The sequence below is a fragment of the Schistocerca americana genome, chromosome 7 (assembly GCF_021461395.2).
Source record: "Schistocerca americana isolate TAMUIC-IGC-003095 chromosome 7, iqSchAmer2.1, whole genome shotgun sequence".
NCBI classification, from domain to species: Eukaryota; Metazoa; Arthropoda; class Insecta; order Orthoptera; family Acrididae; genus Schistocerca; species Schistocerca americana.
In genome coordinates this window covers 373955544-374082326 of record NC_060125.1, presented here as the reverse complement: position 1 = coordinate 374082326, position 126783 = coordinate 373955544, and the positions used below count along the sequence as shown (strand labels likewise).

Here is a 126783-nt window from a genome sequence, read left to right as displayed (position 1 = left end):
CTAAGATTAAATGTCTGGAAACAGTAAGAGAGAACAATCCATCCAATGTGCAAAGATGAATTTCAGATTTTTAGTTGAAGGGCTGTCACACAGTTCTCATGTGAAGAAGATATTTGTAAAATGTTCCACAAAATAACAAAAGCAGGAAAAGGAGACTAGATGGATTGGTCTTGGAGGAGAGAGAGGGAAACATGGCAAACTTCGCAAATTGGTACAATTCTACTCCTGTGACCTACTGAGCATGACGGACAGCATGCATAGTTATGGATACACATGCAACCTGCTCAGTTTTTGGATAGCACTGCAGCAAAGAGCGTTAGGTTGTTTGGTGATGGAGACCAGACAGCGAGGTCATCGGTATCATGGGGTTAGGGAAGGAAGTTGAACGTGCCCTTTCAAAGGAATCATCCCGGCATTTGCCTGGAGCAATTTAGGGAAATCACAGAAAACTTAAATCAGAATGGCCAGATGCGGGATTGAACCGTCGTTCTCCCAAATGCGAGTCCAGTGTGCTAGCTACTGCACCTCACTCGGTGCAAAAAAGACACTGGCAATATACAGGGTTGTGATTGTGGTTGAAATTGTCTGCAAAGTACTGGTTTTAAGATAACCTTTCACACTTTCAATATGAGAGGTACTATCCCTTTGTGGTGACTACTGACAGCTACACCATCAATAGCCATCCGTTCTTTGAGCTGGCTTCTTTGTTTCTAACTTAGTTGGTGGCCATATTGCTTACTTGTAGGTGCTTCATGTTATTCTGTTCCGAATTATATGCAATAAAAGTGAACTTCAATCATAAGTGTGGATTTAGTTTAATCTCCAGTGGTTGTAGTGTGTGAATACCCACAGTGGTGACACCATTTTTCTGTCAATTTCGTTATTTCACTGTTCCATGCTGTTTCTCTACATGAGCCATGGATATAAACCATTACACCGCTTCAAAACCAACATTCTGTCAACACTGTTCGCACCAGATATAACACAACTGTGTTTCTCTGTGCAACTGTGAACACAAAATCACTTTTTCTTGCTGCTGAACACTTCAGTGTGTGAACTTAACCCTTGTGACACGATGCCACCATGGTGGGAATGCCACGCCATGCTACTGACTCTGGATGCCACTCTCTTCTGCAATGATGGACCTACATTCACTTCACCATAAGGACTTTCACTGATCAAACACGAACATTACTTGCTCCTGACATTCTGGCCAGCACAAGACCCTAGTTTCGCACAACCATGTCGTTCTGTCAAGTCTTTAGACCATACGCAGTTCTATTTTCAAACGGCTCTGGCTGTTGCATCTGCACCATCCCTCCCCCTTTCTGTACTTGCCATGCTGTGTGTGTTGTGCAGACACTATCCGTCCCACACAGTCAATGAGACCTCAGGTGACACCACGCCTGGGACACTGCCACTGCACTTCACCGCAAAGATAGCTTCCGTGCCTCCACTAGGCACTCCTGTGGTGTGACACGAGCGTGTCAGATGATTTCCGAAGTTGCCCCAATTACTCAAGGACTGCCCAAAGACTTGGTTTTCCCTGGTCAACAGTATTTTGGACATCCACAAAGACGATGTTAAATTCGTGTACCTCATCAGCCATTTGCATGGACACATTGACCTGATTAGTGACCTAATACTCTAGCCACCTGCCTTGCCTAAATATGCCAGCACTCCGGACATTATAACCGAGTGCCTATCTTGCTTGCTAGAGGACACATTTCTCATATCATACATGAAGAACAGCTGGGTGGCAAATCACTGTCACAGCCCTAGCACAAATTGTGTGCTCTCATCAACCCTGAAGTGCTTCCGGCCCTATGGACACTGGATGGTGAAGTCACCTTGGGACTTGCGTCTAGAACTACTATCCCATGTCACTGAGCCTTTGGATGCCTCACTTCACCTCGCCAACCAAGCATACCACATAATCCGTCGTCAGCAGCTCCTGGCCTCAGTGAGTTTCCCTGCATTGGACATTAGTTGGCAACAGTGCTTCAGCTGCCCCCTCCCCCTCTCGGCCATATGGAAGTGGGCACAGGAAATTGGGTGTGACACTAGACAGCACGACACTGCCACCTCGGTACCAGCCATTAGCTCTACTGGCTCCTGACACCCACACTGCTCCCTCCACCGGGAAGTTAGCACCCAGCATAGTGCATCAGATGGTGCAAGTTACTCCCATCGCATCTTCCCGCTATGCTGAGGTTGATGTTTGGCGATGCCGTGAAGGAACTGTTGACCTGTTTGCAGGGACACCCAAACACTCCACACAGGCAGCTACATGCCTCATCCTGCATTGCTACAGCAGGGCGCTGCCTCCAAGATCAATCACCATCCTGTGTCTTTACCACCCAGCAGACTTTATGTTCTCGATCACACTGCTAATACGCTGTTCCCCGTCAACATGTCATCCCTCCCTTCACTGCCCTCCTAGCCTTCTACAATCGTCAACTGTTCTACGAACAGCCAACAGCTCCGATATCTCACTGTCCACAGTGCCACTGATCTTTGGCTCCAGCTTATGTCCGATCTTCAATATGCTTGGGTCTTCCATATTGCTTATGTGGATGGCCCAGTCCTTAGGACTGATTTCCTCATACATTTCGATCTCCCACAGGACCTTCACACAGCTGCCTTCCTCACCACACTCTGGGCACACACACTGCCAATTCCTTACCCTCTGTCTGTACCTCATCTGCAGCTCACTGTGACCTCATCTCTGCTTCCTCTGAGTGCTCTCGTTTGAGGCTTCTCTTGTCAGCTCTCTCGCTGATGTCTTGACTCAATGCCAAGACTTCATTGCATTATATGCCAACAGCAACATCCCCATCAGCTGAGTGCCCAACCATCACCCAATCTGGCAGGTGCTCTCTGCATCTGATGGTACTTGCCTCAGGTTAACCACCACGGAAGTCCTCCCATCCATTATACAGCTAGATGCCTTACTGTTAAGAAACTACATCACACAAAGCTCAATGTGCAAGAACTCTTAGATGCTGGCAAAGTACACCTGTCTGATAGCATGTGGTTGTCCCCAATCCAAGTGGTTCCTAAGAAAGACGGTACCTTTCAATTATGTGTAGAGTAGCATAAACTTAACAAACATACTATTAAGGACACCTATGTAGTACCACACATTGAAGATTGTGTCCAACACCTCCACAGCATCCAGTTCTTCATTGTTATTGACTGTCAAAAGGGTTACCATCAGATTCTGATGCATGGAGACAATATTCCAAACACTGCCATTGTCACACATTGGGCCTATTTGAGTATTGCTTTATGCCCTATGGCCCAAAGAACACGCCCCAAACATGGCAGTGGTTTATCAGATCCATACTGTTTTCATTACAATTTTCCTACCCTCATCTCCTCTAGCTCTTCTGAGAAACAAGAGCGACACTTATTGCAGGCGTTCATTGTTCTTCTGGACATTTGTGTACAGATCAACCACAAGCCACGACTTTCGCATAGCAATACCTTCATTTGCCACACCTGTCACATCCCCTCCCACCCTCTAAAGGAGTCTAACCAACATCAAACCACACGGTTTTCATTAATGAACTGCCTCTAACTGAAACTTATCATGATCTAAGATGGTTTCTTTTCCCAGCATCATATCCCTCGTGTTGCTTGTTTCCAAGCTCCCCTGACAGATGCCCCAGTGGGTAAAGACACCTCTGTCACTGACTTGGTGCAAAGGTCTGACAACATGATGCACGCATTCAATACAGCTCTCACTAATCCAGTCACTCCTGCACATCCAATCGCAGACAATCACATCTCCATCACTACAGACATGAGCAAATCTTCGATCGATGCTGTTCTGCAACAACATGTCGGTGGTACCTCGCACTGACTTTCTTTTCCAAAAAACTTTCTTCCTTGCAATCCAAATGGTCAGCCTTTGGCAGAGAACTGTTAGTGATCCATTAATTCTGCAACGACAGAGATGGGCAAGTGGTCAGTTTTTACCAAACACTGGCCACAATCATGGGTGCTATCCGCAACCTCACAGCTTTCTCCCCAGCCATTGCTGGCACATGGACCTTATATGCCAATATACCACCAATGTCTGCTATATTGGAGGTGGCAACAATGTTGTGGCTGACAAACTGTCGTGAGTGGACTCTATTTCCTCCTAGCTCGACCTAAATGAACAGGCTTGCATGTAAGCGTAGAACCCCGACATCCAGTGCTTATTAAACGATGCCTATTCCTCTTTGATCACTGAACCATGTCATTTCCCCTGTTCTACATTACCGCTTTTGTGTGACATGTTACAGGTACATCCCATCTGGCAGTCTCTCCATCTCTTTGTCTTAAGGGGGTAGGGGGGGGGAAAAAAAATTAAAATTCGATTTTTCAAAAATATGCCTATTTTGTAATGCACATCTTCCTGAACAGTTTGATGTATTAAACATATATATTTGAGAGATTATACAGCACGTTATTTGGTCTTAAGTGCACCAAAATGCAGTGCCACACCCCTAAGCACAGCATTCTTCTGTCATACGTAATTGTATTTCGCTCTGTAGAATTCGAATGTTTATATTTGCAACACAGATTGTCATACATGAAACAAAGGACTATTGATATCAATACTTTCTCTGCTGCTATTGATGTCCATTGTTTTGATTGCTGCTTTTGTTTGTTCTCTTGTTTCGAAAGGCTTGCAGTGTGCTGTTGTGAATTTCAAAATGCTTTTCATTTGTCTGTGTTGTTTTGTGGTGTATTATCACACAAGATGTCTAGACTTCGTTGCTTCAACCGTAAACAATGTCACCAGGGCAACAGATACACAGTACAGGGTGCTACAACAAACGTTACACCAGTGGCAATAGACTGCAACCTATCAGAGCTGATAAGCAAACCACTGCCGAGTGCTTCAGGAAGGAAACTTGTTTTTGGTGCTAATGAAAATGAAGGTTGTGAATCTGAAGGTTCATGTAATATTATTGTTCAGGTTAACATACTGTCACAGTTAATACTGGACATTGTTATGTGCAAGCATTGCTTTGGTGTGCAAGGTGTTTCTGTAGTGGAAGATGAGGTGCCAGGAAAGGCCTAGCTACGAACGTCTCTGTTATACACAGCAAATCCAACATTGGTGAGTCTTGCAGGATATCTGAAATCATAAACAAAGATTACGATGTGAATTTTAGGGTTGCATATGGCATGCACTGAACTGTTAGGGGACAGAAGGCAGCAAGAACACTTTGTGCAGTGATGAATCTTCCACATCCTCCAGCAAAATTTGAGAGATATTATGGCTTACTGCTTGGAGCTGTAAAAGAAGTTGCAGAATCATCAATAAAAACTGCTGCAGAAGAATCTATTATCAAAAATGGTGGTTACAGGCGCATAGTGGCTGCTTTTGATGGTACCTGACAAAAAAGAGGGCACACTTCACTGAATGGTGCTGTTACAATAACATGTGTTGACATTGGTAAAGTGCTAGATGTTGAAGTGTTGAGCAAATTTTGTCAAATAATTGTGTGACAGGGATTCCAGATCATGAATGTAATATGAACTATAAAGGCAAGTGAAGGCATGGAAGTTCACGGAGTTGTCAGCTTGTTTACCAGATCTGTTGCCTCACGTGGCCTGTGATATGTGAAGTACCTTGGTTATGGTGATAGTAAAACTTTCCTTGAGGTTAAAAAATGTGCTCCATACGCAAATGAGACTATTGTGCAGAAGTTAGAATGTGGGACATGTACAGAAAAGACTTGGCATAGACTCAGAAGGCTCAGACAAGATTTGTCAGGAAAAAAATTATCTGATGGGAAGGGAATAAAACACAACGGACTTGAAAAATATGAAGCAAGCATTTTGGGCCTTATACTTCCACAAAAGGTCCACAGACAATAATCCTATCCACAACTTGTGCCTAAAAGGAAGCGAATCATGGTGTGGCTACCAAAGGCCAATTGCTGGTGGTGAAGAATATCAACACAGGAATTCTCTACCAACTGATGTAATGAAAGCCATCTAACCTTTATTCATGGATTTTGCAAATGAAAACTTATTGAAGAAATGTCTTCATGGCAGTATCCAAAATCCAAATCCAAGTTTTAACCAACGATTGCCAGAAACCATTTTTGTGGGAAGAAATGCACCTGCTATTGGCGTTTACGATGTAGTTTCACATTTAAATGACGGTGTGCAAAGCAAGAAATATGTTTTAGAGAAAATGGGAATTAAGCCTGGAGTGAACTGCATCAAAGCTTTGTATGTGGTAGACAGAGAGCTTGTAGTGAAAGCAAATAAATCATTTTTGGAGGTGATAAAAATCAAGAAGAGTGCATCATAGGATTGTGAAAAGCAAGAAAACTGATTTAGAAAATGAAAAAGAACCGGCTTATGGGGATGGACAGTCCTAAAAGAATGCCAAATACAAGCAGAAACTTTAACGGCCATTTTTTGGAAAACACAAATTTCTGTACTTAGGTACATGTAACATCCAAAATAAATATCCTATTAAGCCGGCTGCTGTGGCCGAGCGGTTCTAGGCGCTTCATGGAACTACGCTGCTGCTACGGTTGCAGGTTCGAATCCCGCTTCAGGCATGGGTGTGTGTGATGTCCTTAGGTTAGTTAGGTTTAAGTAGTTCTAAGTCTAGGGGACTGATGCCCTCAGATGTTAAGTCCCATAGTGCTTAGAGCCATTTTGAAATATCCTACTACTTTCAAACTTGATATACTTGTTAAACACAAACTCCTTAATCCAAAACTAGTATTTTCCAAATCTATTAAAAACTATGGTAAAAATTGAGATAATTAGCTATAAAATTTGAGTTTTTTTCTAAACACGAAGTTTAAAATGTAACAGCTCATTCATTTTTTCACGAATTACATAAATTCTAGAGTTTCATACACCTGTAAGTATGGTTTATTGCTGTGCAAAATTCATCGAAGAATCTCTCTTACTTAGGAAGAAAAATGTACCTATAGCAACAAATGCAGCCAATAGTAAGTGAAAAAAATGATGAAATTTCACATGTAAAACAATTATTTTATTGTTTTTGAGCTTCCACTGCTATGAGTGTGAATCCTGGATCCTACCTGACCATGCTGACAAAGTTTCATGAATTTATTTGTAAAAGTATAGACAGTGGAAATTAAAATGTCCTGTGGTGCCTCTCCTGCTCGAAGTCGGCCCATTTGATGTCCTACCCCCTTACGACTTTTTTGGCTTTACATGAGCTTGCACACCATAGTATCATTGCTACTAGCCGCCTGGTAACTGAGTGTTTGGTCTGACCTGGAATTAATATACTATCACTCTAGGGCTCACGGTTGTTTATCCTGTCAACATAGTAAATTTAGCCATCATGTCCAACCTCCTCTAAGGCATTTTGAGATCCCAAAAGGCAGGTTTCACCACATCTGTTTCAACGTTGTCGGTCCTCTGATGGATTTAAGTACATCCTCTCCATGATCAACTGCATTGGTAGATGGTGGAAATTTAGCTACCTCTTACACAGACATTTTGACTGATCCAGTTGTGTGAGCCTTCATCAATACCTGGCTCTCTTGTTTTGGCTGTTCCTCCTCCATCACAACTGATCAAGGGAGAGAGTTTGAGAGCCTACTCTTTTCTGAGCTGTGCAATTTCTGCAGTGTCAACAAATTTCACACCACAGCCTGTCAACCTCAAAGCAAGGGTTTGGTCAAGCATTGACACTGCACACTGAAAGCTCCCCTGATATGTCATGCTGGACCCTGGGCTAAAGTGTTAGCTTGGGTGCTGCTTGGCATCCGCATTGCCTTCAAGCTGACGTCAACTCCTCGTTGGCCGAGATCCTTTATGGCAAGCCCCTGGTACATCCAGCTATATTTGTTCAGGACTCCACTCCTCTTGCTCCATCCAAGCTCCCTATTCTCATTGAGTGCGTTTGCTATCAAGCATTCAGCTGTGTGTTCCCCAACCCTCCACTCTGCGACAACTCCATTCATATGGCCTTGTGGCCCCCGTACTCAGGACCACATAGCATACTTGGCTGGGCTGACAATACCATTGACATTTACCTCTACAGCAGACTGTTTCACTCAACAGGGTTAAACTGGCATGGTCGCTAAATAAGGATCCTCTCTCACCCACCACTCTAGACGAGCTTCCCACAAGTGTTGACTCCCATCTGTGTGCCTATGTCTGCAGCCTTTCATATGCAAATACCCTAGTGCTTCCTCAAAATCGATTGCTGCATGTGAAGTGGGGAGAGGGGGGGGGGGGGGGGAGGGTGTGTGTGTCTGTGTGGTGGCTACTGATGGTCATATCATTGACAGCCATCCATTCTCTGAGCTAGCTCCTTTGACTCTAATTTAATCAGTGGGCATATTGTTTCTTGTTATTCTGTTCTGAGTTACATATAATAAACTTGTACTTCAATCACAAGTGTGGATTCATTCCGTTCTCCACCAGGTGTAGTGCCTGAATACCCAGACCGTCATGAGTTCCCCAGCAATTACATTAAATGATTCTAATGTGCAATGGTTATTATTGACGATACGAAAGTTCAGGGGATGGGGTGAGGAGTTGCAATTAAAGAAAATAGTGATTAAACCAGGAAAAATAAAATTTATATCCGAAAGTTTGTTCCACAATTAGGAGTAAGTAATATTTATATTTTTCAGTGTAAGTTCATGCAGCATCAACCTGTGTCAATCAGGAGTGCATTGTAAATATTTTGGTGACTATAATGGTTGTTGTTTATACAAGTTGTATGATTAATAACATAAATGAAAATGATATTTCCTTGGCTGATATATTCACATTTGTTGTGCATGTGAGATGATAGTGATAATCTGTGCATCTGGAGAATAAGGTGGTGTGCTTTCGAGTTTGTATGGTTTTGTTGTTTTGCAGAGAGAGAGAGAGAGAGAGAGAGAGAGAGAGAGGCACACAGGGGGATTCGAAATTTTGTGTTCTCTCTGCGATTAATTTCTTCTGTTATAAGAGGATGGTAATTCATTGTGATTTGAGACAATCTTAGATGATGACAGAAACACAACCTTATACATTAATTAGGCTACATTATTTTGGAGGTCTTCTATTTTACTGTCAGTGTTATATATTGCTGTACTTTAATTTCCTCTCTGTTTGTCAGCTTTTGTCTGTGTTATTTTGTAATTTAGAAATGTATGCCAAATGTTCATTTTGACAGCTGATGGAAAGAGCATGGTATGGCACTTGGGGAGGCTATCTAATCATGGTGACTACTTTGTTTGAGTTTCAGGTCTGGCTCTTACACCAACCAGTATTCAACAGGTGCTATCATGGAAATTTTGTAAAATCAGGTTAAAAGTGGTTTCGATAGATGTCAATACCAAATATAGGTCTGCTGTTACTGGTAGGGGGAGCTTGGATGAATGAATATCCCATTGGACACACCAAGCATTCTGCATCTTCATTAATGACCGGCTAACAGGCCTCAAAGTTTAACATATCATAGGTGTCGCTTTCACCACAAAAAAATCACACAGTTCATTGTAAACCCTGAAGAAAGGAAAAGAGGCAAGTCAGGCAGCATCAGGATAAGGAATGTTAGTGGCAGTTCAGAGTTTCTCAGATGAACTTTGCAATTTTATTGGACACTCAGACTATTTCATGGGAGATACTCGGCTATAGTAACACTTGACCTCCTGCTGTGACTTTCGAAGTCAAGTGTATGGCAGTTTAACCCAAACTGCTGTAATTCAGTGACAATTGTATATTAAATCAGGAAATAATAGTTAATTGACAGAGGAGCTGATCGAAGAAAAGGACATAGTCAGTTTCGTTACGGTTTGTATAAATGAAATTGTTGCCATGGAAACTGAAGTGTATGAACTTGGTGCATCTTTCTGACATGAGTATCTTTGACCTGTGAGCTAAGAATTTTTCTTTCTTGAGACTGCCAATTGGAGGCTAAAGAAAGCTTGTTAGCACTGTATGTTTCCAATACAGTGGTCGGATTCTGAAATTTCTCTGAAGGTTATTGGCCTCCTACACGGTGGTCAATAGTTGGGGCTTTTTAAATTTTTCTCGGATGTCAAATTTGAAATTGGTGATCCTTTTAAGCAAAAGTGTGTTGTTAAAATCAGTAATGTCAGTTTTCTCAAGACTGTGTTTCTCTTTTATAAAGTAATGGGGTTGCAGCATTTTGCAGGAAATGCTGCAAAGTGTTCAAATTGTACCTTTGTAACAGGGAAGAAAGAATGTACATACAAAAGAGCCTTGTCTTAAGCCATCAGTCACTATCCAAATGAGAACAAAGTATGTTTCGTTTCCCAAAAGGTTTGATATTATGGCTCTTACATTTTCTTGTGTATATTCGTGACATTTAATTCATAACATTAACAGATGCCAATTTTATTTTGTTTGCAAATGATACAAACGTTGGAGTAAATAGTAAATAAAGAGCAGTGTTAAACAATGCTTTCAATGCAATTATCATGGGCATTAATACATGTTTCTAGCTGTTCTTTGTCACTAAACTTTAAAAAACAGACTTCAAAACTTTTAAGAGGTTTCCACTGAGGACGATCTAAACATAAGAAGCAGACAAAAGGAGTCAAAAGTGTTAAATTTTTGGGATTATAATTTTATAATATATTTAGTTGGGAGGTGCATAACACAGAACTCCTGAAGAACTCTTTGTTATCAATATTGTTTGCAATGGGGGTGCTGTCATACATACAATGAGGTGACAAAAGTCACAAGATACCTCCCAATATAGTAGTAACCTAATATATGTAACCGAACACAACCATTTCCAGTCAAGGATCAATTCAGTTGGAACAGACGACCCAGTCCATTCCACAAAAATCTACCCACGTCATTATGGACCCACGAAACCAGCTTGCACAGTACCCTTTTGACAATTGGATCCATGGCTTCATGTGGTCTGTACCTCACTTATAGCCTACCTCAGCTCTTACCAACTGAAGTTGGAACTCATCTCACCAGGCCATGGTTTTCCAGTTGTCTAGAGTAAAAATACAAACACAATCAATATGGTCACAAGCTCACAAGAGGTGCTGCAGGGTACCGCATGCTGTTAGCAAAGGCACTTGTGTTGGTTGCCTGCTGCCAAAGCCCATTAATACCAAATTTCCCCACAATGTCCTAACAGATATGTTTGTTGTCTGTGATAAGAGGTAATGACTGAAATTTGGTATTCTCGGCACACTCTTGGCACTGCGGAACTCGTAATACTGAATTCCCAAACGATTTCTGAAATGGAATTTCCCATGCATCTAGATCCAATTACCATTTCATGGTCAAAGTCTCTTAATTCCTGTTGTGTGGCCATAATTTAATTCCTGTTGTGTGCCCATAATCACATCGGGCATCTTTTCACATGAATCACCTGAGTACAAATGACATCTCCAACAATGCACTGCCCTTTTATACCTCATATAAGCAATATTATCACCAACTGTAAATGTGCACATTGCTATCCCATAACTTTTTTCATCTCAGTGTAAGTGATATAAATCCTCGAGTCAAGCTAAAGTTCTTAAGAGTTCTAAAGCGTGTAACACAAATTACTCATGGTATGAATGCAAGAATATCCTGTAGAAGCCTGTTCAAGGTATTAGTAATAAGAACTGCATACCAGTACATTTATTTCTTAATGAAATTTGTCATAAATAGTATATTTTTTCTTTTAAAATCAACAGCTCAATTTATCGAATCAATACTAAAAGTAGCAAGAATAATTTACTTAAAAATTTAAAGTCACTTACTTTAGTCCAGAAAGGTGTCTAAGAACAGACATTTCACGCAACACCTCAGTGACCATAAAAAGTATAGCTAGTGTTAAAAGGACGATTTAAGAGAAGCCTAAAGGATTTATTAGCCTCCTCCTATTCCACTGGTGAATTTCTTAGTAGAACCAAATGATGACAATATCATAAATAATATTACATAACGAGTTACATAAAATCTGATTCTGCAAATCTCTAGTGCAGCAATGCAATGTGTGTAAGTGTTGTAAGCTGTTATCTGTCTAATGATCCGTGGTTACAATAACTTAAGAATTAACTTCTACACTTCAGTGTATACAGGGTGTTACAAAGCTTTCAGGAAACATTCCTCACACACAAAGAAAGAAAACATGTTATGTGGACATGTGTCTGGAAATGCTTACTTTCCATGTTAGAGCTCATTTTAGTTTCCCATCATGGGATTTTCTTGTGTGTGACAGGCAAAGTCCTCTTTGAAACAGAGTGAGGTGGCACAGTGGTTAGCACACTGGACTTGCATTTGGGAGGACGAAGGTTAAAACCCGCGTCCGGCCATCCTGGTTTAGGTTTTCCGTGATTTCTCTAAATAGCTCCAGGTAAATGCTGGGATGGTTCCTTTGAAAGGGCACGGCCAAATTCCTTCCCTGCTCCGGTGGGACCAATGACCTTGCTCTTTGGTCCCCTCCCCAAAATCTACCAATTAGTCCTCTTCGAATCTGAGGGTGCGGCACATCCATGGAGCACCACAGTCACCTCTCCTTGCTGCAAACATACCAGTATCTCGCAGTTGTTGTTGTAGTTAGACAAAAATGGTACATGATGTTATAATCACAATGGGGCAGAAGACTATGTTCTCTTCTCAGTTAGCTTGTATATTGTGAAGGAGGAGATTTGAAAGTGATCTAATCTTTCAATTTATTTTACACCACAGACAAGGGTTCTTTATCAAAACTTTATCTACTACAGCCCCTCTACAGCCCCCACAACTTGTACAGGAATTGTGGAACATCCTATAAATCTAGTCCATAGGAAACTGCATTACTGTTACGCCTCTCTGCTTTATTTTACCCACATTTTCAGTCTTGTTTCTTTATAACTCTCCAGGCATTTGCCTCATTTTCCCTGTGTCAATGCCTACAAAGATGCATCTCAGTTTCCTCTCATCTTCTTTCCTCTGTACACCTCATATGTCATTCTATATCGTCTGAAGTCAAAGTAATTTCACCAGGTCTGAAGCTACAAGGATCAGATACTTTAAAACTGTGGAAAAAGTAAGCACGCCTGTCCTAAACTTCCTCACAGTCGGAGAAGCCACTATTCATTTTATGAAACTGACCATTTTTAAAAAATTTTAATCACTGCCAGAACTATTTTCCTAAAAAGTGTGTAAAAAGATGTACACATTTACCAAATCATTTGTGTAACCAATGTACTTTTTCATGTTATTACAGGATAATTCATTTATTATGTATAAAACTAATTCAATTTTTGCTTGGCACTTATATGCAATATTACTGAATCACATTGGCAGTAAGATGTCAATTCAATTTAACTCTCTTCTAAAGAGAATGAAATGGGATGCACAACAGTTCACCAAAATAACTATAAATATAAAAGCTTTAATATGCATTGATACATTCAAATACTATATAAGGCAGGTACTCAGTAACAATCTGAGAACACAGTGCATATGACAGAACCTGAATAGTTTGGACGGTTGAAGTCAAACATCTTAAAACTTTATAAAACTGAAATTCACTTATAATCACTCTGCACCAGCAATCAGTAGTAATATTCCTGGAGAAAAATGTCCACTACCTTTATTCACAGTAATTAACAAAGTACAGAAATGGGGAGGGAGGGAGGGAGGGAGGGAGGGAGGGGGAGAGGGAGGGGGGGGGTGAGAGGGAGAGGGGGGGGGGGGGGGGGAGAGAGAGAGAGAGAGAGAGAGAGAGAGAGAGAGAGAGAGAGAGAGAGAGAGAGAGAGAGAGAGGAGACGGGAATAAACAACAGATGGGGGGATGGGACAATAGGACAAACAACAGTTTGGAAGAGGGGTAGACAAACAATAAATAAGGGGAGAGGCAGTACGTAGTGGAACAAAAGTTTTATGCTAATGTTTGAAACATGTTTTTATATTCTTTAATGTGTGTTTACATACTTAAGCTTCCAGTTTTCACAAAAATTTTGGAGACCTAGTGACCAGATTTGTGAAAAAATTTATCAGAATTATTTCTTTTTATTACAGCAGCCAGTTTTCTGCTGACCACAGATATGATGCTTTTTTTTGTATCATGTATTCGATGGTAGTTTCATATTCTTCCTTCTGCACAAATTTTACGTTTATTTTTGTGAGTTATTATTCATGTAACTACAAGGAAAATAGTTACCAAATTTTTGGTATCTGAGCAGTGTTACAATTAATTTAATGTATGGGTGCAGAAGATATATAAAAAAGTGATCTTTGAAAATCTGACTAGAAGTCTTTTTATTTCAGCAGTCTGTATATAAAGATAAGTATAGATTAACATCAACAATATTTGTTAAGTCAGTGTAAACGAAGTATCGTAATAACTGATTCAAAGCACATTTCATTTAAAAATGTTTTCACAATCATTTGACTGTTCCCTTTCCCAATTCTCTCCTATACTGGTAGCTGCCCACTAAAGAGGAAAAACTTTATTATATAATCTCAATTTTTTTTCCATTTTCCCACATGACGAAAGTGCATTCCACTTATGAAAATGCTGAATTCATCCAAATTATTCAGACTGTCATACACTTCTTTATTACAGGTTCTTATAAAGCATCTATATTTAATAGTTTACAATGGAATCAGAAGTCAATAATTAATGGTAAACAACATAAAACTTTCAGCATCTCATATGTTGCATATACACATGGAATCTGAACCACTGAAAGACAGTGTGTACAAAAAAGATGAGCATAAAATGGGCAAATTAAAACTAAAACAATTACAGACTCTCTCTCTCTCTCTCTCTCTCTCTCTCTCTCTCTCTCTGTGCCCTCTCACTCATGAAGTACTATTTGTAGATTTCATTGGTACTGGTATGTAAAAAATAGATGTTTATAGCACACTGCTCAAAATTTCCCATTGTACACATTCGTACATGTCCTTAGGCACAAAGTAATAAATGGGGAAACGCAACCTTGGAAGATCATGGAAATTGGACAGAACTTCCAAGAAACAGCACTATCACATCATACACAAAACAAATCTATTACAATGGACAATTTGTAATGAAACAAATAAAACAACATGCAAAATATGCAATCACTCAAGTCCCAACGTCCAATTGATCCCCTGCACAAGGAACAAAATTAGTGGTTGCCATGCAACCAGCCATCTCAGCCAGTCGAGTAGCTGTCCATAGAGAACATGGGGTCTTTCCCATCTAATTTCTGTTAAGGATTAGTACATGTAATTAGACAGTATTGGAAACTGTAGTATCACATCTCAATAAAAGTAAATTTGTTTTTCTCTTATATTGTTTTGTTAGCGGACTTACAAGATTACTGTTACCACACTCCATATGAAAAGAGAAGATTCCTAAAACTTCACAAGACTTTTTCCAGCTTTCAGTCGTGTAGTGCAAATGGCTGCCACTAATACTGACTAAAAACCACAGTCACCTAGAACTGTGGCAACACTGCGGCACTGCTGTTGAAATGTGAACATCATTTTCTACAGTTAGTCATAGCAGACATACACAGCCATTGCTAAAAGACAATGGTAACTATCTCAAATATTTTAGGATGGACATACTATAATCATAGTATACTGACACTTCACTTTTTTTAACAATTAGCATGTGGCTGACTTAATATTATGACGCTTGCAGGAAAGGGAAAGTGCAGTGGACGTAATACTACGTCGCGCCAGCTACAATTATTTTCCTCAGTACTGAATGTATATTTATGATACCTGCAGAGTCTGTGTGGCCTACAGATGTTGTAGTCTCCACTGTAACTGCTAATTGGCAGTAGTGGCTTCACTGGAAAATTTCTTCCTTACTGAAACCTAAGTTAAAATTGCTTGCTTTGTAGGCTTCACCTGAAATTAAGAGTTTTCTCTGTTTTGTGTGCTGTTGTGTTGATTTTGTGTACAAAATGTGAGAGAAGAAACATTTAGAGCAAATGATTTATGAAGTACTTGATGAGTCTACAGACGACAAAAATGGAGTATTTTACAACAATCTAGATTATACGTCATCTGAAAATAGTGGTAAGTCAAGATTTGTTTGACGCTGATTTGCTGCATACATTTATCATATTATTTTCACAGATTTTGTTCTTATGAATTTTTCTCCCGCAGATATGCCAGGAAATGAATCTGAGCATGATTAATCTTCTACATCTACACCTATTCAGAGTAGAAAGTAGGTATAAAAGTGACTCTGATGACGTCTGGATCAATGACTTCGTTGTGACAAGAAGGTTCTGTGAAAGTGAGCGCAATGGTGCTGATGCTTCTGCGGCATTTCAGTAGACAGTCTATTCTGATGAATGTATAGTCTTATTTGGCTTTTAATTAATATGCCACAATTCATAGTTTATGTTAGATATAAGTTTCTTTAAATTTAAAGCATGCTGCATCAAGACCACTACAAATAATTACACTATTGATCTGGTGCTTAGGGTATTTATGTTATTGTATTATAAATTTATGTCTTATAAATTTGGGCACTACTTCGTAACATATATGGCACGCCAACATTTTATGAAGAGGAGGTGTGTGAGTTAACGAGCATTGTACTCTTATTTAAATATATGGCCGAAAGAGTCAGCCTACAGGAATTGTGAAACGAACCATGTCGTCGAGGACCGTGTGCCACAAAGGGCGCAGATTCACCTCCGTCCCACATCGCGTAGGTTAAGTCACTGTCAGTATCATGCAGATTCCTTCAGCACCAGGACACAAGCAGACTCCTGCAAATTTTTCTTGCTGCTCTTGATGTATATACAAAAGCATCATGTCCCTCTCTGTGTACTTCTTCCCTGTGACACTGCTTATGGTGAAATAAATTAGTTTCAATTTAGTGCATAATTCCTCCACTGGCTGGCATTTTACCAGTTTTGGTCACAAGGAGTAGAATTTTATGAGACCAATTTTTTAATTTGTGTTCTCTTTTCTCATTAGGAGGTGTGTTTTTCTTATTGATCTTGTCATGTATCCTTTTACATTTTTTACTTACACCATTTTCACTAACAGAAATAACATCAGCCTGAATAGGATTTTGCCTGCTGCAGCCTTTGCCATCATCATCATCATCATCATCATCATCATCATCATTAAGTGTATAATCTTGCATCTTGCAGTAGGAATCTGGGAAAACCCAAATACATTTTTCATTCTTTATTTTAAAAGCTTTTTGAAACCAAATAATGTGAGGAAGTCGGTATGTATTTCTATATTTTCTGCTTGGAGTAGCTATCTTGTATCAGTGTCAGTAAACGTACTTTCTCAGTATAGGTGGCTGCCAAGATAGCAATGTTTAGGTTTGGAAACCACACATCACACTGGGTGCACATGTCACTACCTTCAGGTTCTGCACCAGGTGCATCTGCTTTACATGCTTCACAAAGTTTTGAAGATGTTGTTTGTGTAAAATTTATTTCAAGTTCTTCCACTTTTCTTTGTACATACCATCCTTTTTGTGCTTATCATCTTGTCTGGGTGTTTAAGGCAGGATATATTAGGGGCTACAACAGAAATGCTAACATTCAAGGCATAAACAACTTCACACCCAGTAATATAGACATCTGCACTGTCTTCTTCAGTTTCACCCTCTGATTACGGTGATCGTTTAGGTATGTTATCACTACATTTATTGTTGTAGCGAGTATGGCATTTCTTGCACAGTGGATGTGGTGGTAACGCAGTTTCTTGTGGACCAAGATATTTCTGCAATGCCCCTGACAGATTTCCAACAACTGTGAATTGTTTTTCACTCTTCTTAAACACCACCTTCTTGTGCCTTTCTTCATGGCCCACACACCTAACCCTTTTACTTTAGTATTTCCTCACTGACACTGTATCTAACAAAAAGTTTAAACTAAACACAAAACTCTATGCAGAATGATTCATGGGCTAGTTCTTATTTGATTATTAAAAACATAAAAAGGCTGGAAAGAGTGCTGCCAACAAGTTTATTACACACTAGAAATTCAATGACTGAAATACGCAGAATGTTGAAAAGTTTCTAACACTACACACAGACAAATTTTGCCAACTTTGATTGCAATAACTACTAACACATTAACCAAACACTATATAGTGCAACTTTGATAACTTTTGTGATGAGGGCTTTTGAGCAAATAAATTGTAAAAAATTGGTGTGTGCATTCTTTAAATTTTTTGTAATAACTGTTTACACAACACAGATCGCTGAAGCAGAGAAAATTTTGTTTATAACTGAATCAGAGGAATGAGGTAATACAACAAGCAAATTAGCATTCTGTGACTTTCCCCCCCAAAAAAAAAAACGAGTACAAAAAAAAATTAAAATTTTTGTATATCTGTGACTCAGCATCTCCACTACATGGTGAGTAGCAACTATCATTCTCATAATATTGTTACACTCCATCCTGGATTTTCCATTGTTTAATGTATGAAGAGGGAGCTTTAAAGCAAAACATCTGCCAGGTCTCCAGTACTTTTGCTTTATTAGTTGTGTTTTCTTTTAGTTTTCTAGTGTTTCAAGACTTACTTACAAAATTTATGTTTCTCAAATGACTATACCATTCACAAAAACCAAAATAAATTGAAAATATTTATTGCTTAATGCATGTAACATAGAGGTCTAACATGTATTTTTCCAGAGAAATTCATGATCATGAATTGCCATGTCCTGTATGATTTTAAGATGAAAGTGCCCTACATATATAGTTTCAAAAAACAGTATTAAGTAAAGAACCTAGAGAGAAATGACAATAATAGCCAAATTACAGCATGCACAGAAGCATTTAAAAATGCATTCTTCCTCCTCTCCACAACTGACTGGAATGGAAATAAATCCTAACATGAGATACTATGCCACATAGGGCCCATTAACTTCTATGCACTTCATAGTGGTTTGTAGAGTACCTATGTGGATGTAGAACACATAGCGGTTTACAGAGTAGATATCTAGATGTAGAACAGCTTTACCACCAGATTCGTCCACAGAATAATGACGTATGGGGGTGGAGGTTTGGAAGTACCACAGGCACAGGTTATTGCAGAGGTTGATGAGTGACAGGATACCATTTTAGTGGACGACGATGCAATTATGGATAGGTTGCCATCTTACCTCACAGTCCAAAGAAAGATAACCAAAGTTCTGGAATATAATGTGGTAGAGATTTTCAAGACCTGGTGATATTAGGCATGTAGGTCAGTAGCTGCTTCCCAGTGGTAATAAGTTTATTGGAATCTTAAGTGATTTGTTTACTAAACAATTTGACAGGCTACTGTTATGTCTGTAGGTTTTCAGATAAGATTGTAGGTACATTTGGATAACTTCTACGAGGAGCATTCAATAAGTAATGCAACATTTCCCCCCCCCCCCCCCCCCCCCATACAGCATATTATTCCTCACTCATTGGACTATGGAACCATATTTTTTAACATAACCTCCATTCATTGTGAGGCCTTATGCCACCTTACTGGAAGGACCTGTATGCCTGCACATTATCACCACTCTCCTGTTGACATTAGAACCAACGTCTTGTTGCATCAATAACCATTATCCACATACTGCTTCCCATAGAGTGCCAGACAGATGGAAACCAGAATGTGCAAGATCCGGGTTGTACGGTGGATGAGGAAGAACAGTCCAATGAAGATTTATGAGCTCCTCTCATGTGCACAAACTTGTGTGAGGTATTGTGTTGTCACTGAGAAGAAGAGGTCCATTCGCATTTTTATGGGGGACAAACATGCTGAAGCCATTTCTTCAATTTCCTCAGGCTAGCACAGCTGTGTGGGGCCAGCCAAAACGTGGGAGATCAAAACGAGTTTATGTGATCTCATTGCGATGAAGACAGATGCCTTACCCAATGACTCAATGTGGTTTTGTTCACTGCCAGGTCTCCACAGGCATTCTCCCTGCACCTATGAATATCTGCGATGCTCAAGTTGTTTGTGAAAAGCAACTCAATGACAGCTCTTTTCCTGGAATGCACCTCCGTAACAAACGTCTTTTTGATGGCTACGTATAGTGCCGACACCTATAGGAACTTCATAAAACTACAGGGACTGAAGCGAGAATATTCCACAATGTCCCACAACAAATTTAGCATTTTTTCAACTGAAACTGGCTGAGAACAAAAATGTGTTGCATTACATATTGAACGCCCTTGTACTTATCACTGCAGATGTGAAGCCCACAGATACCAAAGAGTGATGGGAATGAATGATAGCTGTCAAAATTGGGGCTACTATTGGTAACCGGTGTGAACCATAAATACATTTAGACAGTATGTGCCCCTCTCTCCTCAGTGGAGAACTTTGAAAGCAGTTGCCAGCTTTTCTCATCTATATCTGGTTTTAAGCTCTGGGCAACTTCCCACGTTAACACTACATAACGAAGCACCACAATTAATGTTATTCATATGATTTCTCAATATTAATGTGATGATTTTAATTTAACATTCTGATAGGTGAAAGTGCAACAAAGTTTGTAACATTGTATTTTCAGTTATTTCTACAGATATTACTTACAAGCAACAAAATCATCTTCAGTGCATTAACTGGTTCACCATTCATATAGAATGGAAGACAGCACTTCAATGGAAAGCACTTTGTTTTCACACAAATCATCAAATAATTGTGAAATGTTTTTATGCTGTTGTTAGCAATGACATAGACGAAACAATGTTATGATGACTTACGAGAATACATGGGAAATTCTCGACTATTAATAAAATAGTTCTATTCAAGGAAGCCCATATGATAGTCTGCAGGGGGGGCTAGAACTGGGGGTATAAGGTATTTTTAATATTTTTGAAGACAATTGGTGACTTGTAAGTAACTGTAAAAAACTTCCAGTTCCCACCCTGTTAAAAACCTGTGTAACACTGATTTTTAAATCATTTTCTTGAAAGGAAAAAAAATCTGACTACACTTTTTTTTTCATTTCCCTGAGAGCTAGGGGGAGGGGGGGGGGAGGGGGGGGAGGGGGAACAACAACAACAACATTGTGAGATATGCACCCTCGAACATAAATGCAAATGCTAGCCAAGCCTGCAGGTTGCACTGTTATACAGGGTGTTCGAAAAAGAGTGTTGAATGCTTTGAGACATGGTAGTACTCATCAAAACAAGATAAATAAGTCCAATGAACACTGGTCTGGAAACACATACTTTCCGAGATAAATTTGTTTACAGTAAGGACTGTGTGATGCTTGGTTATGGATATTAGCACATTCATTGTACTGGCGTTCCATCAAATGTATCGGATATTATGATATCTTAGTCACAGTACTCTACTACTGTTAGGTGGTCTGCAGTCAGTTTTGTGTTATGGGTCATGTTGTATGCAATGTCAGTTTTCATCATGTTTGTGTGCCTTATTATACAGTACTGTCAACCCTGGATATGTATTAAGGTGTTTTACCTTCTTCCAAATGCAAATTCACTTGTATGTTACCGTTTTGCACTGTTTCTACCTAAAAATGGTGTAATACATCTACATTTTCTCTCTTCCACCATTTGTTAGCAATGGAAGCCTGCTACTCGCCAAGAGAAATGGCAGATACGATATTCTGCTATAGTTTAACAAATGGACGTAGCCTACGAGCCCGTGCCCTCTATGCTAAAAAATATCCCCATGCAGGGTACCCTCTGATAAGCTGTTCAGCAGACTTTCCCAGCATCTGAGGGAAACAGGTACCCTTGCACCTTGGAAGAGTAACAGGGGAGCACCCCACACAGTCCGCATGCCTGACACGGAGGAGTGTGCACTAAGTTCAGTGGGAGAAAACCCTCTCACCAGCATGTGATGATTAGCAGCAGCAGAAGGCATGTCTCATTCTCTTATCTGGGGAGGGGGGAGGTGGGAACTTCATGAATAACTGCTGTACCCTTATCATGTACAGCACATTCAGGCCCTAAGGACACAGGATCGTCAAAGCACACATTGGTTCGAGCAATGGCTGTTTCAGAAGTGTACAGCAGATTGACTGGTCACATCCAAGAGTTTATTTACCGATGACGCAGGGTTCACAAAAGACAGTGTTGTGAATGTGAATTTCCATAACTAGCATGTATCAGCAGATGTAAATCCCCAAGCAATTCAGAAAAATGGCATCAACACTGGTTCTCAATGAACGTAAGGGCAAATGTGCTTGGCAATAGATTAATAGAACCATATGTGCTACCACAAAGATTAACTGGGGTGCGTTATCTGGAATTTCTCATTAACGTATTGCCTACTTTGTTGGAGGCTGTGCCGTTGCAGCAACAAATAAAAATGTGGTTCATGCATGATGATGCACCAGTACACTTTTGCCACAATGTGCGCAAACATATGATAGGTGCCAAGGTGGGGGGGGCGGGGGGGTGCACACCTTGTCCTGTTTGTTCCCCAGACCTCCAACCTCTAAAAGGAATTAGCCTATGTTATGCCAATCAACAACCTGAGGACACTATAGGGTCATGAATCAATGCGTGCCAGCAGGTACAACAACAACAACCAGTTATACTTCAAAGGAAGCTTCATTCCTTACAAAAGAGGGCAGAGGGGTGCATCATCATGAATGGACACCACGTTGAACGCTTCCTGTAAAGACGTGTTTATCACAGGCAGTATACATCTCCGGACCCATGTTTACTGGACTTCTCTAAGAAAGTATGTATTCCCGGACCTATATTTATTGCACTTAGTTTTCTTGTTTCAATGAGTGCTATCACCTCCCAAAGCATTCAACTTTTATTTTTGAACACCCTGTATTTGACTGCAAGTTGCACCTGTGTGATGTGCTCCATACATTGCAAGTGTCTCACAGTCAGAGGTAAGTGAATTTGAATGCGGACAAACTGTTTGTGCTCATACAGAGGGTGCTTGCATAACTAAGGTAGTTGAAGTGTTTGGAGATTTCAAGTGGCACCGTATTGAAGATTTGTACCACATATACAGAATAGAAGCTTTCGAAATGTGGTGCTACAGAAGAATGCTGAAGATTAGATGGGTAGATCACATAACTAATGAGGAGGTATTGAATAGGATTGGGGAGAAGAGAAGTTTGTGGCACAACTTGACTAGAAGAAGGGATCGGTCGGTAGGACATGTTCTGAGGCATCAAGGGATCACCAATTTAGTATTGGAGGGCAGCATGGAGGGTAAAAATCGTAGAGGGAGACCAAGAGATGAATACACCAAGCAGATTCAGAAGGATGTAGGTTGCAGTAGGTACTGGGAGATGAAGAAGCTTGCACAGGATAGAGTAGCATGGAGAGCTGCATCAAACCAGTCTCAGGACTGAAGACCACAACAACAACATACAGAAAGTGGAGAAACATCATCCATTAAGTTAGAACATGGTGAGAGTGTGTGCAGAGTGATTGTGACAGGTGATCATTGAAGAGGATTGTGACAAAAGATAAGAGGACACCAGTTACATAAGTCACTGTACAACTAAATGCTGCACTTGCGGAACACTGTCAGCACCAAAAAACCCCAAAGGGAGCTCCATAAGCAGGGAACTGCAGCGTGAGCTCGAATTCCCAAACCACTCATCAGCAATGTGACTGCCCTCAAAAGGAAATTGTGGTGCTGAAGCCATGAAACATAGACTGTGGAGCAATAGAAGACTGTTATTATATTGGATGAGTCTTGTTTCACACGGTTTCCAACTTCTGGGCATGTTTACATCCCATAAATGAAATTTGGTAGGTTATGGTGATGGTTTGGGCAGCCACATCTTGGTACTTCAAGGGCCCTGTGGTTACTTTGCAATTCCAAATTACCACTAAGGATCATGTAATCATTTTGACTCATCAGGTCCAAACCACGGTACAATGTCTGGTCCTCAGTGATTATGCTCTTTTCGAAGACGACAGGTCACCTGTTCACATTACTCATATCATGCACGGCCAGTTATGTGAGCATGACGATGAACTATTGCATCTCCCCTGGTCACCAAAGTCACCACATTTTAGTATTATTCAGCCTTGGCAGAGAAGGGTGCGTGATCGCTGTCCAGCTCCATTATTTTTACCTGAACTTACCCCTATTGGGGGGGGGATGAAAGTCCAGGCCCCAAAGTGACGAGTGTCTATGTGAACAAGGGTGCTCTAATCTTTGTCTGTCAAGGAATGGGAACAGTGGACAGGCTTAAGGAGATAGTGCCCAAGATATATCAATGGGAGAGTGCGGAGCTTCTGGTCAAGACTGTGACTGAGCTCTTCAAGACTGCAAATATATCAATTTGGGCGCTGAAACTTCTTAACGATACTCCTCCAGAGACTGTCTGAGAGAGCACATGTGCAAAAACAAAAGATCTTGGGAGAGGACGGGAGGGTAGTCAACTAAAAGGTGTGGAGGAAGTCAATGACAAATTCCTGAGGGCAATACAAGAACAGGAACTGAAACTGTACTTAAAGAGTGCTCACACGTTACCGTCAGGATAACCAAAGACATCAGAACTGACCATGGCGGCAGGTTGGCGGATTTAAGTGTTGCAGATCACCTGCAAGACAGTAAGGGGTAACTGCGGCCCTGAGTCATCCAATGGGACACTATCTGGCTTTTTATACTGATATGGCTACTGACAAGTTATCAGTTATAATGAATGGGCATAGACAGAGGATGTATACTGGAAAAACACAACATCCTGTTGCAGAGCATGCTACGCAATATGACAATTGGGACCTCGGTGCCGGTTTCACAACATGAGTCATTTGGGTTCTTCCACCAGATACCAGTTTCTCAGAACTCTGCTAATGAGAACTGGTGTTACACCATTTCCTTGGTTCTCACCACACATCTGGCATTAATTTATATTAAGTTCTTCGGGCTCAGCATTTCTTCTCAGTAACTATTCCATTCTTCACCCCTTATAGTTTTCTATGTCTTTTATTTTCTTACCTGTCTCTTTTTCCCTGCCCTCCACCTCAATCACATACAATGCATTTAGCTTTCTGCTCTTATTAGCTCTTTGTCAGTAATCTCTATCTTGCTTACTACTCTATCTTCCAACTGTTAAGCTCTTAGGTTTTCAAATTTCATCCAGTGTAGTTCTCAACGGTCTTTCCTTCTCATTCTGTCTGATAGGTCTCACCTGACCCGGGGTTCGGGCAACTTTTCCGAACTCTCATGATTTCCTAAACCTCACAAGTCCTTTTCCTTCCTCTTCAACCCTTTTGCCAGAAGTAGTAGTAACTGGCTCTGAAAGCATGCACATTTACTTAACCTTTTATATATGTTTTCCCTTGCTTCTGCTGCTTCTTGGTGAGTAGATTGTTTTATCTATCCAGTAACATATTCCATGTATATCAGTTCAGAGAATATGCTAAATAGACCGTGACCAATAGGAATCATAGCAAAACAGACAGACTCACATAGGAGAAACCTAAACCCATGCCTCTCCAAAGTCAAAACTTCAATAAGGAATCCAATATGTCTTGAGTAAATGGTAGATGAAGTGAAATTGCCATATGATCTTTTACTTAAACTGTCATATCAGCAGGAAATGCACAAACAGGAATGAACCTTGGTGTAACAATAACCTGCAATTGTAAAGGAAGCAGGTAAGAAGACTGTTTAACACTGGAAGCAGGAAAGGACAATGGACAAACTATTGGGAGGCTCTTGCTAAATACAACTTTGCAATTAAGCAAGCGAAACTATCATCCTGGAAGGTATTCTGTGAGGAAGTGGAAGATACAGCTACATGTGCCAGAGTTCATAAAATCCTCACTAGAATACTAACTAAACCAGGACCCACTCCAAGGAAGGAAGATGGTGAGTATAAAAGGTCATCACATCAGATGCTGGATGTGCTCCTCAAGACTCAACCTCCCTCATTGCACTCTGGCAAATAACACAGGCCAAGATTCAATCCATGGGAGGTACTGGTTTACAGGAAACAAAAGGGAGATTCTGCCAGAGAGTGTGTTGATTCCAAAAAAATCCAATGTTTCAACCATTCAAGTCACAAGGCCCTGATGGGATGTTTCCAGCTCCACTGCAACAAGCAAGAGAGGGGCTACTTAGATTGCTATGCAGACTATTTCGAGTCAGCCTAGAAGCAGGAGCCATTTCTAATGCTTGGAGGATGGTGAATTGACCACACCAAGGCTGAGAATACGAGACCAGCCTATCCTTTCTCCTAAAGACATTAGAAAACTGTTTAAGGAGCACGTTAGGAAGGGGAGGTTCACTGAGGATCCTCTACATATAAACCAACATGCATATCACCCAGGCAAATCATGTAAAACAGCACTTCACCAACTTGTGGGGAAGGTGGAAAATTCTGGGAATTGCTCTCTGCACCTTCCTGGATACTGAAGGGGCTGCATGTAGGTGGATTAAAATCATGCTGAGTACACTAAAGGTGGAAGCCAACAGGCTCAAAGAGAAAACGGTGATCAACATCATCAAAGGGTATCCACAAGGAAAGGTTCTGTCCTCACTACTGTGGAACACAGAGGTGAACGAACTCATTGAAGAGTTAAATACAAGATGTTACTTTTGCCATAGATACACATATGATTTGGTCATAGTAGTTCTTGGCAAACTTGCTAATGCTGTTAGAACAATGGCACAATGAGCACTGAGAATTGGGTCAAAACTGGTGCAGCAAACAGGATCTATGGGCCGGTTCCAAGAAAACTGTTGTACTGTTTATGAGGGATCATATCCAGGACACCACTACTGGAATCTCAAACACTTTGACAAAATTATACCAGCAGGAGGCCAGTGAAGTATCTAGGGGTAATCCTGGATGTGAAATTATCTTGGACACCACATATAAAGAACATGTGTTTCAAGGCAAAATGTACTCATATATGCCCTAGAAGGGCCAGTGGTAAAAACTGGGGTCGAAGCCCCAAGAGCATGTACTGTATATACATCATTGTAATAAGTCCTATGATAATTTGTGGAGCTACACAATATGGTGGAATAAAGTGCAACAGAAGGTTGCTGCTAAGGAGCTTGGCAAGATTAAGAGATTGGCCTGCTTAGCCACAGCAGGTAGAAGTACAGCAGCAGCACACCCACTGCTGGCATAGAGGCCAAGCTGAAAATGCCCCCATTACACCTTTGGTTTACAATGGAGACCCCAGCAGGGGGATACAGATTAAAAACTGTAAATAACTGGGGACCTTTAGGAAATCCAGAAACACTAACCTATATAATGCGTAAATATCAGAATGGCTGTGAAACTGCCAACTGACTATACAAAAACTTTCAGCTGCTTCAATAAACCTTTCAAGGTAGTAAGTGGAAGTAGAGAGCAATGACAGACATAATCTGGTTTACTGAAGGATAAAAAACAGATGAAGGTGGAGGATATGGGGTACAGCCTACACTAGATTAAGATAGATACAGAGAGAGAGAGAGAGAGAGAGAGAGAGAGAGAGAGAGCGCGCAAGGTGCAGCCTCTTGGGAAGCTGGCCATGGAATTCCAGCCAGAAATATCTACAACCAAAGTGCATTTGGAGGAGACTCTGTGAATGGTGCTACAAGGATCATGGCATCTATATTCATTCAGAGAGCCAAGCAGTTCTGAAACCTCCATGAACCCTGCAATGAGATCAAAGATGACACATGTCATTGCTGAATGCCATGAAGCCCTTGTGAGTTGTGAGGCTAGTGGGAAGCAACGGGATAAACCAGCTGTGGATACTTGGTCATACAGGAATCAGTGATGATGAACAGCTGACAGGCTGGCCAGGACAGGTCTAATGACTCCATTTGGCGGTAAACTCAGAAGAAAAACTTCAAACAGCCAAGATCACTAGTAAAGCTTTTATCCTGATAACCAGTTTCAGTAAGACTACATTATCATCTATCTTCATATCTGCGACAGATAGAACTAAGTCGATAGGGTAATAAGTTTACAAGTCAAGCATAACAATGTACAAAATTAATTATCCATATACTTGGAAAAGTAAGATACCTTCTGCTCTACAAATTTACGTAATCCCCCCATATGGGCCATGTATCATGTCATAACAAATACGCATGTGAAGATCATGAAGATCACTAGACATAGGCATGTCAAATTTAAAATAAACAACATGTATAAACATGGTCTTTACATGCATATTCATGATGTGACACGATATAGCATAGATGGAGGAAATTAAATTAATTTGTAGAGCATAATGTATGTTATTTTTCCAAGTGTATGGACAATTAATTTTGCGCGTTGTTATACTTGACTTGTAAACCTATAGTCCTGTCAACTTAGTTCCGTCCATTGCAGATCTGAAGATGGTAACTTAGTCTTACTGAAACTGGTTTTCGAAAGAAATGTTTTACTAGTGATCTTGGCTTTTTGAAGTTCTTCTTCTGAGTTTATTACACTGCAGATCGCCCCCATTCTGGCACAATGTAAGGAATATATAATTCATTTGGTACATCGAAACCTATCCTAACCATCACTAAATCCTGTGCTGGGACAAGAGACATGTTAAAGTCATGATAGGACTGATGACTGACCATGGGAACTTCAAGCAACACCTGCACGTGATGGGTATAGAGAAAAAAGTCCCCAAGTGCAGACTAAGTGGTGAGGGGGATGAGACCACACTACATACAGGGCTATTACAAATGATTGAAGCGATTTCATAAATTCACTGTAGCTCCATTCATTGACATATGGTCACGACACACTACAGATACGTAGAAAAACTCATAAAGTTTTGTTCGGCTGAAGCCGCACTTCAGGTTTCTGCCACCAGAGCGCTTGAGAACGCAGTGAGACAAAATGGCGACAGGAGCCGAGAAAGCGTATGTCGTGCTTGAAATGCACTCACATCAGTCAGTCATAACAGTGCAACGACACTTCAGGACGAAGTTCAACAAAGATCCACCAACTGCTAACACCATTCGGCGATGGTATGCGCAGTTTAAAGCTTCTGGATGCCTCTGTAAGGGGAAATCAACGGGTCGGCCTGCAGTGAGTGAAGAAACGGTTGAACGCGTGCGGGCAAGTTTCACGCGTAGCCCGCGGAAGTCGATGGATAAAGCAAGCAGGGAGCTAAACATACCACAGCCGACAGTTTGGAAAATCTTACAGAAAAAGCTAAAGCAGAAGCCTTACCGTTTACAATTGCTACAAGCCCTGACACCCGATGACAAAGTCAAACACATTGAATTTTTGGCGCGGTTGCAACAGCTCATGGAAGAGGATGCGTTCAGTGCGAAACTTGTTTTCAGTGATGAAGCAACATTTTTTCCTAATGGTGAAGTGAACAGACACAATGTGCGAATCTGGGCGGTAGAGAATCCTCACACATTCGTGCAGCAAATTTGCAATTCACTAAAAGTTAACCTGTTTTGTGCAATCTCACAGTTTAAAGTTTACGGCCCCTTTTTCTTCTGCGAAAAAAACGTTACAGGACACGTGTGTCCGGACATGCTGGAAAATTGGCTCATGCCACAACTGGAGACCGACAGCGCCGACTTCATCTTTCAACAGGATGGTGCTCCACCGCACTTCCATCATGATGTTCGGCATTTCTTAAACAGGAGATTGGAAAACCGATGGATCGGTCGTGGTGGAGATCATGATCAGCAATTCATGTCATGGCCTCCACGCTCTCCTGACTTAACCCCATGCAATTTCTTTCTGTGGGGTTATGTGAAAGATTCAGTGTTTAAACCTCCTCTACCAAGAAACGTGCCAGAACTGCGAGCTCGCATCAACGATGCTTTCGAACTCATTGATGGGGACATGCTGCGCCGAGTGTGGGAGGAAATTGATTATCGGCTTGATGTCTGCCAAATCACTAAAGGGGCACATATCGAACATTTGTGAATGCCTAAAAAAACTTTTTGAGTTTTTGTATGTGCGTGCAAAGCATTGTGAAAATATCTCAAATAATAAAGTTATTGTAGAGCTGTGAAATCGCTTCAATCATTTGTAATAACCCTGTACAATCTTTCAATGTGAAGTACTGGGGGCCACAATACAAAGGTCATTAATTTCTGAAGAAACTGTGTCTAATAACGAACAAGTAAAAAGCCTCCTACTACTTTTAAAAGCTGCTGGCCGGCTGTGCTACAATTACTGGAAGAGAAACCAAACAATAAAATGAGTTAGGATTCCAGCATCAGTGTTCTTTTGTCTCTCTGCATTAGTCAGTCAATGGCCCTAACACACTACACTAGCGCACACCCGAAATTGCTTCAGTGTCTATCAATTCTCTCCACTCAGGATACTGTACCACATTCTGCTGTCAAGAAGTCTTCTGTTTTGTTGCGAACGTGGTACACACTTAATATGAAAATAAAGGCGCATTGGTAAAGTTATTTATAAGTGTAGAAATCCATTTGGTTACTTACAAACATGGTTCTTTGGATATCAAACGTGAAAAGAGTTAGTTGAGTTCATTATGATGAGTTTACAGGATAAATAACAATTGCTCTATGTAAAACCTTAAGTTTGAACTCGGGCACATGTTCTGGAGGAATGGGTGGATGTGTGGAAAGCAAGGTGTGGAGATAGGAAAGGAAAAACACGCAGAGAGCTAAGAGGGGCGGGTGGCCGAGAGACGGGCTGGGCGCGTGGCTGGGAGACGAAACATGTGCGGGGGAGCGGCATTTGGGGGCAGGAGAGGAGCGTGATAACAGGAGAAGGATATGGGGATGGGAGAGAGGGGGAATGAGAGGGAAGTGGAAAAAGAAGGAGGGAGTGAATGTGAAGGAGGAAAAAAAAAAACAGAAATGGAATGTATGTTACTTTGGATCTGTTGTCTGGCACTTACCAATATAGACAGTAAATCCATGCATTGTTTCAAATGTTTATCAACTTGGTGCCCAGAAGTTGTCCCGCAATTACGAGGCTCCAAAACTAATGCTGTAAGTAGTCTCTTCATTCCAATGTATCAGTTAACCATGCCACCAGCCCCAAAGTCAATACAGCTCAGTTTGTTTGCTTTTTCTATCACTCAGCTTTGGGCTCCCAAATAAGGAAAGTTTCAGGGGTACACAAACATTTTTCAATTTATGTGGCATCCAACACCAACTATATCAAAAAGAAACTTCACTAAAGAAATATTTAGTACTGCTGATACACCTACAAAAAAGTACATAAAGCCTGTTCTACATGACTGACCTTCTGGTCAAAATCGACTACTCGAAGCGTGTCCGCCTTTCGTGCCTGTGTGTGAATCAGCAAGGATCTACAGACTGTCAAGTGTGAAGTTCTAAATTTCCTAGTATGCTGTATACTACGCATGCGCAGAAACACAGGATTCTGGTAACGCCTGCAAATATCAAAAGTTATAACCTATCCTGATCGAGCTCACTCCTGTTATAGAAAATGATTTTCTGCTTATGTGCCTTCTTAATCTTTATTGCATTGATTGCTTTGTTTTTGTGGAAAATCAAAAATTTACTTAAGATCCTAGCATTTTTCTTACTAGTGTTCTCCTCCAAGAGAGACAAAATATTTGAAAGCTATAAGTATTTATGTTTTACACAGAAAATACCTATACTATGCAAAAATAAGAATGTAAACAACATACGAACAAAGTTTTAATGAAAACTATTTTAACAGTGAAAGAATCAGATTTACTGGATGAGAAAAATAATTTTCGTTGTTATTTGCCACTTAGCAAGAAAACAAGTTACAAAGAATAAAGCAAAAAGGCACTATTTACTGTTTTCTACACATTGTCTGATGTATTTGTAAGTACATATTTTCTTGAGAAAATACATGCAAATGTTCTGAAATGTTTGGATGACACTTTTCCTATTCTTTCAGTTCTCAGGAGTGTAGAAAATTTACCACACAAGTGTTGACAAGAACTTTCACTATGAATTATGCTTTGGACATTAATAAACTCTACCATCATTGCTCTTTTCACATTCTGTTACGTATTTCGATTTTTCCAGAAAAGAATAGTGCCTCGTAACCTCATTTTCACCATTCACATACCAAACTGCACAGCAGACAGCACTCACATCACCGCCAATTTTTTTGCTGATGTGTGAACAAAAATGACCACTCAAAACAAACAAGAGGTAGTACAGGAACAGAAAGCTAGGGGTGCTGCACTCTTTATCTTGAGTAGTCAATTTAGGAAACAAAAGTCGACTGTGTAAAAGGGGCTTAAAGATTATCCTAACTTTCAAAACTATTAGTTCTTTCATTGGGGAAGAGAATGCTAGGTAACACGTGCAGGACAGAATTGTGCATCAAAACAGGGAACAAAGAAGCTTCTTCATTGGCAGAATGAGACAGGTGCAAAATAACAAACATATGCATGCATTTGCCCGAGAAAATATGTACTTTCAAACACATCACACAATGTGTAGAACACAGTAAATAGAGCCTTTTTACTTGATTCTTTGTAATTTGTTTTCTTGCTAAGTGCCAAACACACACACACACACACACACACACACACACACACATTTACTTGCCATTAGTGTACATATAAGTAAAAACATTTAATTTTTAAATTATTATAAATTAAAGGATACGGGTTACAGAACATCCTCTTTAAGTCTACCTTCTCCTTACAATATGGGCAAGTCTGTTTCTTACCCACAATGCACCATCCACGGATGCAAAATTCATGGAATCTGTATTCATAGTTAAGGCTTAAATAATGAGTTACATTGCAAATACATCAATGATATTCTAATTACATGTAGAATATAGAAAATTAAAACATTCATAGAATAAAAAATGACTGCTTTTTATCTAAGTAACTGATGTTCCCTTATAATAGATGAAGATCTATTTAAAATATTTATATGTTCAATGGTGCTGTTCTGGAGTACTCTTATTTATGTATCCAGTGTTATCTGAAAACATACAAGTGCGCTCACCAACCAATTCATTTAATGTACCACAGGAAGTTAACAAATGATGTTAACATGAGTGGGACAGAATTGTCTGTCAAAACAGGGAACAAAGAAGTTACTTCACTGAGAGAATGAGGCAGGTGCAAAATAACAAACAAATTGTACAGGGAAACAAATGTGCCACTGGAGGGCAGGAAACACACAAAGTGAAGCAAAGGAGATGGAAGTAACAATTGACTGTAAAAACATGTGAAATCATTTAGGGAGCTTGTTTCCTTTATTAACAAGGACTGCAAAAATTCAGTTTCACATTTGAGAACATTTATAACAAATTGTAACTATAAACAATGGAAAATCTAAGTAGAAATACCAACAGTGTAGGAAAAGATAGATTGCTAATTACCATAAAGATGACATGTTAAGTTGCAGAGAGGCACAATTAAAAGACACACAAAGCTTTTGGCCACAGCCTTCATCAGCAAGAGGGAAACAGAGAAACACACACCATTCATACACACAAGCAGGCATTCTCGCCTGCGCTGCCGGAAATGGGAGTCGTGTGTGTGAGCTGTGCTTGTTTGTGTGTATGAATGGTGTGTGTTTCTCTCTTTCTCTTTTGCTGATGAAGGCTGTGGCCGAAATATTTGCATAAGTGTCTTAATTGTGCCTGTCTGCAACTTAATGTGTCGTGTTTACGATAAGTAGCAATCAGTCTTTTCCTACATTGTTAAATTGAACTTAGGGTAGAAGTTAAATTTGGCAGGGAACAAAGGGAGAAATAAACAGGGCTTACAGACAGGTAGGTAGAAGTGTGCCATGCGGGCACATTTTGATATCGATAGTTCTCATTCATTATTAGCCTTTTTGGTCATAATAGCTTCTTGAGCGGTTTGTCGCCTGCAGAGTGCAGGTTTGTGGACCAGCATTTAATGCAGGAGACACTCTCAAAGTGACGGGCAGTTGAGTGGTGTGCCAGACAACGGATGCAGAAAATCCCGTGATTTTGTGGCCAACAGTATCCTTGGCCTTCTGCTAAAAGTTGCGTTCTGGTCACTGTGGACTTGAGTGTCAGCTGGCCATGAAGATTGTTCGTTGAAAAAGCCAGCCCTGCGTGCTGCATGGAACCTGACTTGTTCTCAGGATTTGAATTTGCAAGAAGCCTATGTCCATTGAGATGCCAGATTGGGTTCCTGTCTGCCAGTTTCAAGAAACAGATGCAGGGGCATCTGGTGAATAACGTCTCTTAGTTCCTGATTCTTAGCAAACTCATAAAACTGATGCCAGCCCTTTGTCAAATGGCTCTCAACTTAAGCTTCAATCCGCAAAAATTATGGTGATGGTCCAATAACCATGTCCACAATTATGTTTTATCGTACAGTGGGTATTCCAACTTGCACAATGGCTATTCTAAACTTGCCATCCTGGTTATCCATTGTGACATGTAAACATCTTTATTCATGAATATTTTAAATATCACCCAAGTTACGTGTCTGTGAATGTGTGTGACTAAGCTAGTGGTGCTCAAGCTGTCTGACTAAGTTTATCCATACCTACAATTAAAATTTATTGTTTATTCTGGAATCAGGTGCTTCACGCACAACATTCAACTTTTTCAAGTGTATTTACAGTGTCTATTTCTGTTGTAAATGCAAATTGTTAATTAACAACGGAAAATCCAGGATGTCTGTGGATGGCAGTCACCACTACATAGACAGACACTCTAGGTAAAGGCATTTATCGTATCAAGGCTTCTTTAGCTGGTCCCACAATATAAACAACAGTTACATCAAGCTATCTTGCAACATACAAAACCACTAATTAACAATTTGATAAAGAATAGTTGCTACTTACCATACAGCACAGATAGGCACAACAAAAAGACTGTCAGAAAACGAGCTTTCGGTCAACAAGGCCTTTGTCGGAGATAGAAAAAACACACACACACACACACACACACACACACACACACACACACACACGCGCGCGCGTGCGTACGACTGCAGTCTCTGGCTGCTGAGGCCACACTGTGAGCAGTTGTGTGTGACGGAAAATGGAACCAGGTGGTAGACGTTAAGGAAGAGGCCAGGGCACAGAGGGAGAGTGATAGCAGGGTGGGAGGGGGGGGGGGGGGTAAGGGTGGGCGGCTGTACAGTGCTGCTTGTGGGAGCATACACGGAAAGGTGGAGAGTAGGGTAGTTAGGTGTAGTTGGAAGGTTAGATGGAAGGTGGTGGGTTAGCACAAAAGGAGAGAGGTAAAAAGAATGTACATGCGTTGGTGGAATGAGGACTGCATAGGGCTGGAATGGGAACAGTGAAGGGGATAGAGGGTAAGGACAAAGACTAACAAAGGTTGAGGCCAGCAGAGCTGTGGGAAAATAGGATAGATAGCAAGGAGACTCCCCACAAACCCAATTCAGAGAAGCTGGTGTTGGTGGGAAGGATCCAGATGGCACAGGCTGTGAAGCAGTCATGGAAATAATGAACGTTATGTTGAGTGGCATGCTAAGCACTGCAGTGGTTAGCTGTTTCTTAGTGACAGTTTGTCAGTAGCCATCAAAGGGATAGAAAAATTGTTAGTTGTATGCCCACATAGAATGCAGCACAGTGGTTGCAGCTTAGCTAGTAGATCACAAGACTGGTTTCACAGGTAGCCCTGCCTTTGATTGGATAGGTGATGCTTGTGACGGGACTGGAGTAGGTGGTGGTAGGAGGATGTATGGGACAAGTCTTGCATCTACGTCTCTTAATGCGATAGCCATGAGGCATGGGGTTAGGAGGAGGAGTTGTGTAGGGATGGATGAGGATATTGTGTAGGTTCAGTAGGCAGTGGAATACGACTGTGGGAAGGGTGGGAAGGATAGTGGGTAGCACATTCAAATGGCTCTGAGCACTATGGGACTTAACATCTGAGGTCATCAGTGGTAGGACATTCCTCATGACGACAGGTAGTCGAAACCCTGGTGGAGCATGTTATTCAGTTGCTCCAGTCCTGGGTGTACTGAGTCACGATGGGAATGCTCCTCTGCGACTGAACAGTGTGACTCTGAGAGGTGGTGGGTGACTGGAAAGATAAGGTGTGGGAGATCTGTTTTTGTAAAAGGTTGCAAGGGTAATTACGATCTGCAAAAGCCTCAGTGAGACCTTTGATGTATTTTGAGAGGGACTGCTCATTACCACAGATGCAATGGCCACAGGTGGCTAGACTGTATGGAAGGGACTTTTTGGTGTGGAATGGGTGGTAGCTGTCAAAGTGAAAGTATAGCTCGTGGTTGGTAGGTTTGATAAGCACAGAAGTACTGATGTGACCATCCTTGAGGTGCAGGTCAACATCAAAGTAGGTGGCTTGTTGGGCTGAGTAGGACCAGGTGAAGCAAATGGGGGCGGGGGGGGGGGGGGGGGGGGGGATGTCGAGATCCTGGAGGAATGTGGGCAGGGTGTCCACACCCTCAACCCAGATCACAAAAATGTCATCAATGAATTGGAACCAGGTGAGGGGTTTGGGATTCTGGGTGTTTAGGAAGGATTCCTCTAGACTGCCCATGAATAGGTTGGCATAGAATGGTGCCATGTGAGTGGCCATACCCATACCCCAGATTTGTTTGTAGGTAATGCCTTCGAAGGAGAAGTAGCTGTGGGGAGTTCATAGTTGGTCTTGCCGATTAGAAAGGAGGTTGTACGTTTGGAATGCGTTGGGTGTTGGAAAAAGGTACTATTCAATAGCAGTGAGGCCATTGGCATTAGGCACCTTAGTGTAAAAGGAGGGGCATCAACAGTGATGAGCAGGGCACAGGTGGAAACGGAACAGGAACTATGGAGAGTCAGTGGAGGAAATGGTTGGTACCTTTTATATACGACAATAGGTTGCATGTAATAGACAAAACGGGTTGATTTACGAATGCAGAGATTCCCTCAATAGGGCCACAATGACGCATCCTGGGTGGTTTGATTAATGTACTTCAGGAAGGGTGTAGAAGGTAGGAGTTTGGGGAGTGGTAGGGTTAAGGGGAGGAGGGGGGAGGGGAGAGAGAGGGAGAGAGAGAGAGAGAGAGAGAGAGGTTCTGGGATGGGTTTAAGGATTTCAGGAGAGACTGGAGATGCTGCTGGAGTCCTCAAAGGGGTCACTGTGGCATAGTTTGTAGGTGGATGAATCTGACAGCTGGCGGAGTCCTTCTGCCAGGTAATCCTTGTGGTTCAAAACAACAGTGGTGGAGCCTTTGTCAGCAGGTGAGATTATAGGTTTGGGATCAGTTTTTAGGTGGTGGATTGCATCTCTTTCCTTGGCTGTAACATTAGTTTGCATGTTGAGGAATTTGGGAAATGATTCTGAGGCCAGGTTCAAGGTTAAGAAATTCTAAAAAGCTAACATGGGGCGATTGAGAAGCAATCAGGGTGGATAATGGATAGTGAACTGAGTCAAGGTTCAGCATTGCTCTTTGGGTGAGTCCGATTGGCAGGGTTGGAGGAGCATGTTTCCACTGTAGGGACCAGGAAAAGGAGAGGAGGTCTTTAACAAGTCCTGCGTGACTGAATGTGGGAGTGGGGCAAAAGGTGAGGCCTTTGAAAGGAACTAATTCTTCTGCGGGGCTACAGCATTTGGAGGAACGGTTTGTAATTTTACTTTGGGTCTGTTCAGATTCTGGATTCTGTATGGTGGTGGGAGTGAGTTTTTGAGGGTGAGGTAAATGTCAATCTGCAAAGTAGGGTTTCTCAGTTATAAGAGCATGTGGGAGAGGTCTAGAGGTTGCTGTAGAAGTGGTGGATAGTGGCAAGGCAGGAATAGGAAGTGAACAGGGTGGACAGTTTTTAGAGCTGGCATCGTGCATGTTGCTCTAGTTAGCGGAGGGCAAAGGTTTCAATGTGTGCTATGGGATCCAGGAATTTGGAATGCCATAGCAGGAGAATTTTACAGATGGAGAGGAGATTTGGGCTGGATCGATATGGTTTTGCAGTACTATGTTGGCGAGGGTTAAGGACTGACGGAATCTGAAAGGACAGAGGTCATTGTGAGAGGAAGGGTGGCAGCCATAGATGGGTTATTTGAAATTAAGGCTGTTTGACAAGATTTCATGAGCCAAGCAACAACCCAGGAAAAGTAGGGGGGGCTGGGCTCTGGCTAAGGATAAGGAAACTTTCCTGTATTGATGCAGATTGAAGGAGTAAGCATCGTTGGTGGAGGATAAAATTGTGTGAAATATGTAAATAACGTAGAAATATGCCCAAAAAGTCCGCAAAAATACACCCAAACACAAGGGGAAAAAATCACGAAAAGGATGAAATGGATGGAGTAGGGGAAAACAAGGTGAAATCTGTGGGAGTAGCCCAATAATGAAAGGCAAAAACCAACTGAAATTGGTGTGAGGATAAAATGGGATTAAAGCAAAATTAAATTGAAAGATTGTAATGGTTATTGCTGGTGGATAAGTGTGAAGGAGGAGGATGGCAGATGTGACTAGTTGGGGGATTTGGTACATGCGAACTGGAATAGAGAGGTGAATGAGCAGGGGTGGGGAAGGGTTGGTAAGATGAGATACAAGTTCGTACAGCACACGCAGGTAAGGGTAATAACATGCAAAAATAAGCAAGTGTGACACAGGAAGAATAATCAATTTGAAGGTATTGGATTTATGATATTGGTGGGAGAAATGTGGGACACGAAATGATGTGCCAACAATCAGGGCGGTCTTTTAGCCGTCTACTGTGCATGGCCAAGACAGTTGATACAGTGTGGCTTGTACACAGAGTATACAGTGCTGTGCAGTTTGTAGGATGACAAGAGAAACAAAGGACACATGAGAAAGAGTGATGGACATTGAGTATAGCAATGCATTAGAAAATAGTAGCAAAGGAAAGCAGCACTGGGTTACAGGATGGAAGAAAAGCTATCAGTCAAAATTCAACAATGGAAAATGCAAAATTTAGTGTAACAATACTACGAAAATACTACTCCCACCACCCATCTGCCTCTTCCATCACACACAGCTGCTTGCAGTGTGGCCTCAGCAGCCAGAGACTGCAGTTACGTGTCTCTAAGTTGTGTGTGTGTGTGTGTGTGTGTGTGTGTGTGCGCGCGCGCACTTGTGTGTATGTTCTATCTCCAATGAAGGCCTTGTTGGTTTAAAGCTCATTTTCTGACAGTCTTTTTGCTGTGCCTATCTGTGACTCAGCATCTCCGCTATATGGTGAATAGCAACTATCCTTTTTGTAATATTATGAAACTGTTAATTAGTAGTTTGTATGTTACATGATAGCTTGATGTATCTGTTGTTTATATTGTGCGTCCAGCTAATAATGCTTTGGTTTGATAGATGCCTTTACTGAGAGTGTTTGTATGTCTAGTGGCAATCACCATCCACACTTAAGAGAAGAAAGATAAATTGCTTGGCTCTGAAACTCCCACTTGTATCATACTTTGAATTTAATGTTGTCAGTCTATTCTGCTTGCTTCGAAACAGTGGTCTTCCTTCTTATTATCTGCAAACAGTCACATGATAGTGGCTGGCTGATATTAATGACCTGTTAGCTATTTTTAATATGTTTTTGAAACTTTTACTGTGGAATATGAAAGTTAATTTTATAGACTAGTGATCTGATTAGACTTATGTGCCAAGCATCTCTCAAATTAACTTAATGCTGTTCTCAAAAAAATATTTTTCTTTAATTTTCACTCAGTCATTTCTGAAAGTTATGTAATATCTATGAACAGTTGTGTTACTGGAAATTAATTAATTTTGCAGGAGGGGGGGGGGGGGGGGGGTAGTTAGTCAGATTGTCTTGCATCATTTTCTGTGGTTTCATACAAAGGTTTGTGTTTTTAGTAATTTGTGGCCCAGTATCCTTCTACTCAATACCAGCTCCCTAATACATTGCAAGAAGGCAAGTGCAGGAGAAAATATTGTGTGAGTAGAATGGTGGCGATGAGGTGTGGGAGGAATGTAGCAATTTTCTGCCTGTTGCACGAGGCAAACTGGGAGGGATTTTTACAAATTTACAAAAAAGTGATGAGTGCCATCTCTCATTATGTTGCATGTCAGCTATTCTGCTGAAGTATTTTACTTATTTACTTAAGATAATCTATGCATACAAAGATATAAAACATGAAGATTGCTTATCTTAAGACCCTTGACTTCCCGGAACAGCCTAAGGCCAGTATTAATTGAAGTCAATTTCTTGTGCCATTAGGAGCCCCTGTGAATCACACGGCACTGCTTCATTTGGAGCCTGTTAGCTGATGGCAGCTAGCAACAGCACTGAGCTGCGTGCTATTTATTATTATTATTATTATTATTATTATTATTATTATTATTAATTGTTGTCATTTATCCTTTAATTAGGTGTAGTAACACAAGATCAAAAATATATCACAATCTGTTTATTTCAGGCCTTGACCCATTATCAAACTAAACTGAAAATGGATTAATCAGAAAAATAAAACAGTTCACACTGGTACAGGTTATTTTTTATCATTTTATGGATAAAAATACCACTAATTGTAAGAGTATACTTACAGGTACCTTATAAAGATGGAGGTAAAATCAAAATTGTGTGTGTGTGTGTGTGTGTGTGTGTGTGTGTGTGTGTGTGTGTGTGTGTGTACAAAAACATATCAGCTGTCTGCACTAAATAAAAGAAAATGAATGTAAGTTCATAAGAGGTAGTGTAAAAATTACATAACCAACTCTCTGTAACTGCACTGTCTACATTACAAAGTTCGTTTACTGACTGAGTATATTGCATAAAAAGAAGATGAAGAAGAGCATACTCAATATGTTACAATGCCAAAACTGCTGAGAATCTCCGTCCAGAGAAAAGACATATGATCAACAGGCTGACTCATTTATACATAGAAGCAAGTAAGATATGGGTTGAGAGAGAATACAACACATATTTACAGGAGTTTTGTAATCTCAGTATTGGTTATATATGCAAGAATTAAATTATGATGCACAATAAGCTCATAGCAATACGAGTAATAATAAAAATCTCAGTTATCTACCTTGAGGAATGATTTATTAGAGCTTATCCCACAGTCCATGTGATAAGTAATAAAATTATATATGAGGTATTAATCATACTCTTTGTGAACAACTTGAAGGAACAAAGAGTATTATTCCACTGTTTAAGAGCAGACAGTAAATCACAGTCTTCAAATATTACATGATGAAACAAAATTGTGCTTTAGTGATCATACAATTGTTATAATGACATCCAAATAACTACCGCCAGCATGGATAACTAACAATGGTTCACTGCATCAAGCCAAAACTTGTGCTACCCAAGAATACCTCCAATAACACCCACTGCAAAAAATTTAATTGGCAAAATAGGCTGAACAACTGTTTTCAAAAATTTCTGAAAATTTCAAATGCTATACTTTGTCAAACCATTAGATAAAAGTCTACCTCAAACAGAAGTGGAGCACAGCAAAGCATGCACAACACAAATGATGCAGAGCCACAGCTGCTGATGCATAGTTATGCAGACAATGCGGCACAAATCATTACAACTTGACACATGCGCTTCAGTTTTCTACTGATATTTTCTATGACACAGGTAAGTGTCAAGCTCATTCCTGTGAAAATACCACCCTCTATTTGCTTCTCCATAGATGTCAAATCAGAGATTATACCTCTCAGTATTCACTGGGAACTGAAATCTTTATCTTCCTTTCTATGTCAGATTTATCCATCATTACAGTTTGCTTAAAGTTACAAGTGATTTACATAATAAAGACACAACTGCAATTAACATTTTATTTCAAAAGAAAGTGAAGATAAAAAGTGTATTATAATGTACTGTGGTACTGAATAAACTATGTTGTCAATTACAACTGAGGGCAGTTTGCTTAAACCACAACCAGTTTTGGGCTTATGCCTATCTTCAAAGTGAAAACACATTCAGTTTCATGTTTCCCCATTTAATGATGGAGTTTACTGTACACCCCAAATGTTGAAAAAGGAGACATAAGTGAAATCACCAGACATGGCAAAGTGGTACGAGTTGAATGTGTAGTAACCTGCCAGTTACTATACTTACCAACCATGGCAGACTTAAGTCGGGCAACTACGGCAAGTGTAGTGCCTCTGACATTCAAACTGTGCCCAAACCTACCCGACACGGCCACCAGATGCAGCCCAGTCACTGACCACTGTCACCAGGTCTGCATGAGTGTGCAGCACTATGCCAGCAACATCTAATGTGGATGGTATCTTTATAAGGGCCTGAAGTTGTTAAATGTGTTCGAGATGTGTAAACTATTTTCATCAAATTCCTACTGATGTCGCTCAATCGGTCAATAAGTTTTCTCTTTTTTACAGCTGTGGTTTCCTTGTATTCCTAGTCAGAACAAAAGTGACAATGCCAAGAGCCGAATTTTCACGTGTTTTGGATTCAGTGGTTTTCTGTCATTCAGCTCTTCCAGGGAGGCTTTTCTATGGACACCTCTGCAACAACAACAGGTGCACACACACCCATGTTGGAGCAGTGGTTGGCTATGCTGACCCAGGCTCAGCTGCCAGTTGTTAATGTGCTGCTGAACCCCCCCCCCCCCCCCCCCCCCCCCAACCATGATGAAAACTGGCGTTCAGGGTGGTCAACATGGAGGTCAGTAAGTCCTTCTGCCTTATCACAGATATCCCCTTGTATGCATCACTTACTGTGCCAGTTAGCTCCTCATCACTGAACCAGCATCACTCTTTTTTTGACAAGATGTGTTGTTTGCAGTCCTCTTACCACCACCAGTGTACACATGTGGTCACTGTGCATGGTGAATTCTACCCATGTCGCAAACAGCTGCAATAATCGTGTTTTGCATTGGTGGCTGAGCTTCATGGACTGTCATCAGTGTCAGTTCATCACCGCTAACAAGGAACCTATTAAGTAAGGCTCATTTGAAAGTGTATGTCAATAGTTACACGACACGAAAAATATTAGTTGCCAATGTTTCACCATGTGCATTAGGATGCCGACAGAAAATGAGTGTCAGGAGGGTGCAGAGATCAATCTTCTATGGGACGTTCATATTACATTTCACAAAATGGACACTGTCAACTTTCAAGAAAAGTTCAAAGCAAATAATCAACTCAACCATGAACACTGAATGCAAAATTGAGTGCCACTATGACCACAAAGGTTTGCACCATCAAAAATGAAGGTGAACTTCTTGAGAGTTACAAGCCATACAGGACATTCTGCTCTTAAAAAATGCATATAGAATCATATTGGTATACTTGGGCAATGAGAACTGATGGAATGTGATGGCATGCAATCGAATGTGAAACCGTCTGTTGTGGAGCTTATTGTAAAACTGGCTATCCTTTAAGGTGTAGCTGTACACAGTGCGACATATGTTTTATAGGCATGATGAAAACAGACATCCAAAGCTGAATTTGCTGGTTCCGAGGGATAGTTTGCTCTAACGTAGCATGATTTTTATAAACATACAAGCAATCAAGCAAAAGAAAGTTATTTTGACTAGCTATTGATCAAAAACAGTGTGCATACCATAGTTGTTGTTCTCTTACAACCATTTTCCCACTCTTGCTCACTGTGACCTAAATATTCCCTACTGTCCTCGCAAGATCATTCACACGAGAAAGGATCTTAGGGGGGCAGAGCACCTCCAAGTTCTCACAGCACAATAAATAACTTTCCAGCCAATTTACCATCCAGATTAATAGTCAGCATAATTACATATGAATGTGTTAATGCATTGACGTTCGCTGATCTTGATACATCTTTCTTGGTACCTCTAATTTCCAGGGTTCCTTTCATATGCTTTTAGCTGAATGATGGGATAAGTTTTCTTATCTCATCTACAAACTTTTGGGCTGATTCTACAGTTTTCTGTGCATCATAAAAATGATGCTTTGTTTGAAATTTTGTTCTCTTACATCTTCCAATTCTGCAGCACTGTTTGAAGTTGTGTGACTACCCACTACATCCTTTGAAATCATTGCAATTTATGCCATGTGTGATTTTATGTGCATAACGTAGTAGGTCACTATCATGCACGTCCTGTAAATTGTATTGAACATCCTTGAAATGTGCAAACAACAGCTTTTGTAGCAGTTGCGTCTTGTCCTTCCTTGAGTGTCTGTAGTTTTTCTTATGCACTACATTCCCATACTTCTGCGAACTTATTTATTCATAATTGTTTTTTTACTATGCTGCCAATGATCTTCCATGCATGTAATTATGTTTAGCTCCCACTCCTTGAACTATGATTGCCCTTTACTATGTTTCACTGGAGAAGGGCTTTGTGGGGTGGTCCTGGCTCTTCATCATTCAGATGTCTCCCAACAGCCTATTGCAGCAAAACCACTCAACTCCGCTCAGCAATGTTAGTCTCAGGTGGAAAAGAAGCTCTTGTTATTGTCTACGCATAAAAAAAAATATTTTACTTAATTACTGACCATAAACCTTTGGTCTCCCTGTTTAGCCTTCCGGCATCCTTACTGGACAAAAGCCACTCATTGTCTTCAGTGTTGGGCTCTGTCCTTGTCCCAGTACAATTATGACATACATTTTCATTCCATGTCACAACATGTGAATATGGATGCTCTGGATGTTCGACCAGGAAGAACTGGTTTGTTTTCAACTGGATATGGAGGCAAGATACACGGAGATTGGTTTCCCCACTACTAGTTTTCATATTTCCTCTGTCGTGGGGCTGGTCCAGCGCTCTGGCAGGTTGTACACACGGTACAGCATGGGTGGCCCAACCGCATGCCGAGCTGGGCATCAGAAATGCTTCATAACTGTAAAATACTTCACCATCCCCTCTCTCTTGGGTGGCATTAAGTCTCCTGTTGACAGAAGGGTTTACACCCAACATCGTAGTTCCAGCAGCTCTGCAACAGAAGGTCCTCCACAGAACACTCGCACAAAACTGTTGGCGTGCTGCCATATGTTTTGGTCAGACATCAATTGGGGGTGCGGAACACATTGTCAAGGCCTGCCACAAGTCTCCAGGTTAGCATGTGATGTCACACTTTTTTTTTTTTTTTTTGCTGTGGCTGTCCTGTACACAGCCTTGGGAGGAAGTCCACGTTGATTTTGCTGGTCCTTCTTTTTAGACACTTTCTGATTATTGGCAGCTGACACTTTTTTCTCATTTTCTGTATGTCGTACATTGTTGATCTGCAACACAACTGTCAACACACAGGTGACGATATAGAAGGCTTGCTGGCCCTCAGTTCATAGCGCAATCTTTCAAGGCCTTTTGTACACACAATGGTATTTGCTATGTCACAGTGCCTCCTACCCATCTGCAGTCAAATGGCGAGGCAGAATTCCTTGTCCTAACATATAAGATACAGATGTGCAAGAACGTATAAGATTGCCTGCCTTTTTCTTAAGCTCTTATGGGACGACGCCCACTGGGGCAAAGAGTCTCACCGAACTACTGTACAGTCATCAGTCATGGACACTGCTCAACCTCTTACTGCCAGGCAGGCATCCTCCAGCAGCACTGCTTTTGTTGATGTTCATGCCCAGCACACCAGTATAGGGCACAGCATTTGAATGGTGCCCCCACTGGATACTGCCTGTTGTCCAAAGCCAACGTATTCACCACGTCTTCAGGATTCACATTGAAGTTCTACTCGTGGCACGCCACAAGGACTAGCTGTATTCCAGGCTGGACATAGAGTGTCCTCTTCATGCCATGGGCACAACGTCTTCATTGGCCCAAGTCCGAGCAGGCCTGGTCACGCCCGTCTGCCCTGAAGGTTGGGGCTTTGTCAGCATCGATGGCATATCTGCTTCCTGCAGCAAGTGCACTAGGCAGGTGCTGCAACCAGGGATGGAAGCCAGGTCTCCTTCACCAGAGCTTCTCCTCTACAGTCCACCACTGTTGCTGCCCATGCCGGCATCCATCGTCTTAGGACTCAGATGTCCAGATGGCTCCCACCCCTGTCACTGGAGGTGCCCCTGTCCAACACATTTTAATCTGTACTCGCAGAGCTGGGAACTTCTCATGCCTTTGGCTGCAGCCCTCAGCACTGTCAAGGGTGCCCTGGGCATCTCTTTAGTCACAGCATTGTGGACAGTGACATCTGGTTTGTTCTCCCCGCAAGGAAGGAGGATTACAGTAACCCGTCAGCTACTACATCCACCGCCCACAGCAGACATAAGTGGGGCCACTGCAGCTAGCATAGTGAGTGCCAACATTCAAAACGCACATCTGCACACTACTTGAGGCAGGCGCCAGGGGCAGCCCAGTCACCGACTGCCATCACCAGGTCCACTGTGCTCACACAGCACTACAAGAGCAACACCTCACATGGATAGCATCTTTATGAGGGCATGTATGGGCCATTGACCTCCATGTCTTCACTTGTTAAATGTGTTCGAGATGTGTGAACTGCTTTTATTGTATTCTTGTTGAAGTCACTCTGCGAGCCAATAAATTATACCTCTTTTACGGCCATGTGTTTCCTTGTGTTCCTATTTAGAACAAAATGTACTATGAGTACCAGTATCCAGACCATAACAGCACATTTGTCACATAATTTACCCTTTAGGATGGACTGAACTCCAAGAGCGAATGTGGAACATGAAACTGAATGTATAATCACCTGAAGATGGGTGTAAGGCCAAAATTGCTTATGATTTAAATAACAACAATGTAAAGAAAACATAGATTGCTACTTACCGTAAAGATGACATGTTAAGTTGCAGACAGGCACAATTAAAAGTCACTTATACATACTCTTTCGGCCACAGTCTTCATCAGAAAAAGAAACACACATGCACACATTCATTCAAACAAGCAAGCACACTTCATGCACATATGAGTGCCATCTCTGGCAGCTCGGATGACGAAGGCTGTGGCTGAAAGATTAAGTATAAGTGTCTTAATTGCTCCTGACTGCAACTTAATGTGTCACTTTTACGTTAAGTAACAATGTATCTTCTCCTTACACTGTTGATATTTCCACCTGGATTGTCCATTGTGATTTAAATAAACCACCTTCAACTGTGATTGGTAGTAGATTTTAAACATCATTGGCCTTTAAAGAAACAACAACGGAGTTCAACAGCTTCAATTTTGAAAAAAAAAAAAAATAAATAAATAATAATAATAATAATAATAATAATAAAAACAAAATAAAATAAAAAATAAAAAAGAATAAAAATTAAAAAAAAATTAAAATAAAAAAATATGCACACGTGCAACTTATAATATTTTATTTAAAATTATTGCTAGAATTCATGTTTCTGGGGGCATTATAGAGTTCATTTCTATACAATAATATGGGATCCTGTCTTGAAAATACAATAATATGGAATCCTATCTTGAAAAGATGAAATATGTAGAACACAGCACCCAATTTCTTGAATGTATATGTGTGCTTGCTGGTTAATTTATTGGGCATTCGTTTGGTTGATGTAAATGTTTTTAATAAGAAGTGTGAAAACTGAAAACAGGATGGAAAATGTGATGCAAATGGAGGAAGTTGTAAGTAACAAGGAAGACACTGGGATTTTTATTAAAGGAAGGGGGTGGGGAGAGTAGAATACACGTACAGCATAGAAGATGTTATTACTAAATGTGAAAAGGATACAAATGATCACAGGATAGTTTGTAAGTGTTTTCAATTAATCCTTCCTCATTTTCCTTTGCTTGTATGTGATTGCCACACACAGCGCAAACACCTCTTTCTAGATGCCTCGTAGGGATGCCATCTGCCCGGTAATACTGCAAAAAAGAACAACAATTCAATGTACAGCTAACATAAAATGACATGCTAATAGTGGAAAAGAAACATGAATTACCAATAATATACACAAATAGAGGCTATATGCACGAAATAACAACTCTGTTGAAAACAGACACAGAGCAGTCTCTACTCAGCAAGGTTTCATTATCTGCTGTTCACTTGCCCAGTTAACATTTTTCTTGGTATTTGTATCTACATTTACCTACACACTCTGCACGCCACCATACAGTGCATGGCGAAGGGCACCATGTACCACTACTAGTCATTTTCTTTCCTGTTCCATTCGCAAATGGACCAAGGGAAAAACAGCCGTCTATATGCCTAAATACGAGCCCTAATTTCCCTTATGTTCGTGGTCCTTATGCATAATGTACGTTGGCAACAACAGCAGAATTTTTCTGCTGTTGGCATCAAATGTCAGTTCTCTAAAGTTCCACATTAGTGCCTGGCAAAAAGCATGTTGTCTTGCCTCCAAGACTCGCATTTGAGTTCACAAAGCATATATGTGATACCTGCATGCTGATCGAACTAGCCAGTAACAAATCTAGCAGTATGCTTCTGAATTACTTCAGTGTCTTCCTTTAATTCGACCTGGTGGGGATCCCAAATGCCCGATCAGTAATCTAGAATGGGTCACACTAGCATTATACACTGCGTCTCCTTTACGGATGAGCTACACATTCCCAAAATTACCCCAACAAAACGAAGTTGAGCATTCACACTCCCTACTACTAACCTGACATGCTCGTTCCATTTCATATTACTTTGCAATGTTATGCCCAGATATTTAATCAATGTGATTATGCCCAGCAGCATCCTAATAATGCTGTATTTAAATGTTACATACTTGTTCTTGCTGCTTATTCAGATTAACTTCCATTTTTCTATATTTAGAGCAAGCTGCCATTCATCACACCAATTACAAATTTTGCTTAAGCCATCTTGTATATTGCTACAGTCAGTCAATGACGACACTTTCTTGTACACCACAGTGTCATCAGCAAACAGCCTTAAACTGTCGCTCACCCTGTCTTTCAGATCATTTATATACACAGAGGAAAAGAACGGTCCTACCACACTTCCCTCAGTCTCTCCTGATGATAGCTTTCTCCCTGATGAACACTTGCTATCAAGGACAATGGTTCTATTACTGAAGAAATCTTAATCCACTCACACATCTGCGAACAAATAACATACGGTTGATCCTTTATCAACACACGGCATTGGGCACCATCTCAAATGCTTCAGAAATTTAAAAATATGGAATCTGGCTGTTGCCCTCCACCCATTGCCTGTAGAATATCAAGAGAGAAAAGGCAAGCTGAGTTATGTATGAGTGATGCTTTCTAAATCCTAGCTGATTCGTAGACAGAAGCTTTTCTGTTGAAACATAACAGCTGCTTTCGGCCATACACGAAGTCACACACAGAATATTCATTCACTAAATACTGAAATAAATACTGGCAGAGTTTTGAAGCCAGTAGGTCAGTCTTCTGTCAGATTTTGAGGTGGATCTATGTTTTTCGTCAGTCCCTACAATGTGTAATAAACAGTATTATTTAAAATTCATCTCTCTCTCTACATCACTAACAACTTTAATCATGGCACAATTCAATGCACCTTTAACCCATACAGACACAGACACTGATTCATTTACTTTATGATTCCTCGTCCTGAGAACCAATGGCATTGTAGACATATAGTAAGATGAACCCCGATCTCTGTTATACAATTCACGTACCTGAAACGTATGATAAGCAATAATTTCTCTGCTATTTAAAGTCTCCAGCCCTAAACTTGTGCACCTACTCCGCTCTTCATAGTAATAGATATATTATCAATAGCTTTATACACTGTAAGGTGCGAACGCCTTCTCCTCCTAAAATAACGCAGCGTAACTAGTTTGTGTCGATGCTATTGTACAGAAACCTAGTACCAACTGCTTGGTTAATATATTTAGAAAGAAGTCAGATGTAGGTTCTCCTTCTCTTTGGAATTTTAATAGTGTTAATGTTAAATGGAAGCATGCTACTAGTAGATTGAAGTTTCATTTTACACATTATTTCGAACCAAAGACACAGACTAGTTATGCCGCGTTATTTTAGGAGGAGAAGGTGTTCGCGCCTTACAGTGTATAAAGCTATTGATAATATATCTATTACTACGAAGAGCGGAGTAGGTACGCAAGTTATTCTTCATGGTCCTTCAGTGTTTTGTAGATGCGTACTGAATTTTACACTTACTAATGCTGATACTAGTGCACATGGTAATGGTTGGGTAACTGTGGCTCTAGTTCGTGGTGGTAAAGTGGAGACTGTATCAGGGCTGGAGACTTTTAACAGCCGAGGAGTTATTGCTTATCGTACATTTCAGATATGTGAAGTGTATAACAGAGATCGTGGTTCATCTTACTATATGTCTACAATGCCGTTGGTTCTTAGGACAAGGAATCGTCATAAAGTAAATGAATCAGAATCTGTGTCTGTAAGGGTTAAAGGTGCACTTAATTGTGCCAAGATTAAAGTAGTTGGTGATGTGACAGATTACTATAGAAATTGAAATAAAGTGTGAACTGATTTGTGCCAAGATTAAAGTTGTTGGTGATGTGACACATTACTATAGGAACTGAAAAAAAAAGTACCTGTCCTTTCCTTGAGAAAATAAAAGAAAAATAATAAATGTGCTGTTAATTTTTGGAACACAGCCTACGACCAGCTTAGAGACAGAAGTGATGACACTTTCTGCAGGACCTGACCATCATTTTGTAGGACAATGCTCAAGCATGTACAGTGCAAGCTGTAACTGATTTGTTTGACTAATGGGGCTGCTAAGTGCTATACCACCTACTGCACTCCTCTGACTTAAGCCCTCGTACGTTCAACTCTATTTCTAAACTGAAGGAAACACTTCACAGAGTTTGCTTCAGAACTGCTACAAATTTGTTGGGTAATAGACTGTGCCGCTCGAACTGTCAACACAACTGGCACTGCTAAGAGTATCCTACAACCTCCACATCACTGGCAACGGGTTATACACAATGCTGGTGACTACTTTGAAGGTCAGTAAAACTTTGAAACATGTATCTATTTTGTACGAGCTGTAAATAAATAGTTGCCACTATTAAAGTTCCAACCCTCGTATCTAATAATATCGTATATATTGAAATGTACTGATGATACGGGTAGGAATAAATAAGATTATCTGCTCTTTCATAGGTCACAACAACGTGATCACAGACAATGAGTGATGTAATGTGATATATCAAACATTACAGCAGCCTTACATCAATATAATATTAACCCAAATGTAGTTCTATTAAATGCTCTTAAACTTCTCATGTGTTCAAAGGTACAGAAACAAGTTAATACATTAAAATTGTACAATTCACAGTGAGGACATCATTAAGAAATATAAACTAATCTAACTTACAGACAATAAATCTAGATACACAAGTTTTGCCTATATCAAACAATAATGTATTTAATTTTGTCTATCTCAATATATGGAAGGAATTCTTTTTTATTAACTAATTTTACCATAAGCAAAGAAAGAAGTAACTGAACTGTTGTTAAACTGAAGATCTCGTATTTCACTACGAAAACATAAAAACTACTGTGACCTTTGTATTTAAAATTTTTTGTAAATTACAAGCATTTTGCCATCTGAATTGTCAACTCAATGTAAAACTTGTAATTGTAACTCACTTATAGTCTGTTTACAATTATTAACCCATCATAGTGTTTACTATAAGTACTGGCAGAGTTTTGAAGCCAGCATGTCAGTCTTCCATCAGATTTTGAGGCGAAATCTATGTTTGTCACCACTCCCAACAATCTGATGATAAACAGTATTATTTAAAATGGTGCATATGTAAACTTGATTATTATACATATCACACACAAGGTCTGCAGATCGGAGGAACTCCAGATTATCTACAAGAACCAACTGATGCAGGAAAGAAGAAAAGAAGACAATAAATATTTGTACTTCACTGCATTTACACCCCCGTGTGATGAACTACTTGCAATATTAGCTGTTGTCACGGACAGCGACAAATTCTGTTACACTTCAGCAGATACTGAAACAGTGTACCATTACAAAGTGATGGAGGAGCTGGGCTTCGAAATAAGCCAGATTGCAGTACAGATATTAATTTCAAGTTTCAGGTGCACTGAGGATGCTCACAAAAAGAAAAGGCATGCAATATCCACGAGAAATTGATGACAACATCTGTGTGGAAGCTGCCAACAGATGGCTACACACAACCTAGTTACTGCAGTCAACCTGTAATCTGATCTGCACGCTGTAGTTTCCACACCTCGTAAAACAGAAGGTATTTGGAAACACATTTTTTTAATGCCAAAAAAGGTGCCAATGAAATAAGGTAGGTCATTTGAAAAAAGAGAATAGGAAAACTATTTAATATTTGTTTATTTTGAGTGATAGAAAATTAACTCGTGTAACGGTGTAAATAGTGAAAACTGAAATAGGGAGGGAGACGAAGGTAAGCCAGAAAATGTAGTCAATTTAACTGATAATCAATCAGAATAAGGGAATGTGAGGAGTGATACAAGTATTGTTTGCTCTCCTTTTCATGGGTTCACTTATGTGGAAGTCACTAAGGGTGCAAATAAGACATGATAGCCAAACTTATTGAGTCAGCCACCAAACAGTGTCAAAAAGTGATCAGCAGGGTCAAAAGTTTGATCACCAGGGTCAGAAGCTTGACAAATTAAAGCTAACTTTAGAGCAACAGAATGAGGACCTTAAAGATTTTAGGAAGGAATTAAATACTGCCAAAATAGCTACAACCAATAGCACCAAATATATTGAGAATGTAGAACAAGAATTAATTGCATCTGAAAAATATTTTGATAATGAAAACCAGAAGTTTGACACTAGATTAAATTTGAGTAACAAAAGGTGGAGGAAGTTAATAAAGACCTTTTATACTAACATGTGGTGTCTGTCCTTTAGAACATTCATACAATTAATTCAAATGATTAATGGAAAATCTCATATAAGATATGAAACAAATACTAACAAAGAGATAGAGGGGCTGGCCAGTACTTACCTCAGCTCAGTACAGCCGATAGATACACATAAAACAGAACTGAAAATTTACATTCCTAGCTTTCGGAACTTTGTTCCTTCATCAGGGAGGAGAGAGGGGAAAAAAGGGAAGAAGGGAAAGTGGATTCAGTTACTCACAACCCAGGTTATGAAGCAACAGGGAAAGGTAAACAGGGAGGGTAGCAAGGATGGAGGCATGGTTGTCAGAGGGAAGCCAAAGATATTCTACTGTAAGTACTGTGCCAGCTTCAAACCAAAGAGGATGCATACAGAAGTAAAGAGGTATATAGTATAAAGATAAACACAACTATGTAGGATGAAAAGATGCGTGAATGGCTAAAGAGGAAAGGGAAAGAGGAGAAGACTGAAGAGTGAATGGGAGTGAGGTGGTTTAACGTAGGTTCAGTCCAGGGGGATGGCGGGATGAAAGGATGTGTTGGAGTGCAAGTTCCCATCTCCGCAGTTCAGAGGGACTGGTGTTGGGTGGGAGAAGCCAAATGGCACATACGGTGTAGCAGGTTCCTAGGTCCCTAGAATTATGCTGGAGGGCATGCTCCGCTACTGGGTATTGGGCATCTCCCTTCAAACCAAAGAGGATGCATACAGAAGTAAAGAGGTATATAGTATAAAGATAAACACAACTATGTAGGATGAAAAGATGCGTGAATGGCTAAAGAGGAAAGGGAAAGAGGAGAAGACTGAAGAGTGAATGGGAGTGAGGTGGTTTAACGTAGGTTCAGTCCAGGGGGATGGCGGGATGAAAGGATGTGTTGGAGTGCAAGTTCCCATCTCCGCAGTTCAGAGGGACTGGTGTTGGGTGGGAGAAGCCAAATGGCACATACGGTGTAGCAGGTTCCTAGGTCCCTAGAATTATGCTGGAGGCTGATGAAGGAACAAAGTTCCGAAAGCTAGGAATGTAAATTTTCAGTTCTGTTTTATGTGTATCTATCGGCTGTACTGAGCTGAGGTAAGTACTGGCCAGCCCCTCTATCTCTTTGTTAGTATTTGTTTCATATCTTATATGAGGGAGATGCCCAATACCCAGTAGCGGAGCATGCCCTCCAGCATAATTCTAGGGACCTAGGAACCTGCTACACCGTATGTGCCATTTGGCTTCTCCCACCCAACACCAGTCCCTCTGAACTGCGGAGATGGGAACTTGCACTCCAACACATCCTTTCATCCCGCCATCCCCCTGGACTGAACCTACGTTAAACCACCTCACTCCCATTCACTCTTCAGTCTTCTCCTCTTTCCCTTTCCTCTTTAGCCATTCACGCATCTTTTCATCCTACATAGTTGTGTTTATCTTTATACTATATACCTCTTTACTTCTGTATGCATCCTCTTTGGTTTGAAGCTGGCACAGTACTTACAGTAGAATATCTTTGGCTTCCCTCTGACAACCATGCCTCCATCCTTGCTACCCTCCCTGTTTACCTTTCCCTGTTGCTTCATAACCTGGGTTGTGAGTAACTGAATCCACTTTCCCTTCTTCCCTTTTTCCCCCTCTCTCCTCCCTGATGAAGGAACAAAGTTCCGAAAGCTAGGAATGTAAATTTTCAGTTCTGTTTTATGTGTATCTATCGGCTGTACTGAGCTGAGGTAAGTACTGGCCAGCCCCTCTATCTCTTTGTTAGTATTTGTTTTATACAATTAATTCACCTAGATGGGCAATGCATACACCTTCTTCAGTGTGGATGAATAATTACGTACGATCTCCAGTGGAAATCCCAGAGTAGCGAGCATGGAGGAAATGGACAGGGACTACGGATAGGTGGCACTCGGGTGGGGGTGGGGGAATGTGGGTTGGCCGTGAGGTCTGCTGAGGTAGTCCACGCAGTTGCATAACACTGTGTCCCAGATGGCGCTGTGGTTAACGCACCTGCCTAGTAAGCAGGAGATCCCGGGTTCGAATCCTGGTCCGGTACGCAATTTCGTTCATCGCTTATGATTTCGTGTAATGTCCCAACGCAGTTGACAACAGTAATCCCCTCCCAAACTTCAATTTACACATAATGACCCTTTAGCTGAAGTTGAAAGATAAAAATAACAAAAAATTGCATGATAAAATAAAAAAGGAGAAGAAATTTACAATTAGTTGAGTCTGAAAAACATTACAATTCTGAGATTTTAACTGTAAAGAGTAGCGTTGATACATGTGTAACTGAAGTCAGTCAGGTCTAAAAGAAAGTTAATGAAACTGACGAGAGTCTGATTACCACAGACTGTTGTTTCAATAACAGTAGTGGCTGGAACAACATCAACAGAAAAATTTCCCTAGTGGGAACAAGATTCATATTGTGGATTTTATTTCAATGTAAAGATAACTTTAACAATACCATGTCTGACAAAAGTTTGTCAAAAAATTTCTGGACAGAGAAGCACTTTCCTGGGCAAATCAACACATCCAAACAGATATGACTTTCTTAGAAAAATTCTAGTCTGAGACAAAACAGACAAAAATCAAGACAACATTTTTAAAATGGTCCATGTTTTAGGGAAGGCAATGATAGTATGAAGACCTTCTGCGCAAAGCAATTACTTTGGTCTAACCTCTAGATGATTTAAAACAGATTGACATTTTAAAAAAGTCATTTACAAAAAAGTTCAATGGGGGTCTAGTTTATGGACTGGATAATTCTATAGAGCAATTTCATAGGTATGTTGACAAACTGAATGTGGCCTGAGAATGGAATGATACACAGAGAGAAGAGAACAGGGAACGTAGGCACAATCATAATGGGGGGTGGCTAAGCAACCACAATGATGCCAGAAATGGAAGAAGAGACAACTATAATCATCATTATAATGACAGGGACAGGAGAATATATCCAAGGGGGGAGACACCTAGAGATAACTATAGAAGACGTGACCAAAGACACGATAGGAAGTGATCTAATGAGAGAGAACGAGAGGCAGGAAACAGACAAGAGTATGGTAACAAAAGGAGGTATGATAACAGACAACTCGAGAACAGAAGAAACAATAAGGGAAACTGGCTTCCACTTCACAGAGAGTCTGTTGGTCTGAGGCGAGTTTTGATGTAACTAGAAACATGGCTAATACAAGTAGAAGAGGTAGAGGTAATCTTAGGGGGAAAATCTTATAATAAGGATGACAGGTCATACCAGGGAAATAAAATGAAGTTCAACAGAGTTGTTGGAGGAAATTTTACATAATATAACCAGAGATAAAAGCTTGTAAACCAGATGTAGGCAATGAACTAGATGCAGACATCTTGACAAATTTATTTAATAAGACACAAAGTAGTCATGAAGTTTTGAATAATGATACCTCTGAGAATACTCAATGTGATGAATATGGTCTTAAGAATTTATTTAATGATGTAACTTTTAAGGATATTTATGAAATTGTGTTAGCTGATATAAATTGTGATGAGAAGGCAAGTCATGTACTTAAGAGGGAGTAAAGTTGATGATATTAATGATGCTTTTAATGATATTTGTGATGTGTGTAATGATGATGATTTCAAAGTTGTTAGTGATGATGGTGATTTTGTACAAGGTGTACAACTTTGCTTCCACTGTTTGCCAGTAGGTGGCGACAACGGTAAGTAGCGGTCGAAAGAAACAGATTGCAGATGTCAGGCAGTTAGCTTGGACCTCGGTCAACATAACCTCATTCAAACATTAGTCAATTTGTGTCAGCATCACAAAGTTGTTCTTGATTAGAAGGGTCAGTTTATGAGCCTAATTCTCATCATTTGGGGGAGCTGTTACTGCTTTGTTTCAATATGATGAAAACAGCGGCTGAGTCTCATCGAATGCTCTCAAGTATGTATGGTAAGGATGCTATTAGTGAAAGAACATGTCGTGAGTGGTTTCAACACTTTAAGAACAGTGATTTTAACATCGTAGACTGGCATGGTGACGATGGACACTGTGTTTCCACTACATGCTGATGATGTGGACGACGACTACATCAGTCAGGTGTTAACCAGACCTGAGGAAGCTTGGCAGTTAGCTTGAACCCGCACACTGCAGGCTCAAGAAAATGATCGGCTAAGGTATAACGTGAGCCACTGCCCTGTTGTCTACCACCCTGGTGATCTCGTCTGGATCTTCACTCCTGTTCGGAAGGTTGGTCTCTCTGAGAAGCTGCTCAGGCGCTACTTTGGATCTTATAATGTTGTAAGACAGTTGTCTGATGTTACTTATGAAGGTGAAGATTTCGACTCTGACACAAGACGATGAAAGATCAGAGGTATGGCCCACGTCCTTCGAATGAAGCCCTACAAGGATCCTGCAACCCAGGGTAAATTCAAAGCTCCAGTGACAGGCAACAAGTGGAAAGGTAACGAAGAACATAGCGGCAAGGGAAATTCTAAGAAGATCACTGCCAGGGCGAACATCAGTCATCGGGAGTTGGAGTGTGCAGGTCCGATGACTCGTTCCTGGACTAGGAGGACATAACACCGAGACACTGTTCTGTTAAGGAGGGAGCAATGTTGCAGAAGAAGCTGAGTAGCACAGTCGCCATTGTGTAGTGGTTATGATACTCGATTGTTGCATCGAGGGTCGTGAGTTCAAAACTCACATGAACTGAAATATTTTAATTTCTATCCTTGGTTCGAGTACATTCTAGAAGGATCCACAAATGGCAAGAATCATTGCACTGGAATGTTCTGTAGCTGTATATATACCATATGTGTTCTGGGCAGAGGCAGTTCGCTCCGCACTCTTGTATGTGCAAGTGCAGAATAAACCTTTGTTAAGTGAAGTTAGTGTTCGTCATTCATCTACATACACCTTCCTCTACGTGACAATATTTCACCAAAACATAAGAGGTATTAGAGATAAAATTAGTGAATTGCTTATAGATATTGACTCTGAAATTATCAGAGCACCACTTAAATAATTTGACAATTCAGAGGCTTCCTTTACCAGGATACAGTTTAGCTGGCTGTTTTCCAAGGAGTTTCTTGTGGGGTGGGAGAGTGGCTATGTACGTAAAAAACAGTATTCCATTTGAGTCCATAGTCGTATCACGGAACTGCGCTGAACAGATATTTGAATGTTGGGCAGGGGCAGTTGAATTTAGTAAAACTAAACTTCAAATTGTTGTTGTTTAAAGGTCCCCTAACTCTGAGTTCAGAGCATTTCTGCTCAAGCTAGAGACGGTTCTTGATTCACTTTGTAGGAAGTACCAGAAATTAGTTATTTGGTGTGACTTCAACATAAATTTTGTATATGATGGTGCAAGAAAAAGGATGCTGGTAGATCTCCTTAATTCCTATATCTGATGCAGATTGTGTTTTTTCCAACTAGGGTGCAGGGGAAGAGTAGCACAGCCATATACAATATTTTTATTCATTCTTCATTACTAGATGGGCGTTCTGTTAGTAAAAGGCTGAACGGCCTTCCAGACCATGATGCACAAATTTTAACACTAAAAGGCTTTTGTACTCAAACAAATGTCACATATTATTACGCACTATGTAGGAAAGTAAATCTCGAACAGCAACAGAGAGTTTTTTAAACCTTGTCAAGGAAGAAGAGTGGCAGGATGTTTATAGTGCCGATAACAAAGATGATAAATATAATGCTTTCCTCGTGCTCTTTGAGAGTTGCTTTCCATTACAACATCCTAAACAGGGTACTAGCAGTAATAGGCAGCCCGGGTGGCTGACTAGTGGGATAAGGATTTCATGTAGAACAAAGCGGGAATTATATCAAAATGTTAGAAGTAGTGACAATCAAGCTACAGTAGCCTATTACGAACAGTATTGTAAGGTGCTTAAAAATGTTATTAGGAAGGTAAAGAGTATGTGGTATGCAAATAGAATAGCTAATTCACAGGATAAAATTAAAACCTCAAGGTCACTTGTGAAGGAAGTGTCTGGTGCCTTTCCGAGACTGATGTCTGAAATACTCCTCTGTGATACAGGAAAGGGGGAGATTGAGCCAATAATTAAATCAGTGAAGTCTAAGGACACTCATGGATATGATGGAGTGCCTAGCAGAATATTAAAGTCCTGTGCTGCACATGTTAGCCCTGTATTTGTATTAGCCATATTTGTAATTTTTCCTTTAGGAATGGTCAGTTTCCTGACCTGGCATCAATGTTTGCTAAAGTTATTGAAAAGACTGTGTATGTAAGGATAATTGATCATTTTATATCACAAAATTTGCTATCAAATGTACAGTTCAGCTTTAGAAGTCATTTCACAACTGAAAATGCTGTATTTTCTTTTCGCTGTAAGGTACTGGATGGGAAAAAAAGTTTTGAATGCTAGGCATATTTTTTGATTTAACTACTGGGTTTGATTGTGTTGATAACAAAATATTGTTCTAGAAGTTGGACCATTACAGAATAGGGGAGTAGCTCACAACTGGTTCACCTCTTACTTTAGCAACAGACAGCAAAAGGTCATTATTCACAATTTTGAGAATGGCTGTGATGTGGGGTACAGTCAAGGGGGGGGGGGGGGGTGCCCCAGGAATCAGGGTTGGGGCCCCTCCTGTTTCTTATTTATATAAATGATTTGCCCTGTAGTATTACGGGCAATTCTAAAATATTTCTGTTTGCTGATGACACTAGCTTGGTAGTAAAGGATATTGCGTGCAACAATGGCCCGATTTCAAATACTGCAGTTCATGACGTAAGTTCATGGCTCGTAGAAAATAAACTAACACTAAATCACAGTAGGACTCAGTTTTTACGGTTTCTAACACACGATTCAACAAAACCTAACGTTCTGATTTCACAGAATGGGCATATGATTAGTGAAACTGATCAGTTCAAATTTCTAGGTGTTCAGATGGATAGTAAAATGTGGAAAGCCCACATCCAGGGTCTTGTTCAAAGACTTAATGCTGCCATTCTTAATATTCGAATTGTATCTGAAGTGAGTGACCGTTTGACACAAAAATTAGTCCACTTTGCTTATTTTCACCGCTTATATCATATGGTATTATAGGCTAGGTTAGGTTAGGTTAGGTTATTTGCAGTAGCTCCTCCCATTCTAAAAGGATATTTTTGGCTTAGAAATGGGTGGTTCAGACAATAAGTGGTGCAAGTTCACAAATCTCTTGTCGACCCCTGTTCAAGAGTCTGGATATTTTGACATTGGCCCCTAAATATAGATATTCCTCACTGTCATTTCTTGTTAAATACTAGCTTATTCCCAAGTATAAGCAGCTTTCACTAAGTTAATACTCGGCAGAAATCAAACCTGCATTTGGAACAGACTTCCTTAACTCTTGCACAGAAAGGTGTGCAGGATACTGTTGCATCCATTTTCAATAAGCTACCGCTCAAATAGAAAAATCTTAGCAGTAATCCACATGATTTCAAATTGAAACTGAAGAGTGTCCTCACGGGTCACTCCTCCTATCCTGTTGAGGAGTTCCTTGAAAAATTAACCTGATTCTTGTTGTATTGTTGATTGTGTTTACTTAAACTTATGGATTGACTTTTTTCGAGTTCCTAAACATTTCATTTTTATCTGTTATTACTTTTATGTTGTAATTTCATGTACTGACATGTTCCATGACCTTGGAGATTTGCTCCTCAATTTGATCCTACGGAATTTGACGTGTAAATAAAATAAAAAATAAAAATCCCCTGCCTGATGAACTACTTGTAGTATTAGCTGTTGTCACAAACAGCAACAAATTCTTTTACGCTTCAGCAGATACTGAAATGGCATAACATTATACTCTCTCAAGAAAATTTATTACATCTGAACTCAATGTGTTCAAGAATTCTGCAGCAAACCGATGTTAAGGACATTAGTTTGTAATTATGTGGGCCAATTTCTTTCTTTACCCTTCTTATATACAAGAGTCAGCTGCATTTTTTTCCAGTCAGTTGGGTCTTTTCATTGGGTGAGAGATTCATAATAAATGGATGCAAAGAAAGGGGCCAATGCCACAGAGTATTCTCTGTACAACCGAACTGGGATTCCATCTGGACCTGGCTACTTACTTGTTTCAGTTCTTTCTCTATGCCATGGATGCCTATTTCTATGTCGCATTGTGAGAATCTGTACGACAGTCACATGATTGTATTATCCTCTTGCTCGAACGATTTCTTAAAGGTGAAATTTAAAACTTCATCTTTCCTTTTGGTGTCTCCTATTCTCACCCTAGACTGGTCGATGAGTGACTGGACAGAAGGCTTCAGCTTTCTTACTGATTTTACACATGACCAGGATATTCTCAGATTCTCTGCAAGATCTCTTGCTGGTGGAAGCTGGTGTATGCTTCGTGTATTGATCTTCTTATGGACACACGAGTTTTGACAACTTTTGTCTGTCAATATCTGTGCTTTCTTAAAAAAATAGCATTTTCTGACTATTAAACCACACACGATTCTTTCTATCCTTACTTGGAACACACGTCTCCTGAGTGTGATTTACAATTAGTTTAAACTTTGTCCGTAATTCCTCTATGGCCGTCACATTGGAGCTAAGCCCATCCATTGTCTAAGCAAGATGCTAAAAACTTCTTATTTGCTTTTTTTTAGCATAAATACTCTCCTGTCTTCCTGATGGATTTATTAACTTTGGTAACCATAGTCACTATGATGACAGCTAGATCAGTAATCAGTGTCTCTATACTAACACTTAATAATGTCAGGCCTGTTTGTAACTACTAGGTCTAAAAATTTTCTGCTGTGTGTGGTTTGTCTAACTAGTTGTTCAAGGCAGTTTTTGGAAAATGTGTTCAAAAGTACTTCATAAGACTGTCCGTACCACTTGCAGTGAATCCACAGAAGGCCCAGTCTATACTCGTTCGATTAAAGTCGCCTCCAACTAATACAGCACGATCTGGGTATGTCTGTGCAACTGAGTGTTGACTTCCCTTGAATGATTCTACATCTGTTACAGTGGAATCAGGTGGTCGGTACAACCATCTGATAATTAACTTGAGTCCACCTAGTTCTGCTACTTGTGTCCAGATTTCACAGTGAGACTCAATTTCGACCTCGATAGACACAATATTTTTGTTGACAGCAACGAACACTCCCCCAACTATGACACTTAATATGCCTTTCTGGCATATGTTCCATGTCTCACTAAATATTCTGGAGCTTTCTACTTCGTTTCAGCCAGCTCCCAGTTCTGAGAATAATTCTGAGCACACAACTTTCCTGGAAAGCAGTATGTTCAAGAGTTTTCTTACAAATACTTTGAAAATTTACAGTTACAATGGTAAGATAGTTACTGAAACTGTAAGAAACAATCATAATAAACCAATAATGATTTTTATATTTTTTATCAGTGCAATGCTCATTTATTCTAGTTACTGAGAGAACATCAGTAGAAAGAAATTATATATATACAGGGTGTTACAAAAAGGTACGGCCAAACTTTCAGGAAACATTCCTCACACACAAATAAAGAAAAGATGTTATGTGGACATGTGCCCAGAAACGCTTAATTTCAATGTTAGAGCTCATTTTAGTTTCGTCAGTATGTACTGTACTTCCTCGATTCACCGCCATGATTTCATACGGGATACTCTACCTGTGCAGCTAGAACATGTGCCTTTACAAGTACGACACAACATGTGGTTCATGCATGATGAAGCTCCTGCACATTTCAGTCGAAGTGTTCGTACGCTTCTCAACAACAGATTTGGTGACCGATTGATTGGTAGAGGCGGACCAATTCCATGGCCTCCACACTCTCCTGACCTCAACCCTCTTGACTTTCATTTATGGGGACATTTGAAAGCTCTTGTCTACGTAACCCCGGTACCAAATGTAGAGACTCTTCGTGCTCGTATTGTGGACGGCTGTGTTACAATACGCCATTCTCCAGGGCTGCATCAGCGCATCAGGGATTCCATGCGATGGAGGGTGGATGCAAGTATCCTCGCTAACGGAGGACATTTTGAACATTTCCTGTAACAAAGTGTTTGAAGTCACGCTGGTACGTTCTGTTGCTGTGTGTTTCCTTTCCATGATTAATGTGATTTGAAAAGAAGTAATAAAATGAGCTCTAACATGGAAAGTAAGCGTTTCTGGACACATGTCCACATAACAGTTTCTTTCTTTGTGTGTGAGGAATGTTTCCTGAAAGTTTGGCCGTACTTTTCTGTAACACCCTGTATATCTGTAGCATTTCATATCAGAATGCTTAATTTCTGTACCTACGTAAAAATACTGCAAACCACTTTTAATGCATGGCAGAGAGTACTTAGCATTGTATCACATGTTAAAAAGTTTCTTCACATATGGAGTGTAGTAAGAACGACTGCTCAAAGCCCTTTGTGTGTACAGTATATGACCTAAAATTGACTCCCTTTGCAGTGTGGCATCAGTTGCCTGAGACTGCAGTCATCTGAGTGTGAGTTGTGTTTATGTTTACGTGTGTGTGTGTGTGTGTGTGTGTGTGTGTGTGTGTGTGTGTGTGTGTGTGTCATCTATTTTTGACGAAAGCCTTACTGGCCAAAAGCTTTATTTGTGACAGTCTTTTTGTTGTGCATATCTGCGACTCTGCATCTTCGCAGTGGCAACTGGCAACTTTCCTTTTCATAATATTGTTGCATTCTTCCTATGGGAGTGATACATGGGGGGAGGAGGTTATTCCTAGACTAGTTCTTGAATTTTGGGAGAAGGCTTTCACAGGAAAATTGGCAGCTATCTTCAAGCAATGGTCTATTCAGGTTTTTCAGCATTTCCATAACACTCCCCCCCCACCCCCGCCACCCAAGTGCAACAATTCATGCTGCTCTTTAAAAGATGGGACATCCAAATGTTTTGTAAGCAATTTCCTTTGTAGATTGACTGTATTTTCCCTGTATATAGATGACCCATATCAGCAAACTGTCATCCCACCTCAAGCTTTATTTGTACATTTATTTAGCAAACCTGCACTTATAATTTGATTTAAGGCACTACTGCCACAGTTGGCCACAGTCACCAGTATGGACAAGAAACAGTCGGAATGAATTGCAACACATGTAACTCAACAGTATTTGTATCATAAAATAAATTGGATTATACAGAAAATGGTAACAGCTCTACTGATGTTTATTGTAAAGTGGTTTCAATATTGAGAAGAATCAGATGAAAGTATTTTTGTAGAGGCACATTGTATTCGCCAAAGAATGGAAAGTGTTGTTAGCTGACAGTGTTATGTACATGCGAACATGAATTATTATCAAGGTATTTGTGACTGTATCACACATAAACTTCAGTAAGAGTGCTAAAGTGATCTGTGCTTCTTGAGTGTAAGTGTGTTCACCAACAATACAACATCAACATTTATAAACTTTGTTGCAGTAGTATGTCATAAAAGTATTTAGAACTTACACGTACAATAATCAACAATCAAGAAGTAGTTCTGGCTACACATGTATGATCAACAGTTATCAACCATAAAGAGCAATTAGTTATTTTCATTGCAGGACCTACCTTGCTGGCTAAGTAGCCAACACTTTGAGTTACAATCTGTTGCAGTGTTGACAGTGAATTGTTGCAGCCTACATACTGTCAAAAGGTGAGTGACTGATATAAACTGGGTGTTGCTCTGGTTGCACATCAGTAAATATATAAATGCAGCATTTTAATGCACCACGTACAGGTATAAGAAATGCTGTCACACAATAATAGAAACAGTACTGATATATACAATACAGTGTGACAGGCACTTACACCCTGCTTTGCCTACAGCTGATCTTGTGTGATGATTCCATTTCATATCCCTACAAATAGTTACATGCAGATATTTGTATGAGTTGGCCAATCTCAATTATGGCTCAATGACATTTTGGTCAAGGGGTACTATGTTTTTTCATTTTGTGAAGAGCAAAATTTTTACATTTCTGATCATTTGGCAAGATGTTAGTCTTTGTTCTACTATAAAATCTTATCATCATGTCACTTTATATTGATGCAGCTTTGATAGTATTAGGTAAGTGCGTAAGTGTGTACTGTTAATGTTCTGCCTGTTGGTATTCTGGTTGCTAGGGGTTTACTTATCAACTGTCATTTTTTATTTGTTGTTTACTGTTATTTGAGTTTACATATTGTCATACAAAAATACTGAGTGGCACTATGAGTGCTAGAAAAGGAAGGTCAATAGAGGGATGACAGTGCCAGAGGCAGCCGGAAACATTTGCGCCCTCTATGGGAATAATGCCTTTGGACAGAGCATGGCAGGAAAATGGCTTTCTCATTTTAAGGGTGATCGTTTTGACATAAGTGACTCTCCATGTTCAGAAAGACCTTCCGGGTTTGATGAAGATAGTTTATACACATTAATTCACAATGATTCAAGTCAGTGTACTCGAGAAGAGAAAAATGTGTTGAACTGTGATCATTTCACCATTGTGTAAGATTTTCATGCAATGGGGAAGGTTCAAAAATCAGATGTATGGGTACCACATGCTCTAGGACAAAATCACAATCATCAGCAAATGATCATATGCCCATCTCTGCTTGCTTGCCATCAGCAGGCTTGTGAACAACATCGGCTATTCCTACCTTGTTTTGTTACTGGTGAAGAGAAATGGTGCTAATGTAACAAAAATAAATGAGTGGTTGAGTCCAAACAAAGCAGCAACTCCCTGTACTAAGACCTGTGAACATCCACCAAAGATAATGTTATACATCTAGGGGTATAGTGAAGGTGTGGCGTACTGTGAACTGCTGCCCCAAGGTGTATCCATCACTGCCGACATTTACTGTCAACAACTAAGACTTCTTGCAGACACAATCCAAGAACACTGACCAGGAAGACTGCATTAAGTGATGCTACTGAACAATAACACCTGCCCACATTCTGCTAGACTCACAAAGGGCACTATACAGGAGCTGGGTTGGGATATCATTCCACATTCACCTGATCTTGTGCCCTCAGATTTTCATCTGTTCCACTCTCTTTTGAACATCTTTCAAAGAACTTCCTTTCCTGGTGAAAATACTCTCTGAACATGGCTTGATGAGTTCCTCACCTCAAAACCCCATGATTTCTACAGTTTCTGAATCAAAAAGCTATCCCAGCATTGGGAGACTGTTGTAAATCATGAGGGATAATACTTTATTGATGACTGAAGTCTCTGTTATGTGTGTCTGTTGTGTTTATTAAACTTGTGGAAAAATGCTAAGAACTTGGCCACGAACCTAATACTTCATTAGAGATAACTGGATCACCAGTAGAAGGTTTGAGGTTACTATTAATATCGTCTGGCAGGTCATTAATATATAACATGCACATCAAGGGTCCCAACACACTTCCCTGGAACACACCTAAAGCTACCTCTACTCTTGTTGTCTCCATGTCATTCCAAGGAAAGCTCAATCTAGTTACAAATTTTATTTGATACTCCTTATTATCATGCTGAGTGAAATGCTTTCTGCAAGTTGAAAAATTCAGCATCAACCTGTGTACCTTGCTCCATGGCTTTCAGGTTGTCACATGAGAAAAGTGAGAGTAGGGCACTGCATGACTGATGTTTTCAGATTCCATGTTGGTTGACATGGACAATGGCAATCTGTTTGAGATACCACATTATATTTGAGTTCATATGTTCTAGGATTCTACAACCGATGGACATCAATGAAATGGGCAGTAGTTTTGTGGATCACTTCTGCTGCCCATCTTGTAGACAGGTGTGACCTGTGCTTCCTTCCAACACCTGGACACAATTTTTGGTTTGAGCAATCTACAGCATATTATGGTTAAAATGACAGCTAACTTGGCAGCAAATTCGTTCCTAAGAAAAGAGTGAGTTTATCTTAAAATATCTTAAGTGCTATTCTGTACTGGTTCTGTTGCTACTATTTCATAGCATTAAAAAGGTCCTAATTACTTTTTTAATTTTTATTTTATGATTTCATGCTGTTATGTTACTATTTCATGCGTTTGGAACAATAACGGAAAATTATTTTGAGAAAAGAAGATATATCACCTTAGTCTCACTAGATTTAGGAAAGCCCTTTGACAGCATGACAGCATCCGAAGAGACAAATTATGGGAATGTCTGGTACAATTGCATGTACCAGAATATCTTATTTCCATAGTAAAAATGTTGTACAACCTATCCCATAGCTGCTTTCAGATAGGAGAATGTTATTCTGTCAGCTTTATGAGTAAAGAAGAGCAACACGCCAGTGCATTGCCACTGGTCCTATTTGTTGTTGGATAAAGTAATGAAGAGACTGAAAGATAAAGCTTATAAGGAAATCAATACTTTATCTTTCCATATTGGAACAGAAACTAAACATGGGGACCCACAAATTGACAAAATTTGCTCTAAAAATCAGCCATACTGAGATAGTTGCAATGCCAATTGGCAGACAAGGATTACATGTGACTATTGATCTGGATGAAGAAAAGCTAGAAAATACTGACCACTTTCAGAACCTTTGTAGTATCTTAACTTGAGACACAAAGTCTTTCACGGAAATCACCAATAAAATTCATACAGGAGCTAACTTTTACCACTAAGTTCAGGACAACCAAATTCCCTTACGAGTCAAGCGAACCAATTATCAGTCTGTTATTGCAACCAATTACTATATATGCCTTGAAACCTTCACAGAAGAGGACAATCATAGACTCTAGGATGCAGAAATTAAGTTCCAGAGGTCAATGCCCTCCCTCTCCTCCTATAAAAATAAAATCAGAAATGAAAAGATCTGAAAACAAACACATATGCCATGTGAAGGCATAGGAATAGCAAGGTTGAAATAGTTTTGACATGTAAAGAGGTTGAAACACAAGGATAGTGAGAAAATGGCAGAAAAGGATCCTGATGGCATGAGACTAAAGAGGCCAGAGCTGGAAATGGTGGATCACTCTAGTGAAACAGGAGACCAGGAGATGGTGGGTCACTCACCTGGAACAGGGTCTGGAAGAATGATGAGTGGAATGGCAGCAAGTTGACAGAGAAGATATGTACTTGAACAGACAAAGATGGAAATCCAAATACTGCTACCATACCTGGGCAACTGGAGATGGTCAAAAGGCGATGACAATATCTCATATGTATGGTTTATACAAAATAATGGACGTATCATTCATAAAATACATTCAAATGAAGGAAGGGTATGTATGTACGTACGTAATAGTTGCTAAAACTGACACCCTGAGGGCAAAAATGATAATGTAACATAAGAGAAAAAAAATCAAATTTCAAGTTTCCAGAAACAATCATGTAGTAGAGAAGCAATTCAGAAATAAAATGGCATCAAGTAGTCCTCTGGGCTTCATAGAGGAGCTGAGTCACTTCCCCTCACCAATTTCAATTACTTCTCTGTATCTTGTTTCTAGAAAACATTTACCAATTGTCTGCCTGACAAATGATGCAATGACTTCTATTAAATATGTAAGTAACTATACTGAGATATTTCTATTTATTCATCATCTTTCTTTTACTATCCCAAACAGAATGGAGGAAGGACTGTGTCTGCTGGGCAGTTCTTGTCCAATGGATGCTGCTGGGGTTAAACTCCTGGGATATAGCGAACAGCAACACATGAGAATAATTACTGATAGAGCCGTAGTGAAATAATTAACAGAAACAAACAGCCTCCTATCTGGAGACTGCAACTTGGTGCATGGACTCAAGTATTCATTTTATAGTAACAGCACTGCTTCCTTTTTAATAGTGATGCCAAAAAGTGATTTAATGTAAACTATTATATTAAGAATCAATTTTAAATATATTGTCTACATTTTTGCCTATATTTTAATATCCAGACTATATACTACTGACAGCTCATACAAAGCAGTTAGATGAGTCTACTTTCAAAACGACTGGAATTGTTTTAACTACAGTAGAATGTCGTTTATCCCAACTAACTGGGTGACATGCGTGGTTTCTTCAGATAATGGAACTGCATACTTTTATTTACCAATAAAAACTACATACTCGTATATTTATAACAATATGAATCTCTCTTATTATTACAAAGGCACGTACAGTAGGAATTTATTTAGTACAGCCTAGTAAACAAAAATCATGTAATACATATTCATTTTCATGTTCAGTACCTATGTATAAAACTAACCCAAAAAAAAACATTAGTTTTGATCTGTCTAAGCACACCTGCCCACTCATGAGTAGCATGTCAAGCAAGCACTTTTTTTCAGGACAAATATCTGGTACTGGTCACTTTCATCTTGGGATTCAAACCAACACAGGGCAGTATCTAAACACGTAAATACTTCATAAGCAGCCAATATACTTTCATCATCATTTTTGGGACCACTACTTGATGAGATGCTGGCAGCATCATATTTATTAGAGTCGAAATTTAGAATTTTGCTTTCCTGGATGATTTGGTACAGCTATTCTGGATGAATTTGTACACCGGACCTTCAACATTGGCACTCATCCATTCTTCAACATGAAAGAAAGAACAATACATTTATGTTTAGGTATTTTATATCGCAAGTTTACTTTATGTGGCAATTTAGTTCTTTTAGCACACTGAGCATTTTGGATGTATCAAACTGCTTGTCATTTTCAATTAGACTTTGAGAACTTTTCATCATACCAAAAATTTCATTTCAAACTTCTTCAAATTCTGTTCCTTTACACTATCCAATGCTGCTCCAATCATGTAGGATGTACCTTTCCAATCAATACTTTTATGTTTTCTTAACAGACTCTCTTCTCTCTCCTCTTCTCTTTCTAACAATGACTCATGTAATAATTCTTTTCTGCAATACCATTTGAAAATCTCAACAATACCATGATCCATTGGCTGTAACATTAGGTGGAAGAAATGTCACTTTCATGAACTCGTAGTTTTCGTTTCAGATATTACATTCTGGATAAGTTTGTGTGTTGTCAAAGAGCAGTAACATTTTCTCTATTTCGCCATTCTTTAACTGATGAGCTTTTACAGAGGGTATAAAAACTTTAAACTATTCTGTGAAAATCATACTATCTATACAGATGCTCTTTTGTGAGGTATAAACGACAGGCATCACAACATAGTAAATGTTTGAAACATGGTTTCTTACTTTTATCAATGATGAGCCTAGACAATCAGTGGCTACCAGTATCCTCAGTAAAAGCTGCAGCAGTAATATGACCCTTGCTTATTTTAGGACAAGGTGCTGCTAATTCACATTGTGAAGCAAGGGTTTTTCTTGACAAAGCTTTACAATTGAGCCCAGTTTCATCAGCATTGTAAACATTTCTGAGAGCAAAATCCTATTTCCTCAATACGTCCCTTTGTTTTATCTTGAGAGGGGAAAAAAAAAAAACGTTCCTGAGGAATCAGTACTCAATTTATCTCTTTGTATTTGAAGCTCGCGAATGCCACATCTTAACTTATAGCTTTTTAACCAGCCTGTGCTTGCTTTAAAATCTAATGGCCCTCCATGAATTTCGTTAAACCAAACTGCCTTTTCACATAGAATTAGACCAGAGATAGGTACACCTTTCAATCTTTATTGTGTAAACAGCTTGTAAACAGCACCATTTAGATCTGCGTTTGTGATGAACTTCATAGTTTTATGACTGTCAATCTATCAGTAGTATGAAGCTTAGATATAAAACTGGTGATGCTTGGCTCTTGTCTTTTTATACCTGTAATTGTTGACTCACCAAACTTGACCTCATTAGATTACACTGTTACAGATTAGTCTTCCTCTGACCTTTTCTTAATCTAGTATTAATCTCTCACAGAAAGAACAATACGCTTATGTTTAGGTATTTTATATTGTAAGTTTACTCTACATGGCAAAGCTGACACAACTGATCGTAACAGAGTGCAAAAAGTTGCTATTACCTGGTTTTCGACCATGGTGCGAGAGGGTGGGCAGGTGGGTGCAAGATGGTAGCAGTGGAGAGGGTGAGAGTGGCACACGCAAGTGGGAAGTGAGCAACAGTTTCGTTAAGCTATCATTCAGCTGAGCCAAGTTTGGATAATCGACACTCTACTGTACGTGGAAGCATGCATGTGTACTAAAACAATGAGCATTATAGTCGCTTACCCCAATATGTGATGCCATTTTGTCAGCACATATTTCAGCAATATCTCTTCCCAAGACTCCATAATAGAGGCCATAAAAGACAAAAATTAATCCTACATCCATCCACACATGAGGTTTAACTTCAAAAACCATATTCAGGCCAAAGAAAGTTGCCATCATAATGGCATATCCTATTATTCCGAGAGCATAGCTAAGTTTGTATAGAAAGTAAAACCATTTGTACACCAACCTGTAAAGGATCAAAACAGTAATTTTTAGGAACAGTGGAACACACTCAAAATACAGAATACAAAACATAATTTCTGAATACAATGCTGCAGGGACTTCGGCTAAAGCGACTGATGTACTGAAATCTGATGCGTTAGATGATTGGCACCAAACTCAAAACATTCCAACACGTTCAGATCAGGAGTTCATGTGAAAATTTCAAGCAATTTTCTATACACACAGATAAGCTCTATTACTGTCCAATACATACACCCAGATAAGAAATGTAAGTGTTGTTTGTCTGTGCATGCCGTTATAGCTCCGCAACCCTCGCAGTTTCATGGTGTTATATGGTATGGTAGCCCTCCATCCCCCTTCTATAAAGAAGGTTTCAGTTTTGAACTGCGGGGATTGGATTTGAAGATATGGATGTCACAAGAGAGCATTGCACCAATATACATCTTATAAGAAGTCGATGAAGCAGCTGAGAATCGAGTACTGAAGTGGCTATGACTATGTTCCTGAATGTTCTATAATATTCCAGAAAGAATTTTCTACAATCTTCCAGAATGTTGGATAATGTTGTAGGGTGTTCCAGAATGTTAAAGAAACTTCCAGAAGGTTCAATGTTCTAGAATTTTCCACAATGTTATAGAATATTCTCGAATGGTCCATTATAATGTTGTGGTGGGGATACATTCAGCTCACACGGGTACATATAAGCAAATTTCAGAATACTTTTGGAAATCAGAGTGGATCAAGGAAAGTGAAACTTTTTAAAGAACTTAAATTGCTGAAGGCAGTGAACAGCGTATTAAGCAGAATTTTAGTGTGTTAAATAATAGTAATATTTAGCAGGAAGCTGAGTCACAAAAGGGGGCAAGATCTTGCTAGTGGTGAACAGTAAAGAAGAAACATAAAAAGATCACAGAAATGAAACAGAAGCAGAATGAGAAGCACATTTAACTTCAAAACAGAGGACAATGACTATACCGAGAAAAACTCAACAGATGGACAATGAGACCAAATTAGAGAAGATGAACAAGCAAAGCATTCAACAAGCTGACAGAAACAGCTGACGAAACAAGATTACAAAATAAACTAAGCGGAGTTACAATGAGAAGTTCACGAAATAAAAAAATAGAAAGTGCCTGAACAAAACAAAAATGTAGAAGTAGTGCAAAGCAAAAGAACAGAGATTACAGTTGGGCATGTAAAGAATTCCATTATAATACCACTAAAGAGCACAACAAACACAAACATGTTGTCATTGACAAAATGAATTAAGTGCATCACTTCTGCAAAGACAAAACTTCAGCAAAGTTCTTGAGTGATCTGGAATGCTCTCCTAGAAAAAAAAAAAAAAAAATGACAGTAAAGACCAAGAGAAGTGGGACTTGTTCAGCTACTAACTAATAAAGGAGCAGCATAATTTTGTTGCCAGATTTTCACTATTTTAACAATGATATTTTACACAATAAATAATAATAAAATGGTATTATTGTCTTTTGACTATAAAAAGTCAGTCTGTTGCAACAAATATTAAAAACTATACGGAATAATAAAATTGTTACACCACCATGTCAACATAAATTATTACCTTAGAAGACAATAGCAACAACAACAACAGCAGCAGCAGCAGCAGCAGTAACAACAACAACCACATTCAGTTACTGCGGTAAGTAATATTTTCACAAGTCCAATCACTTTCCTGTCACTTTCACTTAGAAATGGGAGCACAGTTCAAGTTTCAAAATATTACTAGTTTGAAACACACCCCTCCCTCCATCATTATGAGACTTCTTTGCATTACTCTTATTTACATCTTCTGTGCATCCCTGTAAAATACTGAAAACCTTCTATGTCTCTCTTCCTCTGCTTGTATTGTTAGTTCCTACTTTAAATTTCTTGCCGTTTTTTTCCTCCTACAGTTACTGTTTTCCTGCTTCTCAGACAAAATTTCATATGAATTTCATTCCTGGATGCAGTTTTTTCTTCACTAATGTCCCTTCTTCTTTTTTTCATATTCTATAAACTGCCTTGGATATTAAATATTTACTAAGACATTGGTGAAAGAAGAAATGTAACCAGCAATCAATGGAAATCTGTGATAATAAACATGGAACTAGGGCAAAGCCATAGAAACTGTAGTATCTATGTATGTCTTCTTCAGAACACTACCAAAGGTTGCAAAATGTGACTCTACTAAAACTGGAGGAAGAGCCCTTAATTAAATCTTAGTGAGGAATAAGGGAACCAACCAAGGTAGACGACAATGTCCAATTCAGACATTCATTGAATTTTATGAAGAGCTAATATGTAAGGGCTGCTCAGCAGCCCTCAACATAGACAGCGTGCTGCTAAATGACAATATCAATCAGATATTCAGGCTCTGCCAGCACATGAAATGCATGTGAATGATTTTCATAGAAACCTAAATCACACCACTATTACTGGATGTAATAAGTTTGAGTTCTTTTAATAGCCTCCTTGTATTCCATATTTTTGGTTTCATTCCTTTCTTCATAAGTGATGCTTTCACTGTATCTCAACCTGTCACTTCACACATTTTGCCACTGGATTTTGGCTTCCCAGTTCAATGACCACTAATGTCTAAATTATTCTTTGTACTCTCCACAGTAGCTGCAATTCAGAGCAAATGTTATGGTATCATGTTCCCTGCAACATCACAGATTTGCTGTTAGAGTTTTACTGCTATTCAAGTTGTCCTGACCATGCCAGTACATATATTCAGTCACAGCCAGACTGACAGCTCGTGCCTTCCGCACTGTGCTGACACTTATGGTAGTTTCCACAACCAGAAAGGAAGACTCTTCCACCTTCTCTGGCCTTGATGATTATCATCTTTCTTAGCCAGTAAAAGCACTGTTCTTCTTTCTCTGTATCCCTACACTGGGAAATTTACATGTGAAGCTATATTAATTCTGAATAGTTTTATGATGTATCACTCCTCCCCGCCACCCTTTCTGCAACTGAATTTGGGATTCTCTATGACAGAGTTTCAAAGAAAGCTTATAATAAAAACAAATGCACAAACTTTGTCGGTTTCAACTATATACAGATTTCTCACCTGACAACATAACAAATACGAGGGTTGGAACTTAAATAGTGGCAACCGATACAAAAGAGTTGCACCTGTTACTGTCCTTCAAAGATGTCACCAGCGTTGTGTTGAACCCGTTGTCAGCGATGTGGAAGGCTTAGTATACCGTTAGAAGAGCCTGTACTGTTGATGGTGCGAATGGAGTGGTCTACTGCCTGTCGAATCTCTAGAACAGTTTCGAAGCGAATGCCACGAAGTGGTTCCTTCATCAATGGAATCAAATCAAAGTCACAAGGACAGCTTGTGCTGTATGCGCCCACATACTGTCGTGCAAAATGATGGATTGGTTGCGCAGAAAGTGTCGTCGTCTCTTTTGCAAAACTGGTCACAGGTGATGCTCCTAAAACGAACAGTAATACTGTGCATTGACTGTCTGCCGTGGAGGAGCGTAATGCGTTAGGATAACACCATCACAGTTGTACACAGGAATCACCATAACTTTCACCATATTGGGGCTCTGACACATTTTCGACTTTTGCGGCAACCTATAATGATGATTGGATTGGCGTTTCAGTTTTGGCTTGTAAGATGTGGCTCATGTCTCATCCAGTGTTACGATATGGCATAAGAAAGCCTCTCCTTCATGCTCATAGCGCTCCAAGTGCGTCTGAGTAGCGTCGTAATGCATCTATTTCTGCATTTCTGTCAAGTCATGCGGAACCCATTGTGATGCAATTTTTTGCATGCCCACGTGTTCCTTCAGGATGTGAAGTACAGTCGTATGCGCTAATCTGGTTTCGTGGGCGAGCTCACAAATCGTATGGCGTCAATCTCTGTCCACTAATGCGGCGACAGCACGCACTACTTCTTCAAAGACACTAGAATGACCTGCCTGATGCATGTCTGGCATAATTTTTGACCTTCGTTGAAGGCTTTTACCCAATGTGTCAATGTTCTGTACGGCAATCCTGATTCCCCGTATGCGTCTTGAAAACCTTGATGACACTGTTGTACTGTACAACCTCTGGCACATTCAATCTTGATCCAACTCCGTTGTTCCTGTTTCGAAAACATAGTGACACTGTTAAATTAGACCGCTCGCTCACAAGTGACTGTGTTTCCCTTGCTTGTGTGCACGTTGGTGACGTGGGACAGGGAGTCCATTTGCTCATAGGTAAGGTAGGTACGTTAACAATGTGGAGTAGATCCCATTGCATAGTGTCTCAACAGCATTGCTGCCACTACTTAAGTTCCAACCTGCGTATATTCACTTGTGCACTAAAAATGGTAGTTATCTTAATGTAACAAATGAATTACAGAACAGCTGTACACATCAGATGTGGAGCGTGGGAAATAAACAAAAAACAGATTTTCGCAAAATGGTGAAAATTAGTTTACTCTCATACAAAATAGAGAGGAATGACAAGAATTCAACAGTTCCCTAGTCAAATTAAATTTATTACAACAAAGTTCAATTTCCTCCTGTCTAATGGCAGGATTCTCTTGATATAGGTGATAACTGCTCCTCCTCTGCCCGCTCCTCATATCTAGGAAAATTTAGAAAAAGTTGTCTTTCCATAATTTTTGTCAGTGTTTATGAGAGGAAAGACCTTACCTTTAGTTATTAATTCAAATGAAAAATGTTGTATATAATGTACTGTTTTCTAGTCACTATATTATTTATATTGTGTAAAATCTGTTTTTTTATTCTGTTTTAACACAATTGCTTTACCGAAATTTTCTGACACTAGCACCAACTTATCAAATGAGGTTTTTTTTCCTTACTAAGAAGCTTGCTTCCTGCAAACTGTAATCTCCAGTCTTTTCTATTAGTTTTGAAAGTTGTCATCAAGAGAGCAAAGGATAGAGAGATCAGAGAAAAAATTGAAACACAATCCAAAGAGTGTCACAAAACTTTGGGAACAGTTTCCAGCTTCAGCAAAATTCAATGTACATACCTCAAACTATTTCTTTCTTTTCAAACATTTCAATGATTCTGGTATCTGTCATAAATCAATCATATTGATATCCGTCTATAATCATTATTACTAACAGGCATTACAAACTACCAAACCAATATTCCAGTACTTAATAAATAAAAGAACAGCCAAAGTATTATTTTCATATGTAATTTATAAGAAATTATTACCTAGAGTCCATTGACAACACCAGAATAGTCTCAGCGTGAAAGAAAAATCTGGTAACGTGTCATGCTAGATATTTGAATGTAACGCTTGTATGTGCTGTGGAAAAGAGCGACAGGTAAAACCAAAACATTAAAATGTGATACCATACAAATATTACCACAACAGTGAGACACTGTAAAAAACATAAAATGAAGCTACAAGGCTATAATTGAAATAATGTTCTAAATATGTACATAAAAGTGCACAGACAAAAAATATATACTGAAATAAAATTATTTTGAGTGTGTGTGTGTGTGTGTGTGTAAATAATATTAGTTGTAATAGTACACATAAAAAGTAAATGTTTATGGTAATATTTATAATGTGCACTTTCATTGTTTTAGTTTTCCCCTATATTGTAACAGAAAATGGACACACTATACACACATCCTATTATGCTAAAGAAAATCAAAAACTGTTAAACATTCCTGAAAATAAATCCAGTCATTAAAAAGTAAAACTCATTTCTGTTGCATGTGGTTGATGAAACATCAAATTACATTGAATAGATAGGCAACATTCGAAAAATTCTGTTCTCTCTTACAGCACACATCCAGCATATGACATATTTTTTTTCATAAAGTATGAAAAGCTAAGCAAGGTCTGACAGTTAATCATAATAACATCTTAACCTTTACGGAAAACTGAAAATTAAGATGCTTGGAGAGATGAGAAGCAAATTTACATTAAAGTGGCTCTGACGAAAGACATGAACTGGATGCAGGACTCATTGTATACAGCCTGCTTAAACAACTAATGATTGGGTTTAGTTACAAAAGTCCAAGACTCTTGATACCAAGGATTAACAAGGGATTTTTAATTACAGTATAATTAATGCTCATATTCCCAGAAAGCAGCAGAGGAGAAAGAAAAAGATCTTTTCTATGAACTTCTCCAAAGAATGTACAACGGTTGTTGAAGTCATATCTAATAATGGAAAATGCAGGATGGAAAACTGGCAATATTATGAAAAGGACAGTTGTTGCTTGCTATATAGCAGAGACGCTGAGTCGCAGATGGGCACAACAAAAAGAATGTCAGACAAAGCGGCCATCAGAATTAGACACCCCCCCCCCCCCCCACGCACACACACACACAAATAACTAGCACACACATGACCACAGTCTCTGGCTGCCATGGCCAGACAGTGAGCAGCACCGCATGATGGGAGAGGCAAGTGCTGGAATCAGAATAGGTAATGGGTAGAAAAGTTTTTCTGAACTGCACATATGGTAACTCTCCCTACAATATACCCTATGTTCCCGTAACCATACTGCCTCAACCTTCATTAGTCATTGTCCTTTGCTCACCTACCCCTTTCCCTGTTCCCATTCCAGCACTATGCAGCCCTCTATTCCACCAATGCACCCACAGTGTTTATTCTCTCCTCCTCCAATGCCCCCTTCCCATATGCTCTCCATCTAACCTCCTGACTGCACCAGCTGCCCTAACCTCTCCCCATCTCATCCCTGTATGCTCCCCACAAGCAGCACTTTACCTCCCCCACTCCTACCCTGCTCTTTTCCCCTCCCCAGCTCAGTCTCGTCCTCACTCCCCCCCCCAGTCTGCTTCTCCCAACATGTGCTGTTACTCGCTGTGTGTGTGTGTGTGTGTGTGTGTGTGTGTGTGTGTGTGTGTGTGTGTGTGTGTGTGTATGTGTGTGCTGTCTAATTCTGATGAAGGCCTGTTTGGTCGAAAGCTTTGTTTGACAGTCTTTTTGTTGTGCCTATCTGCGACTCAACATCTCCGCTACATGACAAGTAGCAACTACCCTTTTCATGGTATTGAAGTTATAGCTAAATAACAGCTGGAGACCTCAATGCCCAAGTGGGGAGAGAATATCATCATCAAACAACTCAACCACAAAGCAAACACACAACCAGGAATGATAACAAAACTGGATTAGTCTTATTTGCAGCTTCTCTTAATATAGTATTGGATCCACACAGTTCTTACACAAAAACATCCACAAGGGGACATGGGATGCCCTCAATGGCAATATAGTGAACCAGAGAGACTATACCCAAACGAGATTTTCACTCTGCCAGGAAGTTTCATAGAGACTATATACTGGTAGATTCTAGACGTAAATCAGAGCACCTTGGTACGAGAAGCCTCAGAGATCACAATACACACTTAGGTCTCTATCCGGTTTGGGCCAGAGTTAGGTCAAGGACAGCACATTTCTCACATTGAATTAGTATAAACTATCAAAAATACAACACAGAGACCCTAGAGGCACCTGACATTAAATGGTAATACAAAGAAATACATAACCAGAAGAAGGAGCAGGTGGGTGCTGCAACACTGAATAAAAGAGGAAAATTATTAAGATGGCAACTGAAAAAATGATGCATTGGGAACTGAGAATAGGCACAGAAGAAACAAATGATTTTATGCTGAGTGTAAGGCAGCAACCAAAGAAAAGAATAAGGTGTACAACAGGATGTTACAAAGAAACTGCACTGAAAGAATATGGCAAGATTACAAAGGGAAAATGAAAAATGAAAAAATAATTCATCAAAAAACAGAATGGTTAAAAATGAATTTTTCAAACAAATGGGATTACTACAGAATCAGAATGAGGAAAAAAAATTCTTTAGAGAAGTAAATCCTTCAGAGAAGTAAATGATGAGTGGAGGCCATTTAGCTTTATATGTAACCTAAATCATGGACGAAGTTGATATCATCATAAGAAACGAGAAAGGAATCTGCAAACAATGCTGCATTGACTTTCACAATTTACTCAAGACACACACAAGGTGTTCCTATGGATGAATAGGTACAAGTACATGAAGAGAAGTCTGTCCTTCCAACAGCTGGAGAAGTAAGAACTGCCCTGAAACAACTAAAGAACAACAAGACAGTAGAATTACTAAAAAAGGTTTGTTAGAAAACTAGCTTCTCTTAAAAATAATAAGGCTGATCTGGGAAGAGAAGAAAATGCTACAACAGCGATAGACATGAATTATGTCCACACATTAACAAGAAAGGGGATCAAATGGAGTGTGCAAATTATCAAGGGGTAACACCCTCAAACTTCTAGTATAAGAAGGGCTCTAACCTCTTAATTGACCTCTTCCTCCCAATCCCCCAGAGAGAAACAGGTCCAGACCAAGAGAATATATCCCAGGCCAGAAAAAAACTGAATTTCGAATTAGCACACACCACCTGCTCGTTGACTTTAAAACTGCATATGGCAGTGTCAATAGAAAGACATTATATGCTGTCCTGAGAGAAACTAGAATGTCTGAGAAGCTGCTGAAGATGACAGCAAACAGTGTGGGAAGCAGAGAGGTTTAGGGGAGTATTGTTAGAACTAATGGATATTCACAATTGTGTATATCAAGGGGACATGCTGGCATATCTTCTTTTTAATGTGCCTCTGGAACATGTGATAAGAGAAGCTTATATGCTTGCCAGGGTCAGACTTCCACAAATCAGTGCAAATATTAGTCTACACCGATGATACAGACACAATTGAGAGATCTCTTAAGCCAATGGAAGAGTTAATCATTGTGTTATAACAGACTGCAGACGACATGGGATAAACAAGCATTGAGTCTAAGACTAAATAAATTGTTTATGGGAGAGCACACTTGAGAAACATGCTGAAGTCAGTAACTGTGTTCGGTTGTGAATTTGGGAAGTTCGAGGAGTTTAAATACCAGAGATCAATCATGACCTATGACTGATTCCTTGTGCAAAATTAAATGATGGTTAACACAATACGCAAATACCCTAGATATCAATCAGAAAAATAATAAAGACAGCAAGATTGAGTTGGGTGGGCATTTGGCACTGCTGAGTGACACAGAGGTGCCAAACTAACTTTAAATTCCAGATGGCAAAGTAAGGGTTGCTGACCTAAAACAGGATGGCTAGATGTTGTCGAAGACAGCAGAAAACACAAAGAATGGGATACAGGGATTGGAAAGCACTAGCACAGAACAGACATTTCTTGTGGAAATTAACTGAAGAGATGAAAGTCCATAATGTACTGTAGAGCCACAGAAGAAGAAAAAAACAAAGTAGTTTATGGACATCAAAAAGAAAGGTCGAGGAAACAGTAAGCAATGCAGAACAGTTACATAAATTATCATCGTTCCATCTTTCAACTCTCTGAAATAACAAAAATATCCAGTAATCTCCTCCTCTAGCTTTTCAATCATAAGATCAAACTGTATTAATGTGCAAAACTTCAGGATAGAAGTAACACAGCTCAATGAAATTTGGACCATACACAGAAAGAATTGCTATTATATATTACAGAAGGTAACTGAAAGAAATATGCGACGACATGAACACAAATGACACTTTCATTCTAAGAAAATTATGATGATCCCCTAGAGATTATGAAAGGCAGAACATGGTTCTTAGTTTGGTGTGCGATAACCACGGACAGCAATGCGTGCTCTGCAATGTGCTACCATGCTGGTCTTGGGATTGGTAAGGAGTTCTCGTGGTAGGGCATTCCATTCCTCCACCAGTGTAGCTGACAACTGTTGGATGCTCAATGGTGCATGTGGATGTGCTACATACCACACGTGCTCAATGGGATTTAAGTTGGGAGAATGGGCAAACCAATCCATTCATCAAATAACTTCTCATTCCAGAAGTTCCTCCACATGCACTGTTCAATGCAGTTGCACAATGAAATCCATAAAAAAGAAATCGGGACCAAATGCACCTCTGAAGATGCACATGGGGAAGGAGTACAGTGTGACAATAACATTGACCGGTGAATGCACCATCTCCAGAGATATGGAGATCAGTACGCCTATGCAACATAGCAACTCCCAACACCGTAACGCCTGGACCACTAAAACCAGTCTCTTTGATAATGTTCCTGAGTGCATTAAGTGTTCCTACATCTTGTCATATGATGGTATATCCAGAACCACTACTCAGAATGAATCTGCTCTCATCCGAAAAAAACATGCAATGCCAATCCTCACTGGTCCATTCCCTATGTTCTTGGCACTATTGCAAATGGTGCCACTGATTTGTGTGTAGCAACATCACACAATGTGCTGGTCATCGGGCAAAGAGACGATCCCCATTCAGTCGCTGTGCAATTTTTGGAGGATGAGAGTGCAGTCCTGTTGAATATGGTTGCAATTGCACCCCCTATTTGATATGCGCCCCTTCTTGCCTGTTGCACAAAGTAGCAATTATCTGCTGCTATAGCAGACCATGTTGGGTTGTTTTTGGGGAAGGAGACCAGACAGCGAGGTCATTGGTCTCATCGGATTAGGGAAGGAAGTCGGCCGTGCCCTTTCAGAGGAACCATCCCGGCATTTGCCTGGAGCGATTTAGGGAAATCACGGAAAACCTAAATCAGGCTGGATGCGGGATTGAACCGTCGTCCTCCCGAATGCGAGTCCAGTGTCTAACCACTGCGCCACCTCGCTCGGTATAGCAGACCATGGTCGACCATCTCTCCAGTGCCTATGGTTCGGATCGCTCTCCTTACATGTGAAAAAAGGCTGTGAGCAATACCAAACTCCTGGGTGACACTTGTCAATCCGTCCTGCTTCCAGTTTCCCGAAGGTTCTTCCCCATGTCAATTCATCCATATGTCTCCGGGCCACATTGTAATGAAGAACACCACCACAGTGAACAGCAACTGGTTTCTAATTTACACACACCACCTTTTCCCATTCCTTTAACTGCCTTGCATTGTGGGGCAATGCCTCATTTGACTTTATAGTTATGATGACCTCACACCATGTGACTTCCAACTTTTCTGTGCATAACTGAGAGGCCTCTGGCAACACCTTCCTGCACTTGCATCAATTTCCACCAATAGTTAAGTACGTTAGGTAACTTTATCTACCTTGTCCTTAAGTCCTGCAGAGCACTGTATTTCTGTAACACATATTCATATCTGCTGCACAGTCCAACATTTTACAAGTGGTGTTGGTGTTGTCTACTGAGGGAATAACCACTACTGCAAAACATGAAACATATCCCAACATTAGTCATAAATTTTTTTAGGGTAATTTATGAAGTGAGTAGTGATGTTATCATCAACTTCTTCTTTCTCGTGAAGTTTATTGTTGTCTTATGAGAAGATGCAGCTGTGATACTGCTATATCAAGCACAATTTAATGTATTTCTCGTCACTTCAGGGTCTAAATATTCTGACATATTCTTTGCCTATTACGCTCAATTCTTAGGCTCATCTGTATTTTCTTTCTCTGATTGGTTCCTATACCTCCACGTTATTGCAAATGATATCCAGAAAAGGATATCGCGAAACACTAAATATTAACACCTGAATCAGTTTACTAGTCATCACAAAATAATAAATACATATTCTTCTCGCACACAGTGACTGAGTGTCATGGCAATCAAAGGGGCTGGAGATAGTTGCCATGGTAAGAAATCAAACTTATGACAGTTGAAAATGAAGCACAAACAACAGCACAATGCAGTGTGCAGTATGGCTGTTTGAACATGGTACTCCACAATGAGGTCATTGACATACATACTAATATAATTTAATACAAATATGATTAAAATACTATAATTGTATTCTACCAAATAAAATCCTGAAACTTAAATGTGAGCCACACAATTTCACACTCCATCTCCTAGCCCCCCAAACATACACGAGTAAAATGATGGTACACTAACGAGACTTTTGCTTGCCGATCACTGGGATAAACAAGGATGAGACAGCCATTCTGGAAACATTAAAATCTTAACAACAATAATGTACAAAGTCAGGCAGAAAAAAAAGAAACATACTTGTCTCAATGTAATCTAAAAACGGAGGCAGATCAGTTGATTGCTATTCTCTTGTCATGATATCAAACATGGTGTTAAAATATGGAGTATAAAAATCTGTACACCACAGGTGCCAAACATTGGTGGGTCCTTTTGTCAAAAGAGGAATTCATGCATTAGAGGGCAGGGCTCTATTCAACAGGCATGATTTATTCGCTGATGCACTACCCTCTGATGCAAAACTGAGGTGAATGGACACAGTGAAACAATGGATTGTGCCACTCCTTGGCTGCTACACTGACAGTCTCATTTCCACGAATTACTGAACGCTTGGCATGCAGCAGAATGACACTTCCTTCCTCTACCTCTGTAGGCAGAGAAGAGTGTGTTCTAAAGTTTGGTCTTATGTACTGAACATGTGCTGTTGATAGATTGAAAATGCTTAAAACTTAACGCTGATCGACATTACACTTTCACTTGAATCTTTTGAAAAGAGTATCACTGATCTTATATTTAAAAAGCATCGAGAAAGGAAGGACTGTATGAAGCTGATTAAAGTTCTTGTTTTAAGTTCTCTTGAAAATACTGAGTATACAAGTAATGCCATAGTCTTTCTTCAGGTTGGAAAGGAGGGGAAGGAATCATATAAGATGATGTCTTTGTAGGAAAGAGTGATTTATTCCTATCACAAGAAATACAATGGCTAGCATAGAATATGAAAGAAAGTGATGCAAGGTATGATCCATGCTCTAGACCAGGGGTACTCAACCCTTTTTACCTACCACCTACTTTTGTATCTCTGTTGGTTCCACAGTGTGATCTATAAAGTAGGAAAGGGACCTCACTTTATAAAGCAGAGCTGCAGCAAGTTAAAGCATATACGAGGGGCATTTGAAAAGTCCGTGCAAAAATAAAAACTACTTAAGTGTTTGGGGTAAATCTTTTTTATTTTTCGACATACTCTCCTTTTAGACTGTCCAACACTGTTCTAATTTGTTGATCCCTTCTGAATAATAGGAATTGTCCAAGTCTGCAAAACAGCTATTAGTTGCTGCAATCTCCACCTCATTTGAATAAAATCTTTATCCCACCAGCCATTTCTTCAAACTGGGGAACAAATAGTGGTCCAAAGGAGCCAAGTTCGGAGAATAGGGGGGATGTGAAACGAGTTGGAATCCTATTTCCATTAATTTTGTGACCACAACTGCTGAGGTGTGTGCTGAACTTGGCTCTGAGCACTATGGGACTTAACATCTGAGGTCATCAGTCCCTTAGAACTACTTAAACCTAACTAACCTAAGGACATCACACACATCCATGCCCGAGGCAGGATTCGAACCTGCAACAGTAGCGGTTGCATGGTTCCAGACTGAAGTGCCTAGAACCGCTTGGCCACACCGGCTGGCCACGCTGAACTGCTGAGGTGTGTGCTGGTGCATTGTCGTGATGGAAAAAGACTTTTTTGCAGTCCAATCCCCAGCGTTTTTCTTGCAGCATGGTTTTCAAACGGTCCATTAACGACGAATAATATGCAGCTGTAATACCCTTTTCAGATAGTCGATGAGGATTATACCTTGCAAATCCCAAAAGACAGTCGCCAAACCTTTCCGGCCAAAGGAATGGTCTTCGCCTTTTTTGGTGCAGATTCTCCCTTGGTTACCCATTGTTTAGATTGTTATTTGGTCTCAGGAGTATACTAATGTATCCATCTTTCATCCACAGTGACAAAATGACAGGCAAAGTCCTGCGGATTCTCCCTGAACAGCTGCAAACAATCCTTGCAACACTTCACATGATCCCGTTTTTGGTCAAGCGTGAGCAATCGCGGAACCCATCTTGCGGATAACTTTCTCATGTCCAAATGTTTAGGCAAAATATTATGTACCCATACATTTGAGATACCCACAGCACTAGCAATCTCACGCACCTTAACTTTTCTGTCATCCATCACCATATCATGGATTTTATCAATGATTTCTGGAGACGTAACCTTCACAGGGCGTCCAGAACATTCAGCATCACTTGTGCCCATATGGCCACTCCGAAAATTTTGAAACCACTTATAAACTGTTCTAACCGAAGGTTTAGAGTCACCATAATGTTTATCAAGCTTCTCTTTAGTCTCCTGAGGCGTTTTGCCTTTCATAAAGTAATGTTTAATCACCACGCAAAATTCTTTTTCGTCCATTTTTTGACAATCACTCTACTTCCTGGATTCATATGAATGCCAAACACAAAGAAATAGATCAATATGGCTGAAACTTGGTATGGTTCTTTCCAAAGATGCTACTAACTAAACATGATCTCGATACACGCCAGCAGCGCCATCTCTCGAACATTTCAAATGCCCCTCGTAATAATAAGTAATTACCAAATATTTTATGCCAATTTTTTTTTATGAAAACCTAATGAAAATATCTTTAACCCCCAACTGCCTACCACCCTCCATGAAAACTGAAATGCCCACTAATGCGTGGCAGGGAATAGGTTCACTAATACTGCTCTAGATGGAAAGGGAGACCTAGAAGAAGGTGGATTGATGGTGTAATAGAAGACCTCACCAACATAGGAGGCTGGGGGTGGAAAAGAGTTGCAAAATAATTGTTAAGAGTGGAGGAAAGTAGATGAAGCAGCCAAGGCTCAACAGGGGCTGTAGCACTACAGAAGAAGAATAATACTGATTTATTGCTACCACAAGAAGAGTAATATTGCCAAGAGTTGAGCAGACCTCAAAATATGTCACAGAGTTATCATCAGAGGTCAAGACTGACTTGGGGTCTGCTTGTTTGATACTTCCCAACATCTCTTCGTGTTTTATTGGTACACACAGATAGCAAGATACAAGTATGTTGGAAATTACATGAGCCAATGTGTCCTGCCTGCCAACAGGTGATGGAGGTGTTCTCATGTGGGAGATGTTTACATGGTATAAAATATAGGATCCTATTGTCCAATCCCCCCCATGAACCATGGACCTTGCCGTTGGTGGGGAGGCTTGCGTGCCTCAGCGATACAGATGGCCGTACCGTAGGTGCAACCACATGCAGCTTTACTGTATGATTAAATGATGATGGCGTCCTCTTGGGTAAAATATTCCGGAGGTAAAATAGTCCCCCATTCGGATCTCCGGGCGGGGACTACTCAGGAGGACGTTGTTATCAGGGGAAAGAAACCTGGTGTCCTACGGATCGGAGTGTGGAATGTCAGATCCCTTAATAGGGCAGGTAGGTTAGAAAATTTAAAAAGGGAAATGGATAGGTTAAAGTTAGATATAGTGGGAATTAGTGAAGTTCGGTGGCAGGAGGTACAAGACTTTTGGTCAGGTGATTACAGGGTTATAAATACAAAATCAAATAGGGGTAATGCAGGAGTAGGTTCAATAATGAATAAAAAAAATAGGAGAGCGGGTTAGCTACTACAAACAGCATAGTGAACGCATTATTGTGGCCAAGATAGACACAAAGCCCATGTCTACTACAGAAGTACAAGTTTATATGCCAACTAGCTCTGCAGATGGTGAAGAAATAGATGAAATGTGTGACGAGATAAAAGAAATTATTCAGGTAGTGAAGGGAGACGAAAATTTAATAGTCATGGGTGACTGGAATTCGTCAGTAGGAAAAGGGAGAGAAGGAAACATAGTAGGTGAATATGGATTGGGGGGAAGGAATGAAAGGGGAAGCCGCCTTCTAGAAATTTGCACAGAGCATAACTTAATCATAGCTAACACTGGTTCAAGAATCATAAAAGAAGGTTGTATACCTGGAAGAATCCTGGAGATACTAAAAGGTATCAGATAGATTATATAATGGTAAGACAAAGATTTAGGAACCAGGTTTTAAATTGTAAGACATTTCCTGGGGCAGATGTGGATTCTGACCACAATCTATTGGTTATGAACTGCAGATTGCAACTGAAGAAACTGCAAAAAGGTGGGAATTTAAGGAGATGGGACCTGGATGAACTGAAAGAACCAGAGGTTGTAGAGAGTTTCAGGGAGAGCATAAGGGAACAATTGACAGGAATGGGGGAAAGAAATACAGTAGAAGAAGAATGGGTAGCTCTGAGGGATGAAGTAGTGAAGGCAGCAGACGATCAAGTAGGTAAAAAGACGAGGGCTAGTAGAAATCCTTGGGTAACAGAAGAAATATTGAATTTAATTGATGAAAGGAGAAAATATAAAAATGCAGTAAATGAAGTAGGCAAAAAGGAATACAAACGTCTCAAAAATGAGATCGACAGGAAGTGCAAAATGGCTAAGCAGGGATGGCTAGAGGACAAATGTAAGGATGTAGAGGCTTGTCTCACTAGGGGTAAGATAGATACTGCCTACAGGAAAATTAAAGAGACCTTTGGAGAGAAGAGAACCACTTTTATGAATATCAAGAGCTCAGACGGCAACCCAGTTCTAAGCAAAGAAGGGAAGGCAGAAAGGTGGAAGGAGTATATAGAGGGTTTATACAAGGGCGATGTTCTTGAGGACAATATTATGGAAATGGAAGAGGATGTAGATGAAGACGAAATGGGAGATAAGATACTGCGTGAAGAGTTTGACAGAGCACTGAAAGACCTGAGTCGAAACAAGGCCCCGGGAGTTGACAACATTCCATTAAAACTACTGATGGCCTCGGGAGAGCCAGTCATGACAAAACTCTACCATCTGGTGAGCACGATGTATGAGACAGGCGAAATACCCTCAGACTTCAAGAAGAATATAATAATTCCAATCCCAAAGAAAGCAGGTGTTGACAGATGTGAAAATTACCGAACTATCAGTTTAATAAGTCACAGCTGCAAAATACTAATGCGAATTCTTTACAGACGAATGGAAAAACTGGTAGAAGCGGACCTCGGGGAAGATCAGTTTGGATTCCGTAGAAATGTTGGAACACGTGAGGCAATACTAGCCTTACGACTTATCTTAGAAGAAAGATTAAGAAAAGGCAAACCTACGTTTCTAGCATTTGTAGACTTAGAGAAAGCTTTTGACAATGTTGACTGGAATACTCTCTTTCAAATTCTATAGGTGGCAGGGGTAAAATACAGGGAGCGAAAGGCTATTTACAATTTATACAGAAAAAAGATGGCAGTTATAAGAGTCGAGGGGCATGAAAGGGAAGCAGTGGTTGGGAAAGGAGCGAGACAGAGTTGTAGCCTCTCCCCGATGTTATTCAATCTGTATATTGAGCAAGCAGTAAAGGAAACAAAAGAAAAATTCGGAGTAGGTATTAAAATCCATGGAGAAGAAGTAAAAACTTTGAGGTTCGCCGATGACATTGTAATTCTGTCAGAGACAGCAAAGGACTTGGAAGAGCAGTTGAACGAAATGGACAGTGTCTTGAAAGGAGGTTGGTTGGTTGGTTGGTTTGGGGAAGGAGACTAGACAGCGTGGTCATCGGTCTCATCGGATTAGGGAAGGATGGGGAAGGAAGTCGGCTGTGCCCTTTCAGAGGAACCATCCCGGCATTTGCCTGGAGTGATTTAGGGAAATCACGGAAAACCTAAATCAGGATGGCCGGAAGCGGGATTGGACCGTCGTACTTCCGAATGCGAGTCCAGTGTCTAACCACTGCACCACCTCGCTCGGTCTTGAAAGGAGGATATAAGATGAACATCAACAAAAGCAAAACGAGGATAATGGAATGTACTCAAATTAAGTCGGGTGATGCTGAGGGAATTAGATTAGGAAATGAGACACTTAAAGTAGTAAAGGAGTTTTGCTATTTAGGGAGTAAAATAACTGATGATGGTCGAAGTAGAGAGGATATAAAATGTAGACTGGCAATGGCAAGGAAATAGTTTCTGAAGAAGAGAAATTTGTTAACATCGAGTATAGATTTAAGTGTCAGGAAGTCGTTTCTGAAAGTATTTGTATGGAGTGTAGCCATGTATGGAAGTGAAACATGGACGATAACTAGTTTGGACAAGAAGAGAATAGAAGCTTTCGAAATGTGGTGCTACAGAAGAATGTTGAAGATAAGGTGGGTAGATCACGTAACTAATGAGGAGGTATTGAGTAGGATTGGGGAGAAGAGAAGTTTGTGGCACAACTTGACTAGAAGAAGGGATCGGTTGGAAGGACATGTTTTGAGGCATCAAGGGATCACCAATTTAGCATTGGAGGGCACCGTGGAGGGTAAAAATCGTAGAGGGAGACCAAGAGATGAATACACTAAGCAGATTCAGAAGGATGTAGGTTGCAGTAGGTACTGGGAGATGAAGAAGCTTGCACAGGATAGAGTAGCATGGAGAGCTGCATCAAACCAGTCTCAGGACTGAAGACCACAACAACAACAACATTGTCCAATCAAGTGCACCTCTTAATTTATCTTCAGGTAAACCATATGTCCTATCAGACAAGCACCATACAACTTTTCTCGAATCTTGTCAGAGTGGTTTGAGGAATATTCCACGAACATGAGGGTGCTGATGTGGCCCCTACATCAAAAAACCTAAATCCTAATGCTCATCAGGGATGTCACTGAGTGAGATGTGCACACCTAGGAGCCAACTCTAGTAAGTATTCATAAGTTCTGGGTGGCAGATGAGCATTCAGCGATCAGGGCAGCTCCCCTATCTATTATCAGTATACTGCTAATAAAATGAGAAATGGGGTAAATATGTTTTAGTGATTTCTTTAGAGAACTAATTATAACTATATTTAGTTCTCAGTGGTAAACTGTGGACTGCTCTTCCATTCATACTCGACCACATATCCAACAAATCTTAATGACTGACACAAAATGCAAATCTGGGCACTATACCAAAATAATCCAGCTTGAGTATCTATAGACAACCTAGTGTCATACAATGAAAGGCTTTTTCTTTTTAAGACACTGAAGACAATACTTTTCATTATGAGTTTCTGAATTTTTCTGCAGCAACTGTTGTTCCAAAGAGAGCAAATACACATACATCATCAACTGTCTTCAATGAATCCATTTAACTAAGACTCCAAAAACACACTTTCAGTATAAACTATTAGAATATTATATACTATCCATTATAACTGTGAGTAGCAGTATAGTGAATGAGAAAATGTGCTTCATTTTTGAGACAGACAGACAGACAGACAGACAGACACAGACACACACACACACACACACACACACACACACACCACACACACACTCTTTTTTTGTTTTTCATTATACATTATGTGTAAAGAACATGATTAACTGTTGCACTTGCTATTTGTTTACACATGCTAACAACCACTAAATTGATCAATTCTCACCTTGGGGTTGTTCCCAGTATTGGTTTTTGCATAGCTTTTCGAACAATAAATCCTGTTATACAGGAAAAAAGTAGCCAAAAGAAAATGAAGCGCCACCATCGATTTTGTAGTGACATGACCTGTGGAATTATCCACAATGCCAGCAAAGTAATAAACTGAAAACAAGAATTTAGTTGTTAATTTGTATCAATTATAGAACTATAGGGTTACATACATACAGAAAGAGCAACAATATTTTTGTTTCAGTAAAGGGCCAAAAGATTACAAATTCTCTTCGAGAACACTAGCTTTACAGTAGCAAATAAATAGAGAGTGGGTAAAATCCATATCATGGTATGAAGTTATTAGTGGCAGGAAACTTGAGACAATTACAGAGAGAGGAAATAATTGAAATTAACATCCACGATATTATACACATCTGTCCAGTTAGCTTCCTGTCAGGCTGCCCCGAAACTTTCGGTTGTCAGTACATCAATTACTCAAACTGTTTTCCATGATACTACTTCACTGTAACCAGGTAGCTTGATTAGTAACGGCAGTTGTGCACCATGGTCAGTGAGGCGACCCACTACTGGATAAACATTTATATCACTTGACTAACTGTTCACCGACAAATAGTTTGTCTATCAGTGTACTGCTTTCCTGTGTAATTCTGGTGGGAAAAACCAACAACAGAACTCACATTACAAGTGTTACAGAGCATTTCCAAACAGTTACTTTTACGTGAATCTTTCAGAAAATTAGTATTAAAGTTTCCAAAGAGTATCATTTGCTTTCTTTTGTTTGGTAGGTAGCATAACAACAACTCAATTGTTTTTAGAATATTTGAAAAATAGAACAATTATAAATGACTTTCCAGTATTAGCAATCCACAAGCACTCGCTTGCCACTGTTGACCCCGGCAGAAAATATTGGTTGGGAATAGGAGAGAAAAATGGATAGGTGCTGGAATATCACTTTGTAAGGGGGGGGGGGGGGGGGCGGCACAGACAGTAATGATGAGAATATTTAACATGTTAGAGCTCTACAAGAAGTAGCCGAAGACATGGCAGTGAATGCAATGAGCTGTTCCTTATGTGTGGTAACGAGTGATGAAGGGAGCATATCTTTGTGGCTGGTCACCAGCTCGGCATTCTCATTAGTCTCAGTCACCTCTGAAGGAACACTTCTTAGCTACCCAATATCCTACATAAGTTGTCTGATTTGAGATCGTTAATTATATTTTCATGCTCTGAACCTAGGGCTGACACTCTATACCCACTCCTTTGCAACTTTAACAACTTCTCTTCTTCACCTATTCATTATCAGTTCAACAGACTCCCTTCTTGGGTGTTGACCTCCAGCCTGCTGATGGCTCCGTGAAAATTTCCAGCCATATAGAGCACACCGTGTATGAACAGTCTAATAACTGCCAACCCTTCCACACTAAAATGCCCCTCCCATACAGTCTACCATTCATGGAAAGTGTATCTGCTGTGACAAAGAATCCCTTGTCCTGTACGCTGAAGGTTTTACAAAGGCCTTCACAGCCAAGGATTAAACTCCAAGCCTAGGATGCAAAGAGATCTCTTATGCCATATCCACATATGCCCTTAATTCTTAAACCACCCACACTAACCAGCTGCAAATGAGGTATCCACTTGTTACTCAATATCCCTCCTCTGTCAGAACTTTAACTGTTTTCCTTCGAGTCCTAAAATTAGGATAATTCTTCCCACCTCTCACAATGGTATTAGGCCACATATCCACACTGTGGAACATTCTTGGTTTCAGCTTTGCACTATACTTCCTCTCAACCCCTTGCCACATGGGTCATCTCCTTGGGAAAGATCCATCTGTCAGTTCTGTCACTAGCTTATCCTACCCTGTCAGAGCCAGGGCCATCTGCTGCAATCATGTCACATGCCCACTCTACAGTAACTTCTGTATAATTTGTGTGTGCATGGTTGTCAACTAATTGTCCACTTGTATGCAAGCCACTTACCAAAATGTGGTCAAGGGCAAAGCTGAACACACAGTAGTAGAACACAATGCTGAGCAGAACATGTTTCACTTCAACAGCGGCTTCATAAATGGGGCCGTCTAGGTGCCCTCTCCCCTTCTGTGAGTTATACAGACTGTAATTGTCTCCACAACATAGCCTTTGATCCTATTTTCCTCCTAGCATCAGTCTTCACTATTCCCTGCTCCACATCTATTGCTCCTTTAAACAACAAACACAGTTTTCTCTCCATGGCCATCCTGGCGCTCTGATCTCCTTTCCTCCCAACGCCCTCTTTCAGAACATTGTTTCCTGAACATGCAATTTCATCAACTTTACAGTTTTCCACATGCAACTTCTGCTTTCTGAACCACATAGGCTCACTGTTACCATGTTCCTATTCATTCCATTTCTGCCTCTGTTATTCCTCTTATTCACTGTACCTGGCACAGCCCCTCATCCCAGTCAGGCTGCAGTGCAACCGAGTTTTTATGTTTCTGATAGTTATCTCTGAGTCTGAAAGCTTAGAAAAACTCTGTGTCTTGTTTATTTGCCTGCGAATACTCAATGCATCAAAGATACAGTAAGCAGCTAACTTTATTCCCTCCATTATTGTATCTTTCCAGTACCCCTTTCTGTACTACAATGACTATATTTTCATTGAACACTTTTTTTCTCAACTTTGTTTCTAGTGGTCTGACTTTAAAATCTCCCTTGCAGGCTCCTTCAAGTTCAAACTGATGTGATCCTCCCCCCCCCCCCCCCCCCCCCTGCTGTTCCATCTCCTCCAAACCCAAAAACTTTCCATTTCTCCAGTAAATAGATCAGCCAAGTCACTGTTTGTCCCAATCAGTTTGCAATCAACTGTTGTTTGTTTCTCTGATTCTGTATGCTTTTTGTTTCCCATCCCATTTGTTTATTAATGAACTACCCACGTTTTGACAGGGAATAGACCAAGTGATTATTACAAGAAGACATAATGATAGTGTGGATTAGGGAAATATATGCTAGACTAGCGGTAAGAGACAGTTTAAATTATGCACATTTATTACATCAGCAAAGGAAGAGGGTCAGAATGTACAAACTGGAAGACACCCTTAGGTGAGCATCCACTCCAAAACATCAGTTTTGCGATGAACTTGCCAATCATGTATCTGACCAGTTTTCACAAAAACTGAGCAAACATTGTCCGCCACCCAACTTAAGGATAAATTGAAATATATTTCAAATTCCATGAATCAGAACTTAGAGGAAAGCATTATCAAAGATTAAATACTGTAATGATAGTACATTGAGCTCAGGTGAACAATAAATTAAGTGGCCACATTTGAACACAAAATGTATTTTTAAAATTTAGGAAGAAGTCTTCATGCCCCCATCTCAATCTCCTAAAAAGATCAAGATATTATTAGTTCTCAGTATGGATTCTTACAAAGAAATAAAATCTATGAGATGCAAGGAATCAATATACACGACTTACAGAATTTTTTTTCTTTTTTTTCCTTTAGTATTTTAATGTTAGCTGAATGAAGAATGTAACAGTAAGAAAAGTACCTGATAGGAACGAAAATGACGTTTCTTCCACTCAACCAATGCTACTTGGGCTACAACTAGTGTTACAGCCAGTATAAGGATCATTTCAGCATGCATGGCTTCATGGCCTTTATGCTGCTGATGCATCCGTAAGTGCTCCAACCTAAAACATCAGAAGTCTCAGTATGCTTTTTAAATTAGAAGCAGAGAAAGCATCAAATGAAGTTTTTTTTATCAATATCACTCAATTTACTAACACAAACTTGTTAGTCATATCTTTTATCTTACATGAGAAAGCTGTCTCTGGCAAGTGAAGTTTTAAAGTTTACTTCCACCAATACTTTCAAGTACATTGACGCTGCCTTAATATAAATCATACTTGTCATTTCCGACAAGAACTTTGCTAAAAACAGAGAACAGAAGTACTCTTTTTCCTTCAACAACAATTAATCCCACATATCTGAATCTTTAGGAAAGCAATGCCACACAAGAGAGAAAGAGAGAGAGAGAGAGAGAGAGAGAGAGAGAGAACTGAAAGTTTATTTGCAAAATCTTTATAGTTGTGATGTCACACTATTTGTGAATGTAATTTATTTGCAATGAACTTTATAGACAAAAATGTTTTACTACAAATGTTAATACATAGTCTGTCATGGAGTTCTCAGTTGATAGTTCTGCTGGTCAAGGATTCGTCCAGATGTCAACAGTGACCTAACGAACCACAAGTGACATATAATTGTTAATGTAACTATCTTCTGAAGTTACTTCTTACAAGAATGAAGTGAAGATTTTTTCGTATGGACAGGACGTTAAATTTAGAATGCATTTATTCTTAAAATTTCTGAAATCCAAACCAATTCTGGGAATAATAATATGTTCAAACATTGACATGGCACTTTAAAACAAGCCACACTCATCTCTATAAAACGCAGTCAGTTCTCCACAAAGGGCCCAAGAATGTCCAATCTCTCACAGTCATAACTGATGTATTTCCACTGGTGAGAAAGCAATGTGTCCCTCAACATCAGTTCACACAATTGTAAAACAGAACATGAATGGTTAAAAAGGACATGCTCAGACTTTACAGTTGAAAAGTTAAAACCTGTCTTCTATGTCAGTTACTCTTATTAGATGCAAAGGAGAAGTTGTTACTGCAAGGCTGGAAGAGGAAACAAAGGTGGAGAACTCGGCCCCAAACAACACACACTGGGGAGGATTTCTTACTGCTGACACTGAAGGACACTGTTCTCTTGATCAAAGTGTTCATACATGTGGTCACAGACACCACTATTTAAAACAACAGTAGGACAGGAAGTATTCTGCACAGATGAGAATATAGCCTCAGAAGCCCCATTCAAGGAGTTACCTATGGATATCACACCTCAATGTAGTATATAATAGGCCTTTGCAATGTCAAAAATTATATCACTTAATGATATCTTCACAGCAAAGGCTGCTGTATAGACCCTTCCAGTGGGAACAGGTTTTTAGAGGTGAAGTGATACTGGTAAGGTTTTTGGAGGTAGAATGATACTCCCTGAAACCACACTAAAAATCACTAAGGGACTTTCCAGAATCTTAGACGCAGAAACGGTGACAGCTGACCACTCACTCCTACATATATCCAACACAATTGACAAGGAGCTAATTGGACTCAGCTTCTGGGAGGGTGATGAAAATGGCTTCCTTTCATGAGTTGGGCAACTTTCCTGTCAGATAAAGATAATTAAAGAGGGTTAGGACATCTTTACTTATTCCTGAGAGATGTTGCAACTTGCTGTATTGTCTCACACTGTGACCAGGTTATGTATCACGTGCTTCACACAATCCAGTTCAATATGGACAAAGACCTGCTGATCATTGGTTGAACTAAAGTTGCAACAACCTCTCTCATCAATCACTCTGAGGAGTTGAATCTGACAGACGAAGGTGTTAAGTCTGTCAAAATGTTTTGCTATTGTGTGGGCAACATCTCATGGGTTGGTCAAGAGACTTCTATTCACAATGCAGCAGTGAATGTGAATTACTCCATCTCCTCCTGACTTGTCTCCTATACAACTATACTTCTAGTGGGTTGGCCTATAAAATCAAGACCCACTGCTATGATCTCTTCATGCTCTCCTTAAATAATTCAATGAGATGTCACCCTCAGTCAGCTGACTCTTGAACCTATGAAAAGCTGCAATCTTGAGGAGTTGCATACCTCGCACTACAAGGGGACAGGTCTGCTTTGTAGCTGGTCTGAAGACTCTTGTATGGATACTTGAGCAGTGTGGTGGATAATATTGGTACAAGATGTGTTTTTTATGTAAGTACCATTTTGAAATTAAAAAAAGACGTGCTAAGATATCTCAATAATTTATTTTTACATGAAAGCCTGTACCTTAATCAACTTTTCTACATAATTTCCATCAATATTGAGGCACTTGTCATAATGTTGTACCAGTTTTTGAATACCCTCCTTATAGAAGTCTGTCGCCTGGCTTGTTAACCACTGCATCACCACTGTTTTGACTTCATCGTCGTCTTGAAGGCGCTGACCGCCCAGGTGTTTCTTCAAGTGCAGGAACAGATTATTGTCACTGGGCGCAAGATTGGGGCTGTACGGAGGATGATCTAGAGTTTCCTATCGAAAAGATGTGATGAGATCTTTGGTCTGATTCGTCACATGCAGATGGGCATTGCCTTGCAGCAAAACAATGCCCTTGCTCAACTTGCCACGTCTTTTGTTCTGAATTGAACGGCGCAGATTGTGCAATGTCTTACAGTAAGCTGCTGCATTGATTGTCTCATTACGAGGCAGAAATTCCACAAGCAATACTCCGTTTCTGTCCCAAAAAACTGTGCACCTGATTTTCTGGGCAGAAATTAAACTTCAATGTTCTGGGTGAATCTGAATGCTGCCATTTCATGGGCTGTTGCTTTGATTCTGGTGTGACGTAGGCCACCCATGTTTCATCGCCAGTAACTATTTGGCTTAAGAAATCATCATCACCGTCGTTGTGGTACCGCTCAAGGAAAGTCAATGCACTGTCTAAACATTTGGTTTTGTGCACATCTGTCAACATTTTCGGTACCCAACGTGTGCACAATTTTCGGTAATTCAAGTGCTCAGTCACAATGCCATACAAAGCACTACGAGAAACATTAGGAAAGTCATCCCGCAAGGAGGAAATTGTAAAGTATCTGTTTTCTCTCACCTTATTGTCCACTTCCTGCACCAAACTTTCATTAAAGACCGAAGGATGCCTACTCTGTTTTTCATCATGCACATTTGTGCGGCCATCTTTAAATGCTCTCACCCACTTTCTTACCATTCAATCACTCATAATGTTTTCTCTGTAAACTGCACAGATCTCACAATGAATATCAATCGCTTTTAGGCCTTTAGCACTAAGAAATCTTATAACAGCCTATACTTCACAGTCGGTGGGACTAACGATTATCGGAGGTATCTTAAACACTCAGTACACAACATAAACAAGGAAGAATCAGACTGTAATGGCGTCAGTGCATAGACAACAGATGTAGGTACCCAGTGCGCATGTGCAGAACGCCGATCACAGCGCTGCGGCCACAGTGTGGCAAAAAGGTACTTTTAAAAAACATGCCTCGTAATATGGTACACCCTTTTCTGGACACTGTGACACTGTACAGACACAGCTTCCAGTTTGTATACTAAACAATCATTGTGGCAGCTGTCTTTTGCTCACTGCTCTATCTGGCAGGTGAATCCAGATTGGGAAATGATCATTAGAGTGCAAGTCATTGATCACTTAACATTTAGCATTGTGTACAAGGGCTGGGGAGCATACTGAGGGATCAATGGAAATGAATGATGCTGTACCAGTGCTGAAGTGCATGCTCTGCCCCTCTTCAGTAGATATATACATTTGGTGGCATTAAGAGCCTCTCAAACAGCTCTGTCCCTGTGTGTGATAAGCTCCCCAAATAGAAGGAATGGCCAAGGAAGCTGCATAATGAGTTCTGTGGGAGAATCTTTGTTGAGAGTTAGCCACTTTTCTACATCATCTTGTTATATGTTGAGTAAGGTGCTTTTACATATTTTCCATTTACTTTTTGATAATGCTGTACATATTAATTACTCTTAGCTCAGTCAGTTGTCTGTTGTTTCTTCTTCAGGCATATCGCAAGTGAGTAAGTTATGTTAAAGTATACTCCTTTAAGTATATCAAAATAGTTACTTATCCCTAAAAAAAGAATTTATCAAGAGGTTATGGGGCTAGATACACACAAGTAAAAATTAGATATGTAACTATTTGTCAGCTACTATAAAGGAGCACACAAACAGATCTGTGACACACAGCATATCAACAAATAATTGGAAGTAGCATCAGATGGCATGTTAGTTGCAGTGAATGAAAGTCACGGATTACTTTTTGTTAGTCAAAGTACAGTCAGAAAAGTCAGTTAGGTGCTTTAAGTTCACATAATAAATTTGTCTATTATCAATGCATTCTATTAAGTCACCGTTGGAACTTTTGTCAGAGGATCATTACAGAAATGTCAATTATGTTCCCTTGACAACTGGATAGACAAAAAAATCTACTCGCCAAGTGGTGACACACACGCATTAAAGCAGGTTATAATTATGCACACTTTTGGAGCCCAGTGGCTCCTTCTCCTAGCAGAAGGGCTGAAGGGGAAGGAAGAGGGGGTGAAGGAAATGGACTGTAGAGGTCTAAGAAAAGGGTTGGATTTTGAAAAAGTCGCCCAGAACTGCAGGTCAGGAGACACTTACCGGATGGGATGAGAAGGAAGGACTGATTGCTGGGGACTGCACCAGATGAGATTTGAAAACCTAAGAGTTTAAAGATGGAAGGCACGGTAATATGCAAGTCAGAGATTACTGCTAACACATTGCGCACGCGTTAATAAGAGTGAAAAGCTAAGTGCATTGTACGTGACAGAGATGAGAGGGGAACAGCGAGAAATAAAAGATGTAGAAAACTAAAATGAACTGAAGCAAGGAGTAGTTACTATGAAGAAATGCTGAGACTGAAGAAATTATCGTCAATTAAGGCCAGGTGGGTGCCGAGAACCAAGGACTTCTTGTAGCGTTAGTTCCCACCTGTACATTTCTGAGAAACTGTTGTCTGAGGGAAGAATCCAGATGGTGCATGTGGTGAAACAGGCACTGAGGTCATGAGTGTCATGTTGAGCATGCTCTGCAACAGGGTATTGTTTGAAACTTCCTGGCAGATTAAAACTGTGTGCCCGACCGAGACTCGAACTCGGGACCTTTGTCTTTCACGGGCAAGTGCTCTACCAACTGAGCTACCGAAGCACGACTCACGCCCGGTACTCACAGCTTTACTTCTGCCAGTACCTCGTCTCCTACCTTCCAAACTTTACAGAAGCTCTCCTGCGAACCTTGCAGAACTAGCACTCCTGAAAGAAAGGATATTGCGGAGACATGGCTTAGCCACAGCCTGGAGGATGTTTCCAGAATGAGATTTTCACTCTGCAGCGGAGTGTGCGCTGATATGAAACTTCCTGGCAGATTAAAACTATTTCATATCAGCGCACACTCCGCTGCAGAGTGAAAATCTCATTCTGGAAACATCCCCCAGGCTGTGGCTAAGCCATGTCTCCGCAATATCCTTTCTTTCAGGAGCGCTAGTTCTGCAACGTTCGCAGGAGAGCTTCTGTAAAGTTTGGAAGGTAGGAGACGAGGTACTGGCAGAAGTAAAGCTGTGAGTACCGGGCGTGAGTCGTGCTTCGGTAGCTCAGTTGGTAGAGCACTTGCCCGTGAAAGGCAAAGGTCCCGAGTTCGAGTCTCGGTCGGGCACACAGTTTTAATCTGCCAGGAAGTTTCATATCAGCGCACACTCCGCTGCAGAGTGAAAATCTCATTCAGGGTACTGTTTGTTGCCAAAATAAATCCTCTGCCGATGCCCGTTTATCCTAACTGATAATTTGGTGGTTGGTTGGTTTAAAAAGGGGGGGGGGGGGGGGGGGGCGACCAAACTGCGAGGTCATTGGTCCCTTGTTCCCAGTAGAACAATTACCCAAGGGAAAGAAGAAAACAAAGATGGCTTATGGCACAATAACAGAGAAAGGAAGAACCAGAAGAACAAGAGGAGGACAAAAACTCCACAATGGATAAAACAGGACAAGAAAACCACAGAGAGATGCAAGAAACAGGGAGATGAAATTAAAAACAAGAAAGCAGATTACCATGGCTGGCTGACTATGAGTTAAAAAAAGGGAGAAGCCAGCCACTCTGCAACACATTAAAACCTCCACCCTAAAAGCCCTAGGGTGGAGGACACAGAGGGACAAAGGACATGCACTAAAACTCAAATCAAATGATAAAACCCACCCTCACGAATAAAACTATAGCTGCTGTTGAGGCATTGTCGCCCAACACCGAAGGTAGGGTGCTGGGCTAAAAGTGGACAGTCCAGCAAGAGGTTGACGACTGTCATTTGGGAGGTGGGTTCTCGCGACGGAGGAGGTAACCATGTGTGAGCCATGCACGGCAAATGTGGAGTTGACAAATGACAACTGATTCCCTGCGAGAAGCCCGCAGGGCAAACTTCCTTACATTCGCAGTCTCCTTAATGACACGCAGTCTGTTGTGCATACTGTTATGCCACTCCGTTTCCCAAAGCCAAAAAACCTTGCAGCGTAAGACAGAACGCAGGTGAGTTACAGAGACGCCCATCTCCAGGTGTGGTTTCCATGTAGCCTGTTTGTTCAACCTGTCAGCAAGTTCGTTTCCTGGGATTCCAACGTGTCCTGGGGTCCACACAAACAACACTGAACGACTGGACTGTTCCAGGGCAGAGGTGGACTCCTGGATGTTCGCTACCAAAGGATGGTGAGGGTAGCACTGGTCGATAGCTTGTAAGCTGCTCAGGGAGTCAGAACAGAGAAGAAACAACTCACCAGGACAGGAACGGATGTACTGAAGTGCACGAGATATGGCCACAAGCTTTGCAGTGAATACACTGCAGCCAGCAGGCAAGGAATGCTGTTCAATATGACCTCTGTGGACATAGGCAAAGCCAACATTACCATCAGCTATCCAGCCATAGGTGTAAACAACTTCAGAGTCCCAGAACACGTGAAGAACCAAGAGGAAGTGATAGCAGAGAGTGGCGGGCTTAACGGAGTCCTTAGGGCCATGCAAAAGGTCCAGACAAAGCTTTGGCTGAGATGTACACCATGGAGGTGTAAGCGAATGGACTTCAAGCAGAGGTGATAAAGGGAAGGACTCCAGTTCGGAGAGAAAGGATCGCACAAGAACAGCAATTGTGAGCCCTGACCTGGGCCACCAATGTGGGAGATGCACTGTCGCAGGTGGGAAAAGGAGACAGTAATTCGGATGCTCAGGACAACTATGAATGTGTGCAACATAACTGGTGAGCAGTTGTGCACGTCGGATCCGCAATGTAGGGAATCTGGCCTCCACCAGGACACTGGTCACCGGACTTGCTCTAAAAGCACCCATCGCTAGGCGAACGCCACAGTGGTGGAACAGATTGAGCAAACGCAACACTGTGGGTGCCGTCGAATCGTAAACCAGGCCATAGTCAAGGCGGGATTGAATAAGGGTTCTGTAGAGCTGCAGCAGCGTAGAGCGATCTGCACCCCAGTTGGTGTTGCTCAGGCAGCGGAGAGCGTTGAGGTGCTGCCAGCACTCCCGCTTAAGCTGATGAAGGTGAGGTAGCCAAGTCAATAGGGCATCATAAACCAGCCCTAAGAATTGACACGTCTCCACTACAGTGAGTGGATCATCATTAAGATAAGGTTTAAGTTCCGGATGACTGGTACAGTGTCGACAGAAGGGCACGACACACAACTCCGCGGCTGAAAACTGGAAGCCGTGGGCTAGAGCCCATGACTGCACCTTGTGAATGGCTCCCTGTAGGCACCGCTCAGCAACACCAGTAGTGGAGCAGCAATACGAAATGCAGAAGTCATCCGCATACGGAGAAGGGGAGACCGACAGCCCTACAGCTGCTGCTAAGCCGTTGATGGCCACTAAAAATAGAGAGACACTCAATACAGAGCCCTGTGGAACGCCATTCTCCTGCATTTGGGGGTACTATGGTAGGAACTTGGACATGGAAAATACGGAACGACAGGAAGTTTTGGATAAAAATCAGGAGTGGGCCCTGGAAACCCCACTCATACAATGTGGCAAGGATACGAAGTCACTAGGTTGTGTCGTATGCTTTACATAAGTAAAAAAAAGACGGCAACCAGATGCTGGTACCTGGAAAAGGCTGTTCAGAAGGTAGACTCGAGGGACACAAGATTATCAGTGGTAGAGCGACCCTGGCGGAAGCTGCCCTGACATGGAGCCAGTAGGCCATGTGACTCCAGAACCCAACCCAGCCGCTAACACAACATATGTTTCAGCAGCTTACAGAGAATGTTGGTGAGGCTGATAGCTATCCACATCAAGCGGATTTTTACCGGGTTTTAGCACCTGAATGATGGTGCTCTGCTGCCATTGTGATGGAAACATGCCATCACACCAGATCTGGTTGAAGATGACGAGGAGATATCGCTTGTAGTCAGACAAGAGATGTTTGATCTATGACTGTGGATCCGATCCAGCCCAGGAGCTATGTTGGGGCCATGTGCAAGGGCGCTGAGGAGCTCCCACTCTGAAAATGGGGCATTATAGGGGTCACTGTGGTGTGTAGTGAACGAGAGAACTTTCCTTTCCATCTGTCATTTGAGGGTGCGGAAGGCTGGGGGGTAGTTCTCCGATGCAGAGGCTCAAGCATACTACTCAGCAAAGTGCTTGGAAATTGCGTTTGCATTGGTAGAGAGCACACCATTGATGTTAACGCCAAGGACACCTATTGGGGTCTGGTACCCAAAAGGACGTCTGATCTTTGTCCAGACATATGAGGGTGACGTTCGGCACCCAATGGTTGACACATACCTACCCAACACTCCTGTTTCCGTCATTTCATAAGCAGGTGAACGCGGGAGCTGCTTAAAGGCTATTAGTTGCTCTAGGGAAGGGTGCCACTTATGTAGCTGTAGAGCTTGCCAATGTTCTTTAATTGCCTCAATGACTTCCGGCGACCACCAAGGGACTGTCTTTCACTGGGGGCAACCTAGAGAATGAGGGATCAAGTTTTCCACTGCAGAAATTATTGTTGTAGTGACCTGCTCAATCACAACATGGATGGCACTATGTGGGGGAGATTCAACGGTGACAGCAGAGGTGAAGGCTACCCAGCCTGTCTTGTTTAAAACTCATCTGGGTAGGCAATCATGGGCATGACGCCGGGGGAGTGACAGGAAGATGGGGATGTGGTCACTACCACACAGGTCGTCACGTGTTCTCCAGTGGATGGATGGGAGGAGTCCTGGGCTGCAAATTGATACATCAATGGCCAAGTAACTACCATGAGCCACAATGAAATGTGTGGCAGCCCCAGTATTTAAGAGGCAGAGGTTGAGTTGGAACAGTAAATTTTCGACATCTCTGCCGCAGCCAGTAAGCATGGTGCTACCCCACAAGGGGTTCTGGGCATTAAAATCTCCCGAAAGTAGGTAAGGTTCAGGGAGTTAATCGATCAGTGCAGCCAATTCTTCAGGGGTACTGCACCATCTGGAGGAAGATATACATTGCAGACAGTTATTTCCTGCATCATCCGTATCCTGACAGCCACAGCTTCAAGAGGACTTTGAAGGGGTACAGGTTCACTATACACTGAGTTCAGGACATAAATGCAAACTCCAATTGACACTCTTATTATATTCACTACAGTTCTTGTAATATCCCCTGTAGCCATGAAGGGCAGGAGACCGCATTGCCGGGAACCAGGTTTCCTGGAGGGCAATGCAGAAAGCAGGTGTAAAGCTTAGCAGTTGCCGTAGCTCAGCCAGGTGGTGGAAAAAACTGCCACAATTCCACTGGAGGATGACATGATTGTGAGACTGAGAAGGCATGAAACACTCAATGAGGAACGCTACGCCTCAGGGTCACCTGCTGCCACCAACTTATTTCCTGAACAGGCTATATCTATTGTGTCTGACGGCCTGGCGAGATCTAGGTCCTCAGCAGATGCCAGAATCTTTACCTCACCCTCAGACGCAGAGCTTGTAGGCAGCGGTGATATGGGTGCCACTGCAATTCCCTTGGTCTTGGGGGTCTTCTTTCTGGATTTTTCTCGCTGATCCTTGGGTTTCTATGGCTGGGAGGGCTTCACTGATTCTGCCTCCAGGACTGAGGATGACCGTGAAGCCCTACGACCAACTGCTTTTGGACATTTCAGCCACTTGCTGGTGTCATCTTTACCACTAGCAGAAATCTGGGAAGGGAGTGACCCAAGAGACTCCTTCCCAGTGAGAGGAGCCAAAGAAAACTTACACTTCTCCAGTTGAGAAGCTGGGACTGGTGTCCCCAATGGATGACATCGGAAGTTCACTGAGGCTTTTTGCAGATGATGCCGTGGTGTAACAATGGAAAATTGTACTGAAATGCAGGAGGATCTGCAACGAATTGACACATGGTGCAGGGAATGGCAATTGAATCTCAATGTAGACAAGTGTAATGTGCTGCGAGTACATAGAAAGATAGTTCCCTTATCATTTAGCTACAAAATAGCAGGTCAGTAACTGGAAGCAGTTAATTCCATAAATTATCTGGGAGTACGCTTTAGGAGTGATTTAGAAAGGAATGATCATATAAAATTGATCATCGGTAAAGCAGATGCCAGACTGAGATTCATTGGAAGAATCCTAAGGAAATGCAATCCGAAAACAAAGGAAGTAGGTTACAGTACACTTGTTAGCCCACTGCTTGAATACTGCTCAGCAGTGTGGGATCCGTACCAGATAGGGTTGATAGAAGAGATAGAGAAGATCAACGGAGAGCAGCGCACTTCGTTACAGGATCATTTAGCAATCGCGAAAGCGTTACGGAGATGATAGATAAACTACAGTGGAAGACTCCGTAGGAGAGACGCTCAGTAGCTCGGTACGGGCTTTTGTCAAAGTTTCGAGAACATACCTTCACCGAAGAGTCAAGCAGTATATTGCTCCCTCCTACGTATATCTCGCGAAGAGACCATGAGGATAAAATCAGAGAGATTAGAGCCCACACAGAAGCATACCGACAATCCTTCTTTCCACGAACAATACGAGACTGGAATAGAAGGGAGAACCGACAGAGGTACTCAGGATGCCCTCCGCCACATGCCGTCAGGTGGCTTGCGGAGTATGGATATAGATGTAGATGTAGAATGGTTGGGGGGACAGTGCTCCCGAGGTAGGTGGTGCGGGAGCAACAGGGAGAGAAGTGCCCCCCCCCCCCCCCAAATCAAGGGGGCAGGTGAAGTCTTCCGGCTCTGAGAGCCGACTGGAACTAGCAGAACTGATGGGGCTACAACTGTTCTCGTAGCAGTGCATAAGAGGAGGCCATAGCCACAGGATGTAGCTGCTCAAATTTCCTCTTGGCCTCAGTGTAGGTTAGTCGGTCCAGGGTCTTGTATTCAATGATTTTCCTTTCTCACTGTAAAATCCTGCAGTGTGATGAGCAAGGGGAATGATGCTCTCCGCAGTTGACACAGTGGGGCATATGGAGTATTGGGATGAGATGGATGTCCACAATCTCGACACATGATGCTGGAAGTACAGCGGGAAGGGTATATGGCAGGACCTCCAGCACTTAAAGCACCGCATTGGGGGAGGGATATATGGCTTGGCATCACACCTTGACCTTCTCGGGTAATGTGCAACCCTCAAAGTCCAAAATGAAGGCACCGGTGGCAATCTGATTATCCCTCAGACTCCGATGGATGTGCCAGACGAAATGAACTGCTCATCGCTCTAAGTTGGCGTGCAGCTCGCCGTCAGGCTGCAAAAGAAGGTCCCTGTGGAATATGCTACCCTGGACTATAATTAAGCTCTTATGAGGTGTGATGGTAACGTTAACATCCTCCAGCTTGTCACAAGCGAATAATGCCCGTAACTGGACAGAGGATGCCGTTTTTATCAAGACTGACCCTGCCCGCATTTTGAACAAGCCCTCCACCTCCCCAAATTTGTTCTCTAAATGCTCTACGAAAAACTGAGGCTTCATCGAGACAAAGGAGTCCCCATCAGCTATCGTACATACGAGGTACCGGTGCGAATAAGGTTCACTGCCATACTTAGCCTGGCATTCCTCCCATGGTGTGGCCAGGGAGGGGGAACAATTTAGGATCATACTTCCCTGCATTGTACTGAGACTCGGAATGCTTAGAGACTGCTGTGTTTGATCACCAGCAAGTGATGGTGTGGTATGCTTCATCGTGTGTCATCTGCCCTGATGCCACCCACTCCGACCAGTGGCTCTCCCCAAGGGTACCATCCATATGCAGCAAAGGCCACCTGGCAGGATGGCCATTGCCATGAGTCCCGATGCCCCAGGGTGTTGGACATCTACTCTTTGGCATATGTGGGGAGTTAACGACACAGGCATCAGCAGAGCGACCCTGTGTAGTCAGGGGGCTACAACCAAGAGGGTACAAGGTGGCCCCACCACAAAAGACTGGCTACCATGCTAGATATGAGGTGCAAAGAATTCCATGGTCCTCATCGGCGCAGAAAATGACACTGCATATTGGGTGGAGGAAAACGCACCCAGGAAGGTGTCCTTGCTCAAAAGATGGAGGATGGGCAGGACTGCAATGCCACAACGAGAAAGTGGGCTAAAGATCTCGATGCACGATGGATACGATGCACCATGTAATCCATTTAGTCATCTCTTATGACGTGTCGTTTCACAGGTGGCTCTCCCTTTGATAGTATACGTTTTGCCAGCTACAGGCTGGTATAGGTGGTGGTAGAAGGATGCACAGGGCATGTCTTGCAGTGGGGACAGTCACAGGGGTAGGAGTCATAGGGTAGAGAGGTGGGAGCAGAAGAACCATATGGTCTGACAAAAATATGGCGGAGATTGGCAGTGCGATGAAAAGCTATTCTAGGTGTGGTGGGCAAAATCTCAGCTGGAATGGATCTCATTTCAGAGCATGATTTTAGAAGTCGTGGCCCTGTCGAAGTAACTGATTACCACAGTCCAACCAGGATAATACTGAGTGCTCCAAAGTTATTTTTTTGGAGGAATCATCAGTACCAGGATTGGGTGTGATGGCCCGGGGAAATCTGCTTTTCAACTAGACTCGTCAGGTAATTACGTTCAGTGATGGCTGGGGTGAGAATGGTGATGTACTGCCGTAAAGAGTCTGCATCCGAACAAATACGTTTGCCTAGAATGCCAAAGCTGTGTAGGAGAGAGTGGTTGACATGGAAAGGATGGCAACTATCAAAATGTAAGTACTGTTGTTTGTTAGTAGGTTTAATGTGGACAGAAGCGGCATGGTATTTGGAATAGGACCTCGTGAAATTTAATTGGAGAAGGTATACAGGGATTCCAGGAGTTTTAACAGGTCTGCCTCAACATGAGTTAATTTCTTCCGCCTCAGCATTTTCTTCACAGTAACTACTTCTTTCTTCATTCCATGTCAGTTTCCTTCATCTTAAATTTTCTTACCAGTCTATTTTTTGCCATCTCCCTCCCACCTTTGTTATGTACAATGCACTTAACTTCACACTCTGATTAACTCGTACACAATATTTTAGCAGTAATCTGTGTCTTGCACATTACCCTGTCTTCCATCTTTAAACTCTGAGATTTTCAAATCTCCTTTCATGCAGTCCCCAACAATCGGTCTTTCCTTCTCGTCCTGTCTGGTAAGTCTCCCCAGACCCACAGTTCTGGGCGACTTTTCCAAAATCTACCCCCTTTCCCAGATCTTTCAAGTCCTTCTACCTCCTCTTCAACCATACTGCTGGAAGAAGAAGGTGCCACTGGCTTCAAAAGCTGCCCTAATTTTGCTCTTCTTTCATGCGTGTGTTCTGCCACCGCTTGGCGAGTATACTGTCAATTATGCCTCCTTGCGATTCACACTAGACTTAACATTAAAGTCGAAAAAGTTGTATTCAGTAGCAGCCAGACAGAAAGTTAAACTAACAGGAGGAAAACCTGAACAAAGTGTAAAGTCTTGGGCTGAGAAAGATCATGAGAGGCAATTTCTGTAGGTTTGAATCTCAGCAGCAATACAGCCAGGAAAATAGTAAACTGTAAGTCTGCTAGTCAAAAGCTTGAAGAATTAGAAACGCAACATGGCAATATATCAGATTTAACAATTGAAAGTTTGGAGAGAAATTTGTTTAGTTACAAATACGATACTAGTAAGTCAGCTATTCAGAACTGTATTCATATTCAAGAATATGCACAAGATTCAGTGGCAGAAGGTGAAGCTATGAAAAACAGCCAGATTATTTGCGAATTCTCCGAATGTTACTGCCAAAATGGGAGGAGAACGAGACCAATGAGTTCTATGTCATTAGAAACAGAGCACAAGTTTGTATTAGAGGATGATGAGGGAAGGAAATTGGCCATGCGATTTCAAAAAACCATCCCCACATTTGCTTGAAGAGATTTCGGGAAATCACAGAAAACCTAAATCAGGAAGGCTGGAAGTGAGTTTGAAATGTCATCCTCCCAAATGCGAGTCCAGTGTGCTAACCACTGCGTCACCTCACTAGGTACACCAAAACTTCATCGCTTCTGTACCACATGGGATAATGCAGCAACATCCGACAAAAATATTATTTGAATGTTTATGTCTGGGAGAAGACAGATTAAATGAGACAGAACAGTCAAACATGTCCCAAAATCTTTTCATCTCAAAACAAAATGAACATTTTGGCAAAGGAAGTCAGCAAAATAGCCTACAGTTCAATAATTCAAATGCGACAAAACTGGACTTTTAAAGAAACACTGCAGAAACAAACCACATGACAAATATTTAGCATTTTGTAGACACCACTATTCACACAACTGCAAACAGTGTGGACATTTTGCCTGGGAATGCCCAAATGTAACATTAGACAGAAATAACATAAGCAAAAAATCCAACAGCAAAGAGTCAATAGGTTTGAAATGAAAGCACTAGTCAATGTTGAATTACCTGCTGCCAATATAAATGACATAAATTTGCAGCCTGATTGAGAAATTACTTTGTACCAAAATTTTGGCACCAACAATGCATGACATTTAGAATGGGCTGGTTAATAAATTAAGTAAAACTATATCAATGTATGAAAGTCTCGATTGGCGATGCTAGTAGAAGGAACTTGAGTGGGCAACATTGACTTAGAGAATGGAGAACAGTGATGTGACATTGTTCAGGAGAATATAAACTTTCATTTTATGCTACTCATGTCTTAGATAAAGGATATGTTCAGTCTCCAGATGAGGACTTCTTAGTTTTCAAAATCACTGACAATTTGGAAACTGTAGCAATATGCAGATACGAGCGACAGCTGTACAAAATGTTGTCTTGTTCAAAGGAGTCCAACAAATGAATGACAGCAATCTCAATTAAAATGTGGCTCGAAAAGTTAGCACATCAAAATGTCGCATATGTTAGAGACCCACTGAAAAGAAATGGCACTGTTTATCCTGATGACTGAAATGAGTACGTATGGGTTTGCTCTATATATGGATATATTGCAAACAACATACCAAATCTCATTCGACAAATACGAAGATTGTAGAAAATACCATGGATGTGATTCATGCTGACTTGTTTTTGAAATTAATCTCACTTTGATAGGAGTAGTAAGGTATTTTCTGTTGTTTAAAGATGAATTTTCTCATTTCCAAACTCCAAACTCTATATTTACTGAAGATGAAACAATTCCCAAATCAGAAACTTTCTTGAAAATGGTAGAAAATCAGTTTGGGAAGAAAGTAAAATGTTTAAAGTCTGACTACGGCACCGAAATAAAGAATGCTCTCACTAAAAAGCTTTCAGGTAAACTTGGAGTGTTTCACATCAGGATCAACGCGTACATGCCTCAACTAAATGGAAGAACTGAAAGAGAAATAAATACAGTTGTCAAGTCAGAACAATCAGCAATACATGTACGAAGACTGAATGAGAATCTGTGGGCCAAAACAATAAATTATGTAGTCTTTACATTAAATAAAAGTGGAAGAAGTGCAATAAAAAGAAAAAGTCCTGCTGAATTGTACTAGCTGCAAGAGGAAGGACTGGGCTATTCAGAAACCTTTAGTCCTGTAGTACATTATGAATAAATTAGGCTGCTTCTTAGTCTTGCTGCTACAAATACAACGAAAATAACAACTTTTGATGTAAAGACCGCATTTCTATACAGCAATCTGCAACAAGAAATCTTCATGAATCAACCTCATGGATTCAACGATGGTACAAATAGAGTTTGCAAGGTGAAAAAGAGTTTATATGGCCTAAAACAAGCTCAAAAGACCTGGAATGAGAAGTTCTCAAATTATCTGATGTCACTAGGATTTGTTAACACTGACGATGATCCTTGTAGCTACTGCAATGAAGATAAAGAAGACAGAAGCATCATTATAGCATTGTTTGTTGATGATGGGTTAGTCACTGGAAGGCCGACAGACAGCATCACTGGCTTTGAACAAGTTGAATCAGTAGTTTGAAATAACATTTCACAAAATATTTTGATATCAAATGTCATATCTTAGGATGGAATTTAAAATAAGTTTAGAGGGAATTTTTGTCTATGCATACAATGGAAATCTTATGGTGGTTTAAGTTTGATGATTTGAATCCAGTAGCACCACCTATGGTGATAAAGATAATCTTGTCGATGATGTCAGTGAAAATCTCGTCAGTTTTGCTGTTAATTACTTACGCAGGTTTAGTAATAAACCAATGGTTAGTCATTGGAAAATGTCGAACATCGCTTTCAGTACCTATAAGGAACTATGAAGTTCGATATATTCTTAGATGGAGACTCAACACTGATTGTCTTTCCTGATCCTGATTATGGAGGTGATATCTCAACAAGATGCTCCAGCTGCAGAGGAGTTCTTATCCTGCGAGGAGGACACATTGCTGTTACACCCGAAAGCAATGTCTTGTGGCAACTTCAATCACGCAAGCCACCATCTCTTCTGCCAGCAGTGTATGTTGGATATGACATCTTGGACAAGAACTTGGAATTTTAGGTTTGACTGAACTGACAGAACTGTGTACTGACAATCAAGCTGCCATACATACGTTGAAAATAACTATGAAGGAAAAATAACAAGAGGCAAGAATCATACTGACATTCAAAGGAAGTTCATTCAGCAATATAATAGAATGACCATAAGTAAACATCTGGAAAGTTCAAGTGAACTTGCTGGCATACTGAGAAAACCACAGACTCGGGGTGCTTGAGAAATTATGAAGAAAACTAATTATGGAAGAGTGTTGAGAGTTAACTACTTTTTTATGTCTTGTTATTTGTGCAAGGTCCTTTTATGTTTTTTCTATGTATTTTTTTGATAATGCTATACATGTTAATTACTCTTTGCTCAGTCCATTATCTGCAGTTTCTTATTCAAGCTTATTGTTAGCAAATAAGTTACATTAAAGTGTACCTTTTTAAACATAAACAATAGTTACTCATCTGTAATACAAGAATTTATCAAGACTCTTTGTCTACAACTTCATGTGGCAGCAGATAGATAGAACATGCACTTAAAGTGACTGCTTGTAGGATGGTGGTGAGAGAGAGGGGCAAGAACTGATACACATTTCCTATAAAAATAGGATGCCTCTTTCAGCTCTCTCTCTCCACTCTGCAGGGACTGTAACCACACAGAACAGGGATGTCACACATCAGAAAGGCAGTCTCTCGGGGACACAAACACTGTTGTTCTCTGTGCAAGAAGGGATGCATCCTGAAATCACTGCTATACCACTGTGCTTTGGGAGCCATATTAGCAATAAAGTTTCTCTCTTTCTTGCCATCTGTTGTTCTTCTGAGGTGGGGAGTTTGTGGCAAAAGAGGAGTTACCTACAAGATGTATCAGTTTCCTCAGCTGTCCATTCCACTGTAAGAACCATTTTGTACTGGCATACTGGCTAATTTTTAATCTGTTGTTCTTGGTGCTCTGCTTGGATTTTGGGGACAGAAACATTCTTTTACTTCATCTTTTCTGTCTGCAACTAGAATGAGTTGTTTTTCTCAATACTCTCTACTGCTAATGTTGTTTGTGTGATAGGTTTACCAATCTGTTTACAATACTTTTTGAGTGTTGTCTTGTGAATGTTACTAGTACTATCAACAAAAATTATACTTGTACCATAACTTACAGTATACATACTTACATTCACCAAACAAGCATATTTTTTGATAGTTTTCAAGCAATCACTGACTATAGATGGCAACTGAGAGCCTTCGGCAGTGTTGTTGTTGTTGTTGTTGTGGTCTTCAGTCCTGAGACTGGTTTGATGCAGCTCTCCATGCTACTCTATCCTGTGCAAGCTTCTTCATCTCCCAGTACCTACTGCAACCTACATCCTTCAGAATCTGCTTAGTGTATTCATCTCTCGGTCTCCCTCTACAATTTTTACCCTCCACGGTGCCCTCCAATACTAAATTGGTGATCCCTTGATGCCTCAGAACATGTCCTACCTACCGATCCCTTCTTCTGAACAAGTTGTGCCACAAACTTCTGTTCTTCCCAATCCTATTCAATACTTCCTCATTAGTCATGTGATCTACCCATCTAATCTTCAGCATTCTTCTGTAGCACCGCATTTTGAAAGCTTCTATTCTCTTCTTGTCCAAACTATTTATCGTCCATGTTTCACTTCCATACATGGCTACACTCCATACAAATACTTTCAGAAATGACTTCCTGACACTTAAATCTATACTCGATGTTAACAAATTTCTCTTCTTGAGAAACGCTTTTCTTGCCATTGCCAGTCTACATTTTATATCCTCTCTACTTCGACCATCATCAGTTATTTTACTCCCTAAATAGCAAAACTCCTTTACTACTTTAAGTGTCTCATTTCCTAATCTAATACCCTGAGCATCACCCGACTTAATTCGACTACATTCCATTATCCTCGTTTTGCTTTTGTTGATGTTCATCTTATATCCTCCTTTCAAGACATTGTCCATTCCATTCAACTGTTCTTCCAAGTCCTTTGCTGTCTCTGACAGAATTACAATGTCATCGGCGAACCTCAAAGTTTTTATTTCTTCTCCATGGATTTTAATACCTACTCCGAATTTTTCTTTTGTTTCCTTTACTGCTTGCTCAATATAGAGATTGAATAACATCGGGGAGAGGCTACAACCCTGTCTTACTCCCTTCCCAACCACTGCTTCCCTTTCATGTCCCTCGACTCTTATAACTGCCACCTGGTTTCTGTACAAATTGTAAATAGCCTTTCGCTCCCTGTATTTTACCCCTGCCACCTATAGAATTTGAAAGAGAGTATTCCAGTCAACATTGTCAAAAGATTTCTCTAAGTCTACAAATGTTAGAAATGTAGGTTTGCCTTTCCTTAATCTTTCTTCTAAGATAAGTCGTAAGGTCAGTATTGCCTCATGTGTTCCAGTGTTTCTACGGAATCCAAACTGATCTTCCCCGAGGTTGGCTTCTACTAGCTTTTCCATTCGTCTGTAAAGAATTCGTGTTAGTATTTTGCAGCTGTGACTTATTAAACTGATAGTTCGGTAATTTTCACATCTGTCAACACCTGCTTTCTTTGGGATTGGAATTACTATATTCTTCTTGAAGTCTGAGGGTATTTCGCCTGTCTCATACATCTTGCTCACCAGATGGTAGAGTTTTGTCAGGACTGGCTCTCCCAGGAGCGTCAGTAGTTCCAATGGAATGTTGTCTACTCCGGGGGCCTTGTTTCGACTCAGGTCTTTCATTGCTCTGGCAAACTTTTCACGCAGTATCGTATCTACCATTTCATCTTCATCTACATCTTCTTCCATTTCCATAATATTGTCCTCAAGTACATCGCCCTTGTATAGACCCTCTATATACTCCTTCCACCTTTCTGCTTTCCCTTCTTTGCTTAGAACTGGTTTTCCATCTGAGCTCTTGATATTCATACAAGTCGTTATCTTATCTCCAAAGGTCTCTTTAATTTTCCTGTAGGCTGTATCTATCTTACCCCTAGTGAGATAAGCCTCTACATCCTTACATTTGTCCTCTAGCCATCCCTGCTTAGCCATTTTGCACTTCCTGTCGATCTCATTTTTGAGACGTTTGTATTCCTTTTTGCCTGCTTCATTTACTGCATTTTTATATTTTCTCCTTTCATCAATTAAATTCAATATTTCTTCTGTGACCCAAGGATTTCTACTAGCCCTCGTCTTTTTACCTACTTGATCCTCTGCTGCCTTCACTACTTCATCCCTCAGAGCTACCCATTCTTCTTCTACTGTATTTCTTTCCCCCATTCCTGTCAATTGTTCCCTTATGCTCTCCCTGAAACTCTGTACAACCTCTGGTTCTTTCAGTTTATCCAGGTCCCATCTCCTTAAATTCCCACCTTTTTGCAGTTTCTTCAGTTTCAATCTACAGGTCATAACCAATAGATTGTGGTCAGAGTCCACATCTGCCCCTGGAAATGTCTTACAATTTAAAACCTGGTTCCTAAATCTCTGTCTTACCATTATATAAGCTATCTGATACCTTTTAGTATCTCCAGGGTTCTTCCATGTATACAACCTTCTTTCATGATTCTTAAACCAAGTGTTAGCTATGATGTTGTGCTCTGTGCAAAATTCTACCAGGCGGCTTCCTCTTTCATTTCTTAGCCCCAATCCATATTCACCTACTATGTTTCCTTCTCTCCCTTTTCCTACACTCGAATTCCAGTCACCCATGACTATTAAATTTTCGTCTCCCTTCACTATCTGAATAATTTCTTTTATTTCATCATACATTTCTTCAATTTCTTCGTCATCTGCAGAGCTAGTTGGCATATAAACTTGTACTGCTGTAGTAGGTGTGGGCTTCGTATCTATCTTGGCCACAATAATGCGTTCACTATGCTGTTTGTAGTAGCTTACCCGCATACCTATTTTCCTATTCATTATTAAACCTACTCCTGCTTTACCCCTATTTGATTTTGTGTTTATAACCCTGCAGTCACTGACCAGAAGTCTTGTTCCTCCTGCCACCGAACTTCACTAAATTCCACTATATCTAACTTTAACCTATCCATTTCCCTTTTTAAATTTTCTAACCTACCTGCCCGATTAAGGGATCTGACATTCCACGCTCCGACCCGTAGAACGCCAGTTTTGTTTCTCCTGATAACGACATCCTCTTGAGTAGTCCCCGCCCGGAGATCCGAATGGGGGGACTATTTTACCTCCGGAATATTTTACCCAAGAGGACGCCATCATCATTTAATCATACAGTAAAGCTGCATGCCCTCGGCAATATCCAGATGTAAATTATAGGAAATAACCACAACGTGCTTATCAAATGATTGTAATACAACCCTGGCTTTGTGGTACAGATGAGCATTAAATAAGAAAATACTATCTTATGGCAGTGACCCCCAGTTACATCTATTTTGTATTGGTCTCTCACAATCAAACAATAGGAAGGATCACAAAACTGTTTTGTAAGCAGTCTCCTTTGTAGGCTAACTACATTTTCCCAGTATTCTACCAATGAACTGAAGTGATCACCTGCAACTGAACCTATGTGATCATTCTATTTTATACCACCACAACTTCACCTGAAAAATTGTTGCATCTTGACAACTGTGAATATGATTTAGCAGAAAGGATTTGTTGTCAAACAACACAACCCTTTTCAATAAAGCAATAGATGTGTAACAATATTCATACCTGCACTTCAAATTTGATTGAACATACCATGGCACATGAATGTGTTGTCAGTTACATAGCCACATTTGAGACAATGTACAAATACAGGACCACTCAGAAACACTTGCCCTAGCCTGTCATTGCAGCTCACTGGCAGTGACAAGGCAGACAGCCACCCACTGTCCTTAACACAGCCTAGATGGACTTAAGCCCTTGATACCATTTCACGAACTCCTAAAAAAAACCTCAACTTTCAACCTAACCTATCCTTGGGCAATATTACAGATCAGTATGTCACCATGACTAATTCACATTCGTTAGTTTCGCAAACTCAAACACCCACCTTTCCACCTCACCTATACTTTGTGTTAATTAATGTACAAAAAATACTACCAGTGTTCTATTCTCTATCTGTTTGCACATTTAGACCTATGTTGTCACATGGAACACGACCATTACATCACAGGACAAAACTGACTTCTCGTATTGGTAGATCCCATTAAACCGCTTGGCCTTCATCAAGCATATTATTTAGTTGGTTATGCGTATTCAGTGTCTTGTGTACAAGTAGATGACTTTCCTTTTATGCCAGTGTATGAACATCCAACAAGCTTCACCATTTCCAACAGGTACTTCCTCACAGCCTGATATTTACTAGGTTTGGTTAAAGCAAGAGGTTCCTCAATTTCCTGCATATGGAACACTACATAAGCAATGATTCCATACTTCATTTTGAATTAAGTTCTAGGCATTGTCAATGGACATGAGACTATGTACAGAGAAGTACTCTGTCTTGGATTTACTTTTAAGAAGTGCTGAACAGCTCTCCCAGGCCTTTCAAATGACTTACTTCGCTCTGCAGCACTATTTCCCCAATTCACATTCCTACGCAAAATTATGGCTGTTTGTAGTGCAGTAGAAATATTCTCAAGAGGACTTGGGTGGGAAGACACTATGTGCTATAAACTTTGTAGCAAACGTATGCTGGAAATAACTGAAAACACCTAATACTTGTATACCGAAAGGTGGAAAAACCAACAAATTACTTGGTACGTTCAAATGAGATAGTGGTATTTCATTTTATGGTTACAGGTTGCAAATTTTAAGCCCACTGCTAATCAAGAGGATCATAGCTGGGTGGAGAAAAAAAGATTGCTTCTAGATATGTAATTTCTTAGTTAACAATTATGAACTGATTCATTGGAAGTGTTGCAAATTCAATAGTCAACACAAGTTTATCATCTGACTTGTGGACCAAATAATTCCAAGTACATTATAATCAATTACACTTACCTTCGCATATCATCTTCTGACAGGTCCAGCAGTGTCTGTAAATATTAAATAAGAATTAACTTCAAAGCAGGGAAAACTGCAAGGTAAATTCATACGCATACACACATACAACCTTTTTTCAGGTAGAAAACAAAGGATGTATATGTTATTTAAATATTATGAAAGAATGTGCAGCGTATGACATTAATTTCATGCTGTAAAGTGTCTGCGTTCGAGTGCTCACTGTCGAGTTCTCTTGTCAAAATAAACCCACAGAGATACGGAACTAAAATCCATGAAGACGATGGAGGCATTCGTAAAACAAAGTCGTCGGTTGACTACGACATTAATATAATACTTGTGAATTCACTCGTTCCGTTAGCAGGGGTTTTGGTATCTGTACAACTCTTATTATAATTCAGCAACAATTTATATGCGGTATGGGATGAGGAAATAAAGTAATGACATACAACATGGATTTAAAGGTGCTTATCACTAAATTAATTAACTTATCTCCATGGCCCTCTGAAAAGGCATAGCAAATGAACAACAAGACAGTATGTTTTTCTAACAATGCACTAGCATCTGACGTACAGTTAGGCACTCGCTGAAACAACAGCGCAAAGCCAGAAAGAGGAAATGTGTTTATGGACTGCTTGTACAAGATTTTCAAGTATCACATTACTCGTGCTTAATGCACTAAGTTAACATAAGGATTACTCAGGAATTATAACGTGTCATATGTACTTACTCTGTTCAGTTCATCCATATTTGTAGGTCGAATTTACAAACAATGCAACTTACAGAAAAACAATCACACACACATCCATGCCTCTCGCCTGACTAGAGTAAACAATACACTATCAATGTGCCAGGTCTCGTCTGCTGTAAGCGTCGTCGTGCAGGGCTGCCACTATTGAAATGGAATTTAGAGTCGATTGTATGCGACAGAGCCTGTATCCCTGCCTTATCTATTTCTTTATTTATTTACGTCTTAAATCTTTGTAGCACAAATATTGCACCATTGAACTGAAAAAATTACAAACAATTTGTTTGTATGTGTTTAATGGTATCTGGTAAGGCATTGTATAGTTTGATACTAGGATGGATAAGGCTGTTTTGAAATAACTTTGTGTTGGCGCTTTGAACATGTACATTTTAGAGTATCCCGTATCTTTCTGTATTCGCTTGGTTACGCTTATAACATTTTTAAAAATTTTCTACTGATGATCAAATAAACAACCGGTATATCAATTTGACATAGGAGCAACGTTAAAATTTTTGGGTATTAAATAAAGGACTTTTTTGAAAGGATAAATGATGATTCACAAAATTTCCATTGCACTGAAATACTGGGTTATTATATAAAATGGGAGAAGCTATCAGCGCTATTCTAACAAGTTCACCAGCAGTTAAAAATGAACATCACACATGTGACATAAGAATCGATACAGCAATGCACAGACGATAATGTACCAGTTGTCCTTTACAATCCAAGAGCAGTGATCCTTCAATTTTTGGAAGTAGATTGAAAGGACGTATGCCAGGCTATTCGTTGCAGCTCAGCAATATTTATCGTAGGTATTATGTTCTGGGCTTCTGAAAGATTGGTACCAGTATTATCTTTGAATGATATCGTTTCTGACGAAAGGAGTCAACTTACAGATCAACGCGTTATAGAACGAGTATTTATGAACATAGTGGGTAATAAATATTGGCTACTGGATTAGTTCATTAGTGAAATTTTAACTATTGTCAAGTAGTTGTTCTTGCTAAATGCTCCATTTTGCCTGCTGTCTAAATTGTTCATTTCAGTTTTTTGAAGGAGCATTTTTATATGATTATACAAATGCTTGGTGGCATGGTGCATGATAAGCAATGGATCTGCCTTCTTCAGTGTGGATGCACAAGTATGCCTGACCTCCTGCATGAATCTCTGAGTAACAAGCACGGAGGAATGGACAGCGACTGGTCTCGCGGTTCTAGGCGCGCAGTCCGGAACCATGTGACTGCTACGGTCGCAGGTTCGAATCCTGCCTCGGGCATGGATGTGTGTGATGTCCTTAGGTTAGTTAGGTTTAAGTAGTTCTAAGTTCTAGGGGACTGATGACCACAGCAGTTGAGTCTCATAGTGCTCAGAGCCATTTGAACCATTTGGACAGCGACTGCGGATAGGTGGCGCTCAGTGAGAATGTGGATCTGCCATGAAGCGTGTCGAGAGAGTCTGAGCAGTTACGATAACATTCTGTGCTAGGTGGCGCAGTGGTCAACGCACCTGCCTAGTAAGCAGGAGATTCCAGGTTCGAATCCCGGTCCAGCACACATTTGCAATGATTGCCGCTGATTCCGCATAACGTTCCAATGCAGCTGACATCAGTAATCCCTTCTCTTTCCTTTCTCCGCCCTCCATTTTTAATTTACATATCATGGAGCATTTTTAGTTTCATCAATAAGAAATCAGTTCTATTCAGAATCTGTTAAAAAAGTAAATGGATATATTCAGTTACAAAATGGATTTTTCATTCGAAATAATTAAAGAAAAAGAACGCTAAAAATGTTACTTAAAAGTTTGTTATCCGTTTGCCTTTTCTATGAAATAATAAAAGGGAAAGGAACCTTAGCAACAGTAATAAATTAAAAACTTAACAATTCAAAATAGTTTATAACAAATATAGAAAGGGGCTAATCTGTGCCTGTGTCCAGATATTATAGGTTTAACTGCTTGTAGATCTTGAAATTGAAAACTTAACAGGAAAAACAGTCTCCAAACTCAGTTTCCATCCTTTCTCACTAACTATTAGTAACACTCAAATAGTGATGTGATCTCTGAACACAACATAAGTTTTGAGCACAGTTTGAAAATTGGAATCAATAGGAGAAAATTGGTAATATATTGTAATATTGCAGTACTAAAGCACTGCAACTCTCTTCGTTTTATCAGTGTGGTGAAACATTTTAAAACTTCCACAAACTGTGTTCATCATTTAAGCATCTTTCAAACACATACTCAGTGATTGGTCAATGACCCCAGGGCACAGTCACCAGATATTTTTATATGTTGGGAAATAGGCCCAATTTCTGTATTGGGTATATGATTGTTACTTCACTACTCAGAGATACTCTTAAGTCTAAAGCATTAAAAGCCTTCAAGTAATTGGTAATCACTAAGTTCTTTAAGCCATACTTTTTTTATTCCATAGTTCAGTAATCTCTGATGCAATCGTTTCACTCTGTAGTTATTGATTGGAGGCAGTGTGAGCTGTTACAGCTAAGTTAAGTTTCGACTTCAGTGGAGTGTGAAATGTGGAAAAAACAAGAAGAAGAACTTTGTCACTATGCTCAGGAGGGACATAAGAGTGGGAATGTTGAATGTCTGCTATAAAGTGATGCAATTTTAGGTATGTATGCATGCAGATATGAGTAATCAGCAGCTATGGCATAAATCACACATGGAGTAACAAGGCTGTGTGAAGGCATATCACAGAATCATTCATGTTCAAACACACTTGTTAAACTACTTATTTTTCAGTTGATACACAACACGGGTTTGCCATGTTGCTATAGTGCTACTGTTGTTCATCCCAAAGTGTATCGTCATGTATCAATAACAGGTAGAGAGCTGAAGCTCAACTTAGTATCGACAACTTATAAGCAACATGTGATTTCACGCTGCTGCAAAACTTTGCAATCCAGTAGTCACTGTAAGTGCTCAACAGTTAAAATTTAATCTCATATTCATTACAACTGACATTTGCCATTTGTTAATGTGGACAAATTTAAATCCAGTTAAAAAATAAAAAAAGAGGCTTTGATGGCTATGGGGTGGTTTGGTCCCCCTTGCTCCTCACCCCCCTCCCTCTCCTGTATCCAGGACCTGAGCTACAAGGATAGGTGGCATTGCACGCAACTGAGATATAATTGGGTGACAATAAAATTTTTGGCGACTTTTGAACATTTTCAACCAACAACTGTTTGTACTGATGTAGTATGCCAGAATTATGTTCTTTTAGTTTCTTTCACAAACTGATGGTTTGCTTTAAAGCTAACCTCTCTTAAAACTTCATTTCTTTCTGCCCTGGCTATCCTCTGAGCTTTGCACTCACTTCCCCAGCCAATTAGAAGGGAATCTACAGTTTAACATAGGCTTTGAACCATGCTTCAAAGCCAGCAGTTTTCAACTGAACATACATTGCTATAGTCCAATCAATGAACAATGGCAGTTTGCACAGCTCGAGACATGAAACTACATTGTCGGCAACAACACTGAACCAAATGTCGCAAGATTGAAGGTGAAACATCGCTAAATGTCGCTAAATAATTTGAGGGAATTGACGAATTGAAATTCAAAAATATTTTTGTATACTTTTATTATTTCAGATCTTTTTGTTTACCCACACACACACAAACACACACACACACACACACATACACACAAAATTTATTCATCATCATTGTCCGAGCTGTCAATGAGACAGATTAAATGGTACTGAAGTGTCCCCACAGTTGAAAGTGATGGCTGTGCATTGCTATCATCTTTAGTAATAAATATGGTTCCAGTAAGTCTTTGTACATTCATTGGTAACTCATAGTCAAAACATTTTTATTCATTCTTTTTGTGGTGCTTTTGATCATCAAAATAGAATTCAATGAAGTAAGAGCAAGGCAAAACTTCTCTGACAGACAATTTGTTGACAGACAGAGAACAAACGAAGGAGTCAGACGATTTGTTCATTAAAATTTCAATATTAGGTGGAAGTTTATTTTCTAGTTCTTTTATAAACTTCACAGTAAAATCAATGGATCGTTTTGTTGCAAGTTTGATACTGTCTACAGACAAGTTCAGCATGCTAGCACAGGTTTCAAAAGCATAGCTGAGAGTAGTATAGGGATTAAGACGACTTCCTTGAACAGATGTAGTAAGGACGTTCAAGGTAACAGCAGGCTCATAAATTACCCTTTTACAAACTCAGAGCGAAAAAAAAGTAAGCGTATCCAGCAGTTTTGTGGGATCAGAGTTTTCGCTCTCAGCCGCCTTCATGGCTGTTTGGACTTCACCTAAAACACTTTGTAAATAACTTAAGTACATCAAGTCGTTTGGATCTTCGAACATAAAATGGAGCAGTTCTGCTGTGTAACAATTTTCTCTAGTTTCACATCTAGAGAAGTGCAATTTCAGTTCATCACATTGTTGTAAAATGCTGGTTCTATGCAAAGCCATCACATCGCACATACTTTAAGAATTTTCAGTGGTGCTTTGCCGTAATTTATTGTTTCAAATATTTGTCTGTATTCGTATTGACGACTTGGAGATTGAATAAAATCAGTTTTAGGTTTCTCTTATCATATATTCTATGTTTTGGGGTATAGTGTTCTCTGAAGTGTGACTCGCTGCCAGTTGTAAAGAATGACATATGCAATGAACAAGTACAAGATTTGGCAGTTCATAATCAGTTTTTAAAGTTTTGTGTAGACCATTATTCACTCTCTAATAACTCATGCATTGTCTGTATCTACTCCAACGATATTTTCAATTTCCAGGTTGTGGTCTCTTAAAGTTACTACGACTGCATCAACCTGACCTTCCACATTGGCATTTTCATGGGAGTAAGAGATAAAAATTCGATACAGTTTTTCTTTGTGATTCACTATATCTTATTGCAGTTCCTAACTGTTTTAAAATTCGTCTACCAACAGATTAAATTTTTCATTTTCGATATTGCAGTACTTCCTTGAAATATGTACCCAACACTTCACTTTTCATGTTTGAACACTTCATTCGATGTAATTATAAGTCTGTGGTGGATTTAGAGTCACAAAATACATTTCTACACAATTCTCCCAAATGCTCCAAAGTCAAAAACGAACAATGTTCAGCATTGAACAATGCAAGTAATGCTTCTGCTTTACTAGAAGGCCTGATATTGTCCATTTTTTGTACTGGCAAGGTCGTCTGTGCCGTTTTTTTTATCAAGTCTCAGTTTATGTTTCTTGGTTTCAATGTGTTTTTTATATCACTCAGTTTTGCATAAAATTCAGTTTGGCAGTAGCGACACATACATTTAATATCATTACCAGAAGCTGGTGTCAGCCATCCTTTAAATTCAGCTTATTCCCTCAGTATTTTTTGTACATTTGAGTGTAGCACTTTCTCTTCACTGGTAATTCCATTACACCACACTGTATTCGCTCACCATACACAATGTAACACAAAGAAACGAATATGTGCAAAAGACACTTAAGCACAATTTTAACAATAACAATGCCATTCAAAGCTGCCCAACACCTCCAAAATGGCACGAGACATCTATCGATTAAAGCTACCCGAACAGCTCTAAGCGGTACAAGACAAATGCCGATTTCAGAGTGCCTTGCTCTAGCTGTTCTTTTGGAGTTTGGTTAGCATTTTCCAAAAGAACTGAGAGTTACGCCACATGTATTCTCAAGAGAAGTTGCATGTAGTAGTTGGAAAAAGGTAGTTTAAGAATTTGAGAGAGAAGTCTCTAAACAAATTTAGTCGTTAAACAGTTTTAAAATGTTGTGTTTGATGTCGAAATGTCGCTTAATCTACTGACAAATTCGCCAAATTGGAAACGCTGGAAAAGGGGATTGCATTGTTCCCGGTTCCAAGCCACAGTTGTGGTAGGCGGATACGTGTGGTCCGTGCTCGAAGAAAGCGTGTGTACTGCAAATTATGTCTCGCTTGCTTGTGCAGAATTTGTCGTTTACCACCACCATCAGCAGTGGCAATTCGCAACAAATGGAATAAAAATTCACTAAATAACTACGATCATGTTTAATGCTCACATTGGCTACTGCATTCATAGCAGAGCGCTGGGAGCACTACTGAGCACTCGTTGGCTGTAGGAGAATCCGTGACGTAGATGCAAAGAACAAGCCTAAACTCGACCGCCATCGTTCGTGATTTCAACTATAAAGGTGAAATAAATGATGAGTAACAGATAAAAATCTTTATGAAAAGAATAAAAACAGTACACAATCCTGACAGAACGCTTAACTAAACTTATAATGGGAATTTATTTACCCAACACCCACCAACATTTAATGGTAACTAAATACTCTGTTTTAAGTATTGTAATTAGGTAAGAGATCGATACATACAGAACAATATAACATCTTTTCAGATCTACTAGAAATGACAAAGAGCTTAAAACTGAAACACTTAAGGTTTACAGTGGCATCTTCTTATGACATTTCTTTTTGGTTTCCAGCTCATCTGATATTGATAAGAGGTTAATCAAAACTGACCAGGGTACAAATCTCAGCATAGCTAGTATCGAATTGCCCTAATGGATGCATAGCAGTCCTGATGTAGGTAGCAGAATCTGAGGCCATTACACAAGAAGTGAGTTCTTTTTTTTCATGCTAAAAATATTTTAAAAGTTCTTATGTTCTGCACTGAGGCAGTAAAGCTTATCTCGTCTAGCAGTACTATCAACAGAAGGACAGTATGGCTACAGGACTGTTTACCTTGCAACTGGGCATAACAAAAATGCTAAAAAATATCAACTGTCAGTACTAGGAATATTTTTCAGTTGTATATGTCTCAGTCGCTTAGAGATCATTAAGATAAAATCAGAAAATAACAGAGACCACTTTCTTTGTGTTCCATGGAATGTGACTAGTGTAATGTAGTTAGAATTTTATAACTGGATTTGGAATGTAAATCAACTTTCTTTGATGCGTATTCTGCTTGATATTCAGACTCGAACTGAACCTGAGCTTAGGAGCATTTGAGCTACTTATACAGATTAATTTTCAGGATAATAATTTTCAAAATTTGTGTTACAGGATCTTTATCTATAAAAAATAAGTGTTTGTCTGTCTGTTCGGAATGTACACTCTCAAAACAAAACAAAAAAATCGGTTTACGCGCAACTTTTTGCTATATGATTGGCATCATCTGGAGATGGTTTGTAGCTATATAGCTTTTCAGCAACAATGTACCGGTTTTCCGTTCAAACTGACTGCAAGAAAGACATTGCTGCAATTCTCGATTTTTTTATCTTCTACCTATATGTTGCGATTTCCGTAAGCTCGCACTAGTTGATGGTCCTGCGTAACAGTTTGTTTAATAGAATTAAGTAACCTACAGAACATTTTTCATACGTAAGTAAAATATTAGGTTGGTGCCAACGTTCGTAGCATTTTCTCCCAAGTTTAATAAACATAACAGATACTTTAATGACGAATCTAGTTCCTTATGTTGAATTTTCCTTATGTTGAATTTTCGGCCTTTAGATTTGACTGATGTATCGTGTAAACGAAGTTTAACGAATTCCCTTTAGCATTCATATGGATGACCTGACACTTTTCATTATTTAGAGTGAATTACCAGTTTTTGAACCATACAGATATCTTTTCTAAATCGTTTTTCAATTTGTTTTGATCTTCTGATGATTTTACTACACGATAAACGACAGCATCATCCGCAAACAATCTAAGACGGCTGCTCAGATTGTCTCCTAAATCGTTTACATAGATACATAGGAACAGAAGACGGCCTATAGCACTGTCTTCACTATTTACACTTCACTATTTACATCAGTCTGCCAACACTGAGCTAACTTTTCGACTCCGCGACTGTAGGTTTTAAGGCGAAGAACTCATCGAGTCATGCTTTTCATCCGAGAACGAAATTACTTGAAAGTTGTTCGTTAGAAAGCGGAAAATATGAAAATCTGAAGGCTCAAAATCAGCTGAGTAAGGTATGCGTGGAATTACTTCACAACCCAACTCCTATATAGTGTTTTTTGTAAGTCTAGCGTAAAGCCGGCGGGCACTATCGTGGAATAGCATCACTTCATGCAGTCCACCTGGTCCTTGTTCTTGGTTTGCGTCTGCAAGACGCTTCAGTTTTGGGCAATAAATGTCAAGAGTGATAGTTACGCCTCGAAGAAGCGTTTCGTAGCACACCACACCGTCGCTGTTCCACCAGACGAGTACCATTATCTTCTGTGGATGTGCGCAGGTCCTTGTATGAGGAGTTGCTGCCTTGTTTGGACTTTCCTTTCTTTTCCTTATGTTAGCACCATTTCTCATCGCCAGCAGCAATACAAGATAGGAATGGTCTTTGTCGTTCACGAGCCAACTGATGATGAGCTAGCAGAGATGCACATATGGCCTCCCACTGATAGGCGTAATTGTGATTTTGGCTTAGAGCATGTGGTACCCATACACCCGATATCTGAACCTTCCCCATTGCTTGCACATGTCGCACGATGGTGGAATGATAACTGTTCATCACATTTGCTAGTTATCGAGTTTACTGACGTGGATCATTGTGGATTAATGCGTTTAAACGATCTTCATCGAACTCCGAAGGTCTTCCGGCACGCGGAGAGACACTAATATCAAGACGATACTCCTTAACAAGAGACAACCATTTCCTGCTGTGCTCCGTCAAATGGCGTAATCCCCTTACACAGGGCAAATGTTTCTGGATGCTTCCGCTCCTGTCACCTCTCTAGTGAACACAAACAGTAGAATATGTCGGAATTGTTCCAATTTTTCTGCTTGACGCTATTTTCTAGCGCTCACAGCTCCACTCACTACCTCCAAATGACAAAGTGACTCTATATAAGCTCAAATAATCGATAAATAAATGCATAGAAACCGGAATACCAACATGCAAAACAAAAATGCTACGAACTTATGTACCAACCTAATAAATAGCTCATCTGATTGAGCTGAAACTTTGTACAATTGTTGTCGCTGTCTGCATCAAAATAATCATGCCTCCTAAATGCACACCCGTTGGTAGATCTACGAGCCAGGCACGAAAGAGAAGCGATTACGCACTTCTCAAGGAAGCGAGGATCACCAAGCAAGCAACGAATCAGATCGTTCACGGGTTGCTCAGTCATGTGCATCAGAATCGGAAGACCAACGAGCAAAAAGAAATTTAGTTGATCGCGTGCTCTGAAATCAGCATGGCAACGATCAGCTAAGAGTGGATGCAGAACGTTTCCGTGCTACTCGATCTCAACGGGCCGTGAATGTTGACTCAAATCTCGCTGTAGCCCAATACAGTGTCAATTACAGCTACAGTCTGCATCTAAGGTTAGTCGGATGGATGAAGTGTGTGAGCATATCCACATCTGCATGGATACTCTGCAAATCACTCCTAGGTGCCTGGAAGAGGGCTCATCGAACCACCTTCACAATAATTCTCTATTATTCCAATCTCGAACAGCGCGAGGAAAAAACAAGCACGTATATCTTTCCGCGCGCTCTGATTTCCCTTATTTTATTACGATGATCATTTCTCTGCATGTAGCTTGGTGTCAATAAAATATTTTCGCATTCGGAGTAGAAAGTTGGTGACTGAAACTTCGTAAGAAGATTCGCTGCAACGAAAAACGCCTTTGTTTTGATG

General features: G+C 40.3%; 1 protein-coding gene and 2 non-coding genes across 3 annotated transcripts; 2 read left to right on the top strand and 1 right to left on the bottom strand.

Moving 5' to 3' along the window:
- Window positions 1–13682: 13682 nt before the first annotated feature.
- On the bottom strand, window positions 13683–117260 carry LOC124622017 (RING finger protein 121). Its single transcript, XM_047147569.1, has 8 exons — window positions 117139–117260; window positions 116409–116443; window positions 93429–93570; window positions 89894–90048; window positions 70465–70693; window positions 47304–47437; window positions 32410–32511; window positions 13683–15160 (listed from the first exon to the last, which is right to left on the bottom strand). Exons 1-8 carry the CDS (start codon window positions 117154–117156, stop codon window positions 15040–15042), a joined length of 936 nt encoding a protein of 311 aa, XP_047003525.1. The 5' UTR covers window positions 117157–117260; the 3' UTR covers window positions 13683–15039.
- On the top strand, window positions 99146–99220 carry Trnas-uga. Its single transcript has one exon. It is a non-coding gene; the product is annotated as a tRNA-Ser (tRNA).
- Window positions 117261–118635: 1375 nt separating the features above from the next.
- On the top strand, window positions 118636–118708 carry Trnat-agu. The gene has a single exon. It is a non-coding gene; the product is annotated as a tRNA-Thr (tRNA).
- The last annotated feature ends 8075 nt before the right edge of the window (window positions 118709–126783 follow it).

Excerpts from the sequence above, each read along its gene's own strand:
- LOC124622017 (XM_047147569.1), bottom strand. Across the intron at positions 70,694-89,893 it reads ATACTGGGAACAACCCCAAG|GTTGGTGTACAAATGGTTTT; the intron begins GTGAGAATTGAT and ends GATCCTTTACAG. Across the intron at positions 15,161-32,409 it reads AAGAGGATGTTCTGTAACCC|ATGGGAAAGACCCCATGTTC; the intron begins GTATCCTTTAAT and ends AACAGAAATTAG.